Below are 104,624 nucleotides of genomic sequence, written 5' to 3'. Positions count from 1 at the left end.
TCCTTATTCTAATTTTACTTGCAAGACTTTTCTCTACTCGATCGATATTATATATTTACGAACAATCAAGGAAGAAATACAATATTATTTCAAGTGATCACTTTGGACTTTAATTTTTTTTTAATAATCGGAAGTGATTTATTGATCAACCAAAGACATGAATACCATATATTGATCCGAAATTTTTTAAACACGTACCTAATTTGATCTGATCAGATTAATGAATATGCAAACAGAATCCAATCTGTTTTTCATTCTTAATATGAAACCAATTTGATCTGATCCGAACACATGCCTTATTTTCAAATTATCAATGTTCACAAAAATTAAAAATTTTAAAAATAAAATAAAAAAATCCACTTTTTATCTACAAAAGATTAAATGTGTTATCTATAAGTATTTATATGAAATTAAGAAAAAAAAATATTAAAATATATTCGGATTGAATTATTTTTAGAACAGATTAGGGTATATCCGAATTCGATCCGAAATTGTATAAGATCTAAGATTTCAATCTGAATCTGATCTGAAAATCTAATTTTTCATATTTTTTTAATCAAATCAATTTGGACCGATTCAGACTTCGGGTATACTTTGGATCAGCCCTATGTGATAGCTAGGGAGGTAAGCCTTGAGTTGGCACTAGTGAGACCTATAATAGCCCACTAAAAAGTAGATCCTATCAAACCCCACTTATCACCGAAATCTAATAATTGATTACTTGAAAATTAATACAAAAAAATACCATAATACTACCACCCTTAAGCCAATAAAACACTAAATTTACATTATTGTCTAGCCACTTTTTTAAATGCCAATATTTTATTTTCACACATTTCTCCTATCTTTTCTTTTTTTCTTCAATAGTAATTTGTTTTTTATTAGAATTTTTCAAATATACTTTAATTTCTAATTGAAATCTACTTGGTAATTTCTAATTTTATTTAAATTTAAATTATAAAAATATCATTATCCTTGGATGGATAAGGTTTTTGCCTAATCATTCACATGTTCAATATTTCATTCATAGAAGTTCCATGCCCCACCAAAATTGACCTACATGGTCATTTGAGTTCTATGATGCCACACAAATTAAGAGTCATGTCAACCATTGAAAGTTTGGGTGTCGTTGAGCAAAAAATCGAAAAAAGAACAAATTAAGGGTCATGTCGACCATTGAAAGTTTGGGTGTTGTTGAGCAAGAAGTCGAAGAAAGGACGAATCTCCTAATCCGTATAGAGGGTTAGTGGCTTGTCCCCCTCGGGTGACAAGAGACCTCGGGAGGATTAGCCGTCCTATACCTCCCTCTTTTCCTTTGTTGGACTTCGTAGGTCACGTGGTGACCACCCTTGGGTAGGTGAGACACGTTAACACCTCCTTTGATAGGTCTAACGATGATGCATGTAGTCTTTGAATCATTAAGTCATTTGACCGATTCGGTTCTTTTTACAATGTCGTCATCTATTCATGGTAGGTTAACTTAAACATTGCTCTTCGCATAACCAATCTATCATAAGTATTTTCTTCCTTCCTTCAATCATCCTTATCAAACGCCTCCTTTGTAAATCGAAGGAGTTCTCTAAATATCGAAAACACCTTACCCTTGAGGAAGAGATATTTGATCATCAAACTTTTAGTATAAATTATCAGAAAAATGACTGTGAAGGACTCTTTATTGAGAATATGTATCAAATAGTCCACTAACAATCTTTTGAAGATTGTGAAGAGAGTTCTCTAAATATTAATCTTTTGAAGATTTTTTTTAAGAAAATACATTAATTACCCTTTTAACAACTTTACAAAGTGGTTTGATCTAAAAATATATCAAATCAAATAAAAAACGTGACCAAGTTATTTGGATATTAATATATCTATGAAAAACAAAAATAAATATTTTTATTTATTAAAAATTATTCATATATTTCTTTAAACATTAAGATTATCTCAAATATTCTCAAATAAACATGTTTCCTTAAACCTAAAAAAATGTTGAAAGGGCAATTACAATATTTTCGCTTCAAAAAACATTTTTAGACTAATATTTGATAGATCTAGCTATAAATGATCTATATTTTTGTAGAAGGAAATTTTTAGTACATATTTTTTTTAAATACATCTTTATGGTCATTGTCCCTAAATTATCCCATGTTGATGCCCTCAATAAGGCATGAACCTTGCAACAAGAGTCCTTTGGTGTCGAGCTATGGTCGATGCTTTCTTTATCATTTTAATAACACAAATGATTTTCTTACTCAAAAGTTTTCACTCGGTCTGTACTCGACTGACATGGCAAGGGTGCAAAATTGTCGAACTTTTTCCTTGTGTATCTTGAAGAAAACAATCTATGGTTTTGTTCCATTGCCACGTCAATCTAGTACAGACTAAGTGAAAATTTTCAAGTTAGAAAATCACGACTATTTTAATAAAGGGCAATACGTGATGTCAACATCAACGCCTATTTGATTTGGTCGTTGGTGATACCAACAATACCATATGAGTCATGATAATCTGATTACCCTGCATGGCAAACTCAATTGACTACTTGACATGACATGACATGACAAGTTCATGAATCATAGATCTACACTCCTCGAGATACACAATTCCCTTGAGATACAAATGCATGGGGGAAGTGCAGCCATATATCTTGAGAAGCGTAGATCTACAATTCTCGAACTTGTCACATCAAGGTAGTCGATTGAGTTTATCACTTGGGATAGTCAGATTATCACAATTCATACCATATATATCCATAATCTATAATCAATAATGGTGTATAAAAAATAATATAATTATTTTAGAGAGTTACTATTGCCACACCAATTCTTTGTTGATATACATAGGAATTAGTGTGGCATTAGTAAAAGTTGGTGTGGCAATATCAACTCTCTTATTTTAATAATAAAAATCAATAATTCATAGTTATTTCTTAACCAACACTTCATCCTTCAATCTGGTAAGTCATTTTAATTAGTAATATGGGACAGCCGTACATTTGGCATACTGATCTGATCTGATGATGATTGATTATTGTCACATTAGACAAATCAATCAGAGAGGCTTTGTCTTAATCTATATATTTTTTGTCTTATCTTTTGAATTCTATTATTACAATTATTTTGCTTACTTAATTGATTATTTTTTAAACAATACTTCATCGTGCAACCTTGTACTGCCACGTGGGCCCACATGACACCTCAACCCATACTAGGATTCATGCATGGTTGCTGATTCACATTATGATTATAAATAAATAAATAAAAATCTTTTATCTTAATCAAAGGCTTCGCAATGATTTTTTTCAAATTCAAAAGAAAAATGATGAAGTAACATTGAAACTGACATTACTGATGTAGATGTGTATAAAGAATCATAGATATTTTTCATCGAGATATAAGTGAAAAACATGTATGATTCTGTGCACACCAACGTCTCGAACGATGTCAATTTCAATGTTACTCTAACACGACTCAATTTAAAATAATTGACAATAACAAAATATATATATATATATATATATATATATATATATAATATATATATATATAATATATATATATATATATATATTTTAAATTACAATCTTCATCTATGCAACATTGAAAAAAATATATATCTTTTAATAAAGTTGTTCAAATTTTTTAAAATAATGTTGAAGTGACCTCAAGATTGTACCTCATATCTCACATCCCTGACTGACGTGGAAGCGTGCATAAATCATAGAGGGTGTTTTTTTTTTTTTTTTTTTCAAATTATTTACTTATTTATTTTGTAAAAATTCTTAAATCTTTGTAATCTACATTATGTGACATTGGGTCGTGTCTTTTAAGTTGAAATATTTGCTTAATAATTTACTTTTTGGGTCCAATTGGTTAGATACAGGTCAATGACTTGTCCGGGTCCAATTTTTGAAAACATTGATCGAGAGCATGATTTCAAAACTCATCCAACACCAAGACGTATCGTCCGAGTTAACTCGATATCAGGTTCAATGATACAAATGCACAAGTCGCTTTTTTAACTGAGATTTAATACATTACGTTTAATTTTATTTTTTTTTTTTTTAACGAAACGTCTCAAACGTATCAAAAAATTCATTCGAAATAACTCGATATCGAACCTGAACGAGACGAGACACGAAATCAAATTTTAAAACCATGATTGAGAGAGAGAGATTGATTGGTATGATTTCCTTCTAAGCTAATAGAACAAATTAGTAGATTATAGTTTTCTACTTTTGATTGCGACCATACGGACACGTATCGTTGAAATGGGACCGCACCACCGCGGAGACCATCTTTTCCATATGTTCCCGATAACACGGACATGATTACACGTGTTAATCATATTGCTATAATGCTGCTTAGGATGACAACGAAGTGGACCCCCACTGCCTCGCTGTCTTTCCTCAATGAAGATTATTTAGCGTAATTTGTCCATATTAGAGATAACCCTGTATTTTCAAACTGATAACATATCCTTTTGACATAAGTCTTCTCTAAGAAACAAGTGTAAATATCCTAAATACCCTCATCTTCAAAATAATCGGGTCATCTTGAACTGAGGGTAATTTATTTTTACCTCGCACTTCAAGTTTAAAAGTTTAAGATTCTATCTTCTTCAACCTAAAATCATAAGAACAAAGTAATATTTTTAAGAAAAAGAAAATCATGGAATCTTAGTAGACAAATCTAGGTTTTTACGAGATATTGAAGATAAGATGATTGAATAGCTATTTTAGAAATTATTTATCTTAGAGTTTATTTTCATGAAGATTAAAGATTTTAAAACTTCAAAATCCAGAATAAGATGAGATTTTGGAGGAGAATGAGAATTTTTTTAAGTAGACAAACTTGAAAATAACAAATCTTTCTAGAAAAAAAAAAGTTCAGAAATTTTGGCTTTGAGGTTAACAACTTGAAAATGGATAATTTTCTTGGTGAAAAATTGGGTTTCAGTTTGAGGTTGAAGACAAGGGTATTTAGGACATTATCTATTATTCAATGATATAAAACCTAGGTCAAAGCGCATGTCATGAAAGCTTGAAAACACAAGGTATAATTTTGTATTGGCACACCAACTTTTACTAAAGCCACCCTTGTGCCCCCATCACCTTCGAAGCGTCCAATTTCAACATATTATAAGAAGGGTAAAAATGTCAAATTACAAAAGAAAGAAAAAAAAAAGTTGGTAAAATTCAACGGCCTATAATGGCTGACGTGGCAAGGCTTTATCAAACAGAGAGCTGTCTTTATCGAAGTAATAATGATCACATTACGACAGAAACCTACTTAAAAATTTATTTATTTTCAAAGAGATATTATTGGCCTAAGTAACTTATTAAAATAGTCCCCAAATATTCCAAATCATTGTGGGTCCCACATGCCTGAAATTATGAGAGGCCGAGCTACCCTAGGAAGATTTTTTAGACTTTTAACTCTTAGATCATAGAGAGTCATGATAGTAGGTTTGCAGGGGAGGTTTCAGCCCTCAAGTGTCCCAAAAAAAAAACAGATTCTTATTGGATGATTTTGAAAAAATTAATATATATTTATAAAATTTAAATATATTTTTTTATTTTTTTTATTTTTAATTTTTAATTTATATAAATATAATTTGATATTCGAAGACCTTAAAGTGAGTCAAATATTGTGTCAAACATTTTTTCAATGTATAGGTTAGGAGTGTCGAAACAGGCTGATTTTAAGTGAGGATGATCCCCTCACCAAAAATCAGCCCATTATGAAACTTCTAACGCTATCAAATGTGATTTATAAAATCAGACAGTCCACGATTCTTCAACTTGTAAATTAGGGTTAAAGTTTCTGAATAAGCTGATTTTTTGTGAGGATTATCTTTTTACCGTTGAGATCATCTTCACAAAAAATCAACCCATTCCGAAACTTATAACCCCTATTTTTAAAAAATGTTTGACTCTCTTTAAGGCCTTCGAACGCTGTCCTTATTAAATATCTACATATTGTTTCATTAAGACATATAGATGGAGATTTGCATGACTTAATTTAGTTTTTGGTTTTAAATCTTGTTAGAGATCGAGATGACTCAGTATTATCATTGAACGAGACGGGTTTACATGGTGTCTCAAACTTCTCACCATCTCGTGAGATAAACGAAATAACTCGAATGATATTTTGAAAATCTGGGTCGAGACAACTCCATCTCGTCAATGGACGCGACGAGACGAGACAAGACGTCAAACCGAGTTTTAAAATCATTATTAGATTATACATAAAGTCTTATTTTGTCAATCAAAATCATTAATGCAGTACGCCCAAGTTTTTGTGCTAAAAAATTCTCCTATACTTACATTAAAATAAGGGATATTTTACAGAAAAGTGATCAACTTTCGACGAATTTACAATTCCGACTCACTGTTTATTTTAGTTAGTAAAATGTGAACGATAACGTAATCAGAGGTTTTTTAAGTGACTATTTCGCAATTTTAAAGTAACTCATTAGAAATAGTCACTTTAAAACTATCGAATTCGTTCCCATTCTAAATTTTTTTAATGAAAACGTGATCATCCATGTTTTGGTAATTACAATGAACAATTAGCCAGAATCATAAATAACTCAATTTTAGCTCACAAAATGGTGATTCACCCTTAAAATAATATTCTTATAAGTAATAATTAATTAAATCTTAATTCATCAATTTTCTTTCAACATCGTAGATTCCTAAGTGACACATATAAGATTAAGATGCGTTGTATATTTAAGATAGGATAATCATCATATATTAATTAGTTAATTATGTTAACACTTATTTAAATATATAAAATACAATAATAAATAAATATAATATTTAATAATCTTTTTTATTCAAGCAAGTGTTTTGTGTATTAAAGTATATATACTCAATATGATATTATTATGGTTTTACCGTATGCATACATTTATAAAATTGAAAAAATAATAATTTTGATTAGATAAAAGTAATTTTAACTTATTAGATATGTATGATCACCATGTTCTAACCAATTAAATTACATTAATAATTATATATAATGTAATAATACGGGCTAATGTCAATGTCTTATAAAATGGATTCCTTTGATTATGCACAAAAAATAAATTTATCAAATTTGTCAAACCTAATCAATTTGGTTCGACCAATTTATATTATTAAAAATATGTATAGCACTTATTTTTAATTTTTTTTTCTTAAGAGTAATGATTTTCTAATTCCCCCCCCCCCTCTTACACACACCATTATAGAACTGTAGATAGGTTGTCTCGAGCTACGTATAATCTTAAATCATTTTCTGTGTATCCCGAGGCAAGTGATTTACGGTTCTGTAATGGGAGAGTGTGTTAAAGAGAGGGGGGCGTCATATTTAGGGGTGTCAATGGGTTGATTCTGATTCAGTTCCTAAGGAATTTAGAACCATAATCATTAATATTAGTTCGATTCCGATTCTTCTCGGTTCCGAGTCCGATTCCAAAATAGATGGAACTGGAACTGGACTGCCACAAATCATGGGTATCCATCGATTTCGATTTTCGAGAGTCAAATGAGAAAAAAAGTATTTCAAATCATTATAACAAAAAAATTTCTTCAAAAACTTTACATATTATCAACAAAATTATTAACTTAGTTATAATTTGTTATACTAATGATACAAATTAATGATTTTTTTCAAAAGTAAAAAAAACTTATCTTTGTTAAAAGTAACAAATTTTTAGAAGAATAACTCATTTTAAGCTCCAATCGATAATTTATATGAAAAATTGAAGAATTGTATATAACATGTATTTATTTTGAAATAAAAAATACCTTAAATCTTTTATAGTATAAAAATAAATGACAAAATAAATCGGTTCTGGGTACCCGCGATACGGTTCTGGTTCCATTTATTTTGGAATCTAACGATTTTGATTTCTATCGGTTTAATTCCATTTTAGACTCGACTCTAATCGGTTCCAATAAAAAGAAATCTAGAATCGAGGTTTTTGATTTCGATTCTGATTCAATTTCGATTAAATGGGTATCCATTGACACCCATAGTCATATTATCATAACTCTTTTCTTACTTTAAAATATAGATTTTACCATAAGTGGTTGAGATATATATATTTGGGATGCCTGACATATAGGACAATTAAATTTTATAATTCAACGGTCAGGATTTCTCATCCCTCGAAATATTTACGAAAAAGGCCAAAAATGTTCTTTAAATTACCCTTTTTTATTTTAAATGGATCCAAATCGAATAATCCAACCGACAAACCGACATTCATCCAAACTAAATCTGTCTGGTTGATCTGATCTAGAACTATGTGTACGTTAGCTTTGTATTTAATGTACAAAACTAACTCTATCGTCTAGTGGGATTTTCCATCAACGGCTGAGATTGAAATTTCTTCCTTAGAGATTCTCAAAGATAATTTACTCATTCCTAAAGGTATTAATGAGATCTACACTAATTGTCCCTAATAATTGAACCAGAAAAAAAATCTATAGCTAATTAATAGCTCGGATAGTAAAAGATCATGACATGGGTCCACTAAAAAGAGTTGATTGGACCCAGATCAAATGATTGGTGTACATTCTTCCCTATACAAATGGGTCTTGTTAAGTGTGCATTAAATACATTTTAGGATATTTTGAGGTTAGTTTCAGCACAAAAATCAGATTTCAAGGTGTACTTAATGTACTTTATTGTGAATAATTAAGGGCACGCGTTAACAAAATCTCTCACAAGTATCCAAGACTTAAATCATTTTTCATAAAATAATTTAAATATAATTAAATTTTATCTTTTAATTAAAAATAAAATAAAATAAATTGTATTTTGTTAAAAGCACACATTAAAGTGTAATAAATAAACTTTGGGAATGAATATTTGAGGGTACTTTAGTAATTTTTAAAGTGTAGTTATTGCACTTTAACAGGCACACGTTAACAAGACCCATTTTGTAAAGTGTGCTGATTTTTTAACTAAAATGTCTTCACTCGATCAATATCCAATTGACGTGGCACGAATACAAAATCATAGATCTTTTTTCTTGGGATACACAACCACACATCCCTATAAACGATGGATAATTGTGTATCCCAAAAAAAAAGATCTATGATTCCGTGTCTATGCCACGTTAGATGAGTATTGACTGAGGGAAGACTTTCTAGTTAGAAAATCATTATTCTTTTGTAAAATATCACAAAGTTGTAATTTATTTTTAAAATGACATTACGTGTGAACAACATAATCTTTATATATTTGTACTAAAAAGATAAATTGGATTTATTTTTTAGGATGTATTTAAAGAAAACTATGATTTTCAAAGTTTATTAACGAACCACAACTTCGATTAAGGTTTTTTCTTTTGAAAATGTGGTCTCGAAAATGAGAAAATCAATTTCCATGAGGAATTAGGAACTTTGTTGTTTTTTAACGAAAGAGGCTCATAATTGCTTTCTGAAATAAGTTTTTTAAAATTATTTTTCAAAAATAAAATATATTGAAAAAGAAAATAAAACATTATCAAGAAAAATATATGTCAACCCTTAATTATATTAATTAAAATTCCAAGTCGGTTTATATACCAAACTACACATAATCGAACCCTTACATACTCAAGTGATTCCGAATTGATTCCATTATTGCGAGGAATAAAGTCAATCGTTCCTCTATAGTGGTTTGTCAAATTTCTTTAATTTATATCAAACCAATGTGTCTTTATGATCCATTAGATCAAAATGGTTTGAACAATGATCCATTTGACATAGTTAGGATAAATTTATCTATTTTTTCATTAAAAGTGGAGCAATATAAAATAATAATAAATAATAAAAAAAATCAAAGATATTTGATGATAAATTTGTGATTTTTCAACTTAATCAAAAGATTAATATTTTTAAAATAGAAAAAAATGAAATATTTTTTTCATGAATTTTAACTTTTGAGTCGTAATTTTCTGTCAAACCCCCCCTCCCCCTTTTCTGACATACTCACCCTCTACACTTTCGACATGGTAGAATCATAGATTTTCTTTTATCGGGATGCACAATTGCACGTCCTCATAACATGTGCAGTTGTGTATCTCGAGAAAAATCTATGATTCAATCACATGTCACATGAAAATAGTAGAGGAGGAGTTAGAAAATCATTATTCTTTATTTTTATCTTATTAGAGAAAATATGTAATAAAGTATCTTTAAAAAAAATTATTGGAGAGAATCTTTCAGCTGTTTGTACTTTCGATAGCAAAGATCAATTATCAAAGTAACTTTATAATTTGTACTAAAAGGATGAGGAATCCAATGGGGTAAAAAGTAAAAGTGATATTGTGTTTCTCGTTGGATAAACTACGGAGCACGATAATTTGGACCACCAAGGACAATATTGTGGGGAAATCTGACGTGTCATAGGTCCACGTGTCTTCGTACAGAGTCCAAATTCAACTACCCACTAAAGTCTAGTAAATTCCATAGTTTGCTGACGTGTCAAATTGATACACGGAAACAAAATCATGAGAGGTGACTTGGAAATCAACACGTGTTGAAAATTGATTGGTCAGATCAAAGTCAGTGTGCCCATTGAAGGACGATGTCCACACCATGTACCAACATGACTGACTGGAAGAGACGTGTAAATTTAAAAAAGCCAAAAAAATAAGTCCTGAGAAGATAAACACCAAAGAAGAATTTCAATTTCTCGATCAATATATCGTAATTTGATATCTTAATAGCTTTACTAGTGTATATGACAGATGTATAGGTTTAAGATACATAACAAAGATAAAATGTTTGATCTTCCATTGATCAACCAATCAATGGGACCAATTTTGTTGATCTTCATTCCCAAAAACAGTTTTTTATTTTTTATGACAGAGGTTTGGACCTGTACGATTGACAAGCAAGGGTGGGACAACTGGCCTCTTAGGGTACTATATGTAGCTCAAATTCCCTTGGGTACATGCAATATCCTCACAAAATCACACATACCAGGTAAACACGGATGATCGAGTAGAAATCTTCGAGATTGAGACATTTTATGAAGTCTAAGGATTTGTTTGTTACGGTATTTTTTATAATTTTTTGGGCTTTGAGTTGAAAAAGTCATAAAAGTACGTTTGTTGCAACGACTTCTACTTCAATAGCTTTTGCTTTGTGGGAAGCTCAAAACTACGTTTTTGAGAAACCTTGTCGAGACTGCTTTCGCACGAAAGCCAGTAATAAAAGTCAACACCAAAAAACGTATGGGGGTGAAATGATGATTTCACCACTCATTCTTCTTAACTCACCAATTAAATAACAAAATAAATTCAAACTCTCTCTATTACTACTTTTTCATCAACTTCTGTAACGAACAAGATTTTTCTAGAGCAGCTTCCTAGACTCTGGGTTTCTACTTCTCCTAGACACAAAATCCTGAAGCAGAAGTTGGAATCTGTAACAAACAAACCCTAAATAATCAAATTCATATAAAGAAGAGGCTAGAAATTCATCACGCTCTTTTCTAATCTCATTGGACAAGCTAATCTGCTATTTTTAGGCGAGAAGCCGATGTTCCTTGCGATTGCACATGAATAATCAAATTAGAAAAACTTTTGGTAAAGTTTCATATTCGAATAACATATATTATGTATCATTGCCTTTGTTGATTATCTATTTATAGTTAAGGGGTCTTTCACTGTAACACTTTCTTGTTTATTTATATCACTTTTGAAGATTTCAATAATATCCACATGGAAACATTTTTACCGAGTATTTACAAAATGTCAAGTTGCATGCATTTGCAAGAGGTGTGCTAATAATGATTTTTCATATATAACACTCTTAGGTCGAACGTGTGTCATATCGGCTTATAAAATGTCATGCAGTCAACAATCATGATTCGATGTGAGACTTCTAAGTATTAGAAGGAAAATACTGGAGTGTCATTAAAATTGATCGATCCACAATATTGTAGTATATATTGAGTGGAATATGTATATAAAGAAAATAGGTGGAAACTGGAGTGGAAAGAGGGGAGTGTTGCGTTCTGAACAGAGGGAAATTACGACATCTACTCTTTGGAACGATTTACTGCTTTATTGTCAGGGGTGATTATATAGGTTGGGGGTATGGGGGCAACGCTCCTACGGTACGGTACATGGGTATTATTAAATTTTTTTAATACCTATTATACAATTAGGATTTACTATAAATTCATTGATGTAATCATAATTTGACATATAGTGAAAATTCAGCTCCTAGTTCTTGTGGATGTAGGCATACAATCGAATCACGTTAAATCTGTATGTTCTTATTTCTTTATTATTTTTCTCTTTTCGTACTATTCTTCATAATTGCTGCACGTATCACAACACACATGTTGCTGGCGTAGATGTGCGTACAAATGAACCATAGGTTTTCATTAAGATATGAGTGAAAAGCATCTATGATTTTACATGCACTTCCACATCAGCAATGTTCGAATCAATGCCAATTTTAAATGTCACTCGGAGTCACAACTCTTGTTACAAATTGGGTCCACCCAATTATCTATCATTCGGGGCATATCACATGATTTGTACTCATATATTTGCACATAACGAGAATGTACCTTCGATCAAGAATATCACGATTGGCCATGATTTTGGATTCAACCCTAAATGTTATAAATCAATCAAAAAATAAAGTGGACCCACTCCATGATGTATCCAGCTGCATCGTACATAAAAAAAATTATCCCAATTAACGGCGTAATCCTTTGAACGTTACAACCGCCGTTAAGACGGCGGGTTTCTGACTTCTTAGACAAATTCGATCGAGTTGCAAATAAAACCAAAAACCGACTTTGGATTTTAACGGCAGTCCCACGTTTCCACGTGATTAAAATACACATTATTTGGTGTTATTAATAGTTTTTTATAAAATAATAATCAACGGTCCAAAGTGATATCCAATGAAACGTGTCAAAACACTATGAGATCTTATTAAGAAAGTTGTTCGACCTTTAATACTTCAGATACTATAAATAGTCTCTCCCGCGTTTCTCATATTCCTCACTGCGTGTAAGAGTGTATATTTTTTTTCCATCTCTAATAGAAGAAGCATTCCCTATCGAATGCACTTCTACTGAGTGTTTTTTTTTTCAAAAATTTCCATTTCTTCTTGTATTCTTCTCCGATCGGATCTTGAAGAAGCAATTTGTTTGTTCTTTCTTCAGCGAGAGATTTACAGGTGAGTTTAGTTCATGTTTTGAAGATTTCTCTCTGTTGTTCTTTTAGATGTGAGTTTTTTTTTTTGTGGGAATAATTATGAAAAACTTGTGTGATCGGTTTTGGTTCAAATGGAAATCGAGATCTGGAGAAATGATGCATTTTTAATGTTTTTCCTTGGAAATGATGATCGATCTTGAGATTTTAAGTTCGTTTTTCGAGCAAATTAGATGCTTTTTTTTCTGCGAAATTTTTAGTTTTTGTGTAGTTGTTTGCGATAAAAGTTAAGATCGCGATCATCGTGAGATATCTGCGATTTTTGGAAAAAATTTGAAGCATCAAGTAGTGGACGATTCAAAATCTGGTGATTATGAGGTTTTTAAAGCTCCAGTAACGAATTTTTAGGAATAAATCTGGAGATTTGGCGCAATTTTGAAATTCATGCAACAGTTTCCATGATATCTCCATGGATCCGTTGATTTCGAACCTCAAACGTAAGGCTGAGATGGGAGGAAAAACACTGGATTCCTAGGGATCGGTACTGATTTTAGCCGTATGTTGATGCTCTGTCTCAAAAGTTGTTTGAGGTTAGAAAAGGCCCTTTCGGATCGGAATCCGAAAAGGTATTCGACGTCTAAACCTAGAATTTCGGTGAAAGAAAGTATTTTTAATTATAATTTATAAATCCTTCTTATAATTGAAAAAGTTGACTGACTTTCGAAATCCGAATCTAATTTACATTTGCCGTTACGTTTCATTTCATGATTCCATCAATTTTCTGGTTGTTTCTTCTTGATTGATCTCTCAAAATTGATGTAAATGGAGTTTTTAGTTCAGAAACCAACTGATCAAGAACTTTATTTTTCTCCATCTTATTTTTTTCTTTGAAAATCAATTTCATATAGAAAAATACGCCTAACAGAGAAATTTGAGGAACAAAAATGCTTCTTTCTTCAAAAGGCAGATTCATAATTTTGCTTCCATGAGAAAATAATTTCTAAGGACTCAGAACCAGAATTTCGAAGTCCATAATTGCTTTTAATTTCAGATCTAAATTTTATATAAGAGCTGCTATTGGCACCCCAACTTTTACTTGTTACACCCCACTTAAATAAAAAGGTTGAGTATGAGTCAAAATTGGGGTGCCAATAGACTATCTCACTATTTAGATATCTTTTTTTAGACTTAGAATTTTATATGAGCCTGTTGTACAGCTTTTCTAGCGTTTTAACGGTGTGTTTAATCTTTAATTAGGGAGTAAGAAATTAGGGATGTAATAAATAAAAGTTAGGGCGCCAATATTAGCTATCTTTAATATTTATGATTTTATTGTGATATAAAAGTTGAGTGAAATTACGTCATTGGCCTTTCAACATCACGTAGGCTGGCCAGCCAACAACTAACGTGAACCATGGGCGGCCGTGAAACTTCTCGTGAGCTGTTGTGTTTGTGGCATTTAGTGTCACCAAATATGAAGTCTATTTTGGTCCTTTTCAACTCTTAGTTATTGAAATGACTTAAATACCCCTGTGTTATTCAGGTTTCATGGCCTATTAGTAGTGTAATCTGTTGTCTTTCTTTTCTGATAAATTTAACTAACACGTTCCTTCTTGTTTAATTTGATTTGTGGTGCAATTACAGCTATCGAAGATGACGGTCACACCTAAGATCTCAATCAATGATGGAAACCTGGTGGTTCACGGGAAGACCATATTGAGAAATGTACCAGAAAACATTATTCTGACTTCAGGTTCAGGAGTTGGGCTTCTCGCTGGTACATTCATTGGTGCCACTGCCTCTAATAGCAAAAGCCTTCATGTCTTTCCCATGGGCACTCTTGAGTAAGTTCCCATTTAGTTCTATAAATCAGCTAACTTTGCCGAGTCAATTTAGAAAATTTCTGGGATACACTTGGTCCTGCATGGATACAAAGTAGAAAGTAGTGGTTCGATACCCAGTATGAGCAGTATTTCCTTGGGGCCACCCGCAAGGGTGCACCCTCACTGGCCTGGTGCATGTGATGTGTGGGGCATTGCACGTGCTTGGGAGGGACCCATATGCCTTGGTTTCGGCCCTAGCTCTTTTGGTCCCTTAGTCAGACTAAGTTCGGACACCCCATCATAAAAAAGAAAGAAATAAAAAGTATAAACTAACTTTTAAAAAGTAGAAAATAGTTTTTTTTTTTTACTTTAAAAAAAATAAAGATTTAAAAAAAAAAAATTGAAATAAATTTTTTAACTTCCAAAAATAAAAGAAAAAAGTTTGTTTTTTTAGGTATATAAAATATATTATTAAAAATGTTATTTTATTTTATTTTATTTTTTATTTTTGAAAGGTTGGATTAATTTAAAATATATATATAATCTTAATTGAAAAAAAAATTTACTTTCTACTTTTTTTCATGGTTTACCCTTTTAATTCTCTTCCTAGTAAGAGTGGAGGATTTTTTAACCAGTTTTTGCACCTTGGAAATTTTTTTTTTCTAAATTTAAATTTTACTCTCTGGATGGTCACGATAACTGAGTAAAATCAACTTATTTGGCTCTGATTATGGGGGATTAGATTAGATTATTAATTCAATTTTGGTCTTGGACAGGGGTCTACGATTCATGTGCTGTTTCCGATTCAAGTTATGGTGGATGACACAGAGGATGGGAACATGCGGGAAAGATGTTCCCTTTGAGACTCAATTCATGCTCATAGAAAGCAAAGACGAAACTGCCGATGCTAACTCTCAAGAAGAAGATTCCCCAACCATCTATACCGTCTTCCTTCCCATACTTGAAGGCCAATTCCGTTCTGTTCTTCAAGGCAACGAGAAGAATGAAGTAGAGATGTGTCTCGAGAGTGGTGAGTAAAAAAATATAATTCTTCAGGTTCACATCCATCCGTCACAGAAGGGAAAAACCAACAGTTCGAAATTGGGTGGAGCCTTGTCATTTATGGAGATTATATATGATGAAAGAGATGGCGTTCGAAAGAACCGAAACGAACTGTGTTTTGTGCTCATTGATTTTTGCAGGAGATAATACTGTTGAGACCAACCAAGGACTTTACATGGTCTACATGCATGCTGGGACCAATCCCTTTGAAGTCATCAACCAAGCTGTGAAGTAAGATTGAAGTTTTTTTCTTTGAAAGATCAAGTCTAGTTTTGGATTATCTCTAATGGGTGTCTGTTATATGAAACAGGGCTGTTGAAAAACACATGCAAACTTTTCTCCATCGAGAGAAGAAAAAGGTCTCTTTCTTGATTTTATAATTCTCAGGAATTTTTAGTAAAAATAACTAGTTTTCTACCCATTTTTGGATCTCTTTTCATTGTATTTGTAATTGCAGTTGCCTTCGTTCGTTGATTGGTTTGGCTGGTGTACTTGGGATGCTTTCTATACAGACGTTACAGCCGAAGGTGTGGAGGAAGGCCTCAAGAGGTAAGAAAATAAGTAGGATTTACTAGGGTGTGTTTTAACTCTCTACCCGTTGATGGTTAGGCATAATGATACAAGCCCAACCAATACACCAAAAACACTTAGGTTCCACTAGTATAACAAGTTGGCCTTCGATATCCATTGCGGTCCGCTCTGTGATGGCCTTCACTCTCATGCCATCTTGTTCATGGATTAATGAAAATGTGCAAAAGCTCTATTTTCCTTTGCCATTCTACGAGTGAGTCTCACTTTGTGGTGGTTTTCACTACGGCATCCTTCTTTTTTGGCCCTAGGTAGCCCTTTCCCCATGTCGCTCCTTCCAAGGTTTGAACATGAGCCATGAAACTAGTTCTAATACTAAATGATACGAACCCCCTCAAATACAAAGCACATAGATTTTAGTCGTGTAGAAAGTTTAGTCCTTATCTATTTGGTATAGTAATGTAGATGTTCTTTCAAGGGCATGGTTCAAAAGAACAAACTTTTTATATGGCACAAGGCTAGGAAGAAGAGACTTTGATCTGTCTAGAGAGATCGAAACTATTTTGCCTCAAGAAAAGAGCCCCTTGCCCAAACTGGCTTCATCCACTTTAAACATCATGGGGGGCATATGGCATGACACTCTCCCCTGTCGTTTTGTTGATGGTGCCAATTGCAATGACGCACCCTTTTCCTGGTTTGATGAGTCAGGCTAAATATGTTAGGTTACAAATACTAGTGGGTGAAAGTTTTCTTGTTTTAACTTTGATGGGTCCATGCTTGAACCCAAAGTGAGTTAATGTGATAAAATATTCACTACCGAAGTTCTTCCCTATGAAAAGATTGGAAGGAAGTTTTGCTATGCCAGAATTTTGATTGGGTGGTGTACAGCTTGTCTGCAGGAGGGACTCCTCCACGTTTCTTGATCATTGATGATGGGTGGCAACAAATTGGTAGTGAAGCCAAGGAAGCCAAGGACTGCACCGTTCAAGAAGGAGCACAGTATGGTCTTTCTTTCTCTTACCCAAAGACAAAAGCTAGCAATCAACGCCTTTAAAAGCATTGAACATATGTTTCTATATTTTTCACTTAATTTGATAGTGAATCAAATCGTTGATCTTTTGCAGATTCGCCAGCAGACTCACAGGGATTAAAGAGAATGAAAAATTCCAAAAGAATGGCAAGAACAATGATGAAGCCCCGGGCCTAAAGCACGTCGTGGATGAAGCCAAGCAACATCACAATGTCAAGTAAGTATCAGTGGTGTCCCTCCCAAGTTTAATCTACTCTTTGGTTCTCTTAGTTCCTCTTATCTATTGCATGCGTTTTCTTGTGAACCCTCTATAATTGTGCGAACATGCCAATCTAAATGGTCCTTAGGTTTACAAGTTGAACCTTACATCCTGAAGATATACTTTTGGATTGAAATTACATAGCCCTTGGATATGATGCATTGGTTGTTAGCCTTTAATTTTCCTTAAGAGGTGTTTTAACTAGGCGTGTGAACTAGTTATGATTCTCCAATTAATCAAGTTTAAAAGAAGGGTCTGAATCCAAACAAATTGATTTAGGACTGCATCATATTCTGGAATCGGGGATGTTGATAAAAAAAAAATTTTGTGTACCAAGACCCAATTGGATCTAACCTTTATTTGGTTCCAAAAGCACAGACCCCAAACCTGAAAAATCTAATTAGCCCAATCCTATAGGAAAATTGGTGACACCTTACCTCCCAAGAAAGGTAAGTTAAAAGATTTAAAGGTACATGGATATGTTAACCCAACCAACTACTCCAAAAAACCGATCAAACTATGAATATAAGAGGGTCATATGGTTTAACTAGGGTATGACACACCTGAGAGTGGTGGAAAATATACATCAACATTCCCCTCACCCGTAAGGGTGGAAAGAATCGAACCCGTGCCCTATACAAACCTTGCGCATTGATACCATGTTAACCAACCAACTACTCCAAAAGATTGATCTGTTGGAGAGGGGGAGAACTATGAATATAAGAGGGTTATAAGACTTAACTGGGGTATGACACATCCAAGAGTGGAGGAAAATAGACACTCAATAGGATGTTTGTGTAATTAGCATTTAATAAGATCCTATTGAAAGATTAACATTTGTTTACTATTGGTATGTCTTTAGTTCTTAATTTTCATTATATGATTCTCTGTCATGATACAGGTTTGTGTATGTTTGGCATGCACTGGCCGGTTACTGGGGTGGGGTAAAGCCCACGGCTAATGGTATGGAGCACTACGATAGTGCATTGGCATACCCAATTCAGTCACCAGGCGTAATGGGCAACCAGCCCGACATTGTTATGGACAGCCTTTCTGTCCATGGGCTTGGGTTGGTGCACCCAAAGAAGGTCTTCAACTTCTACAATGAACTTCATGCCTACTTAGCCTCTTGTGGAATCGATGGAGTTAAGGTTGATGTGCAGAACATCATTGAGACTCTCGGTGAGGGTTATGGTGGGCGGGTTGCTCTCACTCGCAGCTATCACCAAGCCCTTGAGGCCTCAATCGCTCGTAACTTTGCAGGCAACAGTTGCATTGCTTGCATGTGCCACAACACCGATGGTTTATATAGTGCTAAGCTGACTTCTGTGGTCAGAGCATCAGACGATTTCTACCCTCGTGACCCTGCTTCTCACACCATTCACATTTCTTCAGTAGCATACAACACTTTTTTCCTCGGCGAATTCATGCAGCCCGATTGGGATATGTTCCACGTAAGTAGTAATAGATAATTCAATTATATCTCGCCTGGGAAAAAAAAAATGTTCTTGTTGACTTGTATAAGGTGAGACATTGATAAAGAATATCTTTGTTGTGCAGAGCCTACACCCAGCTGCAGAGTATCACGGTGCCGCTAGAGCAATCGGTGGATGTCCAATCTATGTCAGGTATTGCAACATTTGAAGCCCAATTACTCCTTTCGATCAAATCTTTAATTAGACATGGAGTTAACTAAGGCTAATGAGTGACATTCATGGTTTGTCCGAGACCGAGATGACTCGCTCGAGTCATCTTGGTATTTTCCATGAACGAGATGGACATATAAGGTGTCTCACATATGCAGAATCTCACAAGACAAACGAGATGACTTGGATGATATTTTGTAAATCTCGACCGAGTCAACCAGGATTTTGTATATTTAATTAAAATAATTAATTTTTTTGTATTTAAATCATATTATATATATGAATAAATAATTATAAACCGAGTTAAATGGTTTATCTCGTCTATGAACGAGAGGAGTCGTCAAACCGAGTTTTGAAATCATGGTGACATTTCCAATGTTTCGCCTTGAATAGTGACAAGCCAGGCCACCACGACTTTGAGCTTTTGAAGAAGATGGTCCTTCCCGATGGATCAGTACTGCGGGCCAAACTTCCTGGCAGGCCCACCCGCGACTGCCTCTTCGCTGATCCTGCAAGAGACGGAATCAGGTTTGCTGTCTTATTTCTCTTCCATCTTCTGATTAAATTTCTTTCGCCGAACGGTATTTAACTAAAAACATAACGGTGTTTACAATGCACAGTTTGCTCAAAGTATGGAACGTGAACAAATGTTCGGGCGTTGTTGGCGTGTTCAACTGCCAAGGTGCCGGTTGGTGCAAAGATACCAAGAAGACACGTATACACGACGCGTCACCTGGAACCCTCACTGGTTCTGTTAGTGTCACTGATGTTGACGCTTTATCTCAGGTCACCGATGCCAACTGGAATGGTGAAGCTGTCGTGTACGCCTATAAATCAGGTCAGTAGGCTCTATTGGTTGAGTAATCCTTCCTATAATGGAATCTGTAGTTAGACCGATTTAACACCATTTTATCATTGCAGGAGAGGTTGTTCGGCTACCCAAGGGTGCATCACTGCCGGTGTCACTTGAAGTTCTAGCCTATGAACTTTTCCACTTCTGTCCCCTCAAAGTATGACCTCGTTCTAAACACTAACAAAATTATTTTCTTTCGAGCATAGTTGACAAAATTCTCCGATTTTTTGAAAAAAAAAAAAGGGATTAATTCATGATTCTTTCAATTGGTGATTTAATCCCGAGTTATTCACAAAGATTTAAAGACTATTTTTATTTTCTATTTGATATATAATTTTGTTTAATATATGACTTAAGTGATAGTGTAATTTTATTTATCCCAATTTTTTGAATCCCAATGCTCTTACTATGTATGTAAGAAGCTAATTATACCTTCTCTTGTAATGTAGGAAATCGCAACCAACATCTCGTTTGCACCAATAGGCCTACTTGACATGTTCAACAGCGGTGGAGCGGTGGAGGGATTTGATATCCAGATGACTTTGGACAAGAAACCAGAACACTTTGATGGGGGAGTTTCCTCGGAATTGTCGGGTTCACTTAGTGAAAACCGATCACCAACTGCAACTATAGTCCTTGAAGTGAGAGGATGTGGTCGATTTGGCGCCTACTCATCCCAACAGCCTCTGAAAATTAATGTCGGTGGCACCGAGACCGACTTCAACTACAACGCTGACACCGGACTTTTGACATTTGCTATCCCTGTCCCGGATAAGGAGATGTACAGATGGCCAATTGAAATCCAAGTTTGAGTATATGATGCTCTTCTTGTGCCATTTAGGTCTCGAATTGGTTCGAGTTAGTTGGGCTTGATCGATCATTAATCACGTTTTCAAGTGCAGTCCTCACCTGTGACGGAGGACTTAGGGGAGGATTAGAATATAATCGCTTTTGCTTTATGTGTAATGGATTTTGGTTTTAATAAATGGCGATCTTTCTTCCCTTAATTCTAATTTTTGTGGTTTTACACTTCTCATGCAACCCAAAACGAAGATCGATCCGATGATTGTAAGTGCGATTGTAATTGGAAAAAAAAAAAACAACACGGTTTTAAAACTTGTTTTGATGTCTCATCTTGGCCATGAATGAGACACCAAGTTGACTTGGATAAGTTTTTCGATTTATTCGAGGAGTCTTGTTCAAGAATGACATAGACACGTCAGATTTGAGATGACTTATCAATCCGTCTCATTGGAGATGAATAAGATGAGTCGTCTCGATCTTGGATGAGTTTTAAAACCAAGAGCATGAGGTGGACCCAATTAGATGAGTTTGAGAAAGATAAGAAATAACATCGAGATACGCGATGTACATGATGTGATTCGTATGATGCGTGGATTTTTGAAGTTGAAGCAAGGGACTAAGTATATATACATTCAACAAAATGTCAAAGAAACTATATTTGTATACATTAGGGATAGGTTAGTACTTTAGAAATTAAACTGATTCTATCTACATTTTAAAATCACCATTGATGGGTCTTAGACTTAGATACTTCGTTTCACCCTGCACTGACGTGAATGCATGCACGGAATCATAGATGCTTTTCCATTTATGGGTTTTGTGTAGGGTTTGGATCGGTTTGGTACCGGATTTGTGTCAAATCAACATCGATCCGAAATCTTTACCTTCTTATCTAGACCTGAACCGATCTGATCGGATTAAAAAATTATTGAATCAAATCTGATCCGATTAAGATTTCACTTAACCCAAAGACGATCCGATCCAATCCAAAACCATAAACTTTTATTATTATTTTAACAAGTTGGATTTAGGGGTTTGCGAGAGAGAGGGTTTCTAGTTGAGGTGGAATAAGACACACCATTAAACCTTTATAAAAGAGAAAGAGAGAAGGAGAGAGAGATGGACAGAGAAAGGGGGATAAAGAGGTGGAGTAGTGAACAATGGCGGCAATTGGCATGCCAAACCCGTCCATAGCCAGACTTACCTGATCAACTCATCTAGAACAAAAGGTTTTCTTACCCAAACCAACCTCACAAGAAAAGATTCTCAAGGACTACTTTGGGAAGAGTGACTTGTTTGTGAGTGGAAAAGGTGTTTATAGATGTACGGAGAAAATCATGATGATTTGAAATAGAACAGGTCTTCAATATGCCTTTGAAAACGTCTATTTTCTCCAACTCCTAGAGTGGAGAGGTGATACATGATGTGTTCCAATTTTTTTTTATTGGTGCGATGGGTTTTAGTAGAGGTGCAATTTGGTCCGATTCGAATCAATAATCAAACCAAACTGATATTTTTGGAGTGGTTTGATTTAATTTGGAATAAGTAGCGGTTTGATTCCGAGTTATGAAAATGAAGAACTGATCAATTTGATTCGATTTTTGGATCAAGTTTGTATAGAACCGAACCCCTACACAATATATATATATAAATTATTTTAGGAGTCATGACATATATAAGTGATTTTTATGGATAGATTAATGATTATTGTATAAAATTTTATGTTTATTTTTTCATTAAACAATATTACTTACAATTTATAGAATATTGGAAATCCATAGAACCGAACCAAACCGACTTTAGTTTGGTTTCAATGGAATTTGATTCGGTTCTGATTCTTATTTAGTGGAACTGACCTATGTTGGTTCGGTTCCAATTTAACTTCAAACTGAACCAAACCAAACCAAGTTGCACCCCTAATTTTTAGGATATTTTCTTTTCACATAAAAGTCGGAGATAAAGGTGTTAAAATGGGGTTTTATTAGAGAAATGATTGGATTGAGTTTTCATTGGATCAGATTGACATTAATCCGAAATTGATCCAAATTTGATCGAATCAATTTAGATTTTGGATAACAACCGGGTCATTGCCAATCCTAGTTTTGTGAACACATCCACATTAGTGCAGTGTAAAACACAATGTCTAGCATAGTCACACCAGCACGATTCTTGTAGAAAGTAGAGGGAAGTGGATCCTCTGTAGCACAGATCCAATGGATGAGGGAGAGTTATCTTAGAAGAAAAAAAAAAAAAAACACTAACATCTCAGCCTTTTTTTTTTGTTTTGGGATATCGTGAGTATCCCCACACTTCAGGTGGGACTAATCCCACGGTCACACGCACCACCCCCCTCAGAAAGTCCTACGTTCATTAGTTAGATCTAATTTAAAAAAAAAAAAAACAGTTTTCTCTTTCATATCCATGTCTTTGAAATGAATTGCTGGGATCTAATCATGGTTTTTAAACTCGTTCTAGATTGAGATGTATCGTCCAAGTTAACTCGGTATTAGAGCTGAATGAGACCAACTTACAAAGTCATTTTTTGATCGAGATTTAGGACTCATGTTTAATTTTTTGATTTGTCTTATGAGAAGTCTCAAATGTATTAAAAAACTCATCTGAGATGACTCCATATCGGGCCTAGATGAGATGAGATGAGACGAGACGTGAAACCGAATTTTAAAACCATGTATCTAATTTTATGGCTGATGTGGCGCTCTCTTATCTGTTGAATCTGTGCTCCTGGGTGCCATAGAGGATCCGCTTCCGAAGTATAGATTACGAAATGTTCAACATCGAAACAATCTTGCAACACGTGGGTGACACTATCACTGAGGTACTGACTATAAAATTCTATGACACGGTCACACGGTGTAGTGAAGTTAGGGTTTCTTTTGATTCTTACCGTATAGAAAAATAAAAATCTGAACTTTGTTTGATTCTCGTTTTCTAACTTTTATTCTTGTCAAGTCGATTATCTTAAAAAACTTTTTTTTAGAGGTAATTTATCTGCATGAATCTTTCTATCTCTTTACTGTTTGTGTGATTTTGATATTCTGGAAGCCTAGAAAAATGTGTTTTTTTTTTGAGGTAGTAATTCCTTTGTTTTGTAGATCTAACAGTGGATCGATTATCTCTCTGTGACTGTGATAGTAGATTAGTTAAAATTGTGGATATCTGATTTTCAGTCTTTCTTTTCAGGTGTTTGATCTCAAGATGAAACAGTGAGAAAAAAAAAAGTTTTTGAAGCATTGTTGGATGTCAAATGCCCTAACTGTAGACTTCTCTGAGATTTAATTGCTAATGGAGGCGAACAGAGATGCAGGGGTTAGTGTTCAACTCTAGTACAATTTTTAAGTTTTAACCTTTTAATTTTGATGAGAAATTATAACATTTTCTTCGGCCAAAACCTTTAAAGCACCAGGAAAGTCAGGTCTGCGAGATGTGTAGTGGGAACGTTGGGACAACTGTAGATGGAGAACTCTTCGTTGCCTGCAATATCTGTGCATTTCCCGTTTGTAGGCCGTGTTACGAGTACAAGAGAAAATATGGGAACCAGTCTTGCCCTCAATGCCAAACCAGATACAAGCGTCACAAAGGTTTTTCAAATGTGATTCTCATTGTTATAATCATGGTAACCAAGTTCGAGTTCAGTGTTTATTCCGAGTTTCAATTCGGATAAATTTGGGAAAGTTTCCTAAACAAAATAGGGAATACAAGAATAATGTTTCTTGGGTTTTGGTAAAAAACCCATCATTTTTCAACCCCTCTAAAGGGTAAAAACCCTATCTTGTTCTTTAGATTTGAATGTTGAAGAAAATAAAATTTTGAGGGTGAAGAGTAAATATGTTACCGTATACAGCAATTAGTTGATTTACGTCACATGTGATTATCATTGTTAAAACTTATAATCATAGTAACCAAGTTCTAATTCAGTAATTATTCAGGGTTTCAATTTGGATTAATTTGGGAAAGTTTCTTAAACAAAATAGGGAATATACAAATTATGTTTTGTGGGGTTTCTTACCCAAAACCCATCATCTTCAACCTCGTTAAGAACCCTATCTTGTTCTTGAGATTTGAATGTTGAAGAAAATAAATATTGAGGGAGAAGGGTAAAAATGTAACCATGTTCAGCAATTAATCAATGAATCGTCAATCTAATCTGTAGTCTGTTAACAAAATACAGAATATTCAAATTGTTAGAATAGTCGCACATCACCTGGGTACTATTGGGAAGTGCAATGTATAAAGCGGGGGCAGCCCTCTCCTTGCAAGCCGGTTTTCAAGGATGAGCCCATGGGCTTTAATGTGGTATCATAGTGGGTGTACCTCAAGGATGGGTTGGGTTAGTATCTCCAGCCCTGCGTGGAGGGGGAGAGACGAGTGTCTCCAGTCTTGGCACTGAGGGGGAGTGTTAGAATAGTCCCACATTGCCTGGGTACTATTGGGATGTGCGATGTATAAAGCGGGGGCAACCCTTTCCTTGCAAGCCAGTTTTCAAGGATGAGTTAGGCCCATGGGTTTTAACACAAATAATGTTTTTTGGGTTTCTTACCAAGACCCATCATCCTCAACCTCTCTAAAAACCCTATCTTGTTCTTGAGATGTGAATGTTGAAGAAAATAGTAATTTTTTTTTGTTTTGATTAGTGTAAATTTATTAATCAAGTAAAAAAAAAGGACGAAAAATTCACAAAGACATAAAAGAAAACAACACGAAAAAACTAAAACACACCACCACACAACACTCTTAACAACTCTAAGAGTGCAGTTCTTCCCATTTGAACACAAAATCCTCAAAGCAAAGACCTTCAAAAATCTTGCTTAGTTTGCACCAAAAGAATAGGCCCCGTGATATCCAGGATTACTTCATAAACTGATTTCTCCTTTCCTTAAAAGACTCTTCTATTTCTCTCCTTTGAAAGCCTCCTTCATATCACAAGCAGAAGGATGGACCACAAATACCTTTTCCTGTTAGAAAGCACATTATTGCTCCACTCCAAGAACTAGGACAAGACAGAATTTGGTAAGATGAAGAAAATAAAATAAATAAAATTTTGAGGGTGAAGAGTAAAAATTTTACCATATTCAGCAATTAATCGATAAATCATCGATTTAATCCGCTAGGCCCTTATTTTGAGAATTTTACACTTTTGGAAAAAATCAGAGAATTTTGTGATTATAGTTATAGTTGCTGTTTGTTGGGTATATTTACAAATTAAGTAAGAAATGATAATATGCTGTTCTATTGTTGAATTCTAGGAAGCCCTCCTATTCATGGATATGAAGTGGACGTCGGCAACGCCGATGATTTGGCCACTGATTTCAATTATTCTTCTGGAAATCAAGACCAGAAGCAGAAGATCACTGAGCGTATACTGAGCTGGCATATGGCCTATGAACGTGGGGAGGATGTCGGTGCTTCGGACTATGGTAAAGAGGTTTCTCATAACCATATTCCTTCGCCCACCAATGGCCATGAGGTAGGTCCATTAGTTGCTTAGGTGGTATGTATTTTCCCTCATGTATTGTGAAAGAGAGCTTCTATTGCCACACCAACTTTTGCTAATGCCAACCCAAGATGTGTGCTAATTTGGTGGCTTGAGCAAAAGTAGGTGTGGCAATAGAATATCTCATTGTGAATTTTCGACTGGTATAAGTCTTTTGTTGGTCAATATGATTTTTCAGGTGTCGAGTGAGTTATCATCATCATCTCCCGAATGTCTTTCGATGGCATCTCCTGAAGCGGGAGTCGGAAAGCCTATGCATCCACTTCTATATGCAGCTGATGTCAATCAGTCACGTGTGTAATTTGCGTCTGAAACTTGTTGGTTATTTGTTTATTGTCGTCTTTTGATATAAACTGACTGAAACTTGTGGGGTTCACAATTTTTGCAGCTGATATTAGATTTGTAGATCCTGCGAGGGAGTTTGGTTCACCGATATTTGGCAATGTAGCCTGGAAAGAGGACTTTGATAACTGGAAGGCGAATCAGGAGAAGAATATAGTTTCGATGAACACTAGTCATGACACTTCAGAAGTTTCCAGTACCGATATGGTTATGGATGATTCATTACTGTAAGTCAGCAATGTGATCATGGTTTTAAATCTTGTCCGAGACGACTTGCCCGAGTCATCTTGGTATCGTTCGTCAACGAGCTGGACTTACACGGTGTCTCAGGATTCACATATCTCACGAGATAAACAATATGACTTGGATGATATTTTTGAAATCTTGGCCGAGTTTTCCGGAATTTTGCATATTTTACTTAAAATAATTAACTTTTTTTAGAATTTCAATATTTATTATCTAAATAAAATATGAATTTATGATTAAACATCTTCCAATCTTCCCTATTTCATAAAATATTTATAATTATTTTTATATAAATATTCATGAATAGATAATTGTAAACCGAGTTAATTGCTTTATCTTGTCTGAGATGAGTTGACTCGTCTGAGACGAGTCAACTCGGTCTCCATGGATGAGACGTGACGTCAAACCAAGATTTGAAACCATGAATGTTATTGGGTACCTTGAGTTTTTTATTCCCTTTTTGGTTAAATTTTGGTTTTCAATATTTTGTGGAAAGAAAGGCTCAGGGTTGTTATTGTTTTCTTGGATAGTTGATAAAATTATCTCAACTGTTATATTTTAATTTACTTTCTCGTAGAAGGTGCCCGGGTGCATGCTTCCAAAGAGGAAAACCCAACAAATATCAGATGCTTCCTATTAAGATCATCTCAGCACCATCATAGCAAAGTTCGAATTTGGTAATTATTTACTGGGGGTTCAGTTTGGTTAATTCAGATAAATTTGGGAAAGTTACGTACAAAAAAAATTGGCAAAATTTCGAAGATTATACAAAATAGGTTTTTGGATTTCTTACCCATCATTTCAAACCTCTCTAAACACATATCTTCTTTTTGATGTTTGAATGTTGCAAAAAGAAAAAAAATTGAAGGTGAAGGGTAAAAATGTTTCCATGTTCCACGATTAATGAGGAATCATCTATTAATTCGTCAATTTGCTGATTTAATTGGCTAATCCCTAATTCAAGAAATTTTACGATTTTTTCTTCTTTTTTCTGAGGAGTTTGTGACGATGATCAGCACACTGTTCTGAAAAGAAAGTGCAGACTTTGTTTAGAAATTATCTGGTTTTCTTGCACAAGAATAGGTGTTAATTTAGTACCATGCGTTGGTGAAACCCATTTATGCGCTTTATTTATTTCAAAGAAAAATGGGGCTAATTTCATTTGTTGAATTATTCTTTGTTTGCAGGAATGAAGAAGCACGGCAGCCACTTTCAAGAAAGGTCTCTATTCCTTCTTCAAGGATTAACCCATATAGGATGGTCATTGTTCTACGGCTTATTATTCTCTCCATTTTCCTGCACTACCGTATAACAAATCCAGTGCCCAATGCCTATGCTTTGTGGTTGATATCTGTGATATGTGAGATATGGTTTGCAATATCGTGGATATTAGATCAGTTCCCTAAATGGCTCCCAGTAAATCGTGAGACATATCTTGATAGACTTTCTCTAAGGTAAGTTACGAATTCATTCGTATGTGATTCATTTGTTGTATTTACACCTCTAGATTGCCTGCATCTAGGGCATAAAATGGGCCGGATTTTATCTGAAATCTGAGTGATTGGAATCCAAATGAAAATTCGGTCCTGGATATGGATATAATACTCAGATCCAGCCCAAACCCATCTCATTTAAGCCCTACCTGCTTCCTGTTGGATGTGTTTCCTTTTCCTGCATTTTCTGATTTTAATTGAAAGTTAATATAAAAAACAGATATGACCAAGAAGGTGAGCCATCACAGCTGGCTGATGTTGATATCTTCGTTAGTACTGTTGACCCTTTAAAGGAGCCTCCTCTTGTGACTGCCAATACAGTGCTATCAATCCTTGCAGTGGATTACCCGGTTGACAAGGTCTCTTGTTATGTCTCTGATGATGGAGCTTCCATGTTGACATTTGAAGCTCTGTCCGAAACTTCAGAATTTGCTAGGAAATGGGTTTCTTTCTGCAAGAAATACAGCATTGAACCCCGGGCTCCAGAATTTTACTTCACACAGAAGATCAACTACTTGAAAGATAAAGTTCATCCATCATTTGTCAAAGATCGGAGAGCCATGAAGGTTGGTGGATTTGTATTTTTATCTAAGTTATTAATTATCTTTTTGTTCTCCTGGCCATATATAATGTTATTGTCATGGATTATATTGCAGAGAGAATATGAGGAGTTTAAAGTTCGTGTTAATGTGTTGGTTGCAAAGGCACAAGAAATTCCTGATGAAGGATGGATCATGCAGGACGGTACACCATGGCCAGGAAATAACACAAGAGATCATCCAGGAATGATCCAGGTTTGTCCTATTTTCCCCCCATAGAATCAAACTGAGCCGAACATGACTCGGTAGTACCTTAATATTTGGGATATGTGTTTCAAATATTACTTTCCTCGATGAATATCTCATGTACTTCCATTATATTTCCCAATATAAAGATGATGTTGTGCATGTAATACATAATTGCCTCACACTTGATTTTCTTTTTCTGTTAAATGTATGCTTATTTTTTGACAACTGCTATTGGCAGCCCAACTTTTTTACTTACCACACTCAAATTAAAAATAAAAAAGTAAATGATTGAGAATTAGTAAAAGTTGGGTGCAAATAGAAGCTCTTTCTATTTTATGGCTAGATTTCTAATTTTTAGGTTTAGGATTTTATACACGCCTAATCCTAATTGTAAACAACTACCGAAATTGTTTAAATGAGTGCTACAATGTTTTGTAATATTGAGGCAATAACTTGAGCCAAACCTTTGCAATGTTTGAATAGTGTGTTTTAATCTTTAATTGTGGTGTAATAAGTAAAAGTTGGGGTTCTAATAGCAGCTCTCTATTTTTTAAGTTTTCCACATTTGTATTTTTGTTACTTTTCCTCCACTGTAATGTGCATTCTTGATCTCAAAGCAGGCCGATTTCTTTGACTTTCTTTGCCTTCACCTCCTTTCCTATCAAGAAAAAGAAAAGAAAAATCGGTGACTTGCTCCTATCGGCATCATTTTGTTCTCAAGTTGAACATATCTTCATTATATGCAGGTTTTCTTGGGTCATAGTGGAGGACTTGACACTGAGGGGAATGAGCTGCCACGGTTAGTCTATGTGTCTCGTGAGAAGCGTCCAGGCTTCCAACATCACAAGAAGGCTGGTGCAATGAATGCACTTGTAAGTAGTTAAGCAATCGCAGATCAAAGCTTATTCATAAACTAGTGTTCACCCGTGCCTACGGCATGGGCATCCTCTTTGGGATTAAAGGGGTAAAAATGGAAAAGAATAAAGTTAGGAGGTATTATTAAAAAATTTTGAGGTTAAGGGGTAAAAGATGAAAAAACAATAAAGTGGGTTAAAGGAGTAATGGAGGAAATATGGTAAAATTAGAGGGTGAAAAGAGAAGGCAATAATGTGTGCCCCACAAAAATTGTTGTTGGATGGAATGTTTATCCAAGCTAGATGGAAGTTTGTCCCCCACAAAAGTGGGCTCTACTGTTGTGTTTTATTATATAGATAGTCATATTTATGCCCTAATAGTCACTTTACCCCTCCCTCAACAGGTTCGTGTCTCAGCTGTCCTTACTAATGGCCCCTACCTATTGAATCTTGATTGTGACCACTACATCAACAACAGCAAAGCATTGAGGGAAGCTATGTGTTTCTTAATGGATCCAAACCTTGGGAAATCAGTGTGTTATGTTCAATTTCCTCAAAGATTTGATGGTATTGATAAGAATGATCGTTATGCCAACCGGAATACTGTTTTCTTTGATGTAAGTCCTGTCGCCCTTTTCAGAGTTCATTTTTGTTCCCTTATTTGTTTACTTTATTATATTCTGCGTCTGGTAATGTGCTCGTAGATTGTAGTATTCGTTGCTTGTAAAGTGTCTTAAAAATATGTTGCTTTTTTTTTTTTTTTGAGTATTTTAGAAATACGTCCCTGTTAAATTGGTGATATTAGGTTTACCCCCTTGCAAAATACAAGATTAGGTTTACCCCCCTTGATCGTAAGTCAATGTTGTGTTTTCTCGATGATTTAACATTGAAATTTTGATTTTTGTCAAGATTCTCTTCAAATACTTGAATTACCAAATAAAAATTAGGAAAAAAAAATCAATATTTCACTGTTAAATCATCAAGAAAAAGCTACCTTGACTTATGTTCAAGGGGGTAAACCTAATATCACCAATTTAACAGGGTGGTGTTTCTAAAATAACCTTTTTTGTACGCATGATGGTTGTGAGAAGGTTCATAGCTAAAATTTCCTATTTGCAGAACATTTTACCAAATTGGCTCTGATTTTATTTAGTTTGCTAGTTTTTCTGATTGGGTTCTTTTTCTTGTGGAGCTTAGATCAATTTAAGAGGCTTAGATGGGATCCAAGGTCCTGTTTATGTGGGTACAGGCTGCGTCTTCAACAGAATGGCTTTATATGGTTACGAGCCCCCTCTCAAGCCTAAACATAAGAAACCGGGTATGTTCTCTACATGCTTCAGTGGATCATGGAAGAACATTCCGAAGTCTTGTAAAAGAAGCTCAGACAAGAAGAAATTGAGCAAGCACATGGATCCAACTTTACTAATTTTCAATCTAGAAGATATTGAAGAGGGAGTGGAAGGTATGGCTATTAAACTTTCTCATTTTTTTTTTTCTCATGGCTCTACCAGTTAAAACAGCCCGAAGTCATGTCAAAGAGGATTCTTGACATTAGATATTCCAATTTCTTTGAATTTAAACCTTGATTTCCCCCCAAAGAAAAGGAATAAAATGTTGATTGTAGAGAACTTGATATCTTGAACTCTGGGAAAAAAAATTAGACACCCAAAATGATGATGAACATGGTCACTTTGACCTTTTTTTTTCTCTCTAAAATGTAGGATATTTCTACTGAAAGTTTAATGGTGTTGAACACACGCACGTTTGATTTATAACGATCTTTTAATACACGTTGGAACCAATCAAATAGGAGAGAACATGTTCTGGGCATTTCGGTCACTTATATTAATCTAGGAGTGATAGCAGTATTATTCACTTAACTACGTGCAAATGAGCATATTTTGTTCATTTAAAAATAACTGGTATTTTGGGGCCATACAAAGGGGAATATGTAATCAAGCCGGAAAAGTAAGGTTTGAAAGGGTGGACTCAACTTTTGGGGAGAAAAATCTAAACACTACTTCAATTTTGGAGTCTACCCAATAAAAGGGATGTGGGATACCATGCGTTATATAAAAAAAAAGACTTGGAAAACACAAACACGCACTTGCACACAGTTTTATTGAGTCAAATGGGTTTGTCCCTCATTTTGCATGAAGTCGCATCCATGTCAACCAAGGACATTGGTAAACCTTCAAACAATGACCATGACATAGCTAATCATAGGAGAACACAATTAAAATTAAGGACCTATGAAAACCAAAAAAAGAAGTGTTTCATTAAGAAGAAAATTCCATTGATTTGACATTTGTGGTGTGCACACCCAAAGTACTAGAATTCATTTTTGTTTTCACTTTTCTTATGAAGAATGCTTTCTTAGAAGAAAAATTAAGGTTGATTACCTGGTGTGTGTGGGGGAAGGGGACTACACGTGCCCCGAGGACTTCTCGGGTGCCCCAAGAGACCGGGATACAATCATTCAATCAACAGAAACAAAATCTAAATAAATTGTGTACCTTACACGATAGCCAATCCTTAATCCTTCCTTTGGTTGCCAACAAACGACACAATTGATCTACGGTTAATCTAAGCTTTGCAATGGATGAGTGCTTCTAGAATATTATGTGATCAGTGTACAAATCTAACTAAAGGGTGACATTTTGCAACAAGACAAGTAATCTTTTTATTTTCTTTTCCCAAGAGAGTGTCAGCAATGGAATTGATGTAGGAGAATTTTTTTAATCATGTTTGTTATTGGGGTTATGCTTCTATGTAGTTTTCATTCTATCGTAAAAAATATTCAATATATGGAATTTGAAATATATATTTAAAGTTTAATTTCTGATTATTATTATTTTTTCATTTCTAATTTTATACAATTGATCCATGGTTAATCAAAACCTTTTTTTTTTTTTTTTTAAATTTTTAAAGTGTTATTTTATCACACACCACATTTCCCAATGATGAAATATTTAGTAATCTGAATTTTGCATGAAATTAGAAATGATTGGTGCTCCCTCTACAAACTTCATATAGAGGTTGAGGAACCATGATTTCATGCCAGGTTGATAACAGGCGTTTTGAGGGATATTGTGGGGGATTAAATATCAGAAATGACTGATTTTTTTACTTATTTTCTCTTGGCTGGTTGTCAAATTTGATTCACTGGGTTCCCTCAGTATCAATGATTTGTCTCCATCTAAGTATTTCTAAGGATTTATTTCGATAAACACAGCTTCTTTATATGGAAATAAGCATCTACTATCAGTTTTCAGTTCAATGAAGTGTAAAATAAGACGGATAGTCATACAACAGAGTGAGCTATAAGATGGGCACACATATTCTAAACATATCAAGGATTATGAATAATAATGAATTCCTTTGCAAGAATTAGCGTGCATATAATCTCCTTGCGTATTGGAAATTGTCGAGTCTTACCCAATTTTTCTACTTTTATGAATATAATATAAATATATTTCTAAAATGTGAAAGAGCACACAAACACAAATATAATTCTATTGAGCCAGCTTAAGTGGCCAAAATTTAGCGTCTCTGGATAAGAATGTCTTTTTTAACTAGTGTAATAAATACATTGTTGAAGGTTCCAACTTAGCTAAGTTGGTGAAGGGGTGTGGAGAGTAGATCCCATTATCTAGGTTCAAATCTTGTTGACTTTGACTACTAACCACCTTGCTTGCCTAGAAGGAAACAAAACAAAACAAAAACAAAGATACATTGAAATAAAAATAAAGAACACAAAAACTAAACACGCAAAACAATCAACCCCGTACGTAAAGGTGGCCCATTAAGGGGAAGAAACCTAAAAATACAACACATTATCCCTCTCTAGCAACAATGGGGTACCATCAAAAGTCAACCCTAAAAAACACCATCTTATTTCCTTCCAAATCATAGTATTAAGTTTTGACATATTTCTGCGAAATATTTCCATTTCCACAATTTCCATCACGAAATTATCAAATTAGGCATATTTACTAGTAAAAAATTGCATATAACTTTCACCTGTTGATAGAAATGAATTATTATAAGTTAGTTATTTATTTCATCTTATTGTCTTGTCAAATGCGGTCACATATTCGCATATGCTAATTTCAAAGTGAAAATTGCATATGCTACAGTAGCATACCCCAAAAATTTACTATCTGCCAATATGCAATGTCATATTTGTGTGTGTGATGGCATACGGTTTGAAATATGACTGTTGGACACGATATTTGTTATATGAATAATGCTGAAGTGACCTCAAGATCGTACCTCATATCTGACGTAGTGGAGTGTGAAGTAAATCATGATCATGAACAAGAAAGAAGATCATTGTCTTCAACCGGTAGAATTACTAAATTTCACAGGAGGAAAAGGTCTGAAATCTTTAAAAAAATCAGAATTTATTTATTTATTATTATCAATTTTCAGATTTGACGCTTCTTGTATAGATAACTCCATCATAACAACTTAGAATCTTACTAAAATATTAAAAATTAATTCCTAACCTATCTATAACATAATAGCAACTTTCTAATCTTATTGCAATTCAATTTGGATACTTCTAAGCATTTCTAATTAGAGTCTAAATAATAAAAACAAATTAGAAACTAACTAGGAATTGTATTCCTAACATAACTATGAAATTGAAATCCTACTAGAATTAGAAATCAAAATTCTACTAAAACTCTAACGAGAATTGTAGATGTCCTACAATATCACACATCTTGATGTGAAGTGTGCAGGAATCATAAATGCTCTTCATCGACATAAGAGTCAAAAAACATTTATGGTCCTACACACTTTCACTGAATGACGTGTGGTATGAGGTACAATCTTGAGGTCACTCCTGCATGACTTTTTTTTATTTTATTTTATTAATTTAGACATACTTTTCTCTTATAAACAGCCACTTCTATCCCCCATACTCCTTTTACAACATCTCTTTTACCTTCTAATCTCTTTCTTACTCTCACAAAGCTTCCAATTCTTAAATCTCATTACATTTTCAGATTTTCTACTATATAATACATTTATTTCTCACATAAACATTCTCTAATCTCTATTCTCTACTCTACATTATTACAAACTTCACGTCTCAAGTTGAGACTCTCAACTCAAGTCACTCTCATTTTCAATTCTCAAGACTTAAAAGACAAAGAAAGCGACTCAAGAATCAAGGTTTAAGTATTCAAATCAAGAACCAAGATTCAACTTTCAAGAATCAAGATTGATCAAGAATTCAAGTTCAAAGAGCTTTTTAGATTTTTTCAGATTTTTTAGCATTTTTTCCCCTTCTTTCTTGCAACATATGCCATGTGCGAAATCACATATGTGAACAGCATGTGCTGGTCGCATATACCATCACATGCTATTTAACAACATTGCATTTATATAAGCACACACACAACGAGTCATGTTTTAATTAGTTGGATACGTTAGCAATTTATTCAGGCTTATTCAAAAAATAAAAGAAATGTAATAACACATGAATGCAATACTCTATAGTTTCTTCATTTCAGTGTTTTATATGTCAAGTTCAAGTTGTATGTAGTTAATGCAACATTATTATTCTTATTTCCACAGTTGGAATCTCAATACTTGCGCGTATGTGTAAAAAGTATTGTTGATCTTCAATTTCACACTCCACATGATGGTTTATTGTATTTTGATGACTTAATGAGTTTATTTTAATGCCTACTAGATCAATGAAATTTTCCTCAATATTCCTGTCATTTCCAAAAATTGTATTAATTTCCATACTGATCGAAATATTTCTATTTCCAGACAATCGAAATAGACATCGAAATCAAAACTTAATACCTTGTTCCAAATATTAAAGATGATGGAGTCTTCCCATCCTTGATTTTACCCAATACGCCTATCTTTAGTGGCAGGGTGTATCCGCAGGGATTAGTCCTACTTCCAAAGGGGGTGAGGACACCCTATTGCATAAAAATAGTCTGAATGATTGCAAGAGGAAACAATCTCTACAATGTGCATGCCAAGGAGATAGAGCTATAGTATGAGAGCACAAAATAGTCCAATAAGTTCAAACTGGGAAAATAATGAGCTCCAAACCTCCTGGGTTAGGTTGTAATAAAAAAGAAGATGATTCATACGTTTGCCATTAACATCTACCAATAACTTTACACATGAAGCAGAAAATGAAAATTATGCATTTACTGGTAATGAGATGATTCACTGCTAGATCCTATCTAGGAAAATAGTTCGGTTGACAAAACTATATCATATGAAGGGATTTTAGAACCTCAAACAAAGGATGCTAGAAATTAAAATCTGGGAAACAAGTGTACTACTGAGTAGAAGGATTTTACCGTGAATCTGCAATCTGGACTCCATGTCCACAATCTCTTGACCTTGTCCAAAGGGCATAAGTAATTCAAACTTCTCGTGAATCCGAGGGCCCAGGATTTAATCATTGAACTTCATCATTCCTAGTTTTCCATGCGACCCACAACAGGATTACAACACGAGCCACGTGGCTCCCTTCCCTGCTACATTTCTTTTTCTTGTTTTCTTCCCTTGCCCATTTTATCTTAAATGTAGTAATTTTGTTCCATACATGCTTTCTGTTCTGAGAAGAAATGGAGATACATACTATATCCTTGAAACTTCTGAGCATTTGAAGTGTGCATGAATTTTTTTTTTTTTTTTCTGATTTATTACATCAGGAACAGATTGGATCAAGTTGAATTGTATGCTTTATAGGATCCACTTTAGCTTACTGTGTTTTTCTGTTTTTGTTTTAGCGCTTTATTATCTCTTTTGCTTTTCTTCATTTTAATTTTAGTACAGAGAATGGTCATCTGCACCCCATGTTTCTTATTATCCGATTTTTTTTTGCTGCGCATCCCTTGATCATCACCTATGGAAAATTATTTTCACAATGGCTCACATTTGTATGCCTTATTTTACTTTATATTGACTCTTACAACATACCTATATATATAGATCATCCTCATCATAGAGATCATCCTCACCAAAAATCTGCCCATTCCAAACCCCACGAAAAGTGGTTACAAACTAATGGTAAAAGTTGATGGTTCACAATTCTTCAACTTATAAACTAGGGTTAGAAAGTTCAGAATGGGCTGATTTTTTGTGAGGATGATCTCCTCACCATAGAGATCATCCTCACAAAAGATCAGGCCATTCCGAAACTTTTAGTCCATATAGGACAAAACACTTTGTCTATCGAACCCATCCCTATATATGGGTTGGGTTCCATTGACTCAAGAAATATGACAAGATCTTGACCATACGAATGCAAAAGCTAACGGTTGACAATTATCCTCGAGATGAGTATCATCGGGATATGTATTGTTGAGATACACACATAAAATCTCAACAGTTAGATTTTGTGTTTATATGGTCAAGCGCTTGTGTTATTTTTTGAATCATATTTCCTGAGTCAATGGAACCTGACCCTATCTATCTATATATATATATATATATATTAAAAGAGACGAGTTACTGATTGTTGTTGTATGTATTTCCAAAACCAGATATTGGATTTGATGATGAGAAGTCACTGCTCATGTCGCAAATGAGCCTGGAGAAAAGGTTTGGTCAATCATCTGTCTTTGTCACCTCTACACTTCTTGAAAATGGTGGTGTTCCTCTGCCAGCCAATCCGGAGACTCTCCTCAAAGAAGCTATCCATGTTATCAGTTGTGGATATGAGGACAAGACAGACTGGGGGAATGAGGTATGCTGGTTTCTTTTGTTTGATGCTATGGTTTCCTTATTTCCTTTTATTAATTGACTTTGATAATTGGCTACTAGAATCATTTTAAATGGATAATCATGACTTTCTAATGCATTTAGTCTTCTATTATCAATTTTATAGAATCCACCTTGGATCTAGTGAATTTTAGCCATTTTTCTTTTTCTCCATCTCTACTTTATGCTAGCATTATCAATTCTATTGCCACACCAACTTTTGCTAATGCCACCCCAAATCATATGTAAATCACCAATGGATTAATACACATCTTGGGTGGCATTAGCAAACGTTGGTGTGACAATTGAAGCTCTCAAAAATAAAAAAGAAGAAAAAAAAAGAGTTTTTCTGACAAAGCAATTTGGTTCTGTAGATAGGATGGATCTATGGGTCTGTCACAGAAGATATTCTTACAGGATTCAAGATGCATGCACGTGGCTGGCGATCAATTTACTGTATGCCTCACCCCCCAGCCTTTAAAGGGTCCGCTCCTATTAACCTTTCAGATCGTCTCAATCAAGTCCTTCGATGGGCTCTGGGTTCTGTTGAAATTCTTCTGAGCCGTCACTGCCCCATATGGTATGGTTATGGTGGAAGACTGAAATGGCTTGAGAGATTTGCATATATCAACACTACCATTTACCCAATCACTGCCATTCCTCTTCTTGCATATTGTACATTACCGGCTGTCTGCTTACTCACTGGAAAATTTATTATTCCACAGGTACTATCTACGTACCCTCCCATCGTGAAAACTATTCAGTGCTATTTTGGAGAACCCAAAAATATCTATATAATAAAACACAACGGTTTACTTTCCAATGTTTATCATCACCCCCATGAGTAGGGGTTGAGATTTAATCTCCCCACGAATTTCGAGGAACAATTTCAACTTTATTCCCCTTCTCTCTATTCACCTTTCCAACAATACCCCTCAACTTTATTGCATTTTAAGAATACCCTTCAACTTTTTTACCTTTTTTTACTCCATTTCCAATAATAACCTCTTCTCCCCCTTTTCCAGAGTCACGATCCAGAATGTTGTCCCGTTTCTATAATAACAAACGGTGTCTATGTTGCACATTTTGGTTTGATATTTCTCATTGGGCTGCGTGCTATGTAGAAAACGGCATGTTTAGGAACCCAATGTGTTTCTAACCCCAACCAAAATGGGCCACGTAGACACCGTTCTGGATCTTGATCTTTTGCAAAAAGAGTCGTGATCTAGAGTGGTGTCCTGTTCCTATAGCTAGGAATGGTCTCTACTTGGCACCTCTTGGTTGGAGATTAAGCACATAGTGCTGCATGCAAAATAGAAAACAACTTGGTGAGGAGTTCGATGTGTTTTAAACTTCAACCAAGATGTGCCATGTAGATATCATTCATATTCTATAGGAACGGGACACTGCTCTAGATTCTGATTCTTCCAATAATGCCCCTCTAATTTTATTGCTTTTACCCTTTTTCCAACTATAGCCTTATAAATTTATTGTCTTTCCTCTTTTACCCCTTTAATCCCAAAAAGGATGACTGTGCCATAGCCACAGGCAAACTCTAGTAGATTGAAACTGTCTTGACTTTATGCCTTGTCCTTCAAGTTATTTCTCCAAAATATTGGGTTGAGTGTTAATGAATCTCGTTATTTGGTGTTTTTTTCCTCATTGCAGATCAGTAACATTGCTAGTATTTGGTTTCTCTCTCTCTTCCTTTCCATCTTTGTCACTGGTATATTGGAGATGAGATGGAGTGGTGTCGGTATAGACGAGTGGTGGAGAAATGAACAGTTTTGGGTCATCGGTGGTGTTTCAGCCCATCTCTTCGCTGTTTTCCAAGGCCTGCTCAAAGTCCTTGCAGGGATTGACACCAATTTCACCGTCACTTCAAAGGCATCCGATGAGGACGGAGATTTCACCGAGCTTTACATGTTCAAATGGACAACTCTTCTCATCCCACCAACAACTCTCCTCATAATCAACCTGGTTGGAGTCGTCGCTGGAATCTCCTATGCTATCAACAGTGGATACCAATCTTGGGGTCCCCTCTTTGGGAAGCTATTCTTTGCCTTTTGGGTTATTGTTCACCTCTATCCTTTCCTAAAGGGTTTGATGGGACGCCAGAACCGAACACCTACAATCGTAGTTGTGTGGTCGATTCTTCTTGCTTCCATCTTCTCTTTGTTATGGGTTCGGATCGATCCTTTCATGACACAGATCACTGGCCCGGATATTCAACAGTGTGGAATCAACTGCTAGAAGAAAAATGAAGGCAAAATAACTATAACACCACGAAAAATGTGATGTTTCCTCATTGAGCATAGCTATGAGGTAAGGGATTTTTAGTTCAAATAAATATTTGAGCTCTTTTTTTAATACATATATTGTGAAGCATATATATGTATATCTGTAGATAGGAGGGTTTAACATGTTTTTTTTATTTTTTTATTTTTTCATAATTCATTATTTTATTTGTTGAACCAATAAAATTTTATATTCAATTTTGGCTCAGAAGGGCCTGCTAGGTGAGGCTGCTCCTTTACCTTTCGCTTTGTACATAAATAAAGAATTTCATTTTGTATCTTTAGTGTAATTATTTCCCTCGATTTTAACTTTTTTTATTTTCTTGTATTCTTTTTTTATTTTAATTCGTCATAGTTAGAGAATTTAGAGAGTTGTATAACCTCAGTGCCTTGGTAGGTCCAAGATGATACCAATTATTAGCTTTTTGTTGGCTTTTACCTCTAATCGTTGATCATCCATCAAAACCTCAAGATGACCAATCGTCAAATAATGCAGATCTGATGAGTTAGGATTAGGGTTGTCAATGGATGAGATCATACTGGAAAACCTATTCTTTCCTATCCAATAACATTTGATGTGGATTTAGAATTTGGGTTCTGATAAGGATCTAATTTGATAATCTAAACCTCTCCGAGATTTAAATGTTGTGTGAAAAAATCGACTTATCGTGATCTATAAAGTTAGAAGTGAGACTGAAGGTAAGGGACAGGCGTAGAGAGCCAATATACTTTGGGTCTTTATAATTGCAGGAAATTCTTTGTCTAAGGGAAAACGAAATCCTTCGAAAAATGAAATTCATTGTTTGTTTGTACTTAAGAAAATATCATGAAGAGAGTTGGGTTATTGTTTTGAGATTGGAGGAAGTCGTGAGAGAATGATGATAGGAGGTTAGAAATCATCTTCCCTCCCACGGTGGAAAATCAATTTAGGTGGGAAATTGAATTCTAACAAAATTGTTAATTATATACCTGAAAATCACATTTTCCGAGGAAATCATTTTTCCTCCCATTTTCCATGTACAATAAGACAGTGATATAAACCAATGGTTTTAAAACTCGGTTTTGCATCTGATGCCGAGTTGACTTGGATGATACGTCTTGTCTCATTCAAATCGTCTTGCTCAGCATTGAGACAATAGTTTTTAACCATTTAAATAATCTGGTGAGTAAGAAGTTTTTCTCCCAATTTGGACCCAAACCTAATCTGATTTTTGTGATTCTGTTATGGACCTAACAGACCTAAACTAAAATTTTAACTTGGTGGTATGTCAAATCTTACTATGGGTAGTTGAGCTCATCAAAAATTTTTAACTAGTAAATTTAAATTTAAATTTGAGAGTTTTGTAACCAACCATTTTTAAAATCTTGGGATGATAAATTTTAAACTAAATTATTTTTTTGAGTTTGTTTCTTTTGGTCTGAGTTTTCCCATAAAATATAGAAGGTTATATGGTGTTGGATTACCAATTTGGTAATCTATTTGCGCTCAAGTACCCTTAGTAAGATTCTAGTAAGAGTGATTGGAACCATAGGTTTTCTTTTCTCTTCAATTATTGTGCTATTGCACAACAGGATCACCTTTTCTCTTGCTCGAGTGGGTTGAGAACTGCCTTTTCTCTCATTAAAGAAGGCACCGTTACAAGTAACCTCCTAACAGGTTCACTTGATTGAGAAGAAGAGCAAAAATCGATTTGAGGATAAAAATGATAGGGTTTTAATCATGAAAACTGGTAAAACTCGTTGATCTCTCGCAAGATTTTCTAATCTTGTCCAAGACATATTGTTTGTCTTGTGAGATTCCGTAAAATAAAAAAACCTCGTCCATCCATCTCTTGATACTGAGATGACTCAAGCGATATGTCTCCGTCTCGAATGAGTTTTGAAATCATATATAGACCCCTTTCTAACTTTTAACATCTTACTTCTAACTTGAACGTTGGAGTGGAATTAATAGTTACGACGAAATAAATATCACTATATCAAGATCAACCCCCTCCCCCAACCACCACCACCACCACCACCACCACCACCTATAGAAGAATCATCATGATTTACCATATCAACCAGTGAACCAATCTAAATGCATATATTACTAGATAATCCTTAAGTTCTTAAATTTTTTTTTTTGCCCATTTCATCCCATTAAAACAATGTTTAATGGGAAAACAAGAAAACAGATTAAAAGACACAATTACATACAAATAACAACTTGAACACTTAGAAAACAAAGAGAAAGAGAATCAAATTCAAATCCTCAGTAGCGACAGATTCGAGCAGTGGGCATGGTGACACAAATTTGAGCATACTTCTTCTTTGCTTCTGGAGACCCTCGCTTCGGTTCATCAGCAAATGCAACTCCAGCAATCGAACAAGCCGCTGCGGCTGCAGCAGCAAACATCAAGTCCCTCCTTCCATTGTTGCTCTCATTCTTCTTGTTAGTCTCATTCAACTTCACTTGTTCTCCTCCTTCAATGATACTTGAAGCCTTAGCAATTATCAGTCTACGAGGGGTTGTTGTTGTTGTCGTCGGACGAGCTCGTCCGGAGACTGTTACGCCACCTAGGAATGAGGTTGCCATGGTGGTTGAAGCCATTATGATCTCTCTCTCTCTCTCTCTCTCGTGTTTTTCTCTATTGAGTTGAGTTCTTTTAGGCTAAAAAGTGCAAATTAACATGAATAGGACTTGTTAGAAGGCCACCCATTTTCTTATCCTAAGACATGTTCTCTAACCAATGGATGGTAGCCACGTGTATTGGTTTATCTTGGTGGGAAGAAGTGGTCTTGATTGCTCATTTGGGTTATTCTATAGAATGATAATGTTGGATGCTTTTTTGTCCGATCCCAATTAGAGAAGGTCATGTGGTACCATGGTTTTAAAACTTGGTTTCGCGTCTCGTCTTGTCCAGGCTGGATACCGAGTCGTCTCGGATGAGTTTTTCATTTAAAAAAAATAAAAAAATTGTACGTGAGTTCTAAGTCTCGAAAAAAAAAAAATGACTTTGTGAGTTAGTCTCGTTCAGCTCTGATATCGACTTAACTCGAACGATACGTCTCGGTCTCGGATGAGTTTTAAAATCATGTGTGGTACTACATGAGAGATGTCTTTCTAAATGCACCCACCATGAGTTTTTGGGTGGTATCTTAACAACCTATTTAGTAAAATCTTTCTTAATGCGTCCTCCCCCCACCTCCTCTCACCTCGATAAACGGAGAACTCCAATCATTGAGATTGATGATTGAAATCGTAGAGATCAGCCAATCAGAAAATCAAGCTCGACAATTTGTTGCTTATAGAAATCAAGGTGATCACTTGAAAAGCCGGCATTATCTCATCGATAAGAATTATACGCAACAAATTGATTTTTTTTTTTGGTTGGCATTTCTAGCTTTGTCATCGCGGCACATTGAAGACATATGTTCTAAAACACCAATGTAATTAGGACCACTTCTGCACATTATCTTGATATAACTAATATCCAATGTAGCACTAATTTTTTGTGGAAAAAAATGGATCACAATTTTACACTTAACGTCAAAGATTTTCATTTCCTTCTAGAAGGTTTGAAACTCATAATGCCATTCTAACAGATAGCATTTTAAATAAGGGTCCCTTTCAGCAACAAACATTTTGACAAACATTTTGGCAAAACATTTTTCAAAACATGGGTTAGAGGTTTTGGAATGGGCTGATTTTTGGTGAGGATGATCTCTATGGTGAGGAGATCACCCTCTTCAAAAATCAGCCCATTCCAAAACTTCTAGCCCTATGTTTACAAGTTAAAAAATTGTGGACCGTCCATTTTTTGTAAACCATTTTTGATGGGTTAGAAGTTTTAGAATGGGCTGATTTTTGGTGATGATGATCTCCTCACCATAGAGATCATCCTCACCAAAAATCAGCCCATTCCAAAACCTCTAACCCATATTTTGAAAAATGTTTTGCCAAAATGTTTGTCAAAATGTTTGTTGCTGAACATTTCCTTTAAATAAAAGAGTTTATATATTATATATATATATATATATATATATATATATATATATTATATATATAATATATATATATATATATATATATATATATATAATTATATGGAATTTGAAATATAAACCATCAAGAACATGCTTTGAAAAATTAAATGATAGTCGCATAAATATAAAAGGGACTGACTAGTTACACACCACCTATTACCAAATGCACTCCATCACTTAAAACTTCTCCTTTCCACTCCATTTGGATGATTACACTCCAAAAATAATTATAAAAAGTCTTTTTTTTTCTTTATATTTTTTTGGTTCTTCCTCAATTAAGCCCACAAAAATTATTGTTGGTTCAGTAAATTTTGTAAGAAATATTTTGTCGATCTTGAGCTATACATTCCCTTAAAATACACATGTTCACCTTAATTTTTTAACAAAGAAAAAAAAATCAGTTCCTTAATTAAGTTTGAGTCAAATACAACACGAGCAAAATCAATCACAAAACATGAGGAAAGTAAAACACGAGCAAATAATACAAAACTACAAGTTAAAATAAAGGTTCAACCCCAAAGGGTTACACGTATTGAAATGCAAGCAATAGGTTAAAATAGAGGTTAGAAAAAATAAAGGATTTTTTGTAAGGTTTGTGTGCAACCAGCGATTGCTGGTGCGCAACTAGTCAGTCATTATTAAGAAAGTTTTAAAACATAATCTAAACATCCACCTTATTTGTGATTTATAGCAATTGGTTTACTGCAAATTTTCAGTTCAGTTTCTGAATAATTTTAGGAAAACTTAAGCCCATTACTTTGCTGATACATGAACTGCGCTCAAAATCAAATCAAATGAATCACCACGATCTTGATCTCGTATAAAATGGCTCAATTTTATCAAGTCACTTCCACTGCAATTGCAAATATGCCCATTTCTGCTCTCACTACCTTAATTAACATTCATTTGGTTCATCATCATCATCCCCATCTTGGGTGACCAAGTGGACCTGTAATTGACCTTCATTGAACGACTAATCAACTGTAATGCTGACGGTCACCGACCCCACCTCCTCCAATGAGGAAATTTGATTTAGAAAAGATCAATATCCCAATTAAAGTGGCCATTAAGATCCTGACAGTCATGCTGTTTAAGCACTATTGAGAAATGTTGCATTTGAAATAGCAAGTAAACAAAATATATCATGAAACTTTCAATACCTGACACAAAATAACATGTTCATCAAATTGATAACCTCTGAAGCTGATTTGTTTTCTTCCCCTTTTTCAAGAAGACAATGTCATGCCCAAAAATTCACTCATTTATATATAAAATGAATAAAGGAAATGAGAAACCAAGTTCTACTAGTCCCTCCCTAGGCTATATGGATGGATACATTACCCTTGGATCTCTTCCTCATTACATGTCTAGCTTTTCAGCATCCTCAAGAACAATTGCCTTAGTAGGCTTTGCCAACAGATCCGTGTATTCTTGGAACGGAGATTTCGTGAAACGGGTCTCCTTCCATAAATCAGGAGTCAAAAACCCGTACGTTTTCTGTAGGCAATCAAAAGTTGCCTGCATATACACAGTTATTTATCAGACATCATGTGTATCATCATTTCCTCTATATACAAACATCTTCATAAACAGAACCACTTATTAGTTGAAACACCTGAAGGAAACATATCAACAACAAAGCAAAGTTTGAATCATGATTGTATCGATTTTAGGGTTGAAAAATCAAAGATCGAAGATTTTCTAAATGGAGGGTTCAAGAAAAGCTTGAAAAAAGAATGGGTTAGGGAGATGATTTGAAGGGATGGTTTAAGATTGAGGGCATTTAGGTAAATGTGTGAAAGTCTTTTAGAGACCAAGCTTAAGGTATATTATGTCATCTGCTTTAAAAAAACATGAGTTTCTCAAACATTTACCAAACATGGAGGGGTTTTTCTAAATCAATCCTGGCTTGGTAACACAGGGCTATCCAAAATATTAACAAGAACGTGAGGGGGTTTGTCTAAAATCACCTTTTTAATGGGAGACTGGAGTCAAGTAGCATGCCATCATTTAGAAGACACAAGGGTACTTCAAATATTTATCTAAAATGTGAAAATCAAATTTAAACAATGATTCTTTCAAAGGAGCCCAAGGACAAGAGATATGTTGTCAGTTTGAAAACATGAGGGTATCTTCAATACCTTTCAAAACATGGAGGACCTTAGCTAAATCAACCTTTTAAGGGATAACCTTCTAAAGGAAACTCAGGTCAATGAAACAATGGGGTATCGCAAATATTTTTCGAAACATCCAGATCACTCTTAAAAAGAGTGTCTTTCATAGGAGGCCAAGGTCAAGGGGCATGAAATTTGAAAACACAGATTAAAAAAAAAAAAAAAGACACAACAATCACGTTTAAAAGAGGAATAGTCCAAAGGATACCAAGCTCAAAGGGCATATTTGAACTTGCATCGTTTTAAAAACACAGGAGAATCTCGAATATTTTCGTAAACATGGAAGGGCTGTTCCAAACCATTTGTGCATGTGTGCAACGAAAAGGAGAAGAAAAAGGTTTTGGGTGATGGGCCATGACAGACAATCGGAGGAATATCTTCTCATCTATAGACTTGATGCATTAAAGCATGGGTGCAACACTACCTTTGTAGCACAATACAGAACACAATATCCAACTATTTGAAGTGGACCCATGAAATTATGAGCTTGTAGTACTAGAGAAAAACCGAAAGGTGAAATATTCTACACACTCATTCTCCACATTGAACACTGCATTGGAAATATTCACATCTGTTAAAAACTCATATCCTGGCTGACAATAAGACTGATTTTATCCTACACAAGGGTGGAGCTAGGGGGGCAATAGTGGGTAAAAAATTTGGTTCATTATTTCCTTCCCCATGTTTTGGTCAATATTAGAGACTACCTGTGTTTTCAAAGATATGCCCCCTCTCATGTTCTGGTCTATGTTCGAGATACGTCGTATTCGCATGTTTTAACTTTTGACACCCTTATCAAATTAATGACACGCCACTCCTAATTTTGGTCAATATTAGAGATACCCTTGGATTTTCAACCTGATTACATACACTTTTTTTTTTTTTTTTTTGAAAAGGAAAATAAATTTTTTGAAAAAGATTACTACACTCTTTGACCTACTTCTTCTCTAAGAATAGATGTGAAATGACCTAAATGCTCCCCATCTTCATATTTTCTCCTAAAACCAATCATCTCCAAACTGTTTTTACCACTATTTCAACTTTACAATTTCACCTTTTCAACATTTAAACCTCAATAACAAGATAGAATTTTCTTCATAGGTAAGAGGATGGATATTTGCATAGAAAGACAATGGGTTGAAGAAGAGGTTGGATAGATTAATAATAGTCTACCATAGAGTTAAATAAGTTGAAGATGATGGAATTTTAGGTTGAAATTGTTTTCATTTTTAAGATTCTACCTCCTTCAACCTTTAAATCTGAAGCACAAGATAAGATTTAGGAGAAGTAGAAAAGATGAAGTTTTGGGTAGAAAGAATTTTTGCAGTATTAAATATAAAATAATGCAAAAAAGGGCCAAGATGGTAAGGTTTTCTATTATACAAGATACGAGTGGATTAATGATTGTTTGAGTATATACATTGAGAAAGACATTATTAATAATATTGACAATGAAGAGATTATGAAATGCTTTCAGAACATTAAAATTCGTTAATAATAATTATAAAAGAATTTTGTAATGGAAGTAAATAAGTAAGAAAAGATTTGAAAAACAATCATTGTGTATTTTTTGTTGATTCGTCTTCAATTCCCTTCTCAATGGTGGTACTTTATTGATGAAAAATTAACAAGAAAAAAAAGCGGTCAAATAATTACTTTTTAAATAATTACTTTTTTTTTTATAGATAAGTAGATCAATTGTATTAAATTTAGATAAAATAATTACTGACGACATCAATCAACTATAATCCCCCCCACCCACCAAGAAAATCCTAGCCCCATCCCTGATTCTACAGATGTTTCTAATAAGGATGTCAATGGATACCCAAAACCGATTAGTTGATTTTGGGTCTACCATTATGGGACCAATTTTTGGGTCCGGTTTTGGGTGACCATCTTAAGGACCTGATAAGAGTCGGGTCTCATTTGGGTACCCAACAGGTATCCGATGGGTACTCGACTAGTCAATTTATTTTAGTTATAATAACATTTGTAATCTAATTAAATATCAACCAAAAAAAATATCTTGAAGCAAATGAACTTGAACTAAAATTAAAATATAAAAAGAATGTGACTTCTTTAATTTTTATCTTTTCTTTACATGAACAGACAATCGTTTTTGTTGATTCGTCAAAACTGTATCTTTGGTTGATTCGTATTCAAGCAAATAAATTCTTAACTAAAGGCCTAAAACTAATGAGTTCGATGCTCCATATAGAACCCTAAAATCAACTTAACACAAGCAAATAAAAGGATTAAGGAAGCACAAATCTAATAATTTCATTGAAGATGGTTGCACTAAGATACTCAAAAAATGTAAATTAAGCATGCCACATTATTATATATTTTACAAATTAGAAAAGAAAACAACATGCCTCATGCAAAAATCCATAAAATCATACAAAGCCCTAAAATCAAACTAAACAAAACAAAAAAAAAAATAAAGGGATTAAGGAACCTAAAACCTAATAATTTCATTGAAGATAGTTCCGCTAAGCTTCTCAAAAAATGCAAATATAATACTGAAATTAACAGAAAAAAAGTTGAGACTTTTCCAAACCTTAACGAAATTCCCGAGCGTTTTAGTCGATCCACGAGAAGAAGTGAACACATCTTCGATCCCAGCAAATTGCAAGACCTTCTTAGGAACCCTAGCAGCAACGATCCCAGCACCACGAGGCGCCGGCACCATCCGAACTGTAACTGACCCACATTTACCGGTAACCTTACACGGTACTGTATGAGGCTTCCCGATCTTATTCCCCCAATAACCTCTCCTCACCGGAATCACCGAAAGCTTCGCCAAAATTATACCTCCCCGAATCGCAGTGGCAACTTCTTTGCTACATTTCACACCTAACCCAACATGACCATTACCATCACCAACGACTACAAAGGCTTTGAACCGGGTTCGTTGACCGGCTCGGGTTTGTTTCTGAACCGGCATGATTTTCATGACCTCGTCTTTGAGTTGAGGACCGAGTAGGGTTTCGATGATCTGGTGTTCTTTGACTGGGAGTGAATGGAGATAGATTTGTTCCAAACTCTTGATTCTTCCTTCCTTAACGAGTCGTCCGAGCTTCGTTACTGGGACCCACTTTTCTTCTTCTTCGCGTCGTCCGCCACGTCGGCCACCACGTCGATCTCCTCGGCCACGATCACCTCGGCCTCCGCGACCGAACCCTCTACCAAAGCCTCCTCGTTCTCCACCTCTCTCCGCCATCGTTGGGCTTACAGTTTGTGCTGGTGCGATCTCAGTGTGAGTTCGAGAGAGGAAATTTAGCTGTGAAACAGGGTTTATATATGGTGGGCAAGAATTAGGGTTTGGTCTTTGATCGTGTGATGATTATAGATGGTAAGTAACTGTCTATCAACTTCCGTAATCTCGTGGGCCCCACCATAAAACCCATGAATTTTTTGCTCTCCGTGGCCCATGAATTTTTGAGCCCAAATCTTTGCGGTAGGGCTGGCAATAGGTCGGGTTTGGGTCGGTTGAAGTTAAAGCCAATTATCCATATCCGACTTTATACCCACTTATGCTAAGGATATCCATATCCGACTATTTTCAAGTGGATATATATATATATATATATATATATATATATATATATATATATTATTGTGAAGATGATGGAAAAATCTTAATTTTGGATTATACATATATTTTATTGTGAATTTATCATATTAAACTCAGATAAATGGATATTCGGACTAGATATAATGCCTATCCATAGCCAACCCTAAAATATTCGGATAAAAATAATTGCGGATAAATTTACCTGAATTCATAATCGGATAAAAAAGTGTACCCATACTCAATAACTTGGGTAGTAGGATGAGTCAGGTAAGAGGATATTATCCGATCCATTGCCAGCCCTAGGTAGGACTGTCAATGAATCGGATCAAATACGATCCAGATTAGGAATTTGGAGACACATCATGTATTTGAAAGTAAATAAATGATGTTTATGTATAGTACATATTTTATTTATATTTGTCTTACATTGTATTCATACATGAAATGAGATTATATGGACCGACCCATATGTACCGCATGGGCTTGTGGCACCCAAAAAATAAGATCAGATACAACATGGATAGAGAGCATAAAATTTTATGGACTCCCAAAAAAATTGAAAAAAATCAAAATCAAAATCAAGATCTAACCCATAAAAAGAATTTTTTTTTTAAATTTTGGGAGCAAATATGAGAATCAAGATGTTATTTTCATCAACCCTGATTGTTAGTACAGATAATTTCATCAAATTGGATCAATTCTGACAAACTCAATTTTGTGCCTCAAATATATATATATATATAAATGTATGAGTTAGAGACTTTTAAAGTAATCGGTATGAATTACCAACGGTTTGTACCTTTTATATGATCAAATTTCAATAGTTGGAGGATACATTTCATGGGGCAAAGAAATATGCGGCAAAAGCATGCTTTAGAGAATAATATTCGACAACAAAAAAAGACAGCCCTGGCAGTAGAGAAGATTTCAGTTGTGTAGGAATTTCTTTTCTTTATTCTACAACTGAAAAGCTCTATTTGCGATGGCATTTCAGAACGGTGCAGCAATCACCACTAGCTCTAAAAGGATCCACAAGGCTTGCAGGTCCAATCTCACGATTCTGACTGCTCTTGGTTCCGAGAAATAAAGCGAACTACTTGCTTCCCAAGGTCCAAGGTCGTGTCTTTGCCATCATCCAGACGAACAGCGGCCAAAACAGATTTGCCTTCGATCACGCCAGTTATCACTCCCTTGTGCCTACAAGACAGGTAACATGTATGTATGAGTCCGACTAGCCTTACTTAGTAAGATTTCAACTCTTACTAAGGGTCATTGACCTTAACTTTGTGGCATCCAAAAATATGAACCAATGTCACGGGTTGTAGAGGACAAAATTCTATCAACTTTGAAAAAAAAAATGTTATTTTTCACAAAAAAATGTTATTTTTCACCAAAAAATTTTAATTTAAATTTGGGAGTCACATGGAAGTTCGGTAGCCATCCATTTTCAAAACCTTGGATGGGGTGTGGGATTTGCCAATGTGGCAATCCATTCGAGCAAAACAACCCTTAGTAAGACTTAAAATCTTACTAAGTTTGTAAGGAAAGTGAGTTTCTATATATATATTTAGCCTGCACTGCATCTGCATTTATTTTCGACAAATTTTGGAAAAACATGAATGATCTTAAGTTCACAATTTCATGGAAGTCAGAATCATCTCAAACTCACCAGGAATTGTCAGATGTGTGATTAACTTCGACTCTCTTTCCAATAGCATCCTTACCCAACTTCTTTAGTATCCAGTTAGCCTCCATGACCTCATTTATTGGGTTGTCTTGATGCACTTGTGTGCCATCCTCATCTTTCCTCACTTGAGATTCCTCCAATGAAGGTGATGACGGTCTCTTTCTTTTCGACCTCTGGCCTTTGATGGAACTCCTCTCGTCCTCGCTGTGAGGAATGCACGAACTCTGGTTGTCGAGATAAGGATTCTTGAATTTTAACTTCAGTAATGGTTTGGGGTCTTTAGGCAATGAAGCCAAAACAGAGATTGTATGTGCATGGTTATCGTGGCTTTCCCCGTGTACATTTTGGGCATTTGGTGTGCCTTTTGAATGCCTCCTCAGGGCAAACTCGTCATTTCCAAATGTTGGGGTTTCAGTTATAGGATCTACACTTGTGCTTCTTTCAGTGCTCCTCTCTGGTAAAACATGAGTCTTTCCCATGGCAGTAGACTCGTATCCCGGTGTAACTTTTTGCAGCTTTATCAAACCACTTTCCTGGCCTCTATTCTTCGAACCTTTTAACAGATTTGCATTATCAAGGTTCTCTCCTGCAAATGTATAAGCGTTTAATGATTTTTTTTTTCTTTGTTGATTGAATAAAAAGCACAAATGGCTAATCTATTAATCTATTGGGAAACAAAAATCAGAGAAAATTTAAATTTGGGAGTCACACGAAAAGAATAACACCCCAAGAATAACACCAATGAACAAGTCTTATTCATCCGTTGGGAGAATTTTTCAGAAGAAAATGTTATGTAGAAGCCTGGCTTACGAGTAAAAAGGCATCGTAAGAGCAACTCCAACTGGTCTCTAAAACTCTAAATTTAGAGATAGAGATGGCCGAACCTAACTCCAACCGGTCTCTAATATAGAGAAACCCCCTCGAAATCACTGTTCACATCTCCAAAAATATAGAGAAGTTGAGAAATTTTAGAGGGCCTCTCTCTAAATCACTATTCATCTTTTTTAAATACTGATTTTGTCCCCACTTTTTTCATAAATGCTATTTTTGACCTTTTTTAATGGGACATGTTTTAAATACAATTTTTTGTCCCTTTCACTTCTCAAAATCTTCAAGTGAATGAATAGTATTGTAGAGAAGGGGCCGGGGTGGAGTTCAACTTGGTTCGGAGACGATTAGAGAAGATGCCAATTCTCGAGGAAAAATTTAGAGACATGGGTAGGAATTGCTCTAAAGCAGAACAGACTTCTGCAGACACGTGTCAACTACCAACTGTCATCGGAAACTTGAATTAAGCAAAGCCTTTACCGTCAAAATAGCTGCTTATTCCTTCCTGTCTCTTAACCATATGCTTCATATCATTGACCTTTTGATGGCTTGTATCTTCACTGCCTCCTGTTCATAAAAAATTACCAAATAATATAAAAACAACTGTAAGTACACAAGGAAAATGAATATTTTCAAAAAGAAGGAACATTTCAGATAAAGAATATAAAAAGGGAACTTTCAAATTAATCGTACTTGCAGGTAACTGAGGCTTTGGGGAACATTGCTTAGCCAAAAAAAAGAGGTATTGGGGAACATAGACTGCATTGAAATCGTTTGAAGATGATTTCAGCATTGGAGGTGAAAGTAAAGATTTCTGTCAAAGATGGACGTGGTGTTACACTAGTGTCACTATTTTTTTATATATACATATAAATTTATTGCTAAGAAGAGAGAGAGACAAAAACGACTGCCTGGAGCACACAGACTCCCACCTAAAAACAAAATCTTCAAAATAAATACCGCTTTAAACTCAACAAAAAAGTTTACATGAAAAGAATAACACCCCAAGAACCGACAATCTAATATAAAAGCTATGGTCACGTAGAACAAGTACTTTGGTGCATGCCTCATGCCAAAAAATTGTTCAAAAATCCAGGGTGTACCTATGATAAATGTTTTATTCAAATTTTCCCGAGGGCCCTTTGTTTGTATTTAGTCTTATTATAAAATATTTACCAATAAAAGAGGAAATGGGCAAAGTCTCCAATCTTCAAGATATAAACTCCTTGACTTTATGAATAGGCTATGATGTTTTATCATTCTCTAAGTGTGGATGAACAATATGTCCAAATCCCTTAGACTTTTGCAGGAGAAAGAAACAAAAGATAGTAGATGTACTCGTCAAAAAAAATAAAAAAATAGTAGATGTGTCCTTGAGATGTTTTGGTCATGTACAACAAAGATCATATAACAGTCCCAATTAGAAGGGAACGTGCAAGTTGAAGATTCCATAAGTGCGGGGGGGAAGATAAAAAATGGTGTAGATAGCATAGTGAAAGAAGATTTGCGGACTCGATAATTAAAAAAAGACTTGGCTTTTAATAGAATTGAATGGGAGGATAGGATTCATTCAGCTGACACCAAAATTTTGGATTACACTTTGAAAAGAGAGGATAGAATTTTGAAAAAGTGACTATAGCCCATTGAAAACTTAGATATCCATGATAACTTATCATCGAGCAGTGGTACAATCAAGGGAACAATAAACCCAAGGAAAAAAGATAGATATCCACCATATATGCAGACGGCCACTGATTTAAAACATATGACTGAAACTTTTGGTGCTCTTGTAGATAAGAAGGCCTCCTTCATGAGCATAACGGATGCGGAAATATTGGAAAGGAAACAGATTAGGTGAACATAAAAAAACAAATTATTTTATTGTGTCTTTTTATCTCTATAACCACCTTGTATTTTGTCAACTTTTGTTTTTTTTTTATTAAGCATAGACACTTTGGTAAAAGAAGACAAGAAAGACTACTTACTAGTTAGCATGTAAAAATGATCACATACCATTAGAAGAAGATGTTAAATTGTGCTCTCTGTGACAACTTGAAGTTTCGGACCTCGGAGGGTTAGTTATATATCTATTTCTTCCACCGAGATGTATAACTAGTTTTGTTCCTTTCACAGTCTCCGACTTGCTAGCATGTTTTTCAGTACCTTCCCCCGTGTTCAAACCATGTAATTTACTATTCTTAATCTGGATAACTTTGGGGACCTTAACTTCATTATTCGTCACAACCTCGTCAATGAAATTTTGCTTCACAATTCCCGCCTGATTAATAGAGCATGCCTCCCTAGCATTGCCTGGATTCCCGATAATAGGAGATGAAAACATCTCTTGCCCTTCACTTCTATACGAATCAATCTGACAGCCTTTTTTCTTTCCATACTGTTTTTTCGAGAACTTCTTCTCATATTCCTTAGTTTTCTTTGCTGCTTTATAATCTGACCCTTTGACAGAAAACTTCAACGTACGTCCATACTCTTGTTTCGATATAACGGGATTGTATTCGTCATCGTTCAAATACTGTGAAACAGAAAATTTGTCTTCTTGAGAGGGCAATCCAGAAGCAGCCCTCAAGCTTGCAATTAGACCTTGATCAGCTTTGTCTCTCCTTCTCCAAATCTCTTGAACAGCATCATCAGGATCCCTGACCTGGCCAGTACGTAAAAAACCCTTCATATTAGTAAGAGATACAATGGACCTCTCCACCCAAAATGATCACATAGGGCTGCAACCTGGGCAGGCTGGCCCTAACTCAACCCGATTGATGGGCGAGCCTCGGCCGAGTTATGTGGAAGATGAGTTGAGCCTGGGTTAGAATTTCTCAACCCGATTTCAATTTGGGTTGAGCTCGGGTTGAGGGTACGAGCAACCCAATTCAACCCGATGCTATATCGGTATATATAAATATTTTTATATTAATTATAGATTTTTTTATTTAGCTTTTGTATTCCATCTTATTATTAAGACTCGTCGACAATTAGTGTGAACTTTGGTTTAGCATGGTTTTTCTAAATATTCTCTGAATGATGGATTTGATGATTCTATGCGATTTTTGTTTTTGATATTTAATATCTTTCTTTTTTTAAATATAAAATTTAGTTGCGATCAAAATGAAATTAGGGTAATTCCACAAGCCCAACCTGACCAAACTGTCCAAAATTTCCTAACTCGGGCTAACCCGAACTCAACCCGATTTTAGAAGATCAAGCTCGAGTTGAGCTTGGGTTAGTGAACTTAGGCCCGATGGTCGGATTGAGTTGAGCTCGGGTTGAGGGTTCTGCTACTTGGGTGGAGACTGGGTTTACCCTCCAACCTGCCCAGGTTGCAGGCCTACTATCACATAAGCTAAACATACCTGGTAACTGTCTCCACGACATGCAGCGCACTTGTAATATAGATTTCCATCAGCCTGAAACTGCAGATACCTTTCATCGCTGCACAATGTATATAAACAAATTGTAAGTTATAACTAAGGATCTTTTTCGTTGTGGTCGGTATTAGAAACAATGAATCTAGAAATAAAGATTGAGATTGAAAACTAGCTTTACCTGTTCAAAAAATACAGGAAACAATTACTTAGAAAGAATCACATAGACAAGTAAGCCCACAAAATCCATAAGAAAATTGAAGTAGAGCAAGAGCAGAGTTTTTAAACCCAACACTATCCTTGATGTGGTCTAATTTAAAAAAAAAAATTACTAAAAGACATTCGTACATTTGTTAACAGGATCAAAGATGAGTGAACCAAAGGCAAAGAGATAGATGGTGTGAAAGAGAAGCCAAAGCATTGAATCTCTAGTTTCCAAGATTGAAGAAAATTTCTTATAGGAAATGCGTACAACAGACACTGTCCAAAAGAACGGCACCTATGTAAAATAGACACGAACATGTGCACCAACTTCCATAAGAAGTTTCAGATACCACGACCCTCACAAACCCAGTTTAAGGTGCCACACCCGTACAGCTTTTTAAATATATGAAGGGCTTTATTTCTTAAAATACATTTTCAAATCATGCTACTTGAAACCCCATAGAGACAACCCAAGGAAAGAACATGGAAAACACCCTATATTCGCAAGATGCTGAAGATTGGTAACCTCTCCAAACCCAAACACCTTAATTTTTGAAAAGTTGATGGCTAAACAAGATACTGCATGACCTCTAAGGAAACCAAGCTGACTTTGAAATGCAACTAAGAAGAAAAGATTGTTGTTGGTGGACTGAAGGTGGGAACCTTAGGGCGACCTTCCTTAAAACCAAACCCAACAACATAACTGCACCCCAACCATTCCTTAACAATCTCATTTCATGTCTATCTAAACCTTGTGGCTCTTCTCAGTCCTTGATTTTGCATATTGACCCTAACTATTGTTCTCTTATCCCCAACTATTTCTTTCCACCTTAAATTGCATAAAAAAAATATTATACTCTCACATCAGGATCTTCAATTTTGTGGTATTGGACCAAACGCATTTTGGTGCTTTGTTGAATACATTCGAAGTTACAAGCCACTCCCCCACCATCACACCCCCACCTACTCCCGCTTCATGCAACTAAGCTCAGTGTTCAACAGCTAAAGATATGCAACTCTCGGCTGATGAACAGAAAAAGAGTTTCCAAAGATTTTTACATCACCTCAGCCAAGGATTTCCTTTCTGCTTTGTCGTCATAAGTCTTTCTGAATTTTGAGAGCAAGAAGTCGAACTACAAGAAAGCTTTCTTTATTTTTATCGATAACCAATCCATTTTCAAATATAGTTGGAAGACTTTCCCCAAGAAATGGTTACATAAAACGGAAAGATCGGAACATGGGAAAAGATCTGATACCAATACGGACTACCCATTTCAATTGTTGTGCTTTCTTAAATTGCATACCAATACAACGGTTCAAGCTTCGATCAATATTTGCGGAGTTTCTGTTCAAGCAGCTGTTTTGAACATTGGTGAAATTTCAGGAAACTTCTGGGCTTCATACTAGTTACAAAATATTGTGACCAACGGTATTTTGACCAAAATTTTGAGATTTCCTTTTAGTTTCAGACAAGACCAGCACCACTAAAACTATGCGTAGTAAGTCCATAGTAAAAATACATATCTTCAAAACACCTAGAACTGATTTTTTTTTTGCTTATCGTGGGTATTCCTAACCTTCGGGTGAGACTAATCCCACGGTCACACACACAGTCACCACGGAAAGTCCTAAGTACAACTGGTTGAATCGAGGGTCAACCAGACCCTGGAGGGTGACCCCAAGGAATTCATTGCTTCGTGGGTTTCAAACACTTGACCTACCCTTCTTGAGGAACTTATCAAGGCTTGGCTTGCCACTAGGCCAAACCCTTGGGGTTAGAGCTGAATTTAAATACAATGAATATGAATAAAACACTGACAATGAGAATGCAACAAAATAATCAACTGCAGTCGCAGTTAAGAACAATAGTAGGGAAAAACCTGATGCCATCACATTGACAGTGCACCCAGCGCTCACAAACATCACAGCAAACCATTGGTGTTAACTCTGAATCTCTATAAACCTACAAATAAAAGGAGGGAAATCTAGTCAACTTCTTCAAAGCTGACAAAAGAGGTTAAATGTACCTTCAATATTTACAGGCATAATTTTAGAGGGGCACTTCATGAGAGAAAGAAAAAGATCATAAAGAAATAAAGAAGTATTCAACAATAAAACCTTCCCATACCATTAAAAAGTTTAAATTCAATGGTGATGCATCTGCAAAAGATGAAGCATCAAACCGAAAAATTCTATCTATGAGTACATCACCAAGTTTATATTTAAAATGTGACCAGAAATAAGAGCAACTCCAACCCACATCTCTAAACTTTTCCTCCAAATTGGCATCTTCTCTAAATTTAGAGAAGATGCTCACCTCTGAATCAGTTTGAACTCCAACCAACACCTGCTCTAAAATACTATTCATCCTTTAAAACACTATTCATTCACTTTCAAAAGTATAAAAGAGAAGGGGACAAAAATGGTATTTAAAACATGTTCCATGAAAAGAGAAGGTCAAAACAGGTTGGAGCTGCTCTAATAAAAGCCCAAAGATTTTCATTATTCTGGCCAAAAATATGCATATGGTACCTTCAAACAAACAGGGCAGTAATTCCCCTTCACAAACAACCTCCCACAAGCATCGCAGCATGTGTGTCCTAGAAACCATCTATAAGATCAAAGAATAGAGAGTTAATTCATAATCATACCAACAACCAACCCAATGACTATGGTTCAAACACCCCAATGTAACAAGGTGACAACTCATTTTATATGCAAAAGCAATACCTAGTACTTGGGCCATTTCCAGGAACAGTGGACCCACAGCTGTGACACCTTGTATGTTCTGGGCACAAATATGGTCCATTGGTAACATTCTGAAATATCCCAATAAGGAAAAAAAATTGTTATTTAGATTATAACAATGAAAGGCCAGGGGTAGTAAATAAACAACCCACCTTGTGAGGAGGATGCTGACAGTAGCAATGGTAGGCGCCATCACACCTTTTACAGAACATGAACTTGGTTGGATCACCGGTTCTTCGGCATATCTAGAAAAAACATAATGCATTATATGTGTTAATACATGTTTTATGTAAAGGGACTAGTTAAACAGCTTATAAACTAATAAAGCAAACCTAGCCATTCATCAGTGAGAATTAAATTCCTCGGTTTTCTCAAGCGAATATGAATTTCCATTTTTCATTATGCACCCCATCCTCCCTCTTACACCACCTCTTATCACTCCACTTAACACTCTAGTCCATAAATTTTGCCTGCTCCACATGTATGGGTAGCTTAAATGTACACTCAAAAAAGATTTGTTGACCAAATTTTGTTATAACATCACAAACACATTGAGTCTAGTCCAACACTTCCAGGATTTAAGTGGAGAAGTAAGACAAGTAGTTGATAATAATGCATCCTTCGGCTGTCATGCAAATACATTCCTCTAAACTACTTCGCCATGCAAAAATAATTTCAAAGTATAAAAAAAAATTTACAAAAGAACTCGAGAGATGATGATCAGTTCTCTAATGTAACCCTTGAAAGCAAGGATCGGTTAAACTTTGATGTATGAAAGAAACCAATAAATTGATTATATGCAGCATGGCAACAACAATTACCTCACAAGTTCTACAAGAGGGGCAGACCCATGAACTCAAATGGAATAGATCTGCAAATAATTCCGTGAGAATAAGTTATTAGAGCAGAAGTAATTAGAATTATGAGGTCTATTAAATAACGATTAGAGATAGCAGTCAAGGGACCTCTATATTGAGCCCAACTTTTGAGGCAGCTCCTATGATACTTCTTGCTGCAAATTTTGCATGCAAGCATCTTAACTTCTCTTTGACTTCCTTCATTTTCTCCTTGAAAGCACATCCGACACATTACTTTAACAGTGGAAGAACCCTGGTCTTCTCCAACAAGATTTTGGATTGTTTCTCCAAAGATATCCTGAGGTCACGACAAAAAATAAATAAATCAATCAAACACACCAAATCAAATAAGCAGCAGATCAAAACAAGATTATATTTTAAAATGTTGCATAAATAACTTTCCTAAATATGAAAACAATAGTGGCGTTGATGGCTAGTTTATATTGTATAAACCCAAATATACAGATGGTTCAAGAAGACATTATTTGAAATGGTCAAATTGAACGATGAGGTGGGCGGGGAAAGAACTAAAGATCCACTGTTATCATCCCGAGAGATAATAGCTTTACTTTCCACACCATTATCACCTAGGCATTTTCAATGTATTGGTTGAGTTCTTATTAAATGGTATTAGAGCTAGCACCACATCTCGACCTAGGGAACCAAAAAGAAGAGTGACATAATGGAAGTTATCACAAAGTGGGCCACTATGAACATTAGCGGAAGGGCAGAACCGGATAAAAGACCAGGCTCCACGGAATGGGCTGCCACGGACATCAAATGCAGAGAGTCGTGGTGTGTTACAACCTAAGAGCATCTCCAACCGGTCTCTAAAACTCTAAATATAGAGGGAGAGATGTCCGAACACAACTTCAACCGGTCCCTATTCTAGAGAAACCCCCTTTATATCACTGTTCACATCTTCAAATATAGAGATCTGGATAAATTGTGAAGAGTGTCTCTAAATCACTATTCACCTTTTTAAATACCTATTTTATCGCCCTTGCCCATAAATGTCATTTTTGACCTTCTCTTTTCATGGAACATGTTTTCAATACCATTTTTGTCCCCTTCTCTTTTCAACTCTTTCCAAGTGAATGAATAGTGTTCTAGCGAAGGGGTTGGTTGGAGTTCAAAATGGATCGGAGGTGAGCATCTTCTTCAAAGAAAAATTTATAGACATGGGTTGCAGATGCTTTAAGAGACTTTAACTTTCTGCACCATTACCATCTTTGTGCTTTAGGTGCATTGGTTAGGTTCTTATCAACCAAATACTATATTAAACCTCTTTTATTTCATTTCAATTCTTTATCTTTTTGATAATTCAACAATTACTATTCCAATAAATTATCCACCTTTAAATGCTATCAATATAAGCCAACTAAAATGATTCTTCCAATAACAATTCTACCCATCAATTGATATCATTGCAAACAAACAAATAAATAAAAAGAAGGTTAAGCTATTTGAGTACTCGTAATTGGCTTCCATGTATTCAACACCATATGATCTCAGAAATTTAGAAAAAAATGAACATATCTCAAATTTCCAAAATTCACAGAAAAATATATAAATTGGAGGGGAAAAAGCCTCACCACCACCAAGCTTCCCATTTCAAACGTCCGAGCATAATCCTCGGCCACCATCGAAACCTCAGCCCCTCTCTTCTGCAATGCAGCCCGCTTCGACTGCACTGACAAATACTCCTCCCCATCCCCACCACCACCATAACTATCTCCTCTTCCAAACCCATCTATCACTTGCGGTGGAGGCGGAGGAGTCCGCACAATCCGAGGGACCAAAATCTGCACAGTAGTCTTCTCCTTAGCCCTAACCAACCACGGATCATTCAAGAACTCTTCAACCCTAGAAATCTCCTCTAAGAAATCTTTCCTCCCTTTTTCACTCTGAATCTTTTGAGGAAATCCAAGAGTGCAGAAACAGATGCGTTGGCTGTAAAACGAATTCAAACAAATTATTATCGCTATTATTAAAACCAATTAAGAAAGATCGAAAGATAATTGAAAGCGAGATGACAAAATCTTCGCTAAAGTTGGTGAAGGTTTAGATAAATTTAGAGGAGGTTTTAGTGTGAGTGGAATAACGATTAACGAACCATGTAATTGGGCACGCGACGTGAAAGGCCATCAGATTATCAGATTTGATTGGTAATTTTCGCGGGGTTTTTTGTTTTTTTTTTTCCAATTTTTTGAAAAAATTAAAAAAAAAAAATTGTATATTTTAGAGAGGAAAAAAAACTGAATGTAGGCGAGTTAGGGTTTCTATTTATTTATTTACCAGAAATTTAGGAGTGAAAATTAATGGGTCATCGCTTTTGACTCGGAGAGATAAATAGATCCGAAATCTAAAATCCAATATCCGAACCCAAATATAAGTCTACCACGTTTTTATCAATTGGTGAATATTTGAGGGTGGTTTTGTTAACATGTGGCCTAAGGGCACACGTTAAGGTACAATAAATACACTTGGGAGATTTAATTTTGTACCAAAAATGCCAAAAAATGTTTTTTTTTTACCAAAATACCTTCTTATGTTTATTCCCAAGGTGTATTTCTTGCACTTTAACGTGTGCCCCCTATTCGAGATTAGGGGTGTCAATGGGTACCCATTTAATCGGAATCAAAAATCTTGATTCCGGATTTTTTTTTTATTGGGATTGAGTAGAGCTACTTTTAAAATGGAACCGAACTGATAGGAACCAGAACCATTAGGTTCTATCCAATGGATACCTGTGAGTACCCAAAATCGATTTATTTTGTCATTTCTTTTCATAATATAGATGATTTAAGGTATTTAATTTTTTATTCAAAATAATGCATCTTATATAAAATTCTTCAATTTTTCATATAAATTATTGATTGGATCTTAAAATGAGATACTCTTCTAAAAATTTATTACTTTTAACAAAGATACATTTTTAAATAAATTTTTTTTTTTTAAATCAATAATTTGTATCTTTAGTATACCAAACTATAACTTAATTAATAATTTTGTTTATAAAATATTAATTTTTTGAAAGGATTTTTTTATAATGATTTGCAATACTTTTTTTCTCATTCGATTCTTGAGAATCGGAACCAATAGGTACCCGTGATTTTTGGAGGTTCCGGTTTCATTTATTTTGGAATCCCTATTCGAGATGAGTTATGAAAATCCAACTCACTTTTTTGTAAGCTCTCTTTAGAGAGCCATAAATCCTTTGCTTTGCTTCGGGATACACAAGGAGATATCTTTATGGTTTTCTATGATTCTGTGAAGGGAGTCAGATTATTATGACTCATTTGAGATACCTCCGTGTTTTCAAAGCAAAAAACATAACCCCTTGACCTCGGTCTTCTATGATTAACTATTGATAAAATGACAGATTAATCTCATGATAATCTTGTTGATTAAGATAAGTGAAGTGGTAATTAATTACCACCAAAACCATCTAAAAAAGGATAAGGTCATACTCCAATCAAAGAAAATTACGCAATTATGTGTATCTTGGGGGAGTGAACAATGAAATCCATAAGGAGTTATCTCAAAATCTTGAAGATAATTTACTCCCTTATCCATTAATGATCATGATTGATAAGACACCATAAAGTTTAAATTACCTTTAAGACCTCCATCATAAAAGATAAAAGTAGTCCACTTTGATTGTCTTGCAAATATCACCAATTAGAGGTTTTGGAGCATAATGTATCACCATGATCTCATGAAAAGTTTGGAATAACCATGGGGTCTAAGGCAAATCCATCCAAGGTTTCTCACTTGGAAAGCTTTATCAAAGAGTCGTGATAATCTGACACTCCAAGTGGTGTACTCTCCCATCCACCCCTAACGTGGCATGTGTTAGAATCATATATATTTTCATTGAGATACACAACTGCACATATTTGTCACGTTTGTATGGGGGAGTATGCCACATGAAGGTGTTAGATTATCATTATTCTTTATCAAATTCTCTTCTCAAAATATTTCTTTTACTCTCAAAAACTCCTTCCATCCTTGGATAATTCTATTGAAGACTTAAGACCTTAAAAAGAAGAAGAAAGTCCAAAGTAAATTAACCAACAATACTAGTTTTATTTGCATTATGCTTCCCACTGCTATGCCCCTCAATCCTTTTTCAGTTTTTTTGTGTGTGTGTTAATTAGAGCCTTAATTCACTGAGTTTGTATCCCATCTAGCAACCCAATCAAACTTGTTTGCAATTAAACCTCCATGTGAGACTTGAATGAGAGGATGGATAGAAACCTCTAGGACCATTTTAGAATCCAACTTTATTCAATTTAAAGCACTTTAATGACATTTTCATATAATTTAGGCATCAAAAATGCTAATGCCAGCCTTGAACTTGCAAGAAAATTGATTTTTTGTCTTTTGTTTTTGTTTTTTGTTTTTTTCCAAACGAGAGATGAACATGACCGGAAAAAATTTGTGGACCAAGCAAGGTCAAATGCAAAAGATTGGGCACCATTGTAAGTCTATAATAAGCTCCATAAGATTATTTCCATTCATTCATATAATTACCAAGATCCCAAATAATCTCTACTTAAGGTTATATTTGGATTGTGAGAAATGGAGAGAAAAGAAATTCATTAACGCTGTGTTTGGATTGAGGGAAGGGGAGGGAAGAGAAACTCATTAAGGGAAGGGAAGGGAAGGGAAGAGAAGACTAGTTTCTCTTCATCTTGTTTGGATTGAAAGAGAAAAGAAGAGAAAGAATCAAGTTTCTTCTGTTTGGTTAGGATTCATAAGAGAAGAGAAGAGAAATTATTCTTGTTAAATGACTATTATACCCTTCATAGTCTAAAGAATAAAATTCTATTTGTACAATAATACAAAATATAAACACTTAAACTCATTTGTAAAGAATATGATAAATATTTATCTTTCAACCAAATATCATAATAAGAAATTATTTTTAGTCCAAATGACTATTATACCCTTCATAGTCTACAAATAACCATTGCACTTAAAATTAATAGTAAATTTCTTTATTTAGAAAAAATTACTTAAGGGACCCTCGCAGAAGGATTTTTTTTAATATCGAATTCACTACTATTTATTGACAAGTTCACTTTTTGTTTACTGGCGAACTCGATGCTTTTTAAATTACTATCAAGTTCATCATTTTTTCAAACAAAAAGTTGTGAGCTTGACATTAATAAAACCCACCCATTTCCAATTTTCGAGTTTTTTCGACTAAAGAACCAAGCCAACCCTAATTTACCTCTTGAGGAGAAGAAAGCAATAAAAGGTCAACTATGGCATTGATGTTGTAGCAATCCTCGATGCCAATGTCACTCTCACTGATCTCCCTCACATCCTTTACAACCTCCAATTCAATACAACCATAAATGCCAATGCAGTTGGATTGAAGGGTGTGATTGTCAATGTCAAATCTCTTATATGGGGAGAGGTTAAAGATGTGGGATCAATTGGAGAAGTGTTTGATGTTATCTTAGGTTTTAATGTTGTTTACTACGATTACTTCTTTGAAGCTCTTCTTAATATACTTCGATTGTTCTTAAATGGAGACAATGATGTCATGTTCTTGATGGCTCTTCTGAAGAGGTGTTTTGATTCCATTTACTTCAAAAAGGCAAGGAAGATGTTTGAAGTTCAGAAGATTCACTTGGATCCTCTATCACCTGGATCTCAAATTGGTGTTGTGGTTTACATTTTTGCCAAGAAACATAAAACAATGTCTGTTCAATGATCATTTTAAGTGATTTTGATAAAGGATAAGATCAAGTGAAATTTATTAATTCGAATTTTCCAAGTGAAATCAATTCCAATTCTGAAATCAAAGTGAAGAACTTGATTTATAATCACAAGTGACATGTTAAGATACATGGATCCAGAACAATTTGACAAACATTTATTACATGACACCACATTTTTCACTATAAAGATCAATCAATCAATCACCATTTCCGTTAAGTTAGATGGCAAGTATATCGAATTCATGGGGCATGAAGTCTTCGCTTGGTCCGTAGTATTTGTCGGGCGAGTATAAGCTTAAGTTGATAACTTGGCTTGTGTACAAGCATGCAAACCTCTTCACCTACATAAATAATGTGAAAACGACCATAATCATCAGTCACATATCAATCAAATTAAAAGAAGAAAACATTATAAGATGGCAGTAAGACCAGCTTTTTTTCATGGACCTGAAAGTTGTGTTCATTGACAAAATAATATTTTCGAGAGTACGTGTTTTAAAATCTGCTGCACAATAGACATAATAATATTCCCATGTCCTGATGAACTTCTCATCGAATCCCAATGCAAGTATTTTACTGGAATCCAAGAAGTAACACAATATCAGACTCTAAGGATAAACAGAGATTTTTTTGAGATGACATGCAATATATGATAACTGAACTAGTTGATAAGCAGGTCCCATGTTAGCCGGGCTTCAAGATATCAAGAATAAAGTTATCTTGCAACAACTATTCATCACCAACTATGAAGTGGCATGCCATTAAGAGCAACCATAATTAAAAAGCTTCCTGGCAAAATAATGTTACCTGTAGAACTAGAAGAACATTTTCAACCAACACTGATTCGCAACAACCAAATAACTCTTCCAAGTACTCATGACCTACACCTTCTATCATCTCACTGAAAAAAAAGAAGTCAGTTTGCCAGCAACATTTAATTCAACTCTCTAAAAAATGAGAGATTTAGGCAATTGGCGATAGTCGCATAGATGGCATACTAACTAAGAGAGCTCACACAGAACAAGTGGTTTACTAGTAACCAACCAACCAACCACTTAATTATGAACTCCTACCAAGTTACCATCTGACATAAGCATCTTGACCAAATGGTTCTCATTAAGAATTCATATCAATGAGGCAAGCCTTAAAAATACAGCACCCCTTGTGATGGCCAAACCATTAATTCCCACCTAAAAAACCCATCAAACTTTTCCAAATCTCAAGCTATACCTGTACCCATAAAATACAGCACCTATGGTTCTGCCCAAACCCGTTTTCTAGACCTCAAAACCTACCTAAAATCCCTTTAAATCCAGTCCAAACTTTCCCATAACCTATGTTGCCCATGTACCCTAGGTCTAACCCTTTTAGAACGTAAAATCGAAGGCCCCGTTAAATATTGGATTGAAGCCCTAAGTGAATGGAAGTTCAATCTAGGAATGGAAGTTTACACAATTTCAGAAATAAAAAGACTACTCAAGGTATACAGAATCAGAATATTAGGAATGAATGTTGGCAAGACACAGGCACATAAAGAAAAACAAAAAGACGCATTACCTTGTTGTACAAAATAACTCCTGATGAGAGAAATATGTAGATTAGTAAGTACAAATACATTAACAGAAATGGTCTCCTAATCATTGTGCCTGTTTTCAGTTTCAAATACAATCCTTCTTCTATTTCCTAGCTTGCCAACCATCTAAAACAAAGAGATTTCCAATTGAAACCAGAAATATTAGAACTCCAGGCATGTTTCACCAGAAATAATGGTGCAGTTACCTAAAATCCAGAATTGGTACCTATCTCCTCAATCATCAGTACAAAGATCAATTCATTCAAATGCTATTGTTATACTCATGAAATCCACAAAGCAAAGAATCTGCAAAACACAAAACACAAAACAATGAGTAACATGTCATACATACAAGCTCAGCGTGATATAAAAATTATTGAACCATGCAACTGAAAAAAAGAAGTGCATTAAATGGTTTGGCCAACACAAGGGGTGCTGTATTTTTAATTGAGAATTGTAACTAGAAAAACTCTTTTCTTCGAGTTTTAATGTTCGGGGCTGAAACAAATTAAAGAAATCACATTAATTTCCTCAAGATAAAAACAAACTCAATCATGCAACATAGTTAAAAGAAAAAAAAAAATTATTTTTAGAAGTTCTCACAATTTTGGATCATCAGCTCCTACAAAACACATGGTATAGAAGTGAAACTGAATCAAATGGAACTTGTGTCCACATAAGGAAAAGAAAGTATCTTCTTGTTAATATATATATATATATAAACTATTCTAATATAGGGCAATTGGGTTACTTGAAGCATCACAATGTCACCACTTACCACCTCTATATAGTATTTTAATGAGTAGTAAGATAGCCGCAATACTCTCCCAAGCAATAAAAGAGACACAATATGAGATTCCATCCTACTTTCAGAAATCAAGATATTAGCTACCATAGGGAATTTTTACAAGAGGGGAGAAAAGCACAGTATGCTTAATTAGATTCTGTCATTAACCATTAGATACGGTGGTCTCCACTATATTCCCCGACAAACAAATAGGGTGTGTAAGCAACACCCCACCCTTACTTTTGAAATAATTAACTTTGGTCTATTATTATTATTTTTTTTTTGGATTGATTTGGTTTTAGGAATCTATACGTGACAAGTGAGGGCTATATAAATATAAACTATAGTGACTTTCATGACTAAATCTGAGACCCAAAACTTTATGTTACCTCACCATCTTATCAATGAAATTGAATCTAAATCTTTCAATATTAAGAATCATCTCAATAAAGTGAAGTTGCGTCATTTCAAATTTTAGTGAACGTATCCTAGTATTGAATTTAACAAAATTACGGTTCCGACTACCAGTTAAGGATCCAATATAAGGAATCCAGAATCATTCTACATCGATAAAGTCTACTAAACTTCATCTTATTTTATTGAGTAAAGGATACTCAGTTACAAACATAGATAGTACACAAATGAAAGCTATGGGGGCATGGAGGAAATATCTTAAAACTCGAGAGAGAATGAAAAAATCCTTCTGCTACAACTTAATGGAAACTGTAAAAACGCAGCATTGGATCAATCCATGACACCCAAAAGGAATTCTATTTGAAAATACATCTCAAGGAGAATCCAGTTGCCTCAATCATTAGAAATGGCAATTTTCAGGTTTTGCATCCGAAGAACCCTTTTGCACCAACATTACATTTTAATTATCGATACTTTGAAAGTAATGCTCCTAAAGATATTCCGAATGCAAGTTAGTTCAGCCCACTATCTTATAACTTTTGGCTCAGCTCCAAAACTCCTTAATGATTGATCGTCCATTAGTGAACAATACCACTTAAGAGCATGTTGGTTAATTTCCTGATACTCTGTTCGTGATAGTTTCCATGTGATTTCTGGGTACTTATCTTATTTGGACTGTTTTGTGTTGCAGGGATCTCTACGCTTCGTACATTGTGGAAAGCTTGAGGCAGTAACTTTCCTTCGAGTCTACTAAGTAAATGGCTATAAACTCGTGACTATCACAGTTTTTTTTTTAATTTCCTCTGTTTTTTGTCAACAAATTAAAAGTCCAAATTATGTGTTATGTACGTACTCCTCCTTCGCTTTATCAACACTCCAATTAACAGAAACAAAAGCTAAACATAGAATAGGAGACTAAACATAAAATAGGACACATTACATCAGAGAACAAAGTGGGGAACTTACAGTAGGATTCAGTGGTTCCTCCTCTGGCTTCTCTCTGAATTCAAGAACTTGATTTTCATAATTTACTTTTAGAATCCTGAAACATGGATCTCGATTCTCTGTAGCAGAAACAGCAGCAACCGTGATATCTGCTCCACTATAGAGATGGCGACCAGGAAGGACTAGAATGAGAGAGAGAGAGAGAGGTCGTCACCTACTCGAGATCGGTTCGGCCTCCTTCGTTTTGTAATCTGTACACCTCTAGGGTTTCTGAAATCTCTTTTAATACTCGGGTGTAAGTAGTAATAAACGGCCTGCCAATATCTATTTCTTTTGGAAATTTGACAAAAGGGTGAGGGCAATTTTGGAATAGAAAACATGGTCTCTTCCCTTCCCTCCTCGTCTCTCCATTTTTGGGGGAACAAAAATTTTGAGTTTTTCCCTCCTCTTCCCTCCATTTTGCTTCTCTTCCCTCCACTTAACAATCCAAACAGGAGAAAGGAAGAGAAAATAGCATATTTTCTCTTCCCTTCCCTCAATCCAAACACAGCGTAAGAGAAAAGAAGAGAAACTCAATTTCCCCCTATCGTGTTTGGATTGACCGGGGAGAATTTTAGAATTTTAAAATATCTTAAAAGAGATTTAAGGGCAGAATTGAAATTATAAAATATTTCAAAAGGGTTTCTCTTTTCTTCTCTCCACATTTATTAGATTAATATCATCGTTTCTTCCTGTCGCCCTTTCTGCACAACTCGATTTGCCTCGTTTCTCTGATTTAGGGTTTTTTAAATCTTTGTTTCTATTCGAATCTTGCAAGAACTTCTCCTTGAGAGTTTACGGTTTTTAGGTTTCTCTTGTCCGTTGGTTTCTTCAAGGTCCGTTGTTCTTTTGAGGTTTTAGGCTTTTTTGTTCATCGATTTATCAGTTTTTGGTAATCCATCTCCATCGATCCGATTTCATTACCGTCTTTATTTCATACTATTCGCTCGGGCTTCAGATTCGATCTCTTCCTTCCTCCCGTCTTTATAAGAATTAGAGCAATTTTTTTTTTATTATAACTTTTAGGGTTAGGGTTTTTGGTTTCCGTAGAGATGGTTCGTTCTAAGGGTTTGAATGGTCCGCCACCCCCAACACCTACGAAACAGTTTCGAGGGTCAGAACCGATTTCTGTAGCTGGGCCGACAGAGGCAGATTTTCAGAGAAGTTTGGAATTGGAGAAGGTATGTTTTGTTATGTGCCTAGAAATTTATTATCTTGAATGAATAGGAGAGTGGGTAGTTTGGATAAGTGGGTAGTTAATGTAGTAATTCTTTGTATTTAAATTCATTATTAGACTAATGAAAAATATGCAGAGAATTATTATTAAGATCCTATTGGATTTTGGAGATTCACAGTCTCGAATTGGTGGCCTAGGAGGTCCGATCTCCCTCGAACAAGATTGATCTCATTCTTTTTCTTATTTTTTCTTATTTTTGTGATATGATTTAAGTGGGTACGTAACATTAGTATCAGAGCGGTGGATTTTGGAATGGCGGAAAGAATACGAAATGCCAAACTCGATGAGATGATGGGTTTCTTGAAGGAAACCACAGAGATTCATGGGAAGATGCTTAATGAACTAGTGATAAAGGTTTCAAGTTTGGACACCAAAATTGAGCACCTCTCTAAAGAAAAAGGCAAGGAGATTGGGGAGAGTTCCAGTAAGACAATTAACAGACTTGATGAACCTTATCAATTTGATATTAACAAGGGAATTCAAACTCGGACAGTACGACTGGAATTTCCAAGGTTTACTGGGGTGGATCCAGATGGTTGGCTTTATAGGGCAGAGCAATTCTTTTTACACCAGCAGACACCGTTCACACAAAGGCTACTTATAGCCTCCTTTCACATGGAAGGGAAGGCACTCCAGTGGTTTCGTTGGATGGAACGGTCAGGAGCGATTTCAAATTGGGAATCACTTGTTTCTGCTTTGCAAGTTAGATTCGGATCTTCACCATACGAGGATCCAACGGCTATGCTGTCTAAACTGCAACAAACGTCTTCGGTGGACCAATATCAAACTCAGTTTGAAGAGTTAGCAAACAGAACTGAAGGTCTTAATGAGTCCTTCATGATGAGTTGTTTTGTGGGAGGATTGAAGGAAGAAATTCGTTTGAGTGTTTAGATGTTGAAACCAACAACACTCACTGATGCAATCGGCCTCGCTTGCATGCAAGAAGAAAAAATATTGGCTTGAAAGCGGATGAACGACCCTACAAATGACACCAACACAATCGTTCATTCAGGAAAACTATTATCAGCTGCTCTTAAACGACTCTCACCTGTAGACATGAAAGAGCGTAGAGATCGTGGGTTATGGTATAATTGCGATGAGAAATTTTTCCAAGGTCATAAATGTAAAGTTCAGCAGCTTTTCCTTTTAGAGGGGAATTGGCCAAAAGAAATTGATGAAATTGACGAGCGAGATGATGGAAAGGAAGTTGAAGATGAAGGGGGAGGGAATACTTTTTAGATTGAAACCTTGAGGACAAGGTTTTTTTACAAGGGGTAGAGAATGTTATGTGCCTAGAAATTTATTATCTTGTATCAAGATTTGATGCATCTTGATGTATTTTATTTTAATTGTTTTAATTAGTCAAGGAGTCTTAGGTAATGGGTAAGGGTAGTTACGAATTGTGTAAGAGTTATGGAATTATGCTTATGGGGTAGTTACTTGAATGAATAGGAGAGTGGGTAGTTTGGATAAGTGGGTAGTTAATGTAGTAATTCTTTGTATTTAAATTCATTATTAGACTAATGAAAAATATGCAGAGAAATTATTATTAAGATCCTATTGGATTTTGGAGATTCACCGTCTCGAATTGGTGGCCTAGGAGGTCCGATCTCCCTCGAACGAGATCAATCTCATTTTTTTTCTTCTTTTTTCTTATTTTTGTGATATGATTTAAGTGGGTACGTAACATGTTTTGGTACATTAAAGATTGCTTCTTCTTTTTTATATTCTTTACTTGTTATCCAACATGCAGATTTTCTGATAATAATTTTTTGACCCTATTGAAGTTCTTGGTTGATGCTGGGCTTCATGAGAGCCGGGACGAAACTATGAAGAGAGAAGAGGTTCTTGCCCATATCGATCAGGTAACAAACGAAATCTCTATGTAAGAAAAATCTTCATGCTTCTGTTTTGTCCTTATATATATATTAATATAAATTTATATTATAGCTATTTGTAATTTGCAGTTTCCTTCATATATTCTAGGAGTGGTGTTCTCTTTGTCCTGTGATTGTGAGTGTTTTCATGGTAATCATATGTGGCAGTTTATAATGTGAAATTTCTGCCATGGGCTTGTTACAAGCCACTGTAGCAAATAGTAATAAAAATTCAAAAAGTTGTCATTTTTTCTCCTTTAAATCAGAAATGCCATGAAAAAAATATTATGGTTATTTGACCATGAGTGCACCAGTTGGGCTCTAGATCTGATTACAATTGTAGTTTATATTTTCTGCACGCATATTTCTCAATTTGCTTTGGAAGTTTCAATTTTCCACTTCTTGAAACATTTCGTTACTGTTCATTCCACGTTTTAGGTTGTAAAAGCTTGGGTGAAGGACTTGACTTGTCAAGAGGGTACTGCGATGGATTGGTTCAGGATGCAAATGCTGTTATATTTACTTTTGGATCTTATCGATTAGGGGTAAGATATGTGTTGAGATCGCTCATCTGTAATATTTTTTATTTTAAAATACATGCCCCAAAATGTATTGCATGGAATAATCATGAAATTTGAATCTTGAGTGTTATGATCTTGACTTATATAAAGTAGCATTGGAAATATGTAGATAGTTGTGTTATCATAGGTGAACGTAGGCTTTCTCGTCAAGTACATGATATACTAATTGACTCAGGGAACAAATTGGTACCCAAATATAGCTGAAAATCTAAAATGAAGCATACTGATTTTGAGTTGTTGTATCTTTACTGTAGTTGTAAACTGAGAAATTGATGAGTGCTTTAAGGACAAGATCATTATGAACATTGTATAAACTATTAGAGTTGCATGAAAAAAAAAAAAGACAAATTGAGCTAGTTTTTTTCATGCAAAATGAAGATCAATAATAGTGTTAGTGAGGAGGAAGTCGTAGGTGAAAGAGTCCAAAAAGATGGTATTTGGGCCAAAACAAAAATTGTGGAAGGATGGTATTAAGTTCAAATATCAAGGAACTTTCCATAGTGGATAATATGTTTTTTTGACTGGAGGTGTAGTTGATAATTGATGTTATATATTGTTGTGATGCACTAAGACATGTGGAGTGTTGTTCCACGTCCCTAGGTTCGAACCCCTTGAACACAACTTCATTTGCTAACTACCCCTAACCCTATACCAAATGTATATATAATGAAAGAAAGTAGGGAAATTACAAACTTGCCATACAGGCATAGATTTAGCCATCCAAGTTGTTTTAAAATGTTGTGGAGCCTAGGCGGTGGACTCCTTTGAGGCCTAGGTGAGGACGAAGGGTCTAGGTAGGGCTTAAACGACAAAAAAAAATTAATGTTTTAATTTTTAAAGTGTAGTAAAGTCTTTCTAAGAAAGAAAGAAAGAAAGTAGAAAGCATAATCTAAATATGTCATTACTAATAAGATAATACTAACTACCAAGCAAGCTGGTAAGTCAACACAACTAACATTTAAGCAGTGTTTTCAAGTAGCGTATGAGGTGATATTTGATCAGGATTTACTATGCACATAGGGGATCCACATAGCATATGTGGTCGCATAAAACTTTTTGTGCTTGTTTTTTAATAGTAAAAATTGAAAAAATATAAAAATTGCAATTATTAAAATAGTATTGGAAAATATTTTGATGGTCTTTTTTATATCTAATTTCATTACCATTTACCATATTTTCAGGTTTAGCAAATATGTAGAATGAATGAACTCAAGAATTTTGAAAAAAAAAAAAAACAAGAAGTCTTACTTGTTGAATATTGAATTGTTGATTATGGCAATAATCCTTTAATCTTACTATATTTTTAGGTACACGGTCCTGGAGCTGACATAGACACTCTGTGTGTTGGGCCATCATACATAAATCGAGAGGTAGAATGCAGTTGGCTTATTCGTGTTGAATCATTGATAAATGAACTCTGGCTATAATATTCGGGTGATTTAAATTTATTGGTTGTTTTCAACAGGGACATTTCTTTATTGTTTTACATGATATCCTGGCTGATATGGAGGAAGTGACTGAACTACAACCAGTTCCTGACGCATATGTCCCAGTATTGAAATTTAAGCTACGCGGAATATCAATCGATCTTCTTTACGCGAGTATTGACCGTTTAGTTGTTCCAGAAGTAAGTCCATGTGAAAGTGCCTGAGTATTTTTTAAAAACAGTTTTGACTTAATTCTTAAGTCCAATTTTCCTTGGCTTTATGAAGACCCCTTTTTTTCTGTCTGTATGTGTTTGTATTGTTACCTACACATTGGCGTATAGGATATGCTAAGTCCTTGTTTCTGTTAATTACCTAGTGCATTAAAGGTTGCTCTGACCTCTTGATATTTCCCTTCGATGAGATATGAACTTGGAAATAATCTGACTCCTTCATATTGGGCTAGAAAACAGCGAGTTTTCATAAGATTTGTGCTCTGTTTGGAAAAGCTGTATGTAAAGTTGCTGATGCTGAATTAAGTTGCTGAAGCTGAGAGAAAGTTGTTGTTGCTGTTGCTGAATTGAATATATTGTTTGGTAACATGCTGTTTAATTATGCTGTTAAGATGTTGAACTGTTTGGTAACCCGCTGTCTAAAAATTGCTGGATGAAATTAAAAATAATATTAAAAAAAGTTTTATTTATTTGATATAAATACTAATATGTTAACAAAAGTATAAATGTTGATAATTTTGTTACTGTGTTTGAGCCCACTTGTTGAACATGGAGATTGTGCCTGCTCAATTTTCCATCGGTGTTTATCTTGATGAACTCGTACATACTCGATGATTCCTATAAAATATGTTGTTATTTCCTAGTTATTCTTTATTTCTATTTTGTTGTTTTAAGCAGATTTTCTTGGCCTCCTTTGTATAATTGATTTATTTTTTTCTAACAAACTTCTCAAATAATTTTTTATTTTTATTTTTGGTTAGTGGGTTCAAATTTGTTTTTGATGTTTTTGGTATTGGATGTAAAATCGATTTGTTTTTAGTATGGTATGAGTACCAAAAGATCAAGGCCTAAGATTCACATTGTTAATTTTAAAAGCATGACGGTCTCTCTAATATCAATAGAAAATTTGGGGAGTTAAATAATTTTTTTTTCTTTTTTTGAGTTTCTATTGGCACCCAAACTTTTATTAATATATCCCAAATATTATTACACTAGTTCAAACAATTTTAGTAGTTGTTTTACAATTATAATTAGGCTCGTATAAAATCTTTAATCCAAAAAAGACATCTAGCAAAAATGAGAAACAAGAAAGGGCTTTTACTGGCACCCCATTTTTATTTATCCTCAATTATTACATTTTTTTTTTTTCTTTCTTTTAATTTGGGTTTAATAAGTAAATTTGGATGCCAATAACAGTTCGTTATTGAAAATAAAATTGAATGGGCTCCAGCTGGATGCAAATCGACAGTTTGAAAATTAGGCGAGGTGTATCAAATATCAATTAAAACATAGGTTTTAAAATCTACTACTTTTGTGTATTTTATAAGTGCAAACAACAACTTTGGTGCAGTGGGGTTATATATTATATTATTATTTTTATTATGTATGTTGTCAGTATGAGAAAAAGGGGTAAATTCTAATATACCTCAAAGGTAGGGGGTTAAATCAGAGTTTTTTTTTTTTCTTTAAAAAATTCAATGACTTGCCCCTGGGTAGCTCTGCCCCTAACCCCATCTCAAGCAAGAGTTTCTGAATTGGTGGTGTTGACGTTGAGTCTTCTAAGTTGAAGGACAAATGGGTCAAAAAGACTCGTGTGTGGTGTCGGAGAAGGTTGAATCATGAACCTGATCAGGGTTTTGGTTTTTGTAGGAGATGGGTTGAGATGGTGGAGGCGAAAGGGGAGTGGGAAGGTTGAAGAGGCCATTAGAGAACTTTGAAACAGTGAAGTAAAATAGAGGATTGAAGAAGACGAGTTGAATTTCACAAACCGAGTTACGAACTCGGTGCTTCAATCAAGGGAGGAATCGGGTAGAGTTTTATCAACTGTGTGATTTTGCTGAGGCTCGTTGAAGAGTTGGCAGTCGAGAGAATAGGCTGATTTAGCCGAACGAATCGGCAACTAAAATGTGTTCTCATCGATTCCAACACAGAAGTTTCAAAAACGGAATGAGTTCGGTGTGATTTTAGCCGTGCGAAGGCTTTTCCAACGGAGTATTGGTCTTGTGTTGCGTTTAGGCCTTGACTTTTGGTTTGGTTTTGCTTGGGTATATCTATTCTTTTGGTTTAGCTATTGCTTTCACATCTTTTTTTTCTTTCCTTTATATATGTGTATTTGAAAAAAAATTAATGATTGAGTAATTATTGAATTTTAATTTTTCTGTGTTTCTTTGTTGCATTTAAAATAGTTCCCCCCACCCTCTCTTTTTTGTGTGGTGTGTGGTTGTCGTCCTTTTTTTTCTCCTTATATCTGCATGTTTGATTTGTATTATTCGGATAATATAGTTATCTGTCTATGTCATTACATCTGGTCAAATGGTAAAAAAAAATCAAGTAGTTTTCTGGACTGGTTATAAATTTCCTGTCATTAAGATGGTGTATGAAGTGGTTTGTTGTATGACTTCATGTTATTTTTTATTGCTTATAAGGACACATGAATACTTCTTTTAAAGATAGTAGTTTCCTTCATGCAATTATCTGAAAAATGGAGGGGCTACGTTGCTGGTCTCCACTTAGGAGACCATTTTTGCCACCACATTTCACTTAGGGTATGTTTGATTGCACATGGAAAATAGGGTGGAAAATCAATTTTCATGGAAAATGACATTTTTCAAGTGTTTGATTGCACATGGAAATGGAAATTCATTTTCCACCCTATTCAAAAGTCCACTAAATCATGGATTTCACTTTCCCACCCATGGATTTCACTTTCCCACCCATATGGGTGGGAAAATGAAATCCACCTATATTTTCCATCATCAATTCTTCCTTACCACCACCACTACCCCACCACCACCACCATTACATTAATCTCGCCATCGTCGTCATAGTTGTCGTCGCCATCGTCGTCATAGTCGTCGTCACCATCGCCGTCGCCGTCGCTGCCGACTCCGTCTCCGACCACCTTCTCTCCTCTCTCTTCTTCTTTTTCTTCTTTTCCATCCCTCACCTCCTCCGCCACCACCACCACCACGTTCTCCTCCCACCATCTTCCTCACTTACCTCCGTCGTGGTCGCCACCGTCTCCGTCGTCGTCGCCGTCGCCACATCCTCTCCCTCCCTCTTCCTCGTCATCGTCATCTTCTTCCTGTCCCTCTCCTTTCATCTTCTTCCTCCTTTTTCTCTTCTTCTTTTTTCTCATATTTTTTCCATGATTTTATCCAAGTGAAATCAAACAATGGAATTTGATTTTCCAACCCTACCTATTTTCCATAACTAATTTTCCATGGATTTCAAATTCCATGGAAAGTGACTTTCCATGCAATCAAACATACCCTTATTACTTTTCTGCCATGGCTCCATGTATTGAGAAGTTCTCTTCCAATGTGCAAAATTTCACTCTTGAAACCTTACATACCATCCTGATGTGAACTATTGCAAATCCAGACAATCTTGCTTTTAATTCATCCTTACGAGTTCTTATATTTCAAACTCAGGGCTGGAAACCAAACTGTTCAAACATAGTTTGTTCTTCAGGTGCACAGGTTGCCATTTTGTCCAGCATTGTTTCTTATTTGCCAAATCAGCACATCAATAGCAATCTGGAGCTTTAAATTTTGGGTTTGACACTCGTATTCATGGAATAATCAAATTGGGGAAGAAAGCTTGGATTGGATTCCTTCGTTGTCTCATTGGATTCCCTGTTTAAGGCCATATTCTGCTAAATATTGACAATGAGTGTGTATACTGGTTACTAAATGCTTGCAAAAAAAGAAAAAAGAAAAAAGAAAAAAGAAAAAAGAAAAAAGAAAAAAGAAAAAAGAAAAAAGAAAAAGAAAAAATATTGGACATGCATCAATAGGCTCTTAGTTTTTTCATGTTTTTCAGGATATTGACTGTTGTGCCATATCAAGCTGAATTTTCTGTTTGATGTTAATAGATACTCATAATTTCTCATATATCGAATTAGGTATGTATTGTTGCTTTTGTTTGGCTTTACCATGTCCCGTATCTGTAACAACCACTTTTGTACAGGACTTGGACATATCCCATGGGTCTGTATTGAACAACGTTGACGAGAAAACCGTCCGAAGTCTTAACGGCTGCAGGGTTACAGATCAAATTCTCCAACTTGTTCCCAATGTTGAGGTGAACATTTAAAATACTTAAATCTTGGAATTTTAGTTTATGGGTTCTCAGATCCTTATTTGGAGCTGTATCTTTTTTTTGTAGCATTTTCGCACGACACTCAGATGTTTAAAGTTTGGGCTAAAAGGCGTGGCGTATATCAAATGTAAGAGATGCTCCTTAAGTGTCACATTTCTAGTTTGGCAATCAGTTTAAGATTGCAATTTTCAATTTTTTTCCTGCTCTGCTTTGTTCAGGTGACTGGATTTCTCGGTGGTGTGAATTTGGCTCTTTTAGTTGCTCGTATATGCCAGCTTTATCCTAATGCCATTCCCAGCATGCTAGTTTCCCGATTCTTCAGGGTTTATAGTCTGTGGCGCTGGCCGAACCCTGTGATGCTCTGTCCGATAGAAGAGGATAAACTTGGAATTCCTGTATGGGATCCTCGCAAGAACCCACGAGACCGATCTCATAATATGCCGATTATTACACCTGGTAACCATTGCATGAACTCTAGCTACAATGTCTCAAAGAGTACTCTTCGGATTCTGATGGAGCAATTCCAGAAGGGTAACAATATTTGTGAGGTAAGATTGTGCAGAATTTTCTAACTATTATTTATCTACTCTTGGTTACTTAACATACTCATTTTTTCGTTTCTTTGATATAGGAGATTGAGCTGAATAAAGCCCAGTGGAGTGTTCTGTTTGAGCCTTACCTTTTCTTTGAAACATATAAGAATTATTTGCAAGTTGATATTGTTGCAACAGGTGTTGATGATTTGCGGGCTTGGAAGGGATGGGTAGTATCCCGCTTGAGGCAGCTGACTCTGAAGGTAAAATATATGTTATTGGGATACAGCTAAGGACTAAAAGACACAAAAATCCATACTTTAATCAAAATCACAACCTGTCTAAAGACGGGTAAAAAAGAACAAGACAAATGATGATTTATTTTTTTCTAATCCTTGCTTTCCGTTTGAACAAAATTGCAGATAGAGCGCAACACACTTGAGAAGTTGCAGTGTCATCCACATGCTACTGAGTACATAGACACTTCCAAGCAGAGTTCACATTGTGCTTTTTTTATGGGTTTAAAGAGGAAAGAAGGGGTTGTAGTGGAAGAAGAACAGCAACTTGATATTCGTGGAACAGTCGATGAATTCAAGCATGCAGTGAACAGGTGCATGTTTAGGAAATCAGGGATGGAAATTTGTGTTTCTCATATATGTAAGGAGCAGATACCTTCATTGTGTATCCAAAAGGGTATAAACGACCTCAACCATCAACAAGGCTTACTACAAGTCATGAGCCCGGGGAAAGAAATCATTTCATAAAGATGATGGTGAAGAGAGCAAAGTTGGATGTCTAAAGAAAAGGAAGGATGCTGGACGACAAGTGGATGATTTGAGGCCAAATAAACCAAAGAGACGGGCTACTGTTAGTCCACAGAGGCCTGAGTCAATCCTATCTCCTGAAAGTAGTAGCACGTCTCATGTGCTGCCCCCAAAGAGAAACTGGTTGGACTTTAGGATTTTATGTTTCAGTTTTTTTGCGATTCTATTTGGTTGTGTCCTTCATTTTAGTTTTCTGAGATTTCAACCGCAAACATCTTGAAACCAAACTCCTTGCAAGAGGAGAACACATGTAACGTAGCTTCACAACACAGTCACCACTTGCCTTTCGTCATAATGTAGAAATACTATGATTTGGTGTTTAAGGTACAAAATGTTTATGTAACTTTTTTTGTTTTTTTTATTGTTGATTTTAAGGATACAAAATAAAAATGATTATGGTAACAGGTTGAAGATGAGGGAATGTAAGTCATCTTCTATTTTAATCTCCCGATGATAAGACCAAGGTAAAGAAGTAATCATCAAAGGTTCATCCAATAAAAAGAACAATTAGATTTATATAAAAATGATCAAGGATTCATCATGAAAAATGATTAAATTGAATGCTTAGAAGTCATCAATTTGTGTTTAATGTTTACATTACATATCGTGACATCCACCAAAGACCCCATGTATAAGGTTAGTGGGCTCGTAAATATCTTCCAAGACAACTACATTTATCTCATCGATGATGTGGCATAAAAAAATAGAAAGTGAGGAGTACGTTCGACGTGGAGGCGGATTCAAAATCCGAGTTCGAGATGGAATGGAATGATAACGTCACAATCCTTAATAGAAATAAATACTAGCATATTCCGCCCGTTGGCCGTACGTTTGGAATCTCTCTCTCTCTCTCTCTCCGCGTCGGTCTTAGGGTTACTGTTAGGAAATATCAATGTTCTAATCTCACACTCAAATCTCAGTGTGTGAAATTTAGGGTTGTTTTTTCTTTTTCTTTTTTTTTTAGAGAGAAAGAAAACTCACTTTTTACTATATATATATATTTTTTTTCTCTCCAATTTTTTTCTCTTCTCTCTCTGGCTTAATAATCTAAACAAGAGAAATAGAGAAAACTCATTAATTTTCTCTTATCTTCTCTCCATTTCTCAATCCAAACACAACGTAAGAGAAATGGCATCCATTTACATAGTATAAGCATCAAAGTGGCTAAAAGATGATTTGAGATTAATCTTCTTGGAAAGATAATTCTCACCATGGTAAATCCACGACCACCCCCCTAAGGAGAATTTGCATGCATCCATGTTCAAGTGCTTAGAATGGCTAAGAATGTTAGGAGGGTCACCCTTTCCATGAGGTGATTCTCAGCATAAAGGGTCCACAATAATCTCTACATTTAGAAAACATAGTGTTTGTCATATTAGTTTAGACATAATTGGATAAAATGATAGGAGAGTTATTCCCCCTCATAGGATGATCCTCCACATTAGGCCTCATTGAAGTCCATTGCATTTGTCCATGTTTATAAATCATCTAAAGGGCTGAACATAGTAGGAGTCACTCTCCTTGATAAGGTAATTCTCATTATTCAAAACAAGGGGAGCAACTTGGTTCGGTTCAAACCGAGAACCGAACCAAATTGATAGTTTTAGAGTGATTTGGTTCGGTTTGGAATAAGTTGCGGTTTGGTTCCGAGTAACAAAAATGGAGAATTGACCAATTTGATTCGGTTCTCAAATAAGTTTGTATAGAATAAATATATGTGTATAATAATATTATGAATTATTTTATGAGTTAGGATATAGATTAGTGATTTTTTATGAATAAACCAATAACTTTTTATAGATAGATTTGTGATTTATTGTATGAAATTTTATGTTTATTTTATGTTTGTTTTTTTGCATTAAAAATATTACTTACAATTTATAGAATATTGGCAATCTGTCGAATCGAACTGAACCAAACCGACTTTAATTCTATTTGGATTGGTTTGGTTCCAATGGAATTTAGTTCGGTTCTGGTTTTTATTTAGTGGAACCGACCTATGTTGGTTCGGTTACAATTTGACCTCAAACCAAACCAAGTTGCGCGCCTATTCAAAACCCAAGATAATCTCCAAACATGAATAACATACCATGAATAAAGATTTTGTGTTAAGGAAAATTGGTGTTAAGCTTGATGAACCAATGTCATGATGCCAAGTGTATTGCAAGATAATAAAAAAATATTGGTTAGGCCATGAGAAAATCATGGTGAAACATGATTTAAGTGGTCAAGAGTTTGGTTTTGCTAAATTTTTTTAATGAATCGTGATAATCTGACGTTATTTTTTGTACACTCTCTGACCTGACAGTTCACAGAATCATAAATCATTGTCCTTATGTATATCGAAGCAAATGATCTAGTATCATAGTTCGATTGATTTATCAACTTAACAATTTTTTTTGTTAACTCAAGGAGTATCCCCACCTTTGGTGAGACGAAGTATGAAGATTAACAACAACAACAACAACAACAAAAGAAAAAAAACTTATAAGAGGTAGAATCCAACATCTCCCTAATTTTGGGATAGGTTGTTCACTGTGAAAAAAGCAATAAACTACGGGATTTGTTAACATGTGCCTTAAGGGAACACGTTAAAGTGCCATCAATACACTTTGAAAATCGGATTTTGTACTGAAAAGACCCTTAAAAAATTTATTTTTATCAAAATACCCTCAGATTTCAATATCCAAAGTATATTTATTATAAGGGCACACGTTAGTAAGACTCATAAACTACTAAGGAGATGTCTCCCTCAATGAGATGAGCCTACACATTTCTTTGCCAACAAAAACATGCCCAATTGTGAGTACATTTGCATACATCAATTCATAAAAGAGCTAGAAAATGTAAAAATGATGATTCTCTCATAAGACACCAATTCAAATTCCAAGCAAAAAAAAATCCAAATTCACAACCATGGGATACATGTCATGCATTCATGTAGAAAAATTAATCAAGGCAAAAGAATCAAAGGAAATCGACCCATGGATTATCATGGTATCTATCAAGATATCGCCCAAAACTCAAGGACTATTTAGAAACAAATCTCTCATGCAGGGTATATTTATGTGTTTTTTTTTACATTTCCATATTAGTGCAAATTGAAGATCAAGGGTGATTTAAACATGTCCCCCTACATTTCATTTCAATAATGAATTTGAAGGTTATATGCGATTTTATTTACTAGTGATTTTGGTTTGAATAATGATTTTTTAACGCCCCTTGATGTGGCATGGTTAGAACCATAGATCTTTTTTCTCGAGATACACAATCACATATATTAATGGGGATGTGCAATTGTGTATTCAGAGGGAAAATATCAATGGTTCTAGCCCATGCCATGTCAAGGTGTGGGGGGTCAGAAAATCATGACTCTTTTGGTTTTGATGTTGTATTTCTTTTTTTAAATATAAAATTTATTTGCTAATTAAGATGAAATTATAGTTATTCAATGAGCCCAACCTGACCAAACCACCTAAAACTCAGGCTAACCTAATTTTAGAAGATCAAGCTCAGTTAATGAGCTTAGGTTCGATGGTCAGGTTGCGTTGAGGGTTTTGCTACTTGGGTTGAGCATGGATATACACTCCCACCCACCTAGATTGCAATCCTATCCCTTGATTAAAAGTTAAACATCTCTTTTTACTGATGAATTAACTATGAAATTTTGATTTTATTCAAAGTATCTCTCAAAATTTCAATCTTTTATCGATAAAATTCTGATGTTACCACAAGGTAACTTTGGTTTCAAAAATTGAATTTTAGTAGAGAGATTCTATTGCCACACCAACTTTTGCTAACAGCACCCAATTCATTGACAAATCACCATGAAATTAACACGCATACTGGGGCGCTGTTGGCAAAAGATGGTGCGGCAATAGAAGCTCCCTTCCTTCATTAAGGGGTGAATCATGTCTTGCAATTTTCGGGGTAATCCTAATATTACTAGTTTCGTAGGGTTATCAGTAAAATTCCCTTTTTCAAATCGTTCGTTTGTTTTCCAATCCTCTCCAAAGCCAAAGGGAGGAGCACGCTTCAAATCGGCAAATACTCGGTAACGTTTAAATATGGAGGGAACAACAAGACAACGTGGCAGCTTGTCCGTACGGTCAGCATCAATAGCAAGGTCACGCGAGAGTAGTGGATGTGTACGTGCGACAGAGAATCTTTTCCACGTGTGATACCAAAGATAGAGATGGAGACAGACAGAAAATACAACAAGGGAGAGAAAGACTAAAGAGAGGACAAATATATAAATTCTACTCTATACGACAAAAACCCTCCTTTCACTTGCTAATAATAATAATATTATTATATTAATAAAAAGTTGACTTTCATCGATTATTATTTATTAGAATTTAAACTAAATATAGTAAGAATGTAATTTTTTAAAATATATTAATTTAAATTTAAATAAAACCTTATGGGACTTTGTTTAATGGACATTGGTGTGACTAACAACCTCCAAGATTATTAATGTAATTTGATCTAAATTTGATACATTTTAAATTCTATAATTTAGAGTCTTCTATGATTTTCAATAAAGATATAATCAGATAAAGATGTAGGCATCAAAATTTTGAGGAGGTCCTCATAAATTTTGTAAATTAAAGTAAAGCCTCTAAAAGTCAGAAATTGGTTCATGTGTCCAGATTGAGCTCACTGGTTGGGATAGGATTTCTAAATATTAGGTTTCGATTTTTACAGATAAAATCAATAATCCAATAAATATAAATGATTCATATTAAATGTTGGGTCCTATACTCAAATAAATGAGTTTGGACCACCAAAAATCCATATAATCCTTAAAATTGAATTTTGGCGAACTTAACCTTTAGACGAACCAATTAAAACTATTTAAGTCAGGGCATAATTAGAAAATTAAAGGACTCTAAATCCATAAATACCAAAACCTCACTTATTTGGATGGGATTTGGACCATTTTCTTCTAAAAGACAAACTTTTCCTCTAGAGAAAAAGCTCATAAGTCCTCTTTTAAAGACGAAGTAAAGTTCTTCAAAAGACGAAAACTCCGATTAAAGAGAATATCAAGCCTAAAGCCTTTCTCTGAAAGTCAAGAAATCATTCTCAGTCAATCAAATGCAAATTCACACGAAGCTTTTTCAAAAAATCTAACACAAGAAAATCACCTTCAAAACAAACTTTTCAATTGATTACACACGAAGCATGAAGAGAAGAAAACTACACACATAACTATTTTTATTTTGTACTTGACTGTTAATTAGAGGATAATATTGAGATTTGTATATCCTTTTTATCAAAATCATTACGATCGTATTTCACGAATCTCAAAGTAAATTTGTGAAATTTGTTGTCAATAAATGTAATTTGATAATTTATTGAATTAGTTCATGATTAATCGTATCATATTTCAATGGCAACCTATCGTTGATTGGGTTTGGGTAGTGTTATTAGGTTTGATTAGTAAATTTCTTAGCAAAAGTACCCTAAGATGCTTATTTCAAGGTGTATTTAATGCATGTTAGCATTTGCCCTTAAATCACACCTTAACAAACTACCTTTATTATAATTGGTCGTGCTCAAGGGTAGACAATGCAAACTTGTTGGAAATACTATGTGATTGAGAGACATCTATACTTTGGTTGGCCAATCTCTAAAACAGTTGTATATCAGTGGTGCTTGAGGGCGGATAACGCCAACTAGCTAGAGGTGTTGCATAGTGAGAGGCATACGTTGGCTGGCCAATCTCTGAAATAATTGTATATCAGTGGCGCTCGGGGGCAAACAATGCCAACTTGTTGGAAACATTATATAAAGATCTTAATAAAAAATTGTTGACCCATTCTTCATCTACTGGGAGAACCTTAGTCAAATAATTGTTGACCTATTTTTCACCTATCGGGAGAACCTTATTTATGCAATTGCTGACCCATTCTTGGCACGGAAATTGTCTTTGGGGTTTAAGGGGTGAAGAGGAAAAATATTAAATTTGAATGGGTATTATTGGAAATGGGGACAGTATTGAAAAGGGCGAGCGTGCCGGGAGAGTAAAAGAGGAAAGATAATAAAATTGGATGGGTATTATTGAAAAAGGGGTGAAGAGGAAAGACACCATTGTAAGGGACGTTTATCCCTTACAAGTAGACTCCATCGTTGTATTTTATTATATAAATATAACAAAAATAAATTATGAGTTAATCTATTTTTTTTTTTATAATCATGGTTTCTGGGTCTCTTAAAGCACTCGATTAATCCTTAGGCATGTGTAGTCCCTTCCCCCACACACATCGAGTAATTTATAGGATAAATTCTTGAGAGTGACCCTAAGGGAAGAATCGGAACACAAGATTTATGCTTCTTGAGGCATGATCATGGTCTTCTATCCAACCCATTGGATAAAAATAAAATTTATTTGGCCCAAGTCGACCAATAGATGTATGAGACTTGGGTTATAATACATTGAGACTTTATTAGTATTACTATTGGGCCATTTACAGTTCAACCCAAGTCCAAACTGACCCATTGACAGACGAACGCATATCTTCTAATATATTTTCGGCAAATAATTTTCTGATACCCCTCTCTAACATACACCCCCGTCACAAAACGATAAATCATTTTCCTGGGATACGCAACATCATAAATATTTTTTCTTATGTATCCCGAGGCAAATGATCTATGATTCTGTGATGGAGGCGTAGGGGGGCATATGTTAGAGGGGGTATCGGATTATCTCAATTCTATATTTTCATGAAGGTTTTGAATATAATTTTTTTTTATACTATTTTTCCCCTAATGAAAAAATTATTAAATTAAAATTATTAGAATTTAGTTACTTAGGTTAATTTTGATGTTGACTTGTAGAAGGATGATTCACCACGTGGAAGTTTTTGGCAGTTGAGTCGTTGGAGTACGTTGTTTTAAACTTTCAAAAACTTTCTCAATATACAAACACTCGAAACAGTACAGTATTGGAACTTGAAGTGTTAGCTCAAGAGAAAGTAAAATGTGAAGCACTATTCTACGACTTTTTTAATTTATTGGCCCAATGTACGGCTGAGATGAGAAGAGATTCGTTGAAGTTTTCAATCAAGTTTAAAATAAATAAAAAAACCTTGTTTAATTAAAATCATGGATTATTTTTATTTTTAGCATTTTTTTAAAGTATTATTTGTTTATTTAATATGTAAAATACTTATTTTTTATTATTAAAATAATTTTTATTTTACTTTTTAATTTATCTGATGTTTTCTCAACTTTATCGATATTTTTCAAAGCTTTCTCTTGCCGAAGTATTCCAGAATCTGAACTTTGTCACTATGGTCCAAAATCCTTTTTGAGTATATTAAAAGCATAATATCATCTATCTATAGATAACAGCCCTAAATTAAATTTGGGCATAAAAAATGTAATTCTGATACATCTCTCAAAACTAACTATGGTAAACTGGGTTGTCAAGGGGTTGTGTTGAGTTTAGTCCCACATTGGACACAAATTGCCTTGCCTATCTCTTTATAAGATCTTGGGCTTCTGTACTCATTGCTAATTGATTTTGAATTGGGCCCCTAAATTTATCATGATATCAGAGCGAGTCTTTCTCTTCTCCACGTCACCTAGTTCATATATCTACGTGCTTTGGCCCAATCCGGTTCACACGTGCGGGGGTGTGTTGAGTTTAATCCCACATTGGACACAAATTGCTTTATCTCTCTCCTGATAAGATCCTGGGCCTTTCCACTCATTGCCAATTAGTTTTGAGTTGGACCCCCAAATTTATCATGGTATCAGAGTAGGTCTTTCTCATCTCCACATGCTTTGGCTCAATCCGACCTACACATGTGGGGACGTGTTGAGTTTAGTCTCACATCGGACACAAATTGCCTTGTCTCTCTCCTTATAAGATCTTAGGCTTCTCCACTCATTGTCAATTGGTTTTGAGTTGAACCACCAAATTTACCATGGTATTAAACCGGGTATTTTTCTTCTCCATGTCACTCAGTTCATATTTCCACATGTTTTGGCCCAATCCGGCCCACACATGTGGGGGTGTATTGATTTTAGTCCCACATCGGACACAAATTGCCTTGTTTATCTCCTTATAAGATCTTGAGCCTCTCTGCTCATTGCTAATTGGTTTTGAGTTGGACCTCGAAATTTATGATGATGTATTAGACTCAAAATTTAGGTTTGGATCTAGGATTTGGGTTCCAAAAACCCCGAGGGGGTGAGAGTTTGGAGGTTGTGTGTTCGATACCCAGTATGAGCAATAATATCTCTTCGAGGTCACCCACAAGGGCATTCCCTTACTTATTTGGTGTGTGTGATGTGTAGTGCATGTGCTTGGGGGAGGTTCCAATATGCCTTGGTCCTGACCCTGGCTCGTTTGGTCCCACTAGTCGGATGTCAGTCCAGACACCCCAATTATCAAAAGGAAAAAAAAAGGATTTGGGTTCCAATAAGAACCTAATCTGTTAAGGGATCAATCCAATAAACTTATTACATTAATTTTTAATCAACCATTTTACGATTTTGGTATGGACCTAAATCGATGATATATTTGAAATATACATGAATGATTTATAATTAGTTTTAATATTTTATTTAGTTATACGGTATTGTATGTTAGATATGCTTTTATTAAATCGAATTGACTTAGATTATGGCCGATTGATTTTTTTTTTTTAGGATTATAATGAATCCAAAACAATGCGTATCATATCATATCGGATAATTTCCAAAATTAAAAATGATGAATCCGATGGAATTCCAATAATTTATAATATGATCCAAACCTGATCCATTAACAGTGATAAACTAAATGGATCTAACAACACAATCCAAAACCAATGCATAATTTGCTGATCCATTGATAGCCCTAGATGATTCCTCGATAACGATGGAATCTCGAGTAAAAATTAATTTAGGACTAAAGAAAATAATACAAAATTTATAAATCAAACAAAGCTAATTTTACCCTACATGTTGAAGAGGATTCAATTTTAGGTGAATATGTGGGTATTTGATTATTTATCATAAAACAACAAGGGTATTTTGGTCATTAGAAGACCATTGTTTCAAAAAATGCCCAATAAAAAAGTATAATTTAATTTGAAATTTAAATTTATAGTCAACGGCTTGGTATTACCACGTTGAAATTGATTATACTTAAATTAGAAAGCTTTATTTTTACTATTTTTGTCTTAAAGTGTATTTTAACTTCTGTTGTTATATAAAAATAAGCTTCAAATCATTGGTTAATCACCACGTGGCAATTTTTTGGTAACGTTTATATATATATATATATATATATGTGGCACCAATCAGATGGTAGTAATGTTGATTGGTTTAATGACTGTAAATTAAAGTAAAACAGTGATAGCCCCAACCCTGGATGGGATAAATTTATCCATGAAATACCTATGCCTCCTATAATTGTATTCTAATTTTTGTCGGCATTTGGACTAATTCCTTGGCCTAGAATTCCACCCAAAGTTGTCGAATATTCCATTAGAAAATTAATAGTTTTGTGGAGGTGAAGAATGAAGAATCAATCGGATTAGTGAATTTTAGAATATTTAGTAATTGGTTTAGAACATTTTTCTACATCACAAACATTATGGTTATAACTCGTAAGGGTTGGCTCAATGAAAAATTTGGATCGATAATCGGTTAATGCTCGTAGGTTGTGAGTTCGATACCCAGTATAAGCTTTAATTCCTCAGGAGAAATTCGTGAGAGCGCACCCTCACTTACCTGATTCGTGTGATGTGCGGGCGTTGCACGAGCCCGAAGACTAGTCCTTGGAGAAGACTACGATCTCTGGATTGGGCAAAGCCCAGATACGGGTCCGATCCACTATCCGTAGGGATACTCGGCTATTAAAAAAAACAATTATGATTTTTTTTGGGGTTAGCCTAGGATAATCCCCACCTTTGGTGAGATTAATCTACTTGGACTGCACACACCATCCAACACCCTGTCACGTGTTACAACAATTAAGTAGTCACATTTCTATGGAGGGGTGTGCAGAGATTCAAAGACACGACTTAGGGAGCAAACCCAGTCGTTCCTTACCCATCTCAGCTAGCTCCCGTGGGGTTACACTATGGTTATGTTCAGAACCATAATAAAGAGTTGTTTAAATCAAATGGTTTAGAAATCATCGATCGGGTCTCTAATGTTTAGATTCACCTTAAGGTTGTACATATGAATGTGCCTATTGGGGTTGTTAAGGAGTTGAGTTCGAGTTGATTGGTGTTAAATAGATACCGATACACTAAAAAATGTATTAATTTAGGACCTGATTAGATCTACCATTTCAATTTCTAAAACCAATCAGATATAAAATTAGTTCAATTTGATTCGATCTAATATTTATATTTTTGGTTAAAGAAATTTTGTTCTTTAATTTCACTTTGTCCAAAGTCAAGTCTTTTATTGAAGGTTGGATCATATTTGTTTTTACTATCGAAGGTTAGAACATAGTCACAAAGTTGAAGAACGAATTTAAAACTACAAAGAAAAACTTCGGAAAAAATGGAAAGAAACGGGAAAAAATAATAAAACATAAAATATAAAAAATATTTTTGAGTGTACAACACTCGGACCTTGAGAAGAAGTTTTTATTTGCTAGAGTTATTTGAACTCCTCTTTACAAATTTTTTTCCATAAAAAAATGTCAATAATAATGGTGTCATAAACACTGTTCCATTGTATTTAGAGAGTTGCTATTGGCACCCCAATTTCTTAAATTATTTGTCGCACACCAATACTCTTCAAACATTGTAATGGTTTAACTCAAATTATAATTTCAACATTACAAAATAATATAACACTTGTTCAAACAATTCTAATAATTGTTTATAATTTTGATAGGTTCACATAAAATCTTAAACACCCACCCCACCTTATAAAAAAAAAAAAAAAGGAGAATTTCTATTGGCACTCCAATTTTTACTTATTCTCAATCATTTACTTATTATTTTTTATTTATTTTTAATGAAATATTTATGAAAACATGCACGATTTTTTTTGTTCTTCAAATTATAATTTCGATACATTAATCATTTTATTTACGAAAATAAGCACACAATACATTACGTACTTTTACGTATCTACAAACTTGTAAGTTTAAAAGTGACGAACTTACGAGTTTGTAGATGCGTAAAAACTGAATAATATACTGTGTGCATGTTTTGGGAATTAAGATGAATAGTGTATCGGAATCGGAATTTCAGCATTTTTTATTGAAATGTAATAAGTAAAATTGGGGTGTCAATAGCAGTTCTCTGTGTATTTATCATTGGAACCAAACATCTTACTATTAATCAGAATGTGGGCCCAGTAGTTAATATGTGTATGTGTTTATGGGGAAAAAGAAATCACAGAGAAATTGTGAAGATCGAGAGAATCAGAATAAGTGAGTGAGGGAGAGCGGTAGAGAGGAAATGAGAATAAATGTGTCAGAATTTAATAAATAGTAATTAATAAAGAACACAACACCTTCAACGGCACGTACATCATTATTACTAAGACCCTTACTTCCTCTTCAACTCAAAATCGAATGAAATTATAAGGTTTTAAGTACTTCGGAGCCTTCATGTCACCGACCCTACAACTACCACGTGGCAAACTTTTTATTATTTTTTTGGGTCCACTTACATTATGATTTTTATGCCCATCTCGTGATTGATTTTACAACACTATCAACTTCTTTAATGCCCTTGTGCAATAACCAAAGAATAATGCTGAGCTGGAATCTCATATTACACTTCTTGACGTGAAAGTATATGAGAATTGTGGAGGATATTTTTTGAAAAAAAACAACACGTGACAATCTCGAGGAAATATAACCGAACGCTCGAATTATAGGCCATCATAACTGAATTAGCCAAACGTCCAAAATAACAGAGGGATAAGAAAGGTTGGACTTGCCTGTAATCGAGTTCTGAGGGAAAGAGCTTGAAGTACGGGAACTATGAATCTCATAAAATAATGAGTATAATAGTATTCCTAGAAATCAAAACAAATCCCTAAATGGATGTAATCGTTCAAACGGAAATCAAGGAGAAGATCTAGAAAGATCTAAGAGAGGAAAACCCTATAAAAGTATGGGTGTAAGGCACTAAAAGATATAAAATTTCACTCTGAAAATACCCTACTCTACTTCTTATACTAAAAACCTTGACTTGGGTATTGGAGTAGTGTTGTTGCAGGCCTACCCAGGAGCATATGAATGAGAGAGTTCTTTAATTAGGGAAAATCACGAGGTAGTGCAAGTTTTTGCATCTACATGAATCATATATGCTTTTCATCGAGATATGAGTGAAAAATATTTATGGTTGCTATCCATTTTCACATCAAGAAGTACAATATGAGATTCCAACTTGAGGTCACTCCCGCACGACTTATAATAAAACGTAATTTTAGATACCGTTGTTAAATTGGTGGTGTTAGGTTTACCCTTTGATCTTGAGTCAAGGTTGCAAGTTTGATTTTTTTTAATTACTCTTCAAGTACTTAAATTACTAAATCAAAATTTGAAAATAATAATAATAATTCAAATCTCACTATTAAATAATCAAGAAAAATCAACGTTGATTTATTTGACGTCAAGGGCATAAACTTAATTTCACCATTTTAGTAGTGGGATGTTTTTATAATTATTATTGTTGGATCTAATTTACAAATCTGGATCATAAATAAGTTATGTTAAATTAGATAGTAAGAATAGTTGAAATGAATTTATCGGTTTGATTGAATGACTGAGGCATGAAGAAGTCGTTGTTCTTAAAATCAATTTCACCTTTTTAGGATGATATCCACAATACAGTCAGTCTCAAGCAACTGGTTTTCAAGATTCAATTGTCACAAGTTTGTTAACCGCGTACTCAGAAATAACAGAACTTCGACTAACTCGATTGAATTAGTCGGTGCACGAGCAATGAAAATGTAAAGAACAAAAGAAAGGGAGATTAGAACAATGTTTATGTTTGCAGTCTATATTTCTACGTATAGAATACTAAGGCGCACTTCTATTTTGTAGTAGAAAGCCCAACAACTCAATGTAATAAATAGAGAGATGTTTGGACTTTAATTGGCCCGTTTCTGAACGTTGGAGGATCCAAACAGTCAACACATATTAGCTCTAATGATTAGTTTGATCAACATTTGAGATGAATAAAGTAAAAGTGACCAAACGCATCATGTGAGGCTTAATTTCGAGATTTGCACCCCTTGTGTGCGCATCGCATACGCACAACTGTACTAAGTTTTTCGATGGGTTGGCGGCCCCAAACATAATAAGCTGTAATCTCATGGTGCCTTGGGCTCCCATATGCGTGCAAGATCTATTCTTTTTCTCACTCATACTCAAGCAAGTAGGAGAGAGAACATTAATATATTGCGCGCAAGTCTTATATTTATCCAATGTAGGACTAAAAATTTAAAGAATTATCAAACAAATCAAAGAATTTTTTACTATTCAATCATCACAAATAAGGAAAATGCACTTTTAACTAATGTTTCACTAAAAATGGAAAAACCCTACACTAACCGCATTTAATAGAAAATAAGTTCTTGAGTTCAAATCTTACCCCCAATAAAATCCAATAATTAATATTAACTATGAATTCTATAACAATTATTACTCACTTAATCCTAATTCTAAAAATACTCAGGATCTAATATGATGTCTCGATCCTGTTAAATAGGTTAGGCGTCTAGGTAGCTAGTTTTAGTTAGTGTTTAAAACACCTTGCGCTCCTAATCAAGCCGCTCACGTAGTCCAGTGAATTTATTTCCTAATTAAATTATGCCATGTAGACGTCATTTGTATCTATAGAAACAAGGTATGGGATCTCGACTCTTTTAAAAATTACTTCAAAATTTAGAATTTTGGTGTGTAAACTCATCAAGAGCTAGCATACTGAACAATCATTTGTTAATGGATAAAAAAAAACAGGTACCATATGAAATTTTAGAGAAGGTGACAATTTTTTGTGATAAATTTAGACCAGGGCTTCTATTCAATAGGGTAGTCACTATATTGCGGTTCGCGTAAGATTAGTGCTAAAGAAATGTTCTAAAAACAATTGTCCGCTCTAGTGATATTAGTTATCACAATATATTTCATTTATCACATTCTCTATGTCTTTTTAAAAAAGAAAAAAAGAAAAAAAGAAAAAATTAAAATGTCAATTGACTCTCATGAATTCGAATAAGATGATCGATACAGTTAAGAGTTATGATCATTTGAAATTCTTTTTTGTACACTCTTTGTACATTTCCTTAACAAAATTGTAGATCCTTTGCTTTGAGATACATAAAGGACAAAGATTCATGGTTCTGGGAATTGTTAGGTCAGAGATCGTACAAAAAAGAGTGCCAATTTATCATGATTCTAGGGTTAAGTTTATTGAAAATTTATCAGCATAAACTAATCCCCCAAAATTTTTGCTACAAAATTTATGGAAAGTATTTTCATAAAACACCATTTCAATTTAAAAAAAAAAAAAATGCAAGAAACATATTTCAAAAAGGATTTTGTTAATGTGTGTCCTTAGGGTACATGTTAAAGTGTAATAAACACACTTTGTAAATTGGAGTTTGTATCGAAAATGCCCTTAAATTATTTTTTATAAAAATACCCTTAGATTAAATACAAGAAATAAGTCATGTTCCATTTTTAAGTATAGTCGATTTCAATTCTAATTATGGGAGAGTACCCTTTAAAGTCCCAAACAAAATGCTCCTTTCTCCAAATGCATTTAATAATCCATTTTTCGATTTTGATTCTAATTATGGGAGAATCACTTTCACTATCGCACTAAAGACAATTATTTTTAGCTAGACCAAAAAAAAAAAAAAAAAATTATATTCAGTAAATATTTGAAATAATGGGCACTTTTGTAATTTCCATTTAAACCTGTCTCCAATTTCAATAAAAAAAAAAATCAGAAAATCGCGCGTGTTGCTAGCGTTCCTCGAGAAAATAATAAAAGCTTCATTCAAAAACTACCTTTAACAGAAGACACGAAAGTACCGAACTATCCTTTATTTCTCCATCTCTCTCTCTCTCTCAAACCGCCACCGGTTCGGTTTTCTCTCACTTTAAAAACCAGAGAAGTCGGTTGGGTCCGGTCCGGCTTTCTCTCCCTTTAAAACCCAGAAAAATCGATTTTTCTCGTAACGAAGAAGAGAGTGAAAGAGAGAGAGAGAGAGAGGGAGAGAGAGAGAATGTCGACAACAAGGCGGCTAAGATGGCACCCACCGCCGCCTCCGAGTCCAAGAATCCTCCATCTACCGAGACGAACTCGGCGAAAACCCACTAAACAACTCAGTGGAAAATCGCTGCTGAGTAAGGAATCGGAGACTCGGAAGAATCACAGAGGAAAACTTGAAACTTTGTTCGATCAAGAACGAGCTTTCTCACATACAGTTTCAATAGTTCTCTTGAACTATGAGGATTGTGAGAGGAGAGAAAGAGTTGAAGATTTGATGGAGTACAGAGAGAATGTTGGAGGAGAAGATTTTGAGGAGGAGAAATGGAGATTTCAAGCGGAGATTCTTCGAGCTGAGTGTAATTTTCTGAGGATGGAAAGAGATTTAGCGTTGAAGAAGTTGGAGTTGAATCGAGTTCAAACGAAGCGAACTCTGCGATCTGCTGTGGAAACTTTGATTTCTGTTCGTATAATCTGTGTTTTAAAGTTTATTATAGATTTAAAATAGAAATCTCTTCTGCTTTGAAGTTTGAATTGTTGATCGATCGTTTTGCTTTGTTTTTAGGGGAAAAAGAAGATTTATGAAGGAAAGATCGGTGATGGAGTTTTGGAGGAAGAGATCGAAGGTTTGGAAGAAGAACTGAAGGAGTTGCAGAGGAGCTCTGGAGTTAGAGATTTCAATGTTCAGAAGTGTAGTAACTTCGATAACAAGCATCGGTTCTTCAGAAGAGATTAGAGAAGCTTGGATCAGAAAGATCTGATGAAAAATGCGTGAAAGAGATTCGAGCAATGGCGGAAGCAAGCTTGACGATCAAAAAGAGTTCCAAGAGCTTCGTTTCAGATCAAGAGAACCGATTCACAGATGTAAGTATCTGCATTCTGCAATCGAAAACTTTATTTCACTTTGATCATCTCTGGTATTGATCTTCATGTTTCGTTTTCTTCTCTCGATTTTGAGATTTTTTTTAATCATATATTTGTTATTTGTTCTTCAAATCTCATTTTTGAAATCTCTGTTATTCTAATGCTGTAAGTGATCTGCATTCTGCAATCGAAAGCTTTAATTTCACTTTTTTTTGCTCTCTCAGAGATTTTGGATCATCTCTGTTATTGAATCCCTATAATTAATCTTCGATGTCTCGTTTCTTTGTATTGATTTTGAATTTTTTTTAAATATCCTTTTTCTCTTATTTGTTCTTCAAACCCATTTTTGAAATCTCTGTTACTAGAAACCTTGTTTTCATCTTCATGTTTCGTTCTTCTTCTTGTTTGTGACAATGTTTAATCTTTGATCTCTCTTTAATTTATTTTCTTCAAATCTCATTTTTGAAATAGTTATGAAATTCTCTCTCTCTTAAAAATAAATAAATCTGATTCTAGTTTGATTTGGATTTGGTTTTAGAAATTGAAGAACTAGTTTTATATTACATAATAACAGGTGGAGATTCTTAGAAGAAAAATGGAGAGATTGTCGAAGGGGATGTTAGAGAGGATGGAAGAAGAGTACGGTACAATGTTCTCATCTTCAACCAACTCTGCCTCTACTTCCAGTTCCAGACGAATCGAATTTCCACATTCGTCTTCATCTGTTCTACTTCAAAAAGCCACAAAAAACAGGCAAGTTTTGCTATTGATTCTAGCCTCAAACGATGTTTGAGGAGATTATCCATCAAACAGACGGCTGAGATGTGAGGAAGGAATATGCATTTCCTAGAAATCAGTTCTTGAAAAGGGAGTACTTGATTTTCTTGAGATTTGCTCAGAATTTTCTTTAATCTCAGCCGTTCGTTTGATGGACACCCTTAACCATCGTTTGAGGGTATAGTTTTCTTTTTAATTAGCTTTGTCCTTAATTATGTACACGTGGCGTATTTGCCGTGGTGGCATGGCCACCAACGTTCGAATCTCTTATTTTATGTTTTGGTGAATATTTGAGAAGCCCCTGTTTGTGTTTTTTTCTAAAATATTTGAGATACCCCATTTGTTTTCAAATTGAAGATATGTCTGCTTTACTTCGGCCTTTTCTTACAGGACTTATTCTGAACGACTTAAATGTCCTCTTCAATTTATAACAAAAAAAAAAAAATAATATTGATTTTTCTATCTGAAATTCTATTGTTATCTACTTTCCCAAGAATCCTATTTTGCTTAGGTTTCAATGTTGAATTAGATTTTTATTTTGTTTTTTTTTTTTTTTTTCTTTTTTATTTTTTTTTTTTTTGTTTTTTTTTTTAAGTGAAGAGGCTTCTTTTTAAGGGACCCTTGTTTTACTTTTTTCTCTTTTCTCCCCTTTTTAGAAAAAGGGTTTAAATCAGCTTTTTTTTTTTTTTTTTTTTTTTTTCCTTTTTTCTTTTTTTGGGTAACTTTTGGTAATATTACTTTTTATTTTGTTTTTGGCCTCCTAAATGTAGTACCTTGATTTGGTCAAGGTTGGTTGGTTCTGGTAATTCGATTCCCCATGATCTTGAAGGCTGACAGCTTTTCCTAGTAAATTTCCTTGACGATGAAACGGATCTCACCAATTAGGTTCGAAATTCTCTCTAGGGTCAAAGATAGGTGCTCGATTTCCTTTGAAAATTGATGGTTTTCAAAAGTAGTATTTTCTTGCTGATAGATGAATTTCTCCAATTAAGTTCAGACTTCCTCCTATGGTCGAGGAGGAGTACTCAATTTCTTTGAAGTCTGATAGTTAAATCCTTGACTTGTAAATGACGAGCTTTGACCTTTTTGTTCAAATGCACGGGTGACTCTTCTTAGATAAGCTTGCACATGATACAACGCTCTTAGTTGTTTTTCCTCGATCAAATTCAACTCTTCGTACCCTTGGCGAACCCAGTCTGCTTCTGACAACTGACTTTCTACACAAAATCCTGAGAGATGGAATCTCCATCTCAACTGGCAAGACTGCTTCCATGCCATACATTAAGGAGTAAGGAGAAGTAGTAGTCCGGTGGAGGATCGAATTGAGGGTTCGATATGTCCATAGCGCAAATGGCAGTTTTTCTGACCAATCTCGATGTGATTGACACATCTTTCTAAGGATAGTCTTGAGACTCTTATTAACTTCTTCAACCGTTCCATTAATTTGAGGACGGTAGGGGATGATTTGTGATTCCGAATCTTTAACTTTAAACACAGAGTAGTGATTTATGTTTTGAAGTACGACCCATTGTCAAATATCAATTCAAAAGGTATCCCCATATCGACTGATAATATATGATTTGCAACTTAAGATGTAGTGAGGATAGCACTGATACATTTTATAACATCTTCTTTAATTCCATTGATATACACGAGTATCTATTCCATGTTGAACAAAACACTCAAGCTTGTACCTAACATACCCTCATATGATCACACGACACAAGTCTTTTGAAATTTCTGAGAAATTAATTATCCCCTTGTGTTCTTCTAGATATAAGATGGTTTCTATTTGAATCTCTTTAGGAATTACTTTTTGTTTCAAGGTCAATGACCTTTGCTTTCTTGAGCCCGACTCTTATCTTCTTGTTCAGAAACGAAATCTATCAAATTATTAGTTAATTCGTTAATGTGCTCGAGGTATTCAAAAATTTCTTTTGTACGATCAATTCAGAAGGGGCGACAGATGCCTCTATAAACTCGACGAACTAACAACTTGACTCAATAAGAAAGAGTAGACTCAATCTAAGGAAGACATGACCTTGCTAGAAAAAAGGACTTGAGCTAACCCAAATGACCCATGAAAAACTCAAGACTACCCAAACGGGCTTGATTAGGACTGAGGACTGAGATATTGCTTATAACGGTAGGATTGAAGCACTATGATCTTCAAAGAACAACTAGACGATGTTGAGAAATTTTGAAGTCATTTCTGACTGTTGATTTGATATTGACGTTTACTCTAACTGACCGGATTTACAACCCTAGCTAGACGATAGACGATTGAGCTTAGATACAATGATAACCCTTAAACCACTTTGAAGGTGAATTTAACTAATTTCAGTGTCACCCCCTTGATAAACATTTTAAATGAACCCGGAGATTTTATAGAATTTTGTGCACCAATCCGTTAAACAATTCATCCATTAATGATTATTCAAAAATAATAATTTTATTGCAGTCTTGAAAATAATGTTTTTATTGAATAACAATTTTCACAATACTGATTATTTTTTGCAATCATTTTCTTTTTAGAAAAACATATTTTGATAATTTTATAAGGTCCATGCAAAAAATAGATTTTTGGTAAAAAGCATATTTCAAAAAAATTTCATGCAACAATAGATCTTTTGTAAATCATTTCCTTTTCTTTTGGAAAATATTTTCTTCTGAAAAATATTTTTTCTCTGAAAAATAGTTTTTTATTTGGAAATCATTTTCTCTTGGAAAATCTTGTTCTTATGAAAAATATTTTTTGGAAAAAGCTTTTTCTTAGAAAACATTTTTTCTAGAGAATAACACTTTTTCTGGAAAACACTTCTTTTAGAAAACATTTTTTCTAGGAAATATTTTGCCTTTGTAAACTATTTTTCTTCTTTGAAAATTTGATTTCTATTTCGATTTAAATGGCCCGGTCCATCAGGATTGTTGGATCGAGTTAGGCTGGGTCATTTGCAAGAGATGGATTTTTTTTTTGGGTTGGTGCGCCCATTTTAATTTTTAAAACAAAATTTTTTATCCTTGAGGATAACCATACATTCCTTATCTCATCATTCACATACATTCACATGCATTTTGATCTCATCATTCCATTATTCACCTACATTCATCAATCAACAGGCTCCATTCAATAAACAACCCGGGAACACCCACGATAAGTTCGAGTCGTGACCTACGGGGAAGGTTTCTAGACTCTAAGCTTACTACGTGCAATGCATTTTTATCTGGTCACCCTTGCCCAAGCACACCTATATACCTCTCGATACGTGGTGACCTTGTTTGATATACCGTATAGGTGATAATCTAAAACCTCAACTCACTTCTCTGAAGCCAAAAACAGCCAGTTTGATCTCCAGTTGAGAGGTGGCGCACAATGCTGAGCAAGGGCCCACTTAAATACCTCTCGTCTAGAATAGACGTAGTCTATCCCCCTCGTACAGTAGGGTACAGTGGAGCAAGATCTTGCTTAGGCACCGATTTTGACCAAGAAGTGCAATTGATATACTTAGATTACCTTTTATACCTACGGGTACGAGTCAAGAGTTGTAGCTTTCATAAATGGTTTGGCATCCCACGAGGGGACCGACCACGTACTAGTACTACGTTGGCAATAAGGACATGTGACTGTGTGGCTTACAATAGGACAAAGGCTCAGGTTGCCCCAGCCTGGGTGCATCAATATATCTCTCAGAATCACCTGATCAGACGGTATTAATGCCCCCAGTTTGATATACCCTAAGGTACGTGACTGGAGTTGTGGGTTTCATGAATGACGTCGCATCTCCGAAGAGACCGGACCACACACTAGTGCCACGTTGGCTAAATGGGACGTATAAGTGCTCAAAACAGTAAACGTGCATGTGGTGTGTGCAAAACAGGATGGGGTGTGCCCGGGACCTTTTTCAAACAAATGGGCCCATGGATCCAATCAAACCAATCATACATTTAATCAAAATCAAAATCATTTAAATCATATGAATATTCAATTAAGATCACATTATTCCCATCACATAAGCACATTAACATTACGATCAACATCAATCATGTATTTCAAGCAAGATCATGGTAAATTAATCCATAAATATGGCATACGATAATGATCAAACAAACATTGCAATAGGCATAATTTTTATAATTTTTAAGGTCCAATCAATGATCACTTTTGGGTGATCCAAAATAAATCGAGATTCCAATAGGTGTTACATTGATGATAGAATGACAATGGTTGAGATGAGCTCACTCTCAAGAACATTAATTGTGCCAACATTAGATAAATTCAGATTTTCTGTGAATTAGGAAAATACAATCTGAACTTGCATCGATGATATCTAAGGCTCCCGATAATGAAATCGAGTGAACTCAAGTTCTAAATTAATCTACTCGATGAGATCTACATTTTATTAATAGGTGTCCAAACTTAGTTCTCACCAGAATATTCTGTAAAAACGTTTTAACGTTGCTGTCCCAACTTTCATTCAGAAATAATTCCAGATTTACAGATTGAACTTGCATCGATGATATCTAAGGCTTCCGATAACGAAATTGAGTGAACTCAAGTTCTAAATTAATCTATTCGATGAGATCTATGTTTTATTAAAGGTTTCTAGACTTAATTCTCATTAAAATGTTCTGTAAAAAAGTTTTAACATTGCTGTCCCAACTTTCATTCAGAAATAATTTCAGATTTACAGATTGAACTTGCATCGATGATATCTAAGGCTTCCGATAACGAAATTGAGTGAACTCAGATTCTAAATCAATCTACTCGACGAGATCTATGTTTTATTAAAAGGCTCCCAGACTTAATTCTTACTAGAATATTCTCTAAAAAAGTTTTAACATTGCTGTCCCAACTTTCATTCAGAAATAATTCTAGATTTATAGATTGAACTTGCATTGATGATATCTAAGGCTTCCGATAATGAAATTGAGTGAACTCAGATTCTAAATTAATCTACTCGACGAGATCTATGTTTTATTAAAAGGCTCCCAGACTTAAATCTCGCTAGAATATTCTCTAAAAACGTTTTAATATTTCTGTCCAACCTTCATCATTCCATCATTTTCATAGGTCAGTTTGAATCTTTCACTATTTAGGGGTCATCAAAAAGTGATCCTTAATTGGAAAAAAAAATGCAATACCCAAAATCATCTATAATCAAGACAAAAAATAAATAAACAGAAAAAATAAATAAAATAAATCCAACTAAATAATAATAAAAAACTAGGTCATCTTGGCAATGCTCTCATACTTGGGGTTTTTCAAGTTTGATCCTCAATAGTCCCCAGCGGAGTCGCCACTGAAAGGGCCCTCGATCCGCGGGGTACGCGGATCCGCTTTTGACCCTTGAGGTTTGGGAGTCGCCACCTAGTTATTGTGGTCTAGGAACCAAACTGACTCTAAAAAAGGCAAACTAATCTACGAAAGAGAAAAAGAGTCCGGGGATCACGTTACGGGGTTGGAAGGTGTTAGGCACCAATCCCGCCCGGCCAAAGCTGATCTCTACTAACTTTCCAAATATATCACATTGCTAAAAACCTAGATAAAAATAAAAATAAAAAATTTCATACCTTTCCGATAGCAAGGATTTTGTTCCCTCAGATCTGACAAAAATAGCTCATTGTACCGTACTCCTTGCTTCGTTCTGTCTCCCGATTTGATTTCGGATCTCCAAGATCGAGGTATCTCCTTGCTTTTGGATCTGAACTCTTCAAGTTTGTTGCGGATTTGGGGGTGTTTTTGGAGGGCTTTTAGGTGTTTTCTAGGCTAAAATTGAAGGAGGGATGTTAGGTAAGGAGTTGGGACTCCAAAACTAGGGTTTATGGGAGGCTATAGGGGCTTCTAGACCTACTTCTCTTAGGATTTATTATTTGATACGAAAATAGGGTGTGAGCACCTCTATTTATAGATGTTTTTAGGGGTTAATTTGGATAGAGTTAGTGTTTAATTAGAGATCTTTTAATTAGAGTTGTGTTTTAGTTAGACTTATTTTAGGTAGAATTGTATTTTAATTAGAATTGTTTTAGGTAGAATTGTTTTTATGTTAGAACTCTATTAGATAGAGTTATTAATCAATTATAATTCTATTATGACTTTTGGTCTTATTTGATTGACTTTTAATGTTTTGACTTTAGTCTTAATTGATTGACTTTTAATATCTTGACTTTAGTCTTGCTTAATTGACTTTAATTTTGACTTCAGTCTCACTTGATTGACTTTAATACCTTGAATTCAGTCTTGCTTGATTTACTTTTAATTTTTGGAGAACCCTCCTCTAAAATATCTTTAATTCTTTGGACCCCCAAATGGAGGGGTCCTTAAAGAAATATCCCATGAACCCTCAACAATTTTACCCGAAAGTCCGATTGATCGATTTTTTAGGTTCAAATTTTTAAATTAATTTCATTAATGTTTCACTTTAATTATTTAATGTTTTATTTATTAATTTCAAATTTTTTAATTATGAAAATTGTGAAATTACCGTTTTGCCCCCGGAGAGGACTTTTCAAGTTTCAAGTCGGTTTTTAATGTTCTAGGATGTTTTAGAATCGGTTTTTCATAAGGAATTCAATGAGAATGTTGGTTTGTGTCATTTATGAAAATTTTTATGTGAAATGATTGTGAACTTTATGAGGGGCATTTTCGTAATTTTGTCAAATTCTGTTAAAACTGGTGAAATGATTTATTTGATTTCGATTTGTCATTTTATGTGTTCGAATGGGTTTTCCTAAGCGTAACGTAGGCTCTAGGGTTGTTTTGAGGTTAGGGGTATTTTGGTAATTTGGTAATTTTTTAGTGATTTTTATCGTGAAGTTTCTTTTTGGTCTGCAAGATGATGATTTCTATGTTTCTGGGATCGTATTTTCCTAGCGTAGCGTGGTTTCTAAGGTTTTGTCAGTTCGAGATACCTCATCCGGATTTCTGAAACATATCTGGTAACAAAATAAAGCAATGGAATACACATCCATCATTGGGAATCATTGCAATCGGATTGACGAGTTGATTAATCGGGCGAGTGCAAAAATGGGGTGTCTACAGATAGATGACAAGGCATCATTAAAAGATGTGGGATCACCTTCAACATTAAAAACAGGATAATATTTTATATTTATTTCGTCTCTTTGCCTACAACTAAATACACATAAAAATCAGGACTAAAAGAAGTTTCCTTCTTAATTCTTTTACTTCTCCTAGGTTCAATGGATTCTATTGAATCATCAACAAATTCTTTAGGTTCATCAATAAATTCAGTTTCAAATTTTTATTTTTAAAAGTACTACTCATATTATTACCAATAATTTTATGATCTATATAAAGAATATTCTCAAAAAATTCAACATCTCTAGATTTTATAATTACATTAAAATTTAAATCTAGAAATCTATATGCTTTACTATGTTGTGCATAGCCAATAAAAATACATTTAGTTGCTTTAGGTCCCAACTTAGGTCTTTTAATATCAGGAATTCTAACATAAGTAAGACACCCCCACATTTTAAAATATCTTAATTAGTTTTATGTTAAATCAAATTT

General features: G+C 34.8%; 6 protein-coding genes, 1 long non-coding RNA gene and 2 pseudogenes across 20 annotated transcripts; 5 read left to right on the top strand and 4 right to left on the bottom strand.

The window, feature by feature from the left end:
- Nucleotides 1-13,029: 13,029 nt before the first annotated feature.
- LOC147383902 (putative galactinol--sucrose galactosyltransferase 2) lies at nucleotides 13,030-21,375 on the top strand. The gene is made up of 14 exons (XM_086425211.1): nucleotides 13,030-13,192; nucleotides 14,812-15,011; nucleotides 15,767-16,020; nucleotides 16,193-16,283; nucleotides 16,363-16,411; nucleotides 16,510-16,601; nucleotides 17,469-17,579; nucleotides 17,705-17,827; nucleotides 18,771-19,323; nucleotides 19,430-19,497; nucleotides 19,909-20,043; nucleotides 20,136-20,353; nucleotides 20,437-20,525; nucleotides 20,818-21,375. Exons 2-14 carry the CDS (start codon nucleotides 14,821-14,823, stop codon nucleotides 21,178-21,180), a joined length of 2,337 nt encoding a protein of 778 aa, XP_086281337.1. The 5' UTR covers nucleotides 13,030-13,192; nucleotides 14,812-14,820; the 3' UTR covers nucleotides 21,181-21,375.
- A 2,683-nt stretch (nucleotides 21,376-24,058) lies between these two features.
- LOC147383901 (putative cellulose synthase A catalytic subunit 8 [UDP-forming]) lies at nucleotides 24,059-40,674 on the top strand. 7 transcript variants are annotated; one of them, XM_086425205.1, is made up of 14 exons: nucleotides 24,374-24,499; nucleotides 24,597-24,771; nucleotides 26,437-26,657; nucleotides 26,863-26,977; nucleotides 27,073-27,253; nucleotides 28,460-28,726; nucleotides 28,986-29,331; nucleotides 29,422-29,559; nucleotides 30,300-30,425; nucleotides 30,812-31,024; nucleotides 31,605-31,869; nucleotides 37,940-38,142; nucleotides 38,531-38,881; nucleotides 39,825-40,674. In XM_086425205.1, exons 1-14 carry the CDS (start codon nucleotides 24,476-24,478, stop codon nucleotides 40,407-40,409), a joined length of 3,210 nt encoding a protein of 1,069 aa, XP_086281331.1. In that variant the 5' UTR covers nucleotides 24,374-24,475; the 3' UTR covers nucleotides 40,410-40,674. The 7 variants fall into 7 exon arrangements, with proteins under 7 accessions (XP_086281334.1, XP_086281331.1, XP_086281330.1 ...); XM_086425204.1 differs by having other exon boundaries at nucleotides 24,591-24,771; XM_086425208.1 differs by lacking the exons at nucleotides 30,300-30,425; nucleotides 30,812-31,024 and adding an exon at nucleotides 24,059-24,172 and having other exon boundaries at nucleotides 24,591-24,771.
- A 1,846-nt stretch (nucleotides 40,675-42,520) lies between these two features.
- Nucleotides 42,521-43,101, bottom strand: LOC147383900 (uncharacterized). Its single transcript, XM_086424740.1, has one exon. It carries the CDS (start codon nucleotides 43,044-43,046, stop codon nucleotides 42,708-42,710), a length of 339 nt encoding a protein of 112 aa, XP_086280866.1. The 5' UTR covers nucleotides 43,047-43,101; the 3' UTR covers nucleotides 42,521-42,707.
- Nucleotides 43,102-45,643: 2,542 nt separating this feature from the next.
- Nucleotides 45,644-49,940, bottom strand: LOC147383899 (uncharacterized). The gene is made up of 2 exons (XM_086425911.1): nucleotides 49,217-49,940; nucleotides 45,644-46,000 (listed from the first exon to the last, which is right to left on the bottom strand). The coding sequence occupies exons 1-2, from the start codon at nucleotides 49,877-49,879 to the stop codon at nucleotides 45,842-45,844; spliced, it is 822 nt and encodes a 273-aa protein (XP_086282037.1). The 5' UTR covers nucleotides 49,880-49,940; the 3' UTR covers nucleotides 45,644-45,841.
- A 1,071-nt stretch (nucleotides 49,941-51,011) lies between these two features.
- Nucleotides 51,012-62,206, bottom strand: LOC147383898 (uncharacterized). Of its 3 annotated transcripts, XM_086426376.1 has the most exons (14): nucleotides 62,054-62,206; nucleotides 61,533-61,890; nucleotides 60,046-60,235; nucleotides 59,902-59,951; nucleotides 59,233-59,325; nucleotides 59,063-59,151; nucleotides 58,865-58,943; nucleotides 58,213-58,295; nucleotides 56,117-56,195; nucleotides 54,762-55,410; nucleotides 53,442-53,507; nucleotides 53,229-53,315; nucleotides 51,903-52,506; nucleotides 51,012-51,430 (listed from the first exon to the last, which is right to left on the bottom strand). In XM_086426376.1, exons 1-14 carry the CDS (start codon nucleotides 62,083-62,085, stop codon nucleotides 51,286-51,288), a joined length of 2,604 nt encoding a protein of 867 aa, XP_086282502.1. In that variant the 5' UTR covers nucleotides 62,086-62,206; the 3' UTR covers nucleotides 51,012-51,285. The 3 variants fall into 3 exon arrangements, with proteins under 3 accessions (XP_086282502.1, XP_086282503.1, XP_086282504.1); XM_086426377.1 differs by lacking the exon at nucleotides 53,442-53,507; XM_086426378.1 differs by lacking the exon at nucleotides 53,442-53,507 and having other exon boundaries at nucleotides 53,229-53,312.
- Nucleotides 62,207-64,360: 2,154 nt separating this feature from the next.
- On the top strand, nucleotides 64,361-65,668 carry LOC147383897 (uncharacterized). Its single transcript, XM_086426224.1, has 2 exons — nucleotides 64,361-64,424; nucleotides 65,232-65,668. The coding sequence occupies exons 1-2, from the start codon at nucleotides 64,361-64,363 to the stop codon at nucleotides 65,666-65,668; spliced, it is 501 nt and encodes a 166-aa protein (XP_086282350.1).
- A 93-nt stretch (nucleotides 65,669-65,761) lies between these two features.
- Nucleotides 65,762-69,778, bottom strand: LOC147383896 (uncharacterized). 4 transcript variants are annotated; one of them, XR_015173024.1, is made up of 6 exons: nucleotides 69,416-69,778; nucleotides 67,475-67,554; nucleotides 67,233-67,374; nucleotides 66,483-66,576; nucleotides 66,123-66,251; nucleotides 65,762-66,016 (listed from the first exon to the last, which is right to left on the bottom strand). It is a non-coding gene; the product is annotated as an uncharacterized LOC147383896 (long non-coding RNA). The 4 variants fall into 4 exon arrangements; XR_015173022.1 differs by having other exon boundaries at nucleotides 66,483-67,374; nucleotides 69,416-69,766; XR_015173025.1 differs by lacking the exon at nucleotides 66,123-66,251 and having other exon boundaries at nucleotides 69,416-69,757.
- A 438-nt stretch (nucleotides 69,779-70,216) lies between these two features.
- On the top strand, nucleotides 70,217-80,589 carry LOC147383895 (nuclear poly(A) polymerase 4-like; annotated as a pseudogene). Its single transcript, XR_015172687.1, has 10 exons — nucleotides 70,217-70,614; nucleotides 72,458-72,535; nucleotides 72,986-73,092; nucleotides 74,436-74,498; nucleotides 74,594-74,755; nucleotides 78,758-78,871; nucleotides 78,956-79,014; nucleotides 79,105-79,437; nucleotides 79,521-79,685; nucleotides 79,845-80,589. The product of XR_015172687.1 is annotated as a nuclear poly(A) polymerase 4-like (transcript).
- Nucleotides 80,590-95,297: 14,708 nt separating this feature from the next.
- Nucleotides 95,298-97,106, top strand: LOC147383894 (uncharacterized; annotated as a pseudogene). The gene is made up of 3 exons (XR_015172868.1): nucleotides 95,298-95,912; nucleotides 96,015-96,313; nucleotides 96,888-97,106. The product of XR_015172868.1 is annotated as an uncharacterized LOC147383894 (transcript).
- Nucleotides 97,107-104,624: the final 7,518 nt, after the last annotated feature.

This window comes from Akebia trifoliata, chromosome 15 (genome assembly GCF_017979445.1).
Source record: "Akebia trifoliata isolate Shusen 1 chromosome 15, ASM1797944v1, whole genome shotgun sequence".
In the NCBI taxonomy this organism is placed as follows: domain Eukaryota; kingdom Viridiplantae; phylum Streptophyta; class Magnoliopsida; order Ranunculales; family Lardizabalaceae; genus Akebia; species Akebia trifoliata.
Note: the sequence above shows the minus strand (reverse complement) of the source record. Positions and strands in the feature narration are given on the sequence as shown.

Excerpts from the sequence above, each read along its gene's own strand:
- LOC147383902 (XM_086425211.1), top strand. The coding sequence starts at position 14,821 with ATGACGGTCACACCTAAGATCTCAATCAATGATGGAAACCTGGTGGTT. Across the intron at positions 17,828-18,770 it reads AAGCAACATCACAATGTCAA|GTTTGTGTATGTTTGGCATG; the intron begins GTAAGTATCAGT and ends GTCATGATACAG. Across the intron at positions 19,498-19,908 it reads GGATGTCCAATCTATGTCAG|TGACAAGCCAGGCCACCACG; the intron begins GTATTGCAACAT and ends CGCCTTGAATAG.
- LOC147383901 (XM_086425204.1), top strand. The coding sequence starts at position 24,476 with ATGGAGGCGAACAGAGATGCAGGG. Across the intron at positions 24,772-26,436 it reads CAGATACAAGCGTCACAAAG|GAAGCCCTCCTATTCATGGA; the intron begins GTTTTTCAAATG and ends GTTGAATTCTAG. Across the intron at positions 29,560-30,299 it reads ATCATCCAGGAATGATCCAG|GTTTTCTTGGGTCATAGTGG; the intron begins GTTTGTCCTATT and ends CATTATATGCAG.
- LOC147383900 (XM_086424740.1), bottom strand. The coding sequence starts at position 43,046 with ATGGCTTCAACCACCATGGCAACCTCATTCCTAGGTGGCGTAACAGTC.
- LOC147383899 (XM_086425911.1), bottom strand. The coding sequence starts at position 49,879 with ATGGCGGAGAGAGGTGGAGAACGAGGAGGCTTTGGTAGAGGGTTCGGT. Across the intron at positions 46,001-49,216 it reads CGCTCGGGAATTTCGTTAAG|GCAACTTTTGATTGCCTACA; the intron begins GTTTGGAAAAGT and ends GTGTATATGCAG.
- LOC147383898 (XM_086426376.1), bottom strand. The coding sequence starts at position 62,085 with ATGGCCTTTCACGTCGCGTGCCCAATTACATG. Across the intron at positions 59,326-59,901 it reads CCTCTTGTAGAACTTGTGAG|ATATGCCGAAGAACCGGTGA; the intron begins GTAATTGTTGTT and ends TGTTTTTTCTAG. Across the intron at positions 53,316-53,441 it reads AAAGCCTCAGTTACCTGCAA|GAGGCAGTGAAGATACAAGC; the intron begins GTACGATTAATT and ends TTTTATGAACAG.
- LOC147383897 (XM_086426224.1), top strand. The coding sequence starts at position 64,361 with ATGAACATGACCGGAAAAAATTTGTGGACCAAGCAAGGTCAAATGCAA. Across the intron at positions 64,425-65,231 it reads GCAAAAGATTGGGCACCATT|CAATCCTCGATGCCAATGTC; the intron begins GTAAGTCTATAA and ends TTGATGTTGTAG.